General features: G+C 56.5%; 1 protein-coding gene across 5 annotated transcripts; it reads right to left on the bottom strand.

Annotated features, from left to right (window-relative positions):
* Nucleotides 1-44085: 44085 nt before the first annotated feature.
* On the bottom strand, nt 44086-119399 carry FBLN2 (fibulin 2). 5 transcript variants are annotated; one of them, XM_057554405.1, is made up of 18 exons: nt 119234-119391; nt 92446-93764; nt 67130-67241; nt 65613-65742; nt 63188-63368; nt 62085-62294; nt 61386-61499; nt 60765-60866; nt 58633-58773; nt 54379-54513; nt 52335-52472; nt 51688-51831; nt 51448-51576; nt 50943-51068; nt 48691-48807; nt 47908-48036; nt 46916-47039; nt 44086-44931 (listed from the first exon to the last, which is right to left on the bottom strand). In XM_057554405.1, the coding sequence occupies exons 2-18, from the start codon at nt 93707-93709 to the stop codon at nt 44574-44576; spliced, it is 3654 nt and encodes a 1217-aa protein (XP_057410388.1). In that variant the 5' UTR covers nt 93710-93764; nt 119234-119391; the 3' UTR covers nt 44086-44573. The 5 variants fall into 5 exon arrangements, with proteins under 5 accessions (XP_057410388.1, XP_057410389.1, XP_057410390.1 ...); XM_057554406.1 differs by lacking the exon at nt 52335-52472 and having other exon boundaries at nt 119234-119399; XM_057554407.1 differs by lacking the exon at nt 58633-58773 and having other exon boundaries at nt 119234-119390.
* Between the last annotated feature and the right edge of the window lie 22629 nt (nt 119400-142028).

Raw genomic sequence — 142028 nt, 5'->3', positions numbered from 1 at the left:
TGGCACAGGGCAAACCTGGGAGGGCAGGGAGCACTGCTCCCCACCACGGCAGACCTGACCATGAGTGGCGGGAGCCCCTCTTCACCCTCAGGCACAATCCCGAGGGGCCCCAGCAGGATGGGCCCCTGGTGCCCAGAGCAGCTCAGCGTACCCCTTGGATGGCCTATCCCCTTCCCTGCATCTCTCACCCCAGTCTTCTACTCCTGGTCCCTGGGATCCCACCCCAAAATAAACTACCAGGTCCTAAACCCTTGCTTGAGGCTCACCCTTTGGGGGGAAAGCCAGGCTAAAAGACCAAGGGACTCTCCCTGCCCTGGAAGGCCCATCAGCCCGCAGAAAGCTGGCCTGCACAGGAGGACCTCACACCTGAGCTGTGTGCTGGAAGGGATGTCAGTCCCCCAGGCCAACCCAGCCGCACCAGCCCAGCTGGCTCCAAATGTCCACTGCATCCTGAAGCCCCCTGCTCTGGGGACTGTGGCATGTGTCCACCACACAGACCCTCAGCCAGGCATCCAAAGCTCCCCGAGCCACGCTCTCACTCACCCACCCTCTTACTTCTTCGTTCCCTTCTCAGTGTGCCCACGGACACCCCCATAACAACCTCCACCATTTGCGGGTGAGCTGTGTCCCCCCAAATTCACATGTTGAAGTCCTGACCCCCCAGGACCTCAGAATGGGACTGTATTTGGAGATGGGGCTCTTTAAGAGGTAATGAAGTTAAAATGGGGTCATGTGGGGGGGCCCTACTCCAATCTGACTGGTGTCCTTCTTACAAAAGAGGAAGACACTGACAGCCCAGGGGGATGAGCACGTGAGGACACAGGGAGAAGACGGCCGTCTACATGCCAAGAAGGGAGGCCTCAGGAGGGGCCGGCTCTGCGGATACCTTATCCCGGACTCCCTGCCTCTGGAACTGTGAGAAAATAACTGTCTGTTATTGAGACTGCCCAACGTGTGGTATTTGTCACGCAGCCCAAGCTGACCAATACACCCACCTCCACGGCTTTGTCGCCATCCTGGAACACCCTCTGCGTGCCTCCTGAGCTCACCAGATCCTGCCTTCCCCCAGCGTTCACATACCCATCTCTACTTGGTCCTCTTACCTGGCGTGGAGCAAGTGGCGGCCCCTTTCTGCACCTGGAGAACAGCATAAACCCTCCCTACTCACTAGAGAACGGAGCTAACACATATAAAGCACCCAGTGTTCTAATAAAGGCAAAAGCAAAGGGCTTCCTCTCGACAGGCCTGCTCAGAGAACCTTCTGGCTGGCTGAGTGGGACTCTGCCTTCCTGGGGTGCCCCCTCAACCCCCCACCAGTGGACCCAGCCCTGCAGGACGGGACGGCCTGTAGGGACCTGGGCTCCACAGTGGGGCCCCGAGCCTGCCCTTCTCCAGCTCAGCCTCAGCCCCTCTGTCAACACAGAGCAGAATTCTGACCCTTTTTATTCTGTCAAGTCAGGCTCTGCAGACAACGCACTCCCTGTGTCAGCTGGCCCCAGTTTGGGAAGAACACCCCCCCAAATATGCAAATGCCATGCAAATGACCCGCTTCTAAGCAGAAAGTGTCCTCTTTGGCATCCTTTCAGGGCCTGCTTTACTGAGTGGATCAAAATGCCCGTGAGCGGCACAGCAACAGTCGCCATGGAAACGGGGCTTCTAGGGTGCTCGAGGAGCCGTCAAATCACCCCGGAATCAACTATGTAAAACATCCCCTCCCTGCAATCTCGTCCACACTCGAAGTAGGCACTCCAGCCGGAGAGAGCACTCTCTAGGCCACTGGAGATAAGCAGGGATTCAAGAGATTTGTCCCCAAAGAGATTTCTGCTCCCCCAAAGCACACTTTCAAGTCACACAGCCCTGAGTGTGAATCTCGTTCCCAAAGGCCCACCTGTGAGACCCTGGGCAGCCTGCTGGATGCCCGAGGCTCCCTTTCCTGGTATGTCACGTGGCTGCGTCTAAGGCAGCGGTCGTGAGGACCACGGAGCCGGAAAGGGGGGGGTCCGTCCTGCCCCACCCAGCGCAGGAGGGGCTGCCAAGGCGGGGGGGGACGGTCAAGGCCGGGGGCCCGGCCGAAGTGTGTGCTCGGCCAGGCGCCGACACAGAGCACGCGCTCAGCACACGTTCTGCCGTTTCTTTCCTCCTCCATCTGTACATCTCGTGGGCTATTTTAATTCATATTTCGGATGAAAGAAAACATGTTAAAGCAGAGCATGAAATCTGAGGAGGATTCCACCTTAAGGGGAAAAAAAAATCCACCTTTGCAATAACAAATAGTTGGAGCTGGTGTATTACTTGGGTGAAATTGTTACCCCTCGAGACAAGTCTAAACTCTTCAGCGTTATGAAAACTCTGCAGATTGCCGTGCTACCGAAAATTTATGGCCCCCAAATCATTCCTGAAAGACAGTGCGCATTCCCAGCTGAGGGTTTTCCTCTGCACGACCAACCTCTCTCTCCATGCAGCTGCGTTCTGGGTGCCAGTTACGCATTTCTGCCTGAAGTGTCTGTCCGGTGGGGCCCTGGGGAAGCCCCTGCACACAGTAAGCACTCGACAAACGTCTGTCTTCCTGTGTGTCTGTCCAGGGGCAGCACCAGAGGACAGTGTGGGAGGGTCCCCTTCTCCCGCCCCTACCTGCCACACAAATGGGATCCCAGCCCAAGAAGCATGCTCACCCGCAGGGGAGGAGGGACCTGCACCATCTCCCTCCCCTACAAAAAACGCTTTTGCCTTCGAACATGCCTACACTGAAAGGGAACTTCTAAACTTCTAGAAGCTTCATCCCTGAGTTGCACAGATGAGGAAACCAGGCTCAAGGTGTCGAGGAATCCTGCCATGGCCACATAGGGTGGAGCTGGGGTCTGGGCCCTGCTCACTTGAACCCAAAGGCCTGGCTCATTTCACCCCAGCAGGTCTTCAGGAAGTGCTTGACACCCAGGGTCAGGCCAGATAGCAGGCAGGGATTTGAGTCCAAGGACCCAGACCCAGGCTGCAGTGGCCCTGCTCTCTCCACGGCCCCAGGATAGGAACTTTGAGGACAGTATGTGTATCCACCTCAACAGGAGGGGCACGAGGGTAAGTGCATTCTTTTATGTCACAACTGACGTCACAGAGAGACAGGTGCCCCCTTGCTCAAGACCCCGCATGGCTCCCCACACGCCATGGTGTGGCCTGGGCACCTGAGGCCACTTCCTCGGCCCTTTGCCAGCCCCCAGGAACCCCTATGGCCCTTCCCACACTAGCTGCAGTCTTCCCAGGTGCCCCTCGCTCTTTCCCATACTCCCCTCCCCCCATCTTTAGACCTCCTGTCCAGACCCTTAACTCCCTGGCCTTCCAGGAGGTTCTCTCGATGCCTGGCACTCCCCTCAGCGGTGCCTCTTGGGGCCGTGACTGCCCTGGATCACGAAGCACCAGCTACATGCCAGGCACTTTCCCACACTAAGCCCCGACCTCCCCACAACCACACTGATGTGAGGCCTCCAGGGAAGAGGAGCCCACAGAAGCAGGGGCCCGAGAGGCTAAGTAACTTTCCCAAGGTCACTTAGCTAGGAAGTGCTGGAAGCAGGACTCAAATCCAGGTCCCTCTGCCAAGCTGTTCCCGTGCCCACTGCCTCCCTGTGACGTTTCCTGCATTGCCGCTCACCTCCTGTGTGCACTGTGAGGGGGAAGCACTGAGCTCGCCTACAGGCCCCGGCAGCCCAGCTGCCGGCAGCCAAGACATTACACAGTCACTGCGGCAGAGCCCAGGCCAGCCAGGCCTTCAGCAAAAGGGATGAAAAACCCAACAGACAAATGCTGCCTGACTCTGGACCCAGGTGCACAAGCCGTGGGGCAGTGTGTGGGAGAGACCAGGGACTGGGGCCAGAGGCCTTCCTGTGTGGCTGGAAGGCAGAGCTAATGTCTCTGGGCCTTGATTTACCCACCTGAAAATGCGGAAAGGAAAACCTAAGAATGTCTCTCCTCGTTTCTGTCTTTGTAAAGATGACAACAGAGCAGTGGGCTAAAAACCTAAGAAGGGACAGTTCCCCTCTCGGTCCTGGACAGACCTTCCAGGCCTGAGACGCTGGAAAGGACCCCTGTGGAACGGACCCCCGTGACCCCGGTGTCACAGCCCTCGGCACTGAAAACACGTGCAGGACTAGACCTTTCTTCCTCCTCTCTGGGACCACATTCACAGGCCAAGAGGCTGCGGCTTAGCAAGCCCTGGTGAGTGGCCGGCAGACTCAGGCCCGGGAGCCTCCTGGTCGACTGCGGACAGGCCCCCGGGCTCAATGGGCTGTCACCACTGCCCCGGCTTCCCTCACTGCTCCCTTTGAAGTTCAAAGAATGGGCCTCACCCCTCCGAAGCAGGCAGTAAATCAGGCAGGAGAAAGGAAACTGTCCACCCCAGCTGAGTTATGGTGGCCATGGCGAGACAGCCCTCACCCTCTGGGCCAGCCGGCCCCACCCTTACCTGCCCCTCCAGCCCCCTCCTGCCCCCTTCCTGCCCCGGCCGGCCCCTTCATCACCCCAGAGCCCGCTGCCCGACCCAGCTCCTCCATCCCCTCCGCCTCCCAGGGTCTCTGGGTTGAGGCCCGTCCACGCCTTCTCCATCAGGAGTAGTTTAGCCCATGTTTGCACACCTCCTGTGATGGGGCGCTCACTCCCACCCTTGGCCAGCTTCAACCCAGACAAAGCTATCCCTTCCACAGGCTTGGGGTTGGCTTCCCCATGTCTGCTCCTGTGGGCTGGCCCCATGCTCTGCGTCACAGGCCTCCTCCTCCCTGCGGAGATGGGAGATGACAGGGCCCCCTCGGGTCGCTCTCGTTGTCTCAGAGGTACCAGGGGTGGTCACGGGGAACCTACGGGTTTGAAGGTGTGAACCTGGGGACGAGGGTGCACGTGGCGATCTGCACTCGGGGCCGTGGACTCATGGGTGGGCTCGCGGATCAGGGATGGGGAGGGTGCACGTCGGGGGCGGGGAGGGGTAGAAGCGAGCGTGGTGTGTGTGACTCCAGCGTGGCCCCTGGCACGTGAGAACATGGACCTGAGGGAGAGCGTGCAGCAGGGCACGTGCGCGCGTGGGAGTGCGTGTTGGGGGTGCATGTGTGTGAGACTGGGGAGAGCGTGCTCTGTGGCCAGCGGGGCAGGACAGTGAGTACAGGGTATGTCGAGGGGGGAAAGCACAGGTGTGGGAGTGTGTGAGTGTGATGGGGAGCGGCTAGGGGGTGTCTGAGGGCTGTGGTCCCCAGCCCCAGGGGACAGCCCCGGGCCAGGTGACGTCACTGGGCAGGAATAGCCCCTGAGCTCATCTCCTGGAGGCGGATCCGAGACGCCGGCTCGGGAGGGTGACGGCCGGGCTGCGGGGAGGGCGCACAGGTATCTTAGCCCGGGGACCACCAGGGCCTCGAGGGCAGAGGGAAGGGCCTGGCTCCTGACCCCCCAGGATCCCGGGGCTCTTGGGCCGGGGGAGACAGCACAGAGGGTAGCAGTAGGGCTCAGACTCTGAGCCTGACTGCATGACCCCAGACAGGCCTCAGCACCTCTGCGCCCCAGAAGTGGGCTGTTCACACCCCGTCCAGCACAGCAAGGGCTCGCCACCCGGCTGCCTGGTCTAGGTCAGCGAGCTCTCTCCCTGCGGGGCTGGACATGGCCAACCGGCCAAGAGGGCAGTTGGGGCGAGGCCTGCTCCCTCTAGAACCCTCACCTGCTTATCTGTGAGTCAGCCTGGGACACCGGCCAACACCTGGAAGCCATCCTGTCCTGCCCACCTCCTCTGGCCCCCCATCCAACCACCGCCAAGCCCTCTTGGTCTCTCTGTTGCCATGGCAACCACTGGAGTTAAAGCCACCATCACCTCCCACCTGGACGACACAGCATCCTCCTTCCTGGGCTCCTACCCAGTCCTGCCCGCTGACAAACACACACCCACAGACACGTGTGCCCACCAGGCCTTCAACAGGCACTCACATACCCCTTCCCAAGCCAGCCTCACTGTGGCCCTGCTCAAGCCAGGTTCTGTGTCCCTCCCCATCTAGTCCTGTGCTCGTCCCCAGCAGAGTGAAAGCTTTTTCTTTTTCTTTTTTTTTTTTTGGGTAAGAGACTGAAAATTGCTTGTCACCTTTGGACATAAAGTAGCTGCAGTGCCACACACCATAGGCTCTCAGTAAGGAGAACGTCACTGAAAACACAGAGACACAGAATGTCTGAGCTCAGAGGCCAGCGGGGTCAGTTAGGCCATGAGTGCAAACCTCAGAGGCCCACAGGGGCCCAGCAGCCGCCATAAATGAGGGGAGTGGGCCAGGGGGCTGTGCGGGGCGGGGGGCCAGTGACCCAGATCCGGCGGCTCCGTGCCCAGCACCAGCTGACCTACGGCCCTGCAGGAGTGTGGACCCAAGGGGCTGGATCTCCCCGATTCCAAGAGAGGCCAGAAATCCAGGGCAGTGTGTGATATCTCCCAACTGTTAAAATCCCCTCAATGGGCTCACACTGAGAGCCTCTCATCCAGACCAAGGCGCTCCTTCTGCTGGAGCCTCCAGCAGAAGTAGTGGCCCAGCAGTGCCCAGAGGAGGCAGAAGTCGGGGCAGCGCTCCACCTGCTGCACAGCCCGGGTGCCAGGGAGCAGGTGCAGCCAGGCTGGTGAGGTCGTGGGCGCTGCTGGTGCCCAGATCCCCTGACCGGGCGGCACCCATGCCCCAGCTACTGCGAGGGCCCTACTAACAGCTCATAGCCATGCCTTTACTGAGAAAGTACCCGAAGAATCTGGAAATAAATACCAGGGAGATTTCTGCCCATCCCACACGCGCCCTCAGGAGCGGTGACTGACCAGTGATGGACCTTACGAGGTGCATTCCCCCCAAGGGGGCAGCTCCTCAGCACCCTCTCCTCTGCAGAGCTCTCCATGGGTCAGGCTGAGGCCACACCTCTCCTGAGACGCATCCTTGCTCTGTCTCTTCCGCCGTCTGACCCTGCTCCTCTCCCTCCCAGGTTCCCCTGAGAGCTCTCTCAAGAAACCCCAGGCACCCAATCCCCTCGCCTCAGGCTCTGCCTGCAGGAAGCAGGGAGGCTGACAGCAGGAACACAGGTGGAGACAAGGGCAGAGGGACCTGCTGGCCACAGACAACAGCGGTCTGAGCACATCTGAGCCAAGAGGAAGGAGACGGGTGACGGAGAAGGAAGCTGCTGGGAGCGTGGGTGGGGGGCGCCCCCAGGGAGGAGTGTCCTTCACTCTCCATAGTGTCAGAAGACACCAAGTCAAAGGACATTCGGTGTCAACGTGGAGAAAACTTGGGGGACACTCATTATCACCATTTTCCCTAAGAAATCCCACAGCCAGCCAGTCAGCAAGATTAGGCAGGCCTCCTCTGGGCTGGGATGCTGCAGGGAGCACATGTGGCCGGGAGGTTTCAGCCCTTCAGCCCTTCCCTCCCTCCCGCCCCTCCTTTCTCCCTCCTTCCCCTCCCTCCTTCCTTCCCTCCTTCCATCTGTCCTCTCTTTCCAGACCATCTCTCAGCCCCTCCATCCTTCCAGATCCTGTTTACAGTAGATTTGACGCACACAGAACAGCGGAAAGTTCTGGGGACCCTAAGAGAGGAAGAGAGGACAAAGAGCTCTAGAATAGCCCAGAAGAGGGCGGTACTGAGTCAGACGGCAAGGCAGGTGGAGAAGGCTTTGGGAGGAGAGGGGCAACACGGGGAGGGGAGCTGGGTGTCAGGGAGCGCAGGGCTGTCATTTGGGGCAAGCAGTGTCCAGGCTCTCCCCTAATGCTCCCAGATGTCCTTCAGAGCCCCCCTTCCCCATTCTGGAGGTCCCCTTAGGCAGAAGGGGATGCCCACCTCTCACCACCAGCTTCCCCCTCTCCTGCCCAGGGCAGCCCCACAGGCTGACGAAGACTGAACAAGGAGGAGCTGGCAGGCAAGCGGTCAGGTGACAACACGGTCTCTGCCAGCTCTCCAGAGAGCCCTCCAGATACCTCCCTTTTTATAAACACTGTTCTTGCATTTTATACAAATGTATCATTGTAAGTATCCTTTCTGTACTTGCTTCTCTGGCTTAACATTATATTTATCCATGTTGACATCTGTCGTTCAAGTTCATTCATTTTAACAGCTATATGATTATTCCAAAATGTGAGTATGTCAGAACTGCCCAGCTGAACCAGAGACTCGAGAGCAATAACAATTATGTTTGAAGAAGCTGAGTTTGGGGTCGTTTTGTTACACTGCAACAGCTGACTGATACCGGCACAGGTGCCTTTGGATTTCACCACCATGGGCAGCAGAGCAGAATCCAGTCCTATGTGTCTCACAGTGTCCACTAATATGAGCAACTCTGAGAAATTCCCTCAGAGGTGGTGTCAGTTAAGGAGTGGAGTTTGAGCACCATCAACTTTCCTGGATATTCTGGCCCATGTTCCAAACTAGGTCCTCCTGACTCCAGTGATTCTGTGAGCTTCACTGGCCCTTCAGTAAACTCCCTTCTCTCAAGTCACCCAGAGTGGAGCCTGGTCTAAATGAGAACCAACCAGCTGACCACAGACTTGAGAGCAAGAGTAAATGGGTGCAGATTTAAGTTGCTAACTTAAATCTGGGGTGTTTTTTTTTTTTTAACACCACAACAAAATTAGGTTTTAATGAAATTAAGATATTACAGTCAAATAATCGAAAATGTTACACTAACACACATTCTTCCCCTCAAGCAAGTATACAAAACCCACGAAAAGCTTCCCTTTCTCCAATTTGACATTTAAACAATAAGTGAGTCCCAAATTGGCCTGTAACTAAATGGAATTTCTTTTTGTGGTATCACTTATTACTTTAACATATCACAGGAATTTACATAACAGGCTAGAGAACAGAAGTAAGAGACAACAGCTGCTTCAGTACTACCCATATTATCTACTAAGACCACAGTGTGAGCAACAGAGTGTAGGTTCATGGTAGTAGTTCCTTGAATAAAACAGCTTAGACAGAATCTTCCACAAACACAGGTTTTTGCAGTATCCAAATCTTGGCAAAGATGGAAAGGCACTCACTGATCCAGACGGCCACCTCAGTGCAGCTCCCAACTAAAAAACATCCATCCAACTCCTTAGATACAACTTCTCCAAGATGGAGAGAAGGAACACACAATACCAAAGTAGCCACGCGAAGACAGTTAGGGCATTCTCACGCAAAAAAAGAAAAAAGTGTCATCAGAGCGCTTCACATAACATCTCTAAACCGGGGCTTGGAATAACTGATATGTTGTCCCAGCTCTCCTCAGGTATCATCATGTCATCATGAGAAGTAGGCAAGTCCCTTTCTGTCTCTGAGTCTCAATATTCCTGTCTGTAAAATAGGGCACTAATCCCTAATGCACCGACATGTTGTGAGAATTAAATGAAAGAACAGGACACCACACAGTTGCTGTCTTTCAGGTCCACTACCCCATGGACTGAGTAACCTGGGACAAGCACCTGTCACTTTCCAGACCTCTTCACCTATAGTTTGGGATTACTCACTACTACTTCAGGAGAATTTGTGGAGTGATGACAGAACGGATGTCAGATGTTGTGTCAGGAAGGATGCTTTTGGTGGCAAGTAACTGAAAACCCAATTTTAACTCGTCTAACCTATAAGGCGGGTTTACTAGATCACGTAATGGAAAACTCCAAAAACAGATGACTTCAAGCATGGCTTGATCAAGGCTCCAGCTTTGTTTCTCTGTGACTCTTTCTTCTCCACAGTCCTTTGGATGCTGGCTTTGCCCTCAGGGTGAATTGTTCCTGTTCACTGGTTGGTTTAGGCACCCATTAGTGGTCCATCACTATGGTAAAAGAGATGGGATTGTGCCTACTGGCTTGGAGTGTCCATGGTCGAGCTAAGGTGGAGACGGTGACCTCCCACACCTCATGACCACTGCTTAGTGGGAAGGAGGGAGGGGTGGATGCTGAGGTGGCCGCAGTGAGGACCTTGGCAAGTGCCCAGTCCTATGACAGATGGGTAAGGTACCACCAACTCCATCACGAGCGTACCCCTGTCTGGGCCTCAGTTTCCCTTGCAATGATAAAAGGGGCTGCCTGGATGGCGTCTCTAGACCTCCACACCCCCCCCCCCAACTCCTGGCGCTCAGGTCCAGATGAACAAGTCTGCATCTTAGGTGGGAGACTGGAACCCACTGCCTGCCACTCGTGGGGCGGACTGGACTCCACAGGCAACGCTCTGAGCAGAACAAATTCAGGGCCTTGTTTCTCACTCGCCTCAGGGTAAATGATTTCCAGAGCTTATTAGGGTGGGTGAATGATTTCCTCACCCTGCCAAGCCCTTTCCAAGACTATAATTGCATTTCTAGTGACACATTCTCAACTGGAGCCCCCAGCGAGGGCCAGGATGTGGCGAACTCCAGTTCACACGTTTTGAGGCCATCTGTCTGTCTGTGGCCCGCCTACCTCCTGTCTGCAGCTGCACTGAAGTTCCAGGCCTGGTTCCAGCACCGCACCATCCCATAGAGCAGTCGCTAGCCACATGTCTGTTTCAATAAAAAATTCTGTCTTCTGTCACACTAGCCCTAATTCAAGCTCTCTGCAGCCATGTGGCTAGTGGCTACCATATTGGACAGTGCAGACATGTAACAGCTCCATCACTGCAGGAAGCTCCACTGTCCAGCCTATCTCCAGTAGAAATTTGATGGGAGATCTCAGGTCAGTCCTTCCTCTCCTCTGACCCTCAATGCCTACCTGCCCTTTCCAGCTCCGAGCCTCAGCTTCCTCTTCTGTAAAATGGGGGTGACAGGGCTTATAGAAATAGAGCTTATAGAAATCGATGCGTGAGACAAGGGCTAGGAAATACTGAATCCAGGGCCAGTAGTCACTGGAACATGGTCCGGAGTTTAGGCTCTCTCCAACTCCAAGGCTGGGGGGTTGGGGGAAGAAATGTGACAGGGGAGGGGGCATCTGAGCAGACTTCACAAGGCAGATTTGGCTGGGTGTCCACACAACAGTCATTCCTCCTCTCTGTTTAGTACCAAGATCCTCATTTCTCAGTGGGGCTAAATCACACTCGACCCAGAGAACAAAGGATGATTGCTCCATGCTAATCATGACATTCTTATCATCATTTGCCTGTGACTGGCCAAGGGGTGACCATGTGACACCAGGAGAAGTCCGCTGGAGGCTTCTGGGAAAATGTTTCCTCCCTGATAAGGGACTAGCACATGAGGAGAACGTCCCTTGGTACCCTGCTCTCTCACTTCCTGCTTTGGGTCTACGGTGCCTGGCTGGTGTTTTGGCAGCCATGTTGGGACCATGAGGCACAACCCTGAAGGGAAAGTGAACACGCAGAGGAGTCCATTTGGAAGGATGGCAAGAACTAGGACCCTGATGTCTGTGTCGAACCCCTGAACATACACACTGCCTCCCTCACCTCCAGACTCTCTGTAAGGTAAAAATAAATGTCCCTGATGGATAGCTTTCATGCAGTCAGAATCATCCTGATTGACTCTCATTCAAGAGTGAGTCAGAGTTTTCAGGTCAGCAGGAGGCCCAGGTACATTCCGAGCAGAGAGGACGAGGTGTGTGAGGGTGCAGAGGTGTGGGAGGGGATGCCCCCTGCAGGGAAGTGAGAGAATCCCCTGGGGGGGTGGCTATAGCTGATACTGGAGCTGACAAGGGTCGAGGGTCGGGTTGGCACCCAGGGACAAGTGCTGGAGTTTGGTCTCCACCTGCAGGAAGGTCGTGGGGGGCAGGGGAGGCGGAACATTGCAGCGTTTTTAAAGGAACAGTTGGTTTTGAGTTACAGGGTGAACTGTGGGTATGGACAGGCTGGCAGGGAGAGACTGGAGGCAGGGAGGCCAGGGAGGAGGCTGACTGAGAGCTGAGAGTGTGAGAGCCGGGGAGTGACAGGGTGACAGGAGGTGAGACGATGGAGAGGGAGGAAGGGAGAAGCAGGCAGTCTTGAGGTGACGCAAGGGGAAGGAGTCAGAGGCAGAGGAGAACCGAGGACAGAGCCCTTGGAACCTCAACACCTGAGAGAGGAAGGAAACCAGCCTAGAGGGAACAGAGAGGGGTCAGAGGAAAGGCAGGAGGAAAATGCAAAGAGGGTTTCCAGGAGGAGGCTGGGTGCCTGACAAAGCCTAAGCCAGGTCACAGCCCTCCCCTGCTCCACACCCTCCCTTGGCCCACAGCCACCTCTGATGTTCCAGAGACACCCCCCCCCCCACTCCAACCTCATCTCCAACTACTCTCTCCCTCTTGAACTTCAGCCACTCTGCCTCTGTGTTGGTCCTCAAACAAGCCAAACGTATCTCTGCCTCTGGGCCTTTGCACTTGCTGTGCTCACTAACAGAACACATTTCCTGGAGATCATTCCCTCCCCTCCTTGGGTGAGGTCTTCCCTGGCTACCTTATATTTATATGATCTGGTCCTTCCCGCCGTGCTCTGCACCCTCACCCTGTGCTGTCATCCTCCTCCGCGGGCACGTGCAGGACACCAGACATGTGCACAGACTTTAAGTGCTGCTGTGTCCATCAGCTTGAAGCAGGGGCGGGGATTAGGGTCTGAGATTCTCTTCACCGCGGTTACCCTTGGGCTACAGTAAGTGGTCAATGAAAATCTGTAGAATGAATGAATGAATGAGGATCAAGTGTGAGAGGTCTGCAACAGTCTTTTTTGGCCATGAATCCAGAAAGTGGAGGATGGGGAGCAGAGACTGGGGTGTAGAGGACTCATTCAGGAAGTGTGGAGAAAGGGAGAAAAGAAACAGCCTGCCAGGGAAGGAAGTGAGCCAGCAGAGAAAGAGGGGTTCAAGACACAGGAGAGGGGGTAACTCACAGAGGCTGCCAGAGAATAATGAGAATCATGTCAGTGGCAGTGTTTCCTCCTTTACTTGGCTACTAGGAAGCTCAAGCCAAATTTTAAGGTCAGCTTCTAAAACTGTGTAGAATTCTGTGGCCCATACAGCTGCATTCTTACGTTCTTCCCAGACTTGATCTCTAGAAAGGTTTTCATTTTGCCTTGCCTGGAAGTTCCTGGTTGTCATTGCTTTTGTTTGTGGGGCTGCACTTGATAGAAAATCTAAATAACTGTGGCTTAAAACATGATGCTGATTTGTTTTTCTCTCTTATAACTAAAAACCAGGAGGTATATAGACTAGGCCTAGGCAGCTACTCCACACTATCCTCTACCTTCCTTCAGGTATGCCCCTTGTCCTCATGCTCACAAGGTAGCTGTAGAGTTCCAGCCATTACATCCAAATCCCAAGCAGAAAGGAAAAGAATTGCCAGAGGATGAGCAGCAAAATGAGTTTCCCAGAAGTCCCTCCCAACAGCACCTGCTTAGAACCCACTGGCTAGGACTGTTTCCCATGACCACTCCTAGCTGCAAGGGAAACCGAGAAAAGTAGTTCTTTGCCTTGGCATAGTGCTGCTCTGAACAAAATCACATTCCTATTATTGAGAAAAGGGGGATATGGCTATTGGTTAGGTAAATGGCAGTACCTATCATGGTTATCTATATTTTTCTCTCTCATCCTTTACAGAATTAAAAAATATACAAAGGTTGGAATGGAGCATTAAAGCCTGACAGTTTTTAGGGTAGCTATAAGCTCTGTGTCTGTAGCTCTGTCTTCAGCTCCTTGAAAAGGAACCAAGTGCCTCTTGCATGGAGGTGTCATTATCCCTTCATAGGAGAGGAAACAGCTCTTCTCCAGAACTCACAGAACACCAAACCACAGAATCACTGGGCTTAAAGTTATTATTCCACAGAGGAGGAGACATGGCCCAGAGACATTAAGTGACTTGCTCAGGATCACACAGCACATCCATGGCAAAGACTAGAGCCCAGATCTTTGAAGATACATTTCAGATTGAACCTGGTCTGGACAGATCTCAGCCCTGAAGGTTGTCCAAGGCAGGGTTTCTTACTCCCTGAGTTGCTGAAATTCCACTACCCACAGTAGCCTTAGACATGGGTCCCAGTGAGGTGGGAGACTAGAGTCGCCTTTGCATCCTGCAGCTGCTGTAAGGTCAAGGGAATGGGGAAAATAATTAATCAAAACTTTCAACCAAATGCAGGGTGAAACTGCTAAACAATGAACTTGAGAGTTGGAAAAAAATGTTTTCCACTAAAAGTCCATTTCCTTGGGTCAAAGGCATTTCAGCAGGATGGGTTTCCAGTAGACCATGAAGACCTGAACATACCCAAAATATGTAATCCCTTAAGAAGCGCTGGAGAAACCCTGTGCCGGCGCCCTGACAAGCTGCCACCCGAATCACAATACAGTTTCAGCCCCCAGAGAGGAATCAAAGTCCCCGTTATTAAAATGCATTATTTATGGCTTACAGAAAGTCTTCCAGATCCCTGACAGCTCAGGAATGAGCTCAGAAATTAACTCTTTGATATTATCAGGGTCAATTCATCTCTCTGAATTCTTTACCCTATGTTCTTCTGTTTTTTTCTTTTTCTGAAAGGCACATACGGAAGAGGAATTTCATTCAAGGCACACAGCAGTGACGAAGTTGGCTGGGGCGCTGCATTAGTCCCTTCACTGATCAACCCTCTGATTCATCCGTCCTTTCTGTAAAGGCAGAAATGACTTTTTGTTTCACTGAAGGTAGCCGTGAGGACCGGAGAACCCTGGAGGTGGCTGGGGGTGCAGAGGACGAGGCTGGAGAGCTCCCAGAGACCACCTGATCCCACGGAGGCTCAGAGAGGGCATGGAGCCTGCCAGTCGTCACACAGCAAGCCTATGGCCCAAGGTTGGGGGTGGGGCGGCAGAAAACCAGAGTCCCGGGCCAGGGCCGCCCCCCTGAAGGTCCCTGGCAAAGTTCTGACTCTGCTTGGAGCCTGTTTTTCCATCTGTAAAACGGCTGTGGACATGAGTTCAGCGTCTTTCAAACTTTTTTAGTGGTTGAACTCCTATTTATTTTTCAAGTGAAACCATTAAAGAATCCCCAAAACATAAAACAAAACAAAAGATGAAAAATGCTGTCATTTTCCTCCTGGCCCATCAACCGTCAAGGCCGAGGGACCCCAGAAACTCTGGGCTACACAGAAGCTTGTTTGAGCTTCAGGCATGAGTTGAGACTGAGGCTCTTCCGATGTGGAATCTGGTTCTGTGTTTGTGGGAAGCTATTCCTTTGCCCCTGAGCTGAATTCCTCCTGTGCTGGTCCTCAGCAATAGCACAGCAACCCTCCCCAGCTCGAGCTTCACGTACTGCCCCAGGGTCCCCAGTACAGAGATGGGCCCCTGCTGGGAGGCAAAAGAACTGGCCCACCCACCTTGCCTGATTCTGGGGGCTCCCAGCCCCCTACCAGCTTACCCTCCCAGAGGCCATTCTTAGCAGGGCAAAGAGGCTCGGAGAGGCAGGGCCTTGGGTCAGCTCCCATGTCAGTTACCAGCTCACTGGGTGACTTTAGGCAAGGTCTCCCTCTCTGGGTCTCCCTTCCTGGTTTCTCTACAAGTACAATGCCAGAAGGTATATTGGGCAGGATTACTTCAGGTGCAAAGGGCAGCCAATGCAAACTGGCTTTTAAAAAAATGGAGAAATAGGAACCCTTGTGTACTGTTGGTGGGAATGTAAACTGGTGCAGCCACTATGGAAAACAGTAAGGAAGTCCCTCAGAAAATCAGAATTAGAGCTACCATACAACTCAGCAATCCCACTCTTGGGTATTTATCCAAAGGACATGAAAACAGGATCTCAAAGAGATAGCTTCACTCCATGTTCACAGCAGCATTATTTACAATAGCCAATATATGGAAACAACGCAAGTGTCCATCGATGGATGAACGGATAAAGAAGACGCGGTGTATGTACATACAATGGAATATTACTCAGTCATTATAATGAAGGAAATCCTACCATTTGCAACACCATGGATGGACCTTAAAGGCATTATGTTAAGTGAAATAGGCCAGACAGAGAAAGACAAATGTTGTATGATCTCACTTATATGGGGAATCTTTAAAAAAAGAAGTCAAACTTGTAGAATCAGAGAGTAGACAAGTGGTTGCCTGGGGCTGGGCATGGGGGGATTAGGGAGAGCTTGGTTAAAGGGTACAAACCTTTAGCGATAAGGTCAATAAGAACCTAATGTATAACATAGTGCCTACGTCGACAGCACTGTGTTGTATAATTAAAATTTGCTAACACGGTAGAATTTAAATGTTCTCACCACACACACACAGAACACAAACATACACATGTGAGGTGACCATGTGTAAATCAACCAGATGGGAGGCACCATGTATACGTACAGCAAATCATCATGATGTACACTTTAAGTATCTCACAATTTTATTTGCCAATTATACCTCAATAAAGCTGGAAAAATAAATGAGAAATGGAGAAGCAGGGAATATTGGCGCACGTAAATGAAAAGCTTAGTGATGGATTCGGACTCAGGCAAGGCTGGACATCTTCCAAAGGTGTCCTCAGGACTATCTCTTTGCCTCTTTCAGCACTGTTTTGATCTCTGCAGCTCACCCTCAGGCAGGATCTCTCCTGCGGCGGCAAGATGCCGGCCAGCAGCCCCAAGTCCCTAGAAGGTGGCCCCCTGATGGAGCCAATCTCAGCACTGGTGCTGACTGGCCTGTCATGTGACCTCACGTGTCTAATGTCATGTGACTATCCCTGAGCCACATTCAGTGCGGTCAGGACATGCTCTTCTCTGAATGGCCAGGTCTGAGTCATAGCTCAAGTCTGCCGCCTGGAGTGACAACCCACTCCCCCAGCAACCCATACACCCCAGAGATAATAAATGTTCCCCCAGAAGGCAAAGTGGGTGCTGGGAAGACCACATCCACAGAGGACCCTAGAGAGACGTGGGGTCCAGCTCGTGTAAGCACGAAACCCTGACCTCAACATCCAAGGCACGAGAAAGCTCAGGTCGCTTTGGTGGAGGGAATTGGGTGGTCCAAGACCTGCTCACACGCTGCCTTCCCCTCCTCCGTGCATCCCAGCAGGGATGTTCAAAGACCCATCCAGCTCCCTAGAAGAGATGCTTCCATGGCCTCGGGGGCTAGGACTCGCGGTCTGCACCGCCAACAACAGCCTGAGATCAGGGCAACTGCGGCAACCTGCGCATTCCCACTGACAGACCCCAGGGTCATCCTACCCCACCTCCCATGTGACAGCTAAATCCCTCCCCAGCAAACGGTCTCTCCACCCTCCTTCACACCTCCAGGGTCAGAGCACCCACTCTCTCTCCTGACTCTCACCCCTCTAGGTGTTGTTGCCTGTTTAGTCTTCACTCCAGACTGTGAGCTTCGCAAGGGTAGAAACGGAGCCTGTTTCCATTGCTGTAGCCAGCCTCATGGAAGGAGGATCGATAAATATTGGATGGATGGATGGGTGGATGGATGGATGAATGGATAGATGGATGGATGGATGGATGGATGGATGGATGGATGGACAGATGGATGGATGGATGGATGGATGGGTGGATGGATGGATGGATGGATGGGTGGATGGATGGATGGGTGGATGGATGGATGGATGGATGGATGGATGGACGGACAGATGGACAGATGGATGAAAGGAAAACATATCTCTGAAGATAGCCCATCTCTTCCCCAGAAACTGGGACTGGGCAAAAGCACTTCTCAGACAGAGCTACCAGCCTCCCTCAGTGTCACACACACAGAGGGCCCTGACCCTGCGCTCTGACCCACAGACCTACCTGCTCCCCAGCCCCCCACCCCCCTTCATTTCAGGAAAGCCCTACAGACACTGGAGCAGGCAGTGACTGGGACCCTGGGTTCGCCTCTCTAAGCTGAGTGGCCCACCTCGTCCAACTGTTCCCCACGAAGTGATGTCTCTGCTGCCCGGCTGCCCCACCGGACACCCCCAGCCTGCACGTGTCCTTGTCCCGAGGGTCCCAGCTGCAGCATTTAAGGGATTCCGCAGAGCACAAGGGTGAAGGCAGCAGCCACCTTCCTCCTTCCAGGCTCTATGCCTTAAGTAATAAGGCCTGGGGCACATTTGCTTGTCTATACCACACAGGGACTGAGCTCCTGACCACCAGGGACAGTGCTAAGCCATAGCCTCTGACTCTGGCCACATGCCGCTTGCTTTGGGGACCCAAGTGCTGGAATTGACATTTATTTCTAATTAAATTTACTTTGCATCATTCCTGCTAATGTGACAAAACCATTCCAATTCCTGAATCCGTGTGTGGCCTGCCCATGGCTCTGGGCCATCTCCACCTGTGGCCCAGCCACAGGCAGGACATGGTGGCATTTTCCCTGGAGGGACCACGGCTGACAGGGAGCTGGAGAGTGGAGGGCAGGGCAGTGTCCTCGTGGCGAGTGCAGGAGTTGGACCCTGATCCTCGACCGTCCCCTAAGTGTTTCCTTTTCCCTCCTCTGCTTTTCCTTTATCCCACACTTGCGGCTGCAGTGCCCCATCTGCCAGAAGCTTCCCAAAGACTCAACCCTACTTTCCCCCACGAGAATCACTGACAAATGTGGGCAGATAGGGAAACTGAGGTCTTTGGAGAAGATGCACCTTGCCCAAGGTCTCCCAGAATTTTGGGAGCCAGACCAGATCCCACCTCTGCTAAGACATCCCCACCACTTAACAGACAGGGCTGTAGAAATAAAAACAAAGATAAACAAATGGCACCTAATCAAACTTACAAGCTTTTGCACAGCAAAGGAAACCATAAACAAAACAAAAAGACAACCTACAGAATGGGAGAAGATATTTGCAAATGATGCGACCAACAGGGCTTAATTTCCAAAATATACACACGGTTCATACAACTCAACAACAAAAAAACAGACAACCCGATTAAAAAAAATCGGCAAAAGACCTAAATACACATTTCTCCAAAGAAGAAATACAGATGGCCAACAGGCACATGAAAAGATGATCAACATCACTAATTATTAGAGAAATGCAAATCAAAACTACAATGAGGCACCACCTCACACTGGTCAGAATGGCCATCATTAAAAAGCCTACAAATAACAAATGCTGGAGAGGGTGTGGAGAAAAGGGAACCCTCCTACACTGTTGGTGGGAATGTAGATTGGTGCAGCCACTGTGGAAAACAGTATGGAGGTTCCTCAAAAAACTAAAAATAGAATTAACGTATGATCCAGCAATCCCACTCCTGGGCATATATCCAGACAAAACTATAATTAAAAAAGAAACATGCACCCCTATGTTCATAGCAGCACTATTTACAATAGCCAAGATATGGAAACAACCTAAAGGTCCACCAACAGATGAATGGATAAAGATGTGGTACATATATACGATGGAATACTACTCGGCTGTAAAAAAGAACAAAATAATGCCATTTGCAGCAACGTGGATGCAACTAGAGATTATCATACTAAGTGAATAAAGTCAGAAGAAGAAAGACAAATACCATATGGTATCACTTATATGTGGAATCTAAAATATGACACAAATGAACCCATTTATGAAATGGAAACAGAATCACGGACATAGAGAACAGACTGGTGGCTGCCAAGGGGGAGGAGATTGGAGGAGGGATGGATTGGGAGCTTGGGGTTAGCAGATGTAAGCTATTATATATAGAATAGATAAACAACAAGGTCCTACTGTATAGCACAGGGAACTATATTCAATATCCTATGATAAACCATAATGAAAAAGAATATTAAAAAAAAAGAATGTATACATAGGTATAACTGAATCTCTTTGCTGTACAGCAGAAGTTGACACAACATTGGAAATCAACTATACTTCAATAAAAATTGTTTAAATAAATAAATAAATAAAAATAAAAGTAAACTAATTAATAAAAATTTAAAAATTAAAATTAAAAATTGAAAATAAAACAAACAAACAAAACAGGCAGGGCCACACAGTGGCTATACAAGGGGGTGAGTTTCTGCAGTGGAATCCTAGCTCCAGCCTCCATGACCTTGGCCAATGACCTCTCTGGGCTCAGTCCACCTTGTTGTAAAATAGGGATGTTTATTCTGTTAGGAACCGGGCCGCACAGCAGGAGGTGAGCGGTGGGCGGGCGAGCAAGCGAAGCTTCATCTGCCACTCCCCATTGCTCGCGTTACCACCTGAACCATCGCTCACATTACCACCTAAACCATCCCCCTCCTCTGTCCGTGGAAAAACTGTCTTCAGTGAAACCGGTCCCTGATGCCAAAAAGGCTGGGGACCGCCGCTGTGCTATAGGACTTACCACATACCATCCAGGTGCTACGAGGATTACATGAGGTACCCTATGCAGGTGCAAAGAACAGAGCCCCAGACATGGAAACAGCCAAGATGAAACTCTGCCTATTTCCACTACTGGGTACCAGACATGGCACGGGGCACCTGACATACATCACCACCTTTCTTCCTCACAACGCACATGCTAGTTAGAAAGCATTATTCCCATTTTACAGCTGAGGAAACTGAGATTCGGAGAAGGAACCAGGCCTGTTGCCCTCCCTGCCCCTCAAACTGCCCCATGTGTTCTGTTGAACAAGAGGCCAGAGTGTCCACTCTCAGGTCACTGCCCACCTGCGTCCCAGCTCATGGTCATTCTCATTCTCATTTCCAGGCACTGGGCTCTCGGGAGACTGCAGGGAAGGACACAGGGGAGGCCCTGCTTCGTCTGTCGTGCAGAGACCTGGGCTGACCTTCAGCCAGTCCACTGCCTTCCTTTAGTGCCCCCGGTACCCCTTGTGCAAGTAAACAAATACCTAAAACAGACAAATTCCAAAAGTGAAAGTGCTATGATGAGAATAAATAGAAGAATAAAGAGATGAGGGTGGGCAGGTATTTATTAGCTAGGACAGCCAAGAAAGACCTCTCAGGAAATACAATTCGAGTTGTTGAGGAAACAACTCAAATTGGCTGTCTGAGGGAAGGATTCCAGAAAGAGGAAACAGCAGGTGCAAAGGCCCCAAGGCAGGCATGTGTTTGGCAAGTTGGAGGAACAGTGAGGTGGCCAGCCTGGCTAGAATGAACTAGAAGAGGCAGACAGTGTGAGGCTGACACAAAGGATCCCTAGGAATGAAGTCTGCCTCTCAGGAGGTATCAATTCTCCCAGAGCAGGGGAGATCGTGTTTGAAGGAGGAAACAAACAAGACACAATCACTTTTGATCCCAGGACATTTTGCATAAAAACTAACACACAGCTGCTGGGAATATGAACAGGTATCAAGAATCAAACATTAAAAATGCACATCCTGGGACTTCCATTGTGGTCCAGTGGGTCAGACTCCTCGCTCCCAACGCAGGGGGCCCGGGTTCGATCCCTGGTCAGGGAACTAGATCCCGCGTGCACGCCGCAACTAAGAGTCCACATGCCACAACTAATAGTTCACATGCCGCAACTAAAGATCCCACGTGCGGCAAAAAGCTCCTGCGTGCCACAACTAAGACCCGGTGCAGCTCAATAAATTTTTAAAATATTTATTTATTTTTTGAAAAATGCACATCCTTTGACCAGGCAATTTTAGCTGCAAGAGTGATCAAATGGGGCTTCCCTGGTGGCGCAGTGGTTAAGAATCCGCCTGCCAATGCAGGGGACAAGGGTTTAAGCCCTGGTCCGGGAAGTTCCCACATGCCGCGGAGCAATGAAGCCCGTGCGCCACAACTACTGAGCCTGCGCTCTAGAGCTCAAAAGCCACAACTACTGAGTCCTCGTGCCCCAACTACTGAAGCCCGTGCGCCTAGAGCCCGTGCTCCACAACAAGAGAAGCCACCGCAATGAGAAGCCCACGCACCGCAACGAAGAGTAGCCCCCGCTCACCGCAACTGGAGAAAGCACACACGCAGCAAGGAAGACCCAACTCAGCCAAAAATAAATAAATTAAATAAATAAACAAATATTTTAAAAAAAAAGAAAAAGAGTGATCAGATGCATTTAATTACAGCGGGTGCGAGGTGGTGGTGGGGGAAGGGTATGGAATCTAGTAAACACTTTGTGTCAATGGATGGTTTGGCTGGGTGGATCATTACACTGTATCAAGGCCTCAGTGTTACGTGGTGGCTGTGTGAAATGATGCTGCGGAGAAATGATTCCCAGCACGGAAAGACGTGCACTATGTTCCATTAAAAGGAAAAACGGCGTTTTTTCCCTTTTATCTAAATATAGATACACACAGGCATAGCAGAAGAGACTGGAAATGCCAACGGCCATCTCTGGGGGAGGAAACTGCAGGCAAGTTTTCTTGTTTTCCTTTTGTTTATCTGGGGGTTTTCCCTTAAAAGTTACTTCAATTCCCCTGAGTTAAAATGGAAACTTCAAAGAGCTGCATGGCTTTGTGGTTCTACAGCTGGTGGGTGCTGGGCCGTGGCTCTGGGAGATGTGACAGACACGGTTGTCACCTCCATGCGTAAGTCTGCCATCCTCAGCCCTGGCTGGTGATGTGCTGACCCCCAGCTGAGCTCTCAAGCAGGACACTCTTGGGGGACCCGGGGGGGCCTACACGACCCTGGGCCAGCCCAAGGGGAGGGGAGGTGTGGCGGCAGGGCTGGGCCTGCCAGGCAGCCAGGACATCAGTGGCGAGCATCCGTGGGGCAGTGACCTTGGGTGCCCAGCCCCATGTCAGAGCTTGCCCCACACAGCACTCCTTCATATCCCCAGCAACCCAATCTGGGGGATACTGTGTTCCCCACTTTACAGATGGGGAAACTGAGGTTCAGAGAAAGGCACCAAACTACCCTGGGTCTCACAGCTCAGCAGCACCAAAGCCAGGACCCAAACTCAAGCTGTGAGGACGTGTGATTGGATGAGAGGGTCAACTTACAGCCGGTGTCCACCTGCCCATTCACCATCTCTCAGCTACTGCCACAGCCTCACGATGGGAGACCAGGTACAGAGAGGTCAAGTAACTTACCAGAGGCCACACAGCCTGTAAGTGGCAGGACCTGGGGCTCCAACCCCCACTGCACACTTCGGCTTCCACAATGGGAACAGGCCAGAGGGAGCTGGCCAGACAGCCACCTCCTGTCCCTAAGGACTTGGTGGGGAAACTGAGGCAGTTGTGGGTGAGTCTTGGGAGCTGCTGATGACCCCCTTCTTGGGCATGCCAGCCTCCCTGCCTGACCCTCCAGAGCCTGAGGATCAGGGAACTGATCAAAGTATCCATTGGAGGTGCTCTCAGAGCCATGGGGTCCCAGGAGGAAGCCCAGAGGGGGCAGTGACTTGCCCAAGGTCACAAAGCACAACAGCAAGGTGGGCCCCCTCCCCGGGCACCACAGGCTGGAGTAAGGGGGTTGTCAAGGAGAAGGAAGGAGAGGGGCTGCGTCTTCCAGGCAGAGAGAGATTCCTCACGTCTGGCGATCACGTCATCGGCCGGGACGCCGGCCCCCGGAGTCTCCGTCCCCGTCCTTCATGACCTCATCTCTTGGCTGGGCCCCAGCGCAGCGCCTGGTGCCTGGAATCAATACCCCTTGGCAGGGCCTGAGGCCCCCTTGTCTTCCTGCCGGCCCCTCCCGGGCGGCCCTACCCAGAAGCACATCAGCCTTCCGCCCACCTCCTGCTCCCAGGCAGGGAGTCAGGTCGGAGCTGCCACTGCTCACCGCAGGTTGGAGGTGACCCGGAGATCTTCAAGGGGTTCCAACTGATCCTCCTGCCCAGCAGCTCCCCCAGGCTGCGCTGTCTGTTCAAATCCAGATCCCTCCCACACTTGCCGCCCCATCAGGCAGCTCACACGGCCGCCTTGGGGCTCAGTTTCTTCGTACGTGAAAGCTGGTGATGAATCCAGCTTACAGAGTGGCTTACAGTGCCTGGCAAACAGCAGGTGCTCAATAAATGCTCCCTTCAGCCTGGAGCTTAATAAAGCATGTTCAGGGCCATTATCACTCTTGGCAGTAACCATGAGAAGGAGGCAGGGTGGGGACAAAGGACTCCACTTTACAGATGGGAAAGTGGAGGTTCAGGGAGGGACATATGGAAACAGATTTGGAATCCAGCACTTTATGACTTCAAACTGCAGCTCAAGGCTGCATTTAAGTGCCCGGGCTGGAAAGCCCGTGAAAGAACATGTCACCAGCCCCCTCCTTGTTCACAGGTGGGAAAACCAACCAAGGCCCAGCAAGGTCAAGGGAGCGCCAAAGGTCACAGAGCAAGTCCCAGGTCCGGTCCTGCGCATTCTGGTCAGGGCACACCCCTAACCACACACCTCACTCCCACTAGCCCAGACTCCCCCGAGGGCCACACCTGGCGGTGGGCAGGGGCCGCATGTTGGCCTTGAGAAGGCACGGCCACCGCAAGAGGCAAATCATGCCCCCCACCCCGAGATATCCACGTCCCAACCCTGGGACCCCTGAATGTGTTACCACACACAGCAAAAGAGACTTCACAGATGTGGTTAAATTAAGGATGGTGAGATGGGGAGACGACCCAGGCTATCCAAGTAGGCCCCACATAATCACAAGGGTCCTTAAAAGGCAGAAAAAAGAGATAGGTCAGAGTCACAGGCACTTGCCTCAACAATCGGTCCAGGTAACCCAGAACAATCAGAGCATGGCATCCTCCTGCCCCAGGAATTGGCACAGAAATGACCAAATCCCTGCAAAGGCCAGAGCCTCTGATGGCTCTGCTAAAAATCCCACACGTGAGGCCTGGAACCTCTGCAGCCACTTTGCCATCCTGAGGGGGTGAAAAACCAGAGGCAGCAGAAGCAAGAGAATCACAGTGAGAGAAGCTGAGGCCTGAGCTGGAATAGTGGCTGTGGAGAAGGCAGAGGGGCCAGAAGGAGGAAGACTCAGGAGACGGGATGGGAAGCTGGAGCTCCGTGCTGCTGGGGCAGGGGGACAGTCTGCAGGAAACCAGCCGCCAGCATCTCAGCTACGTTCTGCCCACAGCAGCAAGGGGCACCCCATGAAGACCTAGGTCAGATTGTGACCCTCCACTGCTCAGACCGCCGGCTCCCGCCTCACGCCCAGTAAGAGCCAAAGTCCTTACAATGGTTGCAAGGCCCACACGACCTGGCTCCGTGACCTCCCTGACCTTGCCTCCTGCCGCCTTCCCCTCTGCCCAGCCCTGCTCTGTAACTCAAATGCACCAGGCACACACCTGCCTCAGGGCCTTTACTTGGGCTGTGCCCTCTGCCCAGCACACCTTCTGCAGATGCTTACTTGGCTCACTCCCTCCTCTATTTCAAGTCTTTTTGCCCAAGTGTCACCCTCCCAGCAAGTCCTTCCTTGACCACCCAGATCTAAAACTGCAATCCCTGCCATCACCCCAACCCCCTTTCCTGCTTGGTTTTGCTCCCGTTTATTCACTTATATCTTTTGTTAACTGATGGCAGCTCCCCGGGTGCTGGGAGCTTCTCTGCTGAGTGCCCAGTGCCTAGAACAGAATCTTACTTGGAATAGCTGCAAAACATACCTGAATCAAAACCAGGAGGCCTCCAGGTAGAAGCTCTGGCTCTGACCCCACCCCCACCCCACCCAGCGCCTGGAGCCCGCTCTCGGGCGCCCCCTAGCGCCCGAGCCGGCCATGGCGCCAGACCTCTGGAGTCTGCATGGACAACTCTGCCTTAAAAAGAGCAGGCATTCCTGGGCGGCCCCCTCCTGCCGCCCCTGCCCCGGGCCTCCGGTGCATGAGGCACATGTGCAGACAGGCCGGCACGAGGGGATTCCAGGAGCCGAGGGAGCAGCCCGCCGTGGGGCACCACCAGCCCCCGTCCCCAAGCTCCCCGAATCTGCTACCTGAGCACTGCTCCTCAGCACCTGGGCACACACACACACACACAGGCACTCCATTTGGAAACGCTAGAATCTCAGAATTTTGAAAGCTTATTTCAATTTAGCCCACGTTCTTTTCTTGAAAGTCTGGACATGGCAGATTGCACAATTCCAGACCCTCAGTCCCCTCAAGAGTCAAAGCAGAAAGGCCCCACGAGATCACGCTATGGCAGAGTCAGCTGGTGGCCCCCAGCACCACCCTCCCCTTCTTTCTCTGATTTTCAGCTGGGCTCCCGGTATGAAGACCTCATTCCCAGTCTCTGCACATCTAGGACTGGTCATGTGACTCAGCTCTGACCAGCAGGATGTAAGAAACAGTGTCAAGCATCAACTTCCATGAGCCTTTCTTAAAAGACATCTGATACCCACACTTTGCCCCCTTTTCTTCTTTCCTCCTTCCTCCTTTCTGCTGCTTAGAAGTCAGATGTGATAGCTGGAACTCTGGCAGCCATCTTGGACCCCAAGGACCAGATCTCCACCTCTGTTTGGTAGGGCCAGGAGATAGAGGGAGGCTGGTCCTCACATGACCCCTACACATACCCCTAGGTTTAGATGTGAAAGAAAGAGAAATTTCTCTCTTGTTTAAGCCATTGCTCTTTGGGGTTTTCATTTACAGTCCAACCCTCTTACTGCCTAGACGGGGCAAGTGGAATGGAGTGAGGCATGGACCTGTGCGCCAGATGATGAGTCAGGGCAGGGCCAGCGTGGAACTGAGGCACCTGCCTTGTCTTCTTGTGAGCCTTGGGCCAGCTCCTCTGATTTCTGCTCCAGTGGGTCACAGGACCTTCTTCGCCCAAGGTCGCCCAGGCCAGCCCGCTGCCGCATTCTCACCCACGGTGATCCCAAGATCCCTAGAGGCAGCCCTGGGTGGAGGCACTGGAGGCCTGGGCTCTGCCAGGGCGTCTACGTGAGCCCGGGCAAGGTCCTTCCCCTCTCTGGGCCGCATGTGTGCTTCATCAACCCTGGCACTGCCCTCCACATCTGCTTTCCCTAGCCCCCCCCCCAGGACCCAGGATTCCTGGGTTCTGATTTGCCCTTAAATCTTAAGACCAGAGGTCCTCAGGAGTCCTCTGACCCAAACCCTGTCCCTCCCCTGGCATCCCTCGCACATGGTCACTCAGGTCCGGCTGAGACACCTCAGGTGACAGAAAGAACACTTCTTTCCCGACATCCTAGCTCAGCCCAGCCCTGCTGAGCTCTGACTGGGACACCTGAGGCACTCTCTGGGCTCACCTGGGGACGGGGACCAGGACTCCCTGAGGCTACTCCTCTCCAAGCTCATGGGTATTTGCTGACCTGCCGCTTCTGAAGTCTGCATCCCAGGAAGACGTCCTGCAGGAGACTGGAGGGAGGGAACTCAAACTCACTGGGCTTCTCGAGGACTGGGTGTCTATCTCCATGGGCAAGGGAGCTGCAGGAGCCGGCCCAGGCCTTGCACGGCATGCGATGGGACCTGGCCCATACTGAGCCCCGCTGTGCACCGTACAGAGCGCTGCTTCATCACAATCCTCTAAGGCACACTCAAGTATTAACCCCATTTCACAGATAAGGAAACTGAGGCGTGGAGGAAACTGTCCACAGTCACTCCCCTGACAAATCCAGATGCAACCCAGGTGTGTCCTACTCCAAGACCCACGCTCTTCCTGACCCAGCCCCAGCGGTGGGGTCTGGGTGCTGGCCCACGGCCTCCCAGGGCCCCTCCCTCGGCCCACGTCGGGACAAGACTCCGACTTGTAGGAGAAATTATGAATAAAGCGAAAGAAAGTTGTCCTGGCCCCTGTGCATGCCTTAAGTATTTAAATTCTTTTTCATAATTATCTCAAATAGTAATTATTGCAGGAGCAGATGCGCTTATCGCAGACAAGAAACCACCTGCCTTCCCATTTTTGTCAAAAGTGGAAACACTGACATTATTTTCGCGATTCGCTTCAATAGCTGTTTTCACTGTAAATACCACCTTAACCACAAGAAAAATACCCTGGGAGACGCTGGAGGTATTCGAGGTTTCGGAGGAATTACTCCAAGAGGGCTGTGGTGTTTCACAAGGACGTGGAAAAAAAGGGGTTCGGAAGACTGCCCACAAAACACCACAGGGAGAGGTGCACCCACTGGGAGAAGGGTTTACCCCACAGGGGTCCACACGCTGCTCCCCCAAACCCCCTCCTTCTCTTGTCCCAACTCCCGCCCCCGCCATCACCTCCAGCTGCCCCACCCCGACGGCCCACCCTCCAGAAACACCTCCTTCACCCCAAAGGACATCAAAATCAAGGGGCGCTCCCACAGGCTCCATCGGAAATGAGGGGCCCCAGCTCTAAGAGGAAGCTCTAAGAATTCAAAGGCGGGAAGGGACCAGGTTTCCAAGAATGTGGCATTCCAAGATTTCCAGGTCTCTAGTCCTCCACAGTCTGGCACAGGGGAAGCTGGGGAGAAAAAGGAACCCACAGCCTTAAAAGTGCCCGCCCTCGCAAGCTCCTTCCTGGAGTTCTACAGAGGCCCAGCACCGGCCTGTCAGGGAGAGAGGTGACCTCCCTGGGGGTGTGCAAGCAGGGCCTGGACAGCCACCGCGGGGAGGAGTGTCCACAGCTGGGTGATAGGCTGGGGACAGAGGCCTTGAAGGCGGAGGCTCTCTGGAAGGGCAGGATAAGCTGCGGCCACAAAGCGGGCGTCCTGGATTCCAGTCCTGTGTCAGCTGCAGGATGGCCGTGGCCAGGCTGACAGGCAGTCTTGGCGGGGCTCTCCACCTGGTTCCTGGCGAGTAAAGTTGGGCAAACCACCCTCCCTCTTCATAAGCTTCAGCTTCTCATCTGAACTGCAGGTCTCTCTCGGCTCTGCGCCCCCTCGTCATGAATGCGCTTGTCGTGACCGAGTATCACCATGGAGCATTTACTAAGGGCCAGGTTCTGTGCTGAGTCCCTGGTGTGCATGATGCTTTTTGTCAGTTTTCTTGCACAAGATTCCCCGCCATTGTTCTGCCATCATCCCCATTTTACAGGCGGGAAACTGAGGCTCAAAGAGTGTAAGCAGGTGGCCCCAGGCCACATAGCTAATTGGCCGAGACACACAAGACGGCAAACAGACACTGTTACTGGGACCTACGCGCTCCTCGAGATGGAACTCTGTTCCCACCTCATAGATGCAGATTCCAGTCTCCAGGGGGACCCACCTTACCTCAAGAGCTGGAGCCAGGACTGTAGCATGTGTCCCTGCTGGTTAGAAGGGAGGAGCTTGAGAAGAGAGTAGCAGGATGGATGCAGAGAAGCGGAGAGGGAGGGGTCCAGTATTCAGCCCTGGTTCCCGACGGGGGTCCCGAGAACCCGCAAGGCGCTCAGATCCAGCTCAGCCTCCCCAGTCCTTCCCAGTGGTGTTCTCTGTTGCCCCCGTGTGGCCAAAGGAGTCGACACAGCCTCTTGCAGACGGCTTTGGGGTCTTGGAGCCAGCTTGAGTGAGGAAGGGGTGTCTGCACTGGGCAGGAGGCAAGGGGGCCCTGGGGCATGAGGCACAGCCCTTCTCTGGAGTCTCACCCACCCCACTCCAGCCATACCGGCACATTCTTACTTCCCGACTTTTGCCCTTGCAGATCCCTCTGCCTGGGACCCTTCCGGCCTTTCACATGGCAGCCACCTTCCCATCATCCACGTGTCTGGTCCTGTGACACCTCTGCTCTGCAACCCAGGCCCCCGTGTTCTCCCTGCCCAGACTCTGCTCTGTTGTCCCTCTTCATACTTGTCACCACCTGTCATCACATTCTAATTTTATTTGTTCACTGTCCCTTTCTCCAGCAAAATAATGTCAGCCCCAGTGTCTGGCATACAGTAGGTGCTCAGTAATGACTTTTGAACAAACAGCTGCATGAGCATTCCTGTCAAATGGCCATCCCAACCTGCTAACCCCCATTATGGGGCAGCTGTGAGTAGAATGGGGGCACTTCCTCACAGGTTTGGGCCCTATCTTCCCAAGGGTCCCAGCCCAAGGGTGCCAACCCAGAGGCCTCCCAGGCCCTCCTGCCCCAGGACAACCCTGCAGAGAATTAGGGACAGCAGCTGGAACCCCTGAGGCTGTGCTTCTCCTGGCCGAGCCACTCCATCTGTTCACAGGAAGGAGTCCCCAGGAGTTGCTCTCCATCTCAGAGTCCGCTGAAGGATCTGGAGCTGAGCACAGGAACCAAGAAGCTCAGAGAAGAGCAAAGCAGAACTGGACATCCCCTCCCTCATTACAAGCATAGACCTTTGGTAATGTGGCCTGACGGACACAGTCATTCACTCAGCAAGCAAATCTTCATGCCAAAAGTTCTGCAGAAGTGAACCTGGCCTGGATATTGTTTGCAGGAGAGGCATACGGGCTCAGCCCCCCTGCATCCCACCCTCCTCTGTCTAGCCACGTGACCCTGGGCAAGTCCTTTATCCTCGCTGGCTTCAGCTCCTCTTAGGTACAGTGTGGGGCTAGTGAGATGGTCACGAAGTTCCCTAGGACCCTGGCAGCCCCCACCTCATTGCCAATGATCCTGTTCCCATGCTGAATCCGTGCCTTTCACAAGAACCTGCCCCTGATGTGCTTTCCTGGTCCTGCAGCGACTGCCCACAGTGCCCTGCTGCTCAGGGGATGGCAGCCTCAGAAGGGAGCTGTGCCCAGGCCAGGGGGACAGCCAGTGGAAGTGAGGGCTGCCATCCACCTGCCCAGCACCCTTCCAAGATGGCCCGACAGCAGCTGCCATTGCCCTCTTCCGGGTGAATGGGCTGGCCTGCCCCAGGCCTCCCCATACAAGCCCCTCTCCTACTGTGTGACGGAACTAGAGGAGGCAGCCACCCACGTTTACTGAGCACCTACTGTGTGCCACGAGGCATCCTGGATGCGCCTCCTCAGCCCTACGTGAGAGGCGTCTGCATCCCGTTCACGGGTGGGGAGACAGGTTCGGAGCACCCCACGACGTGCACACAGCACCCAGCTGGCCGGCGTCTCCCAGGCCACGGTCTGGACCCCACAAAGACCTCACCTTCTACGGCTCAACCTCCTAGGGCCTCTGGTCCTTTTCTTCCCAGAAACAGAAAAGTCTGGGCCAAATGTCTCGTGGACGCCCCCAGCCAACAGGGTTCACACAAACTGCGTCTCTCAGCTTCCTGACTCTGCACCTCCAATTGTGTCTCTGGGTTTCTGAGCCCATGAGCCAAACACGCTGTGATGAGTGATAATAATCCCCACTTCACAGAGATGGTGATGTGCAGCCATCTCTCAGGAAACAAAGCACAGAGAAGTTAAGGGCTTTACCACTGGCACTAGCTGCTTAGTGGCAGAGGGGAGATTTGAAGCCAAGACATCCGGCTCCAGGCTCTGTGCTAAAATTTAGAGCGCATGGAGCCCAGAATTCTGGTACTAGAATCTGGAAAACGCAGTATTACAGACACCGAAGAGACTGCAAGCTCCTTCATGGAACGTTTTCGAGAACTCAGTCTTCGGCTCTCCAGGAAAACATCGGTGCCCAGAGATCTCTGCGCACCCGTGCCCTTCGGAGAAGTGGCCCAGGATGCCTTGAGGGGGCGGCTTCCGCCAGGGGCACCTGTCGGTGGGCGCTCAAGCGTGGGCCGCGGCGGTGTCGGGGTCTGAGCCGCCGGCCCACCTCCCCGGGCAGCGATGAGCAGCCAGCCCGAGGGGTGAGGCGGGCGGTCAATCGCCTGGGCCTGGGGAGCAGCCAGGAGACCCGCAGCGCCGCAGCGCCCCCTGGCGGCGACTGGCGGTACGGCTCCGACCTTGCTGCGGTACCCGGGGAGCCCAGCGGGGAGCCCAGCGGGGAGCCCAACGGGGCGCCAGGTGGCAGGGGAGCGGGGATGGGGCGCGGGGCGACGGGAGGGAGCGACTCCGCACGGCCGGGCCCTGCCACCTGTGCGAAGGGCGGCCCTTCCAGGGGGCCCGGGCTTCCTATCCCTCCACACCGGGCAGCAACAGGACAGGAAGAGAGCGGCCACACCCCAGCCCGGGGTCAGGGACCTTCCGGCCGCGATTGGCCGGGAGGCAGAGCAGGGCTTCCTGCAGCGCCGGCGCCCGGACCTCTCAGGGCGCGTCTTTGGTGGAACCTAGTGGGGAACCCCCCCCCCCACCCCCAGCAGAGTTGCATACTGCCCCGTAGGCCTGGGCACTGGGAGGGGGCTCAGCATCGATCTTCTCAAAGCAGAGCTGTGAGCTGATGGAAATGCCAGGGCTGGGGGTGCAGAGAAGGGCAGGGGACTTGCCTAAACACAGGGTTGGGTCCAGATGCCTTGGGTCCCTGGGCCCCTGATCCTCCACCCCACCCGGTAACTTCTGCCCTTCCAACAAGTGTCTCACAAACTGATGGAGCGAATGGCAGGCTGGAGGGTGAGGAGGATGGCCGGCCTTGCCCCTCAACAAGCACAGACCTCAGGCAGCATTCTTCCCCAAAACCAGGCAGCGGGGCCCCCAGAAGGCAGCCTTCCCTGGATCTAACAAAGGGAGGTGGATGCTCCTCCGCTGGAGCCTCAGCCTCTGTTTCCATGGCAACCTCTCTTCCAGGACAAAGCGAAGACTCAGAATTACCCACATCACATTAGCAGGCGGTGCCAGAGGGAGGGCCCAGGCCTCAGGGTACAGAGGAGAAACTGAGGCCGAGAGAGGGGCAGCGCCATGCTCCGAGTCCCCCCACCCAGAGCCCCGAGTCGCCCCCAGCGTAGCACGCATCACACCACTGGGTCGGTCTAGCAGGGACCCCAGACGGTAATCACACAACTAAATATACAAAATATTATCAGTGCATGTGCTTTAAAGGTAAATAAAAATGGCTAAGAAGACCAGGAATGCTAGGCAGTGGGTCGGGGGTTTATTGTAGATGTGGGGTCAGGGAAGACCTCTGTGGGGAGGTGACAATTGAGGAAAGACCCGCACGAAGGGAGGACAGGAGTCTTATGAGTACCTGGGAATCAAGCGTTCCAGTCAGAGGAAACAGCAGTGCAAAGGCCATGACGCACTAGGCGGGATCAGGAACAGTGAGCCGCTGTCGGTGGACGTGGGAGTGAAGGATGTGAGGTCAGGTCAGGGGGTGGGCAGGAGCCAGAACTAGGAGGGTCTTAACAGGCTGCAGTAAGGAACTGACATTTATCCTGGGTGTGATGGCAAACCATGGGGGCGGGGAGGGGGTGTGTGAGAGAGACTGAGAACAGGCAAGTTACTTAACACAACTGCTCAGGCAGTGAGGAGAAAGGGTTGTGCAGACGGGAGGGCTGTGGCTCAGGGATGAGGCTGAGGCCACTGCCAGGACCCAGGTGAGAGATGCTGGCGGCTGGAGCCGGGCTGCTGACGGGAGAGGAAGAGGAGCTGGCTGGGTTCTCAAGTGTTCTGAGGGTTAGGGAGGCGGAGAGGCCGGGGAAGAGGTCGGGTTCTGGAATGTTCTGAGGGTCCAGCAGGCAGGGCTCACTGATGGTTTGGATGTGGGGACTGAGAGGAGTCCAGCCACTCCAGATTTCTAACTGAGCAACTGGGTGACCTTAGACGCTACCTCCGTGCACCCCCTGATCCAACTCTGGCTCACCTGCCCCTTCCCCCCAACCTTGTCCACTGTGACTTCTGGAACTCAGTCTGCAGCCAGCAACCCCCCTAACACCACCTCTCCCTTGACTTCTTGAACATCTGAGCCACGGCCAGTGCCTGAGGAGGCTCCCTCTTCAACCCCGATGCCTGGAGGGATGGACGGGAAGGCGTGCGGCGAAGACCACGTGGATGGGGGAGGGGAGCTCCCCAAAAGAATATGGGGTTGGGGTGGCTGGTACAACAAGTAGGGAAGAGCCCCCCAGACAGACACAAACAGCCGGTGTCCCCAGGTTAACCAATGTGGACGTACACTGTCTGAGGGGCCCAAGGGGTGGCTACTAAGATTTATGCCCATTGACAGTTGAGGAAACCAAAGCCCTAGCCAGTGTCTCAGCTGGACCAGGCTGGGCTCAGCTCAGGCCCTCACTCAGATGCTCGCCCTCACCGCGGGAGCTCCCGTTCCCCATCAGTGACAGGGGGACCTGTGTTCACTCTGCGCCCGATCTGTGAGGGCAGCCGGGATCTCAGCATGCCTCTGCTCTTCCTGCCGCCTCCTGGCCAGCTCCGGGTCCTCAGGCCTGGCCAGGCCCCCTGCAGGGATGGCCCCGCGTCAGCCCAAGGGCGTCAGCCCGGTGACCAGCTCTCAGGGTGGGGGCATCGAAGCATAAATCCTGACGTGGCTGACAGTGTCCCGGGGCCGGCGCAGAGACCCACTGTCCCCTTCCTGTCCCCGCCCTTCCTGGTGTGTTTCACAGGGTCACAGTGGCTGGGGTAGGGAGGACAAGCACATAAACCTTGGCCCCAGCTGGGCCGGACCAGCCTTGAGCTTCCGACCTGATAAATGGACAGAGGAGAGGATAAGGCGTGGCCCAGCACTGACCTTTTAGGGCCGAGAGTGAAAGAACCACAAAGGGCTGAGCCCATGGGGAACCCTCGGGGGGACCCCCCCCCCAAGGAGCACGCGGCGGGTGTGCAGCTCCCAGACCCCAGCCTGGGACCCCACCCAACGCTGCTGTCACCACCAGCCAGCCCTGCTCCTCCTGCAGCTCTGGGCCCAGCCTAGACAGTTGAACAAACTCTGATTACCACCTGAATAGCTGGAAAGGACCCAACCTTTCTCTCAAGCAGCTCACGGGTGGGTGCAGGGGGTGTGCAAACATGTTTGTTTATTCATTCAATAAACATTTATTAGTGCCTACTTTATGCTGTGCCTGGTGCTAAGTGCTGGGGAAACAGAGATGATGTTTATCTGGGTAAATCCTGAGAAGGGCTGCCCCCAGGGCTGTGTGGAGGCGGTGGGGAGCAGAGCAGGACGTACCAACTCTATGTGGGGTGGTCAGAGCAGAGGTCTGCAGGATGAGTGAGTCTGCCAGGCATTCCCAGCACAGGGAACAGAATGGGCAGAGGCCTGGAGGTGTGAAGGCGCTCAAGGGAGCCAGGAAGGGCTAGTGCTGGGGTGGCTGGAGCACCAGGATGGATTGGGAGTAATACCAGGCCGTGGAACTTGGATTTGAAGCCGGGAAGGATGAGGAGTCGGGATGGGAATTGCACAGGAGAGGGGCCAACACTGAGACCCCCCTTCTATCTCGGCCTCAGGCATCTTCCTCTGCTGAAATGACAGGCAAGGACGCCGAGGTTCAGAAAGACCAGGAATCCTGCCCCTCATCATCCACGGCTGCACTCCCTGTGTGGCCTGGGCAAAATACTCAACCTCTCTGGGCCTTAGTTTCTGCATCGGTAAAATAGGGGTGATCACGGGAGGGAGGATGAGTTTGGTGACGCAAGAAGGCAACACGGAGCCTACCTGTCTCCCTCAGACGAGGCAGGGCAGACCCCCCCACAATACCACGTGCCACCCCTGGAAACACCTGAGCAAAATCTCCTCTGAGGGCCAGAATAACCAGGCTGAACACGGGGCTGTAGGTCAGGCGGCTGCCAGAACCCAAACACCAGAGACAGACCCCCTACACACACACACACACACACACACACACACACACACACACACACAGCACCCCCCACATCAGATGCACTCCACTGGTTCCTCCACACTCAGGCTCACTCACCCACAGACACAACCACTGACACCCCATAGGCCCCCGATGCGAGGGAGAGTCTGTGCACACCTGCTGCCCCTTTTGCACCCAAGTGTGCAGACGCAGACGATAAATTATATGGTCAGCACCTTACACGGGGCACTCGCTGGTGTCGTCATTCCTCCTGGGAGGGGGTCGCAAACACTGTGTGTGTGCATGTGCGTTTGTGTGTGCATATCTGTGTGCACGTGTGTGTGCCAGAGGCACCTTTGGCAGTTTGGAAGACACTGTAGGTTTGTAACTGCCAATTAGATTGAAATTATAGTTATCAAAATACTAAAAAGAAGTCTATACTACGGCACAACGTGGGCCTGCTTCCTAACACCATGCTTCCTAACACGATCCAGCGGCAGGTAGTAATTTCAAAGTACTGACGAGCCTAAGCGCTGTTTTGAGATTCCTGAGATGTGATGGCAACACAGCTAATGCTACTGCGGTTTGTTGCCTGCGCTCATAATGAAAGGAAACGCTTCATTTCCATTAGAGGTTAGTGACAAACAAAAGATGTCATATTTTGCGCATCTATATTCACGGACCCCCTGATTTCTGCTCCAGGACCGGGCCGGCACTCTGCCCAGCCCTGCCCGCCCAAGCGAGCACAGCTTCTCCCCGGTCTGCGCCTGCGCGGCCGCCCGCAGTTCCACGCGCTACCGCCAGGTGTCGCCGCGGAGTCCCCCACCTCCACCCCTCGCCCAGAGGAGCCCGCGCAAACCCAGACCTCGCCTCCAGGCTAGCCGACCTCCTGCGACTCATCTCTGCCCTCGAAACCCCACTCTGCACCTCGAACTTCCGCTGTTCCCCCAGAGCCTCATACCTCCGTGCCCTTCTTCGTGCTGGTTCCTCTGCCTGTAATGCCTGCCCTGCTACTCCACCTGGGCCGTGAAAGCCCACTGGAGACAATTCCTCCAGGGAGCCTTCCCTGATGCCAGTGTAATAGCTCCTCTGAGTGTCCACAGCCCCCGTGGCTTCCTCATCATTGCAGTGACTGTCCAAATAGTTGTACCTGTTTCTGTCCAAACCCCACCAGACTGTGAGTTTCCAGAGGCTGGTTAGGGCAACTCAGTGATGTTTTATTTTTCTGAGCAGTTTTAGGTTCACAGCAATATTTTGTGGGAAGTGCAGAGATCCCACATACCCGCTACTTGCACACATGTACAGTCTGCCTAACCATCAGCATCCCCCATCACAGTGCTGCATTTGTTACAACTGATGAGCCCTATTGTTGCACTGTTAGTAACAAAAGTCCATCATTTATACGAGGATTCACTCTTGGTGGTGCACATCCTATGGGTTTAGAAAACGTATAATGACATCTGTCCACCATTATAACACATAAAGAATAGTTTCACTCCCTTAAACAGCCTCTGGTCTCCACCTATTCATCCCTCCCTCCCCCCAAACTCCTGGCGACTTCTCATCTTTTTACTGTCTCCATAGTTCTGGCTCTTCTAGTATGTCATAAAAGTTGGAATCATACAGTTTCAGCCTTTTCAGATTGGCTTCTTTCACTTAGTAATACGCATTTAAGGTTCCTCCTGTCTTTTCATGACTTGATAGCTCATTTCTTCTTAGTGCTGAATACTATCCCATTGTCTGGAGGTACCACAGTTTATTTATCCATTCACCTACTGAAGGACAGCTTGGTTGCTTCCTAGTTTTGGCGAATATGAATAAAGCTGCTATAAACATCCATGTTCTCGTTTTTGGGTGCACATAAGTTTTCAGCTCACTTGGGTAAATACCAACGATGGCAACTGCTGAATTGTATGTTAAAGAGTATTTTTAGGGCTTCCCTGGTGGCACAGTGGTTAAGAGTCAGCTTGCCAATGAGGGGGACACGGGTTCGAGCCCTGATCTGGGAGGATCCCACATGCCGTGGAGCAACTGAGCCCGTGTGCCACAACCACTGAGCCTGCGCTCTGGAGCCCGTGGGCCACAACTACTGAAGCCCACACACCGGGAGTCAGTGCTCCACAGCAGGAGAAGCCACTGCGGTGAGAAGCCCACGCACCACAACGAAGACCCAACACAGCCAAAAATAAATAAATAAATTTATATTTTTTAAAAAAAGTATTTTTAATTTTGTAAGAAACTGCCAAGTATCTTCCAGAGTAGCTGTACAATTCTGTGTTCTCACCAGCAGTGAATGAGAAGGCCTGCTGATCCACATCCTCACCAGAATTTGGTGTTATCAGCATTCAAGATTTTGGCCATTCTAAGAGGTGTGTGGTGATATTTCCCTGTTTTAATCTATAATTCCCTAATGACATATGATGTGGAGCATCTTTGCACCTGCTTGTTTGTCATCTGTAGATCTTCTCTGGTGAAGTGTGTTCAGATCTTTTGCCCATTTTAAAATTAGGTTATTCATTTTCTTATTGTTGAATTTTGAGTTCTTGGTGTTTTTTAGATAACTGCCCTTTATCAGCTGTGTCTTTTGCAAGTGTTTTGTCCCTTGTCCTCCCATTCCCTTGAGCCATGAGCTTTTGCAGTCAGGCACACCTGGGTTTGAGTCTCTGTATGACCTTGGGCAAGTCACATGCTCTGAGCCTCAGTTTCCACTTCTGTAGAATGGGAAGAGAAGCCCTCCCTCACAGGTCACAGCAGGATGAAAAGCAATCTTAGCGATGCAGAGCCCCAAGCACAGCGGCTGAACCCCTGTGGTGTCTCCCGGTAGATGGTGGTGGAGCCCAGGCATGTCAGTTCTCTGGGTGGCACCATTTGCCCCCAGTTCCACCATTAAAGCACCTGGCCGTCAATGGTGGTCCCATCCATGGCAGGGCAGGCCAGGCCAGGTCAGTAAATCCACTTGCCGGGAAGATTCTTATGGGTGGGAATTCTTGGTCCCACAGATAGGGCAGAGGAGCAGAGCCCGGGAGACCTCAGCACTGGGGCCACGGACACACCTGCTGTTCAAGGGAGGGGTGATCACGCTGCCAAAGTCAGGGCGCCACTCAGGCCCATGTCCCCCTCGAGGACCACTCCTCGCTCTGCATCTGGTGCCCTCCCCATCTGGCCTCCCCCAGACCTCCAGCCTCTGCTCCCACTACAGCCTTCCCTCCAGCCACACTGGGCCATGGTCAGGGTCTCTTGTGCGCCGCCATGAGGTACCACGGCCCTCCCTGCCACCAGGAACACCTTCCCCCATCCCACCTGCCCAAATCCATCCCTCTGCATTGGTCACAGGTAGAGCTCCCAGGCTGGGCTGCAGCCACAAGGGGGCACCATTGCCCGGCTCGTGTGCCTGGAAAGTCCAGCCTGCTGGAAAGAACCTCCTCCATCCCACTGGCTCACAGAAGAGCAGGAGGGGACAACGCCTGCCTCACAAAATCACGGAACGTGGACAAGACAGAAACTCCAGGGCCCCATCCCATGTCCAGCGGACCTTCCGGGCCCAACTTGCACACCTCCCGTGACGGGACGCTCACCATCTCCAGCCAGGCTGTCATCGCTTTGCCATGGCCTGTTTCGCAGGGGCTGTGAGGTTCTAAGGGGCCACGGGGGCTACCAAATCGACACATTTTAAAAGAATAGCTTTACCTTGGGAAACCACAGGAAGGAAGAGGCCTAGGGTTTCCAGAAAAGCTGAAAACCTACAACTTTGGGTGAAAATTCTCCATGTTTACATGTTGGCTCAAAACTTTTCTAAACACTGTGCCAGCCATGCAATGGAGCCCGCGGGCCCTCAGCTCGCCGGGAGGGGCCCTGATGTTGGGGGAGCTCAGTGACTTGGATGAAGCAAGCCTGGGCACCCACGTACCATGCTCAGGACCACCACCACCCCCCTCCCCGCACACAGGCCAACGGCCCTGCCCGCTCCTCCGCTTGGCACGTGTCAGCAAGTGAGACCACCCATGGGCCACAGGGCACAGGAGGCTGACTGGTGCTGCCTTTCTGGAGGGCAGCCTGGGAGGCATCCCAGGGTTTACTGTAGGGGGGCACCCCACGGAGGGCTCTGCAGCAACAGACCAGACCCACAGTGACAACGACACAAGTTTAAAGCGGTGCAAAGCAATTAGGAGACTGAATGACACCTATAACAAGACCATTACAGAACGAAAAATACTACCAAAAAAAAAAAAAAAAGCCCCCTACAGGGCTTGCCCTCATGTCTACCATCTACCCTCCAGACTGCAGCCAGAGAGACGTTTGTAAACTGCAAAGGTGGCCCCCCAGTGCTTCAACAGACCCCCACTGCCCTGAGAATTAGGGTCACATCTGAGGTCTGCTGTGACTGCGCCCCCCCGCCCCCCACCCTCCAACCACGCCCCTCACTCCTCAAGTCTCCAGCACACCAGCCTTCTTCCCCAGCTCAGAAGCTTTGCACATGCCATTCCCTTTGCCTGGTACACCCTTCCTCACTTGTTACTGCATTCTGTTGGACTTTGCCTGTTGCATTTGACAGAAAACAATCAAGCTAGCTTACGCAAAAGAGAAGGTAAAGGCAGAAAATTCAAAGGTCGGGTGGCCTCAGGCCTGGTAGGTTTTAGAGCTCAGGATCTGTGGTCCGTGCTGCCACCTCAGGGGCTCCACCCAGCCTTCAGTCTCAGCTTTCACCTGCTGCCACGTGTGGGTGGCCGCTCCAGGCCCGAGAGCCCCTCAGGTTCAAGGGCAAGGGTCAAGAGAACCACCTCCATCTCAGTATCCCCGCAAAGACCTCGGGTACATCCGGGGCCCATCCTGGAACCAATCACAGTGTCGGGAAACACGGGTGTCATCGGCTCAGGCCCATCACATATGAACTCCACTGTGCAGGAGGGAAAATTCCCAAACAGACTGAATCTGTTATCAGCCTGGCAGCCAGCAGAGGAGGCGAGGGCAGCTCCTGCAAGGGCAGCTCCTGCGGGGGCACCTGCTGCCTGGTAGTGGTGAGGGAAGGTAGCTAACAGCAGTCTCTTCAGGCACAACAGCGCTGGCTCTTACTGAAAGGGCCGGCCTCCTCTGCACCTCCAGAGGGTCTCCTCCATTTTGAGGACCCCAGATTTCCACACCAGCCCTTAACGTCCCGTGGCAGACCTTGGCTGAGCAGTCAAACGTCCCTGGATCTCTGTGACTCTCACACGCAGGTCTTCAGCCTGCCACACAGCTCGGTCTGCCCTTCCACTGCAGGAGCCAGGTGCGTCTTTGGGAGCTGCCACCGAGGGCCCCTGCCTCTCACCCTTAGCCAATACCTGCCTGTTAACAGCTCCAACTTTCTCACTGTCCCTCTGCAGGGCAATACAGCTTAGCGGCAACCAGCCAATTCTGCTGTTGTATTTTTCAGATGCTTGCATCGTTGCATCTGCTGCAGCGTCCCCTCCACCAGGACATGCTCCCGGGTCACCACTGGTAAAATCACTAGCAATTGTGCTGCTCCCTTGTGTCAGGGAATAGGTTGCCCCAACCACCAACCAGCTCCAATAAAAACTCTGGATACCAAACAAAGGCTCAGGGGAGCTTCCCTGGTGGGCAGTGCTCACCCATGAAGGCTGGGAGGAGGTGATGCCACCTGGGACTCCACTGGGAGGGCATAGCCAGAAACTGTGTTGGGACGCCTCCTGGACCCTGCCCTATGTGTCTCTTCCCTCGGCTGATTTTGATGTGCATCCTTTTGCTATAATAAAACTGTAAAAATAAGTATAGCACTTTGCTGAGTTCTGTGAGTCATTCTAGTGAATTACTGAACCTGAGGGTGGTCATGGAATCAGCAGCCAGCTGATCTGAAGCGAGCGCGGTCCTTGGAAATTGTAGGTGGTCTGAAGTAAGACGTGATGGTTAACTTCATGTACCAACTTGACTGGATCATGGGGTGCCCAGATATTTGGTTAAACGTTATTTCTGAGTGTATCTGTGAGGGTGTTTCTGGAAGAAATTAGCGTTTGAATTGGTGGATTCAGTAAAGTAGCCTGCCCTCTTCAGTGTGGCTGGGCATCACCCAATCTGTTGAGGGTCTGAATAGGACTAAGTGACAGAGGAAGGAAGAATTCAGCCTCTCCTGCCTGATGGTTTGAGCTGGGACACTGATCTTCTGTCCTCGGTACTGCTGGTTCTCAGGCCTTCAGACTTGCACTGAATCACTCCACCAGCTTTCCTGGGTCAGATCGTGGGACTTCTCGGCTTCCATAACTGTGCAAGCCAATTCCTTATTTTATCTACCTATCTATCTATCTACATACACACAAACACACACACACATATGCATATATATACACTATTGGTTCTGTTTCTCTAGAGAAGCCTGACTGATACACAAGGGCAGCTATGAGAGGATTATTTCCTCAAACTGTGCAATTTGCCAAACGTGGATTTGGGACCAGCTTTCCATTTGAGAGACAATTACTGGCTGGCTACTTTGATTGAGACTGCCCTCGTGCCTGAAGACCATAAAATAATCTTGAAACCTGAAATACCCATAATGTCTTGGGTGATGTTAGAGAAACACTAAAAGGGAGGGCAGTGTCCGGAAGAGTTCCATAATAAAATGGAAATGGTTTGTGCAGGAAGATGCCCCAAGGGGAATGCAATGAGGTACTCAGCAGAATCACAAGCAGGTCGATTTCTCCCCTACAGCTGACTCTGGAATCACATGAGGTTCTAACCGAGGAGCTGCCAGATCCTACAGTCACTTGCATGGGGCCCTGTGAAAGCTCTTGACTGACCAAGGTGTACGAACAACATCCTGTTTGGAAGGCTGGAAGAAGGTAAAAACAAACGAGCTTGGTGGGCTGAACTGCATGCTGTTTGCCCCTGCGTTTGGTTTTTCATTGACTTACAGGTGGTGGCCAATGGCCTGGTCCTACAGGCAGGCAGAGGGCAATGAAAACCTGGCCTATTACAGGGATGTCCATATGGGCACACCCTATGGAAATCACTATGGGGACTGGAGAGGTGCCTTAAAGTGGGACACGCTGACGCCCTTCAGAAGAACCCCCTTCCAGGATCAGAAGGGGATTGGAATCGGCAAGGAGGTACCCTGGGGCGCTCCTTGGAGGTGGCCACCTGGGTCCAGGGAGTAAGTAGACATCCGGGGGCTGCAGCAACACAGGGACGGGCTGGACCTAGACAAACTCCTCTCACACCCTCTGAGGCACAATATGTCAACAGAATTGTTGTACCAACTAGAGATATGGACACCATGGACAGCTATGGGGTAGAATCCCCGGAGGGAAGCCTGCCCATAGCTGGCCAGATGGACTGATTATGGAGGCCCCAGGAGGCTACAAACGGGTCCTGACAGGAAGAGACATCTACTCTGGAAGGGGCTTTGCACATCCAGCCCAGTGGTAGATGCAAATGCTCAAGATACTGTAAGAGTGTGGGCACGAGAGACAGTGTGCCGGTCTGGACCACCAAATCCCATTTCCTCAAACCCAGGATCACACGTTACACCCCACCGCGTCAACAGCGGGCAGACAGACCTCCTCCTTGGAATGACGTTTAGGCAGAGAGTTAGAATGGCATCTGAGACACCAGTCGTCTAACATGGGGGGCGGGAGAAGATAAAGGCGCGAAGAGCTGGCTTTCAAGCCTTCCTGAGTATATGTTCACCCTCAACACCAGGGAACCGAGGCAGGTCCCCACTAGAAAGATTCCTCTGCTTTTCTAGGTGATCTGGGACGGGGGGTGGGGGTAGGATTCTGTTGTGACCGCGCCATTCTTCACACAGGGGGAGGATGCTGGCATGACATCATCTCTACTTTCTTCTTTTGTATCTGATGCAGCTGTCCCAGGAGCAAGGCTGCAACTGTGCATGCAGGAAGCAGGGCTGATTCCTAAGCAAGAAACCGTAACTAGACTTTTAAACCTTGGTGTCAGAATTCCTAAGGGCCTGATGGGGTGGATGACGCCTTCACCCCATCTGGCAAACTCAGGGTTGCAGCTGTGTGTCGCCTGCTGGTTGAGATGGCCCCCTGGTTAACTCTACCTATAGGAACGGAGTGGGCCGGGGGACGGAGGGGGTGGTGCTCGCCGGACGAGCATTGCTGCCTTTCATCTAGACCAGCTCGACGGCCAAACCTAACGTCTGTTCCCAACGTGGAAGAACTGGGGTACAAATGGAGAGAAAGGGAATCGTAGCTGAGGGGAAAGGATGAATGGGTTACGCAACAACTACATTTGTCCAGTACATTAATATCTCATGAGGCTTGGAGAAACAGGCAATACCATCTCTCAGCTCCATTATACCAGACGGCTGAAAGGGTGAAGCCGAGCTCACTCCTGCCTTTGGAACCTGACAAAGTGAAATGGACGCTGCAAACCTGAGCGGCCTTGTCCTGGAAGACATGTAGTCACATGAGAGACGATTCGCTGGATGAACTGCTAATGACTGGCTGGCACTCCAGTCTCATTTTGCAGGTTACTCCTACCTCCCGTGATGTGTCCCCACAGCCCTGGCACCACTGGTGAAGCTATAATACCGACAATGGCCAAGTACACTGGGACACGTGGTTACAGCCTCCGCAGGACGGAACACCAACGGAAAACGGCTGGCCCGAGAGAGAACTGGATTTAGCTACCCATTAGCTCATTTCTATGCTAAACAGTCTCACACACGTTCGTCATTAGGTGCGAACAGCAGTCGGTCAGGAGGTGAGAAAAGTAACACTAAACGTAGATGTCCAGTTTCTGGAAAGTGTCCACAGTGACAAGCCAGGTGAGGCCCACAATTGGAGAAGGAGAGGAGGGAAGAGGGAAATGCAGGAGGAGGAAAAGTAGGACCAGAAGCGAGCACGCTCCCACTTCCGCCCTTTCAGCAACCCAAGGTGAGGCCCAAGGCGGGGCCCCAAGACACTCAGGCACCGCTGGCACGCGCAAACACTGCACAAAAGGAAGCGGGTCTTCTGTTTTCACTTTTTTACTTTATAACCCTTTCGTACTATTTGAATATCTATATATATTTGCAATATACATGTACTACTTTTATAATTAAACAAAAACACTTAAAAACGATGTAAAAAAAAAAAGTGAAGAGATAATCACAGTGGAACATGAAACAGAATATCATCATTGGGGACAGGTCACCCAGCTGAGTCCAAAATCTCCAACGTGGTCGCTGATTCCAGTCTTCGTCACGTCCAGCCTCGGATCCTCCGACCCCATCCACGGGGCACCAGCACTGGCCTGCGCAAAGCTCCCTCCGGGGGCACAGGAGAGGCCGAAACGCGAGGAACAAGTCAGCAAAATTAAGTTAATTTACAGGGTCAGAGTAAACTGGCCACAGCGCCCGCCCCCCACGCGGCCGGCAGGGAGTGCGGAAAGAGGCGTGCGGCCGGGGCGCCGGACCAGCGGGGGACCCGGGGCTCCACGCGCTCGTCCGCGGCCGCGCCTCACAGGGCAAAGGTGGTGAAGAAGATGTGCATCTTGGCCAGGAAGGTGGTGACGGAGCCCTGCCGCCAGAGCTTCATCTCCACGTCCAGGGCGAAGTCCCGCGGCTCGCGCACGGACCGCTGCAGGAAGACGACGCCCGTGTAGGCGTTGAGGCGGCGCGTGCCGAAGTAGCCCTCCTCGTTGCCCCTGGTGATGGTCAGCGCGATGGTGTCGCCGGCGAAGGCGGGCACCGGGCTGATGCGGAAGATGTGCGCCGGCACCAGCAGCCCGGTCTGGAAGTTGAGCCGGTAGTACGTGATGCGCGCCGGCGCGTTCTGGCACTCCAAGAAGTCGTGGCACAGCGCGCGCTCGCACTTCCTGCGGGGCGCACGGCGGGGGCGTCAGCGGCGGGCTCGCTCCCACCCGACACTCACCCAGCCCGACCGAGCGGGCGCAGGCCCCCAGCCCAGCCCCGCCCTCGGCAGCCTCGCAGCCTCTGCCGGGTCACCTGACCTCCCTGGACCGCAGCTTCCTTGTCCGTAGGACGGGTTAACGGCCTTGCGGTTTCACTGGCGGGAAGGGGTGAGTTTACAAACATGCGGCTCTCAGCACAGCGCCAGGTAGCTTGTTAGCAGCTCTCTCTCGTCCTGGTGCTCCTTCCTACCTTCTTTCATTCTTACCTCCCTGCCTGCATTTTTCCCCTCGCACACTGCCTATTTGCATGGATTCCCTGGCCATGGTGTTTTTATTGTTGCAGTCTTTTCTCAGATTCCCTTTTCTTCCATAATTGACTCTCCTTCGGAGCCATTTCCTCTTCTGACTTGGGATGGCCTGCCCTTTCCCCTCTCCGAGTATCAGAGAGCTCCGAGTCACACCTGCTCCAGAGGACGCCGGGAACTCGGCCACGCTACAGGACCATAATGACAGAATCTGCACCAAACCCCACGGGGCCCAAGGCCTCGATTTCTAAGCCCAGCAACAATCTGGTCTCTTCTGGGTGCAATGAGACACTGTCACCTCCATCACTAAATCCCTGTCTCAAAGCTCAGTGCTTCCAAAATGGGCACCAGGGCTCAGCAGGGCTAGAGGATGTTGTGAGCAGAGTTCCCCAACTGGGGGACCACAGTGCACAGCCACGCAGGGTTGGGGTATGACGTCGCCAACACATGGCACTAATGCAGCACCAGGCCATGCCATACGCTGTGTAAACTCATGACATGTTTTCACTCATGCCGTGCTCACACCCACCCTGGGGCTGGCGCTACCATCACTCATGTTGCAGGCGGAGCAGCTGAGACCCAGGGAAGGGAGGTCACCTGCCCAGGGTCACCCAGACACACTCACCCAAGCGTCCCAACACACCTGCACGTAGACACGCCCCAGCACTGTGCGTATTAGCAAGCATGTCACAGAGTCAGCAGGGCAGCCGGCAAGTAAATCACGAGCGCATACATGCTAGGAAGTGCCACCCCAGGCGGGCTGCACGCACAGACGCAAAAGACGGCGACCAAGCAGAGAAAGCAAGCTTCGAACAACGGAGCACATCCACGTGACAGCACCGCGCAGAGAAAAGATGGACACCCCAGCAAGTACTCTACGGAAATGTATGTTTAGTAAGGAAAGGATAGGAAATACGGCGAAACACCAAGAGGCATCACTAGGGAGTGTGGTCACCAGCCTGCGAGATGGTCCCGGTGTCTCCCCTCCTGTCAGTCACACTTCGAATGTTGCCTCCCAGGGTACCCCGTGCAGTGCTGGACCGTGTGGCCAGTGGCAGAAGTGATGATATGTCACTTTTAGGGTTAGGTTAGGTTACAAAGGACCATCACTTGCCTTCTTGATGACCCGTGCTGGGGGAGCTCCAGCCCCGTGGAGAGGCCACATGGTGAGGCGCTGAGGCCTCCCGCCCAGAGCCGTGAGTGGGCAGCGGGATCCTGCAGCCCCGGTCAGGGCTTCAGAGGACCCAGCCCTATGCGACCCTTAGCCAGGACCACCCAGCTAAGTGGCTCCTTGGCTCGTGACCCTCCAAAACCATGTGAGATGGTAACTACTTGTCATGTTAAGATGCAAAGTGGTGCAAAAATCTCGTTACACAGCAAAAGACAACTAGTGTGTGTGTGTGTGAGAGAGAGAAAGAGAAGATTTTTTTTGTGAGTCTTTTTCCTTTCATACTCTATGCACCAAGCTTTCTGCAAGGTGCTGTTTTATACCATTTATGGTCATCAGACCACAGACCTGGCAGTGGGGCCTGTGAAGAGCAGGGGATGGCGAAGGCATGCGCCACCGGTCACCTGGCCTCCGCCCGGGGCAGTGTGGATCAGTGCAGGGTCCCCGGGCCCGAGGCCGGGGTGGGGGCACTCACGTTTCAGAGACTCGGACGTAGTTTGGAGGACACTCGAAACGCAGGCAGCGGAAGCCGCCCTGGATGTTATGGCAGGTCTCAGCCTCAGAGCAGTTGTGGGTGCCCAGTGCACACTCGTCCAGGTCTGGGGGGAGCAGAGGAGGGCGATGGGAGGGATGCCCAGAGCTTGAGACCCTCGTCTGAGCCACCCCAGCCCGCCCCGGGGGCCTGGGTCTCAGGGCAGCTCGTCCTGTGGGCACACAGCTCACATGCCACCTGAGCATCACATACTCCCATCTCTTCCACTCTGTACAGCAGCCAAGGGCGTGGGAGCCTCTGTGCTGCCAGCACAGGCCATTCTCCAGCCCCCGCGCCAGAATGGCCAGGGAGGAGGGGTCGGGGGAGATGTCCTGACCGCGAACAGGTTTCCGGCCTGAAGCCCCTTCAAGAGCCAAAATCACTGCGGCGTCTGAGCTGTCCAAGAAGCCCACGCTGCGTTCCCACCATCAAGCAGAACAGGGCCTCAGGCTCAAAACTGAAATCACGCTCTAGGCACATAAAGTCATCATTCCTGCACAGCTGTTTACGGCAGGTAAGAGCCTCACCTTTTACGGAGTCCAGTCTGATTATTTTTTAAATTAAAAAGCAGATAGCTCTGCAGCCAGGAAGCCCTGGCCAGCTTCTGGGACCCCTGAGGCTCCTCTTGTATGGGCTCCTCACTGGGTAGGTCTCCTGTCTTTAGAACCACCCCACAGGACCCCCGTCCCGCTCGCAGGGCAGGGCCCAGAGCAGAGTCCAAGCCTTGAAGACTCTAAGCTGGGTCAAGCAGCAGAAAGACTGCCACCTTCCTCATCCCAGGCGTAGAGCTCGGTGAACGTGGCCACCAGTGGCATGGGCCATTCTCTGCCTATGCGCTTGGTGTCAGAGCTCTGGGAGCATGGCCAGCTGCATGAGACTTTCTGCGCCTGCTTGGAGGCTGCCTGAGGCCCCGGTGGCGCGGATCCCTCACTCACCCTTGCAGGACCTCCCGTTGGCCGTCATGGTGTAGCCGCGCTCCGGGCACGCGCACTGGTAGCTCCCTGGCACGTTGATGCAGCGGAAGGTGCAGAGGATGCCGGCGCCCTGAGCGCACTCGTCAATGTCTGCCAGAGAGAGTTTCAGCCCCTCGTGAACCCTGGGTCATCCTGCCACAGCCATGGAGCCTGGGGGCCCATTTTACAGATGAGGACGACAGGGCTGGGAGAGGAAGAGAGCTGCCCGAGGCCACAGAGCCCACAGGACCCGCATTCCAGGGCTTGCTTCCCGGGGCCACTCCATACTTGCTACTGCCAGCTGAGGGCCGATCAGGCACCAGACAGGGCGTGGACAAGGTACCGCCGACCCCTGAACAACACAGGTTTGAACTGCACAGGCCCACTTACACGAGGACTTTTTTCAATAAATACTACAGTACTACGCAATCTGTCCTTGGTTCAACCACACATGCGGAACCGCGGATACAGAGGGCCGACTGTAAAGTTATATGTGGATTTTTGACTATCGGGTGAGGGAGGCCCTAACCCCCGTGTCATTCAAGGGTCAGCTGTAATTAACTTAATCCTTCATCCCACTGAGGTCAGACGTGGGAAGCATCTGTCCAAGGTGGCACAGCCAGGAAACGCACGGCTGGGACTCAAGCTCTGATACGACGCTAAGGCCTCCATGTGCCCTGTGTCCCCGGCCCGGTGGGGACTCTAGGAGCCTGGCACACGGGAAGCGGTGTCTCTCAGGAAGGGGGCCCTGGGCAGGAGACGTACCTGTGCAGGTGTGCCCATCCTCGGCCAGCTGGTAGCCCTGGCGGCAGTAGCACTGATAGGAGCCATAGATGTTGGCGCACTCCTGGCTGCAGCGCTGGGCCTCACACTCGTTCACGTCTGCAGACAGACCAGCCGGCGGTCACCGAGGTGTCCTCCAGCCCAGAGGGCCCAGGTCCGGCTCACCTGGAGCCTTATCTTGACAGACCATCAGTTCCAGCCTCCCCTTCGGGCCGATGGGGAACCAGAGGCCCAGAAAAAGGCAAGGCGCCTGCCTGAGACATGCAGTGAGGCAGGGGCAGCAATGTATTATAGCTTGCTGGCGCAGTCCCGGCCTACTGCCTAGAGGAAGCAGCCACAGGTGGGGCTCAGATCCCCCCGTGGGGAGCTAGATGCTGCCCTACTGAGGGTGCACAGCACTGGGTAGAGACGGCTGTGGGAGATGTCACCTAGGTGCTAACAAGGACCTGCCCTTGACCCCCAGGGCCGGCCCTGCCTGGGGGTGGGGGAGGGGTGAGAGCGGGCCTGCGAGGCAGCGGGTGAGCGGTGTGGGTGGAGGACGGGTGAGATGGGGCATCTGCTGGACTCTGAGCTCCCTGTGGGCAGGGACTTGTCTCTCATTCATCCAACCAAGACCTGCCAGGCTCCGACCAGCGCCAGGCCTGTGTGAGCGTGGGGACACGGCCACGAGCAAGACGGGCAACCACCTCCCCGTCGTGGAGGTGACGTTCACGTGTGTGCTGGGGAGGAAGCGGGGGGATTAAATGAGTGGAATACCTAGTACGTCAGAAGGTGGCGCGTGCTATGGGAAAAGAGCAGAGAAGGGGCAGGGGTGTGTGTGGGAGGGCTGCAGCGTTGGAGTCGTGCGGGCACCTGGGGAAGCGTTCCAGGCAGAAGGCACGGTGAGAGCACAGGCCCTGAGGTGAGGGTGTGCCCTGTGCACGCACGGAAGAGCGAGGAGGCCGGCGTGGTCAGAGCAGAGTGGGGGGAGGGCGTCAGCTCACACATGGCCTTGAGGCCACCGTCTGCCGCATGACCCTCGGGACCTCACAACATACACAGGTTTCACACAAAATGATGGACGGCATGAATGAATGAATGAGTGGCTTCTCTCCTCTACCAGGCTCTGAGCTCCCGGGGGCCAGGGGCCACGCTGGTTCCATCTCTGAGTCTCTACCGTCCAGCCACAGATGGAGCTGGAGAGAAGTGGCCTGAAGTAGGGGTGGTGGGGGGGAAGGCAGAAGGGCCAAGAAGTGAACGAATGAGCTACAGCTAGGGCGGGAAGGACGCTCCACGCCCACGGCTGTCTGCACCCAGCCTGGCCGGGGGGCGGGCTCACAGGTGGCTGTAACCCCCGTGAGTGAAAGGGAGCGCCAGGGTCTGTCTGGGGAGCCCATCCAAGTGCCGTCTGACACAGCCAGGCCTGGGGTCGCTCCCCGGTCCCTGGGCTGGTCCCGTCCCACAGGAGGCCGGCTCTTTGGCCGGGCCAGGCGATCAGAGAGGGGTGCATGGCCTTCCCAGGGGCCTCAGCAGACTCACCTCCCCAGGAGGGAAATGAGGAAAGCACCTCCAGGGGAGGCGCTGGGAAAGACGGTGCCAGCTAAATGGGGCCAGAGACCCCACATCCCCTTCACTCACGGGACCCCTCCCCACTTCACCGGGCAGCCTGGGCCCCCGCACCCCCCCCGCACCAGCCCCACCAGACCTGGCCCAACCCCACCAGGAACACAGGTGAGAACAGTGTGACGGTCCCTCACGCGTCCCCTCCGTCAGCCCCGGGCGCATCCCACATGGGTGAGGACTGGGCCGCAGGTCCAGTTCACGTGCTTGGTTTAACACACGGTGTGTTTAAGTTTAGATCCACCAGCGACGTGTAAAACCCAGCAGACTTTGCATAAATATCTAGACTCCTGGGATCTGGAAAACCAAGATGGGGTCACTCTGCATGGCACTGCCAGGTGCTATGTGGCCGCCGGGCCGTCCGCCTGGCCACAGGCCTGCCTCTCGTCTCACTCCCTCTGCTCCCTGCCCGGACCCCAGGGCACCGCAGTCATGGCCAGGACCAGCACCTACCAAGGGGCAGAGGCTGGGCTGCCCCCCTGCCTGCAGGGAGCTCCCGCCCAGGGGTGCAGACAGCACAGACGCCCAGCCCTTGGGTCTGAGATGGCAGTGGGGGCCCTGGCAGGAAACAGCCTGCAGCTGAGGCCTGGGGCCCTGCACGGTGGGCCACGGGTCAGAGGCCGGGTCGGCCGTACCTTCGCAACGCTTGCCGTCGGCCGCCAGCAGGAAGCCGGAGGCGCAGGAGCAGCGGTAGGAGCCGAGCGTGTTCTCGCACGTGTGCTGGCACAGGCGGCTGGGCGAGGTCCAGCACTCGTTCACGTCTGCGGGGCGGGCGGCAGGCGCAGGGCCTCAGGGAGGGCGGAGGTGGCCTGGACGCCAGCCCCCTCCACCCCGGGGAGGAGAGGGACCCAGGAACCCAGAAGGAGCGAGGGGGAGGAGGGAGCAGGGGAAGAAGGCAGAGGAGGTGCTGGACGGAGACCAGAGGCAGACGTGGCGAGACAGACGGCACAGCAAAGAGCAAGAGAAGAGCGCGATGGGGACCGAGAGCAGAGCCTCAGCTGGCCAGGACGGCAGGAAGGCAGTCCAGCCCAGAGAGGGCCGGGCATGTGGTCCGAGCAAGGCTGGCTGGGGGGAGGGCCTGGGGCAGGCGGGCACCTCTCAGGGGAGCCGGACGGGGTCCCGGCCACCAGTCCCACCTACCGACGCAGGCGCGGCCGAAGGCGTCCCGCTGGAAGCCAGGCTTGCAGTCACAGCGGTAGGAGCCGGGGAGGTTGTGGCATACCTGCCCCTCGCCACAGCGGTGCACGCCCGACTCACACTCATTCACATCTGCAGGGGGAGGCGAGCAGGGCACCCTGAGGCCCGGACTCTCCCCCTGCACCAGCCGCCCAGGCCCAGGGCACCCGGGAAGCCAGAGGCTAGGGGGGAGGCGGGCCTTACCCACACACTTGGTCCCGTCCTGGCTGGCGTGGTAGCCACGCCCGCAGATCACTGGGTTCCTCTGGCACGTGTAGGAGCCCACCGTGTTGATGCAGCTGAAGCCTGGCCGACATGGCTCGGAGAGTGACGTGCACTCGTTGATGTCTGCGGAAGGGGGTGCGGGTGACAGGGAGCCTGCTGTAGCCCCTCCCCGAGCCCCAGCATCTGAGTCCAGGGCTGCACTGGAAGGCGGCCGGTCCTGGGCCCCAGACCAGCCCAGGTCGGGCTGGCAGGTCAGAATGTCCGGTCCCTGCATGCCAGGAGCCGAGGGCTTTCCCTCCCAGAACCCAAGCGCTGTTGGGTAGGTTAAAAAAACGTGATACACCTTCCTCCAGTCCAATCCCACAGATGGGTAAACTGAGGCCACAAGAGAAGTAACTCAGCCGCGATCAGACAGTTCAGGATAATAAGAGCTTCCATTTTGCAAGCGCCTCGTGGGGCCCAGGCACTGACACACCCGTTCACAGGGGGACACTGAGGCCGGGAGAGGGAACGTGCAGCAAGCCAGGCCTCCCTGATCTGTAAAGCCCTCAGAGCCTATCCCCCCAGCGACCCCTCCTAAAGACCCCCAGGGCCAGGCAGACAGAGCCCCTCCAAACCCCACTCACCCACGCAGTTGCCCTCGGGGTCCTGCAGGAAGCCCTCCATGCAGCGCTGCCGCGCCTGGCAGTAGAAGGAGCCCTTGGTGTTATGACACGCGGAGCCCGCCTGGCAGTTGTGTGTGCCCAGCTCACACTCGTCCACGTCTGCCACACAGACCAGGCCGGGGGTCAGGGGCCGGCGGGCTGGCAGGCGCCTGCCCGCACATCCCCACGGTGACCTTGACGGTGACAGAGGTCTTCTGCGTCACAGGCAGCTGCCTTGGCCCACGCCAGCAGTAACGACGACGTCACCCCTCTCACTGAACTCTGCCGTGCTACCAGGCGTTGCCCCAAGGGCTCTGAGCCGTACTTATTCACTCAGCGCTCGCAGGCACCCAGAAGCGGGCTATGACGAGCCCCCTCCTCCGCAGGGGACACGGAGGCACAGGCAGCGTTCCACAGCTGCGGCGCTGCTGCTGGGCAGCCAGGCCTGGGGCTTCCAACGAGGGAACTGCCAGAGCTGGATGGCACTGCTGTCCCCACCTGCGCGGGGGCACCGGCAGCTCACAGGGGCCCCTCCCCGCTGTCAGCACCCAGTTTACAACCCTCCCCGCTGTGCAGCACCCAGTTTACAACCCTCCCCGCTGTCAGCACCCAGTTTACAAGGTGCCGGCCCCACACTTCCCTGTACTTCCTGCACAGCAGGCACGCCGGGCTCTTCCCACACACGAGGAAACCGAGGCACGGAGCAGAAAGGGGACACAGAGGGCTAGTGGCACAGCCGAGACTCCCTCGGCTTCCTGACGGCCTGACCAACCATGTGTGTCTGTCTGTCTGTTGTTCATCCATCCACCCCCTCCAGTTTCCAAGGTTTCCACCCCTTTCCCACAGGAGCCCAGCCTCTAGGCGGCCCTGTGCTGGGTTCTAGAACCCCCTCCAAGGACCCCCGGGAGGCTGAGAACACAGCCCCTGCCCAGCCACTCTGATCTAGGAAGGAGGCCCTGGGATGAGAGGGGCGGGGGTGGTGGGGCGTCCAGGGAGACGGCCCCCCTCCCCAGGTGCCAGGGTTCTCTAAAGGGGGCTCACCCTGGATCCGTGTGAGCCCTGTGGGCATGCGTGGTGCGCACAGGTGTGCACCGAGGGGCCTGGGCTCATCTCCTCCCAGCTCACCCCACCCCTGCTCCGTGCCCAGCTCAGGGCCCGGCATGGAGTGCGTACAGCACCTGCCTGAGCTCCCGCCGACCTCAGAGCCGCTTCCCACCGCCATTTTCCGGGCTTGCAACAATGGAGCACTGCTCTGGGTCTCGCCTCCTGGGTGACTTTCTTCTAGACGTTTTCAGTTAAAATACAACGCTTCCCGTCACGGGTGAAACAAACTCCCAAGTGCCCGCCTACCTGGGCCTGCCAACCCCGCAGCCTCCTTCCACCGGCAGCGTGCTCCCACCCGAGACGCCCTTTCTGTTCTTTGCGCCAAGACTCCTCCCCTCCCTAAGGGCATGGCGCCTGTTGTTCCCTCTGCCTGAACACCCTTCCCAGGGGCCTCTCATGCTGCAGGTCTCCGCCCGGACATCACACAGGCCACAGGGGGCCGGCCTCTTTGGACCCCACCTAAAAGCAACACCCAGCCCCGTGCGCCTGTGGGCCCCCCACCCCCCCATCAGGAGGCCAGAGACAAGAACACGCCCCCACCGGTACCCCTGCCACCCAGAACCCTGCCAGGCCCACAAACGACGCTGGGGAAGCATCTGCTGAAACGGTTCAATGGAACCTCTCTCTCTTCTGAGGCGGCTAGAATTTTCTGGTAAAAAGGACAGAAGTGACCCTTCTGTGGGAACTGAGGCATAGGGAGGGGAATAACTGACCCAGACACACTTACCTTGGGCCCCCCCCCCGCCCCGCCTCTGCCCCCAAACCATCATCTGTGGGGTCTTCCCACAGGCAGGAAACCCCAGGGCTGGGAGCTTGCCAGAAGGGAGAAGGCTCTGGGCGGGCCAGGAGGTGGGCTGGGGGCGGATCAGAAGGCGGGGCGGGGGTGGGGAGGTGGGCGGGGCCTCCAGCCAGCTCGCCTCACCTGTGCACTCGCCGTCCTTGAGCATGTAGCCGGACTCACAGGTGAGAGCCTTGTAGCAGCGGAAGGAGCCCACCGTGTTCATGCAGTGCTCGCCCCGGCTGCACGTGTGCAGGTCCGTCACGCACTCGTTGATGTCTGCCGGGAGGGTGAGGCCCTCAGAGGCTGCGTGGCGCTCCCGGTACGGCGCCGCCGGCCAGCCAGCCCTGCCCTCAAGGTGCTCACTTCCCAGAGGGCAGCACGGTCTGTGCAACCACCCACTCAACAAAGATTTATGGAGCACGTGCCATGGCCCCAGGAGTACATGGTGAACAAGACAGACAGCAAGTCTGCCATGGCGCGGGACACTCAGAGCGGGAGGACCAGCAGACAGACAAACCTAAGAGGGAGGGTGGTCCTGAGTGTTGTGGAAGAGAGAGTGAAGGAGACCAGGAGTGGGAGGAGCAGGGGGTGGAGGCACGAAGGATCCTCAGCGCAGAGGACACTTGAGCAAAGCATTGGAGGAGGTGCCAGAATGAGCCGAGCTCGTATCTCAGGCAGAGGGGCAGGCTGCCGGGCAGGTTCAGGGTCTGGCCCAGAGGGGTGTGACTGCGGGGAGAGGAGAGCGTTAGGAGATGCGGGGCAGGCGGGAGCCATCGACGGCTCCAGCAGACGAGGGAAGTGGGCTGACCTATCGGTAACAGGGTCCCCTGGCTGAGTGCAAATACTCCAGGGGTGAGGGTATGTTAGAAGAGGAAATGATGGGGCTCAGGCTGCCACCCATAGAGGCGAGGAGAAGCAGTCGGGTTCTGGAAGTACTGTGAAGGTCAAACCGACAGCATCTATGATGGATGTGACGAAGCAGAGAGAAAAAGAGGAGCCCACTGGTCTCGGCAAAGCTTTCTGGACGAGCAGCCCTGCAGGTGGGGGCCCGGCACCTGGGAGCCCTGTGGGCATGTGGGAACGGCCCTCCCAGGCAGAGGGAACGGCCGGCTGGGAGGGGCAGGCTGACAGGGGAAGGTTGGGAGCCCTGTGGGCACGTGGGAACGGCCCTCCCAGGCACAGGGACCGGCCGGCTGGGAGGGGCAGGCTGACAGGGAAAGGTTGGGAGCCCTCGACGTCACACTGGGCTTGAGGATCAAGGGCAGGCAGACACCTGCCTCGGAGTTCATGGAAGGGGGCTGAGGGGAGACATTAGCTTGGGAGTGGTCACTGCTGAGGTCACCTGGGGGCCGAGTACTGACCCCTGGGATGCACAGGTGGGGAGGAGAGAAGCCAGCAAAGGAGGGAAAGAAGTAGCATCAGGGAGGGCGGAGGAGACCCAGAGAGGTGGCCAAGCCAGACGTCCCTGCAGGTGGGCAGAGGACACCCCATGTCTCCGCCACGCTCCACCTGGCAGGGGAGGTACAGCAGTCGTTGCGGATTCATTCGTTCATTCACTGGACGCACCTTAATGAGCACCTATTCTGTGCTAAGCCCAGGTGGCCTAGCGGTGTGTCACAGCCTCTGCCCCCAAGGAACTGCCAGTCGGCAGGCAGGGAGAGAGGACAGGTCGGGTGGAGACGCTGGGGAGGAAAGCTGCACGGTCCTGGGCTCAGGCCAGAGCAGTGCCCGCTCTGGGTCCTGCGCTGCCAGAGCTGCTCTCAAGGACAGTGGTGTCTGAGCTGCGCCTACCAGGATGACAAGGACCAGGTGGAGAGGAGGGGTGCAGGGCTGTGCGGCAAGAGACTGTCCCAGACTCACAGGTGAACCAACTGGTGTACAGGCCCGGCCAAGGCTGGTTGGGTGGGGATGAGGAGGAGGAAAAGGGAGAGTTCTGGCCCGTGGTTTCCAAGGAAGGGTTGGCTGGGCCAGATAGAGACTTCTGATTTATAAGCTGGATTGACAGAGAGAGACACATCCTCAGGAACCCAGAAACGTCATGGGCCAGGAGCCCCCCGCCTCGCCTGGGAGGAATCATGGTGAGAGATGACAGCAGACACCACTGACTGAGTGGCTCACTTAGGGATCGGGCGGCTTACAGGAACTGCCCTCGATCCCCCAGAGATACTGCTTTGCAGATAAGGAACTAGGTCTTACAGAGGGGATGTGACTGAAGTCTCCCAGCCTGCACGGGACCACAGCAAGAACAGAACCCAGAGCGCCCAGCCCTTTCCCCACTGCTGCAGAGTGGGCCCCAGAGACGGGGCTCCCATTGTCTCGAAGCCAAGCCCACCTGGAACACTGTTCCCAGGGCCCAAGATGTTCCTCAAAGGACAGGGCACAAAAGGCCAACAGCAAAGCACAGTGGATTCCCCACAGAGGTCACCTGTCTGTCAGAAGTCCTGTGGACTTGGCACCACCCAATACTGTCCCACTTCAGCTTACATACCTCCAGTGATGGGGAGCTCACTACCTATGCAGGCTGCCTCAGTATAACACATTTGTCGAATCACAATTACGGCATCAAACACTAGCAAGTTCTTTACATGGACTCATGTAACCGCCACAGTGACCCTCTGAGGTAGACATTAGTCCTCTCTTTTCACAGGGGAGGAAACTGAGGTTCAGAGAGATCAAATGAGTGGTCTCAGGTCCTTCAACCAGAAAGTGGCAGAGCCAGGATTTGAACCCAGGCAGTCTGGCTGCAGAGGCCACACTCTTAACCCGGGCACCCGTCTCCCATCTCACCAGCCAGGGTTAATAGAACATGCCTGGAGCTCACAAACGCACCAGAGAAGACACGTCTGTGGATGAGCAAGTGATGGAAAGAACGAGTGCTCACAGATGAGATGAACACATAAGTGGAACACAAGGACGAAGAGGAGACTGGGGTCCGTGCCGGATGATAAGGAGGGAAAGGCTGAAAGAATGACCATAAACTTAGCTGAATGGAATGCACCTCTGCTCTTTCATCCCAGAACCCGTTTTCCAGCTGCCCGGCGACCCCTTTTAGGACAAGGTCTTCTCTCCAGGCCGCCAGGGAACCCTGCACACCCGTGTCCTGGGAGGGTGTTCACAGGGTGGACGCCTTTTCCCAGACACACAGAGACACGACCCAGACGGGAGGAGCTGCCCCGCCACTGACAAGCAGGCTCCAGAGGGCGCATGTTGGGCCGGCGGCTGGAGGCCAGGGGCACACGTCTGCAGCGGCCACTCCGCTGCGTGGTGGCGGAGGGTGAGGAAGAGGACATGTCCAGGTTGGGCATGGTCCCCAAGCACAAGGACGACACACGGGGGTCTGGGCACGTGCGGTGCAGTTCCCACCTCCACATGTTTGTCGCAGCCGTTCCTTCCTCCCTCATGCCCCTCCCAACTCCCAAATCCCCATCGTCCTTGGAGACACGTGCACACGCCACCTTCTCCAGGGAGTGTGTCCAGACGCTGCCAGCTGGAATGGCCTCTCCCTCGGCGTCTCCTTGTGTCCCTGCCACAGCACTTCCCAGTCTGCCCCGAGCCCCCGCTACCCTGGGTCTGTCTCTGTTCAGGTCCATGATGTTCCCTCCATGAAAACATCAGACCCCCAGCCACGGGAGAACAGCAAGTCCTTGCTGCCCACAGAGCAGGCCTGGAGCCCCAGCCCTGGCCCACAAGGGCACCGAGAGGCAGGAGGGCAGACGCATTACTGAGCACCAGCCCATCCATGCACAGGCCGGGAGCTGGGTACCAGCCCTTGCCAGGCCTCCGAGCCCCGAGGTGAGAGGTGAGGAAACAGGCTCAGAGAGGCGAGCACTACGGCTCAAGAGTCACACAGCAAATGGATGCCTCGCTGGGGTATTTGCCTCTGAAGGGGCTCTGGCCGCATCTAAGGACAATCCCAGCAGCTGAGGTCACATGCACACTGTGCCCCGGGCTCTGGCTATGCCATACACATGTCACATAATCTCCAAACGGGGAGCAGTGCCCTCAGTGCCCCCTTTTTACAGATGATAAAACAGAGGCTTGGGAGGAGGTTCAAGCCCACAGAGATACTAGGGGGTCCTGCTTCGAACCCAGGCCTCCCTATCCTGCTGCCCACATGTCTCAATGACCTCATTTCAATGACCAGCCAGATCACACCTCAGATGAAGTTCTGACTCAGGCACGTCCCTGGGGAAAGCAGCTTCCCGGTGGCGTGGGTGGAGAAGCAGGACAGGAACCAGGACACGAGGGGCATGACACGGAGCATGGGGTGGGGGGCCGTGCTGAGAGCTCACATGCAAAGGGCGGGCCCTTTAGCATGTGGCTGCAGTGTGGCGGGCTTGGCGTGGCGCGGAGCGGGGAGCCGTGACGGTGGCGGCAAGCGGGGCTCTGGCTTACCCACGCACTTCCTGTGTGCGTTGAGGATAAAGCCCTCGGCACAGACCACTGTGTGGTTGACACAGTAGAAGGATCCCAGGGTGTTCACACAGAACTGTCGCCAGCTACAATCGTGAGTGCCCAGCAGGCACTCGTCTTGGTCTAGTGACGGCCGCAGGAGGAAAAACAGAAGGGCCGTTAGAGAGGCGTGGCCTCCAGTGACATGGAGCCTCCAGTGACAGATGGGGAAACTGAGACCCAGACGGGCAGGGACCTGCCCAGGACCTCCCAGCCCATCAGTGGTCCCTCTGGGCTTTGGGCCCAAGTCTGAGTTTGTCCAGGTGAAACATGTCAGAGCAGGAGCCCTAGCAGAGACAGGTGGCAAAGTGAAGCTCAGAGAGGGTAGACAGCCTGTCCAGGGTCACACAGCGGGCAGGACCAGAGGCCGTCTCCCACCCCTGCTCTGGAGAACCGCCACCTCCACAGGCAGCCACGGGAGCCACACAACGGCAGGAGTTGCAAACCTAAGTGCTTAGGGGGCCAGGCTGGAGACATAAACAGGAGAAGGGGCCAAGGGGGCTCTAGGGCACTGCAGAGCCTGTGCTCTGTAGAAAGGGAGACCAAGGCTGTGGGCTCCTTGTGGACAGATGTTACAAAGTTTCAAGAAAAACCTGAAATTTGGACATCTAAAAAAAATTCTTGAGCTGTCATTGCTGGTAACTTGTTTGATTATTTTAAACAGATGATAAAATATCATCTGTTTAAATATCACCTGCAGGACTCCCCTGCAGGGCAGGCTACACCCACAAAACGCCCTCTGCATCCTCTGGCCTGGACCCCATACATAGCCTCTACCACTGGGGGCGCTGCAGAGAGAAAGGGAGGCCTGGAGGGATAGGGACACGGGCCCATGGCCTGAAGGAGTCCCAACCCAGAAGAGATACAGTCCTCGTCTTCAGGGTCCTGGGAGATGAGGAGCAAAGCCAGATCTGCCCCCACCATCTGAGAGAAAGGCCTGTCAGTCACCACCATGCTGTGTGCTCTGGGCAAGTGTCCTGTCCTCTCTGGGCATGAGGTTGGTTTTCATCCACACCAGAACAGTCCTGGGCAATCGGCTAGAGGTGGGTTTCGGCTTCTGACAGGGATGTGGGTCTCTTCCCAGGCAGACTTAACCCTGTTACCCATGGACCCAAACCAGGTTCATGTCTCCTGAACTTGAACCTGAACTAAAGCATTTCCTAGACCATCTGCACGCTCTCTGCCTGCCCTGCCTCCACACACGAGGAGGTGCCCAAGGTGTCATTCACTGTGGGAACCACCCCAGCAGGTGTCGGATTCCCATTCACTGTGGGAACCACCCCAGCAGGTGTCGGATCTGATGCCCCCCAGTTCACAGGGGGAGGTCCCAGCCCGCAGAGACCCCACCGGGACAAGACCCAGACTGAGCGGGTTCGTAAGTAAGGGAGGCCCGTGCTTTTAAACCCTCTTTGGCCCTTCTGTGAAGGCAGAGTCACCAACATCCACCGTCCCTCCTTGATTTCAGAACTGAGAATGTGCCCTCCAGCTGGGGCTGCGTCTCCCCAGCCTCGTTCCCCATGGAGGCCAGCCGGAGCGATGTCCTGCCGCAGGACAATAGGGCAGGCACTGCCCTCTGTCGGCTCCACCCGTGGCTGGAACGGGGGCAAGGCGGTCACAAACCAAGTCAGGCCACTCAGATGGGGTGACCCTCGAGGACAGAGCTAGTCAGAGTGTGACCCAGGGAGTCTCGGGCCTCCCCCCCGCCCCAAGACCTACTAGGTCAGACCCCTGGGGCCATGTGGACTTCTCAGGATCCTGTGGTCCCAGGCCCCCAGGTGACCCTGTTGCACACTGAAGTTTGTGGAGCCGTGCTCCAGGGAGCGGCGGGGCCGCGGCCAGCCCGTGTGCCCACCTGGGCTGCACGCACACCTGGCCTGTGATGTGGGCGGACGCGGCTGTTTCTGCTGCTCAATTTGCAGCTGGTCGTCATGGCAGCCACACCGCCCCCCCCCCCCCCCCCCCCCCCCCCCCCCCCCCCGCTCACCAGCACAGCGAGGTTTGGCCCTGGAACACCTCCCCCGCTCCGGGCCCACTCAGGTGTGCGGGGCCCACGGCGGGGGGGGGGGGACACTCACCTTCACAAGACACGCCGTCCGCCATGATGGCATAGCCGGGGAAGCAGGAGCACATGGCGGTGTCCCCGACCACGCTGCACACCTGCTTGCAGGGCCCGTTGTCTGCGAGGAAACCGCACGGAAGTCAGAGACCACGCAGCTCCGGCGTACAGGCAGAGGGGCTGGGAGCCAGGGAACCCCGCTCCTGCCCCATTTCACAAGGTCACCCCTTCCACCCGCTCACACACCGGCTGGGGTCTGGGACCTCCCCCAACACACCCCTCCCTCAAGTAACAGGGACGCGGGTGAGGAGGAGGCAGAAGGAAGACGGAGGGGAGGAGAGGAAGGGCGCAGAGAACGTCCCGCACGTGTCTGAACGCAGGCTCCGTGATGCCTGGGCGGGCAAGGATTGTACTCTCTCAGTTTTACAGAAAGCAAGACTGAAAGCGGCTCATGGGCCATCCTGGGGTCACACACGCCTGGCCCAGGCTGCTCCCCCCATTCTCACCTCTCGCAGCTCCTCACCCAACCTCCGACGGCGAGGCCAACGGACCCCTGACCCCGAGCAGCAGCACGCCCTGGGGGGGCCACCCCGCACACGCCCAGCCCCGGGGGCTCCCCGCCTGCCCACGGCCAGCTTACCTTTGCAGGTGTTGGGCTGCGGCACGGGCAGCGCGATGGTGTTGGGGGCCACCTGGGAGGATTCGGGCCTCAGCGCGGACTCCTCGGCGGCCTCCGGCTTGGGGCGGTCACCGTCTGTCACAGAGCAGACAGGAGGGGCGTCTCGCGTCTTCAGGCGGCCTCAGGCCCTAACAGGCGCTATGCGGGCTCTCGAGGTCGGGGGGCGGCTCATTTTACCCACCCCCATCCTCCCCACGGGAGAGGAAACTGAGGCTCAGGGAGGGACGCACCTCAGGCCAGATCCGTCTCACAGCTAATCGGGGCAGGGAGGGTGGGGGAGGACCAGTCTGTGGACTCCAATGAATCCACCCCTGGAAGCTGGCAGGGAGAGAGTCCTCCCAGACCAGGCGCCGGAGCCTGACCACCGCGGGCCCGGTACTGGGACGCGGCTGGGTAGGCGGGGGCCTCCATGGCCCAGGTCCTGGCCCTGCACTTGAATCCAGGGTGGGCCGCTGGGGCAGCCCTGCAGATGGGGCCGCAGGAGGGAGCCCGTCTGCCTGGCCTCACAAACCCATCGCTGGGGACCCTCGGCGCCGGCAGGTTCCACAGTGTGGGGTGGCGGGAGGCGAAGTCCCCCACGGCCCCCACCTGAGGAACACCACGCTCTGCGGGCAAGATCAGCCCCGCCCCAGCTCCTGCCCCGACCGTCCGGGCCCTCACCTGGGCGGCAGGTACGGCCATCGTCCTGCAGCGAGAAGCCAGGAAAGCAGGCACAGTGGTAGGAGCCCACGGTGTTGATGCACAGGTGTTGGCACAGCTCCCCCGGGAGGAGCAGGCACTCATCCTGGTCGTCACCGGGCAGGCTGTTGGGCAGCTCAGTCTCCGTGCCCAGTGACAGGGCCTCCCGGCTCGTCAACTCCGCCTCTGAAACTGGGGCAGGGGTCCATGCTCATGATGAGACCCAGGCTGGTCTCAGCAAGTGGTTGGGACCACAGGCCCTCAGGAAATCAGATCAGGTCCTCACCAGAACCTTCTGTGTGCTCTGCTGAGACAGCATGATGAAGGACGGATGGGTGGGTGGATGGATGGGTGGATGGATGGAGAGTGGACAGAGAGGTGGATAGAGGGGTGGGTGGACGGAGGGGTGGATAGAGGGGTGTGCGTGGGCAGGTGAATGGATGGACGGGATGGAGGGGTGGGTGGGTGGATAGATGGATGGATAGATGGATGGAGGGATGGGTGGATGCATGGAGGGTGGACAGAGAGGTGGATAGAGGGGTGGGTGGACGGAGGGGTGGATAGAGGGGCGTGCGTGGGCAGGTGGATGGATGGACGGGATGGAGGGGTGGATGGGTAGATGGAGGGGTGGGTGTGGGTGGTGGATGGAAGGGTGGACGGATGTGTGAATACATGGATGACAGGATGGGGGAAGGAGTGGTGGAGAGATGGACCAGAGGATGGGAGGGTGATGGGCGAAATGCATGGGTGGATGGGGAGGAAGAAGTATGGATGTGTAGGCGAACAAAGAAACAGGAGGGTGGGTGGGTGGAGAGTGGAGGGAGATGGGTGGTACTAGTTGGGCAGAGCAGATGATAAGTAGAAAACTGAATGAGATCACCATCTCAAAAATAACAGGAGTCCATCATCGGAGGCCACAGAAGAACTCTGTCCAGAGCGGAACTTGTGCCTTGAACCACAGACGAAGGTGACCAAGGTCCCCACAGAAGTCCAGAGGACACCCAGCCTTGCCTAGAAGCCCCAGCAGCTCTCCCCCGTCGCCCAGCTGGCCCACATGCCTGGCCTGGGGAGCAGCAAGCACCCACCTCTCCGTGGTACAGCCTCAGGCTCCGGAGGCCGGCGGACCTCGGGCACGATGAGGGGGTCTTCGCCCTCACAGCAGGAGAGCATGACGTGGTTGCAGGGGTAGCCGAGGTTGGGGTTGGACTCACACGACTGGCCCTCGGCCCGCACGCGGAGCCCCAGGCCACAGCAGTCACAGCATTGCTGGAGAGAGACGTGCCGTCACTGCCCAGCCCGGCCGCTCAGGGCCTTCCGCATGGCCTGTGAGCCTGTGGGACTCACTCTGGACCCCCAGGCTCTAGGGAGGGGCTGATAAATGGGAGCGAATTCACCCTCATCTTCACATTGTGCCCGGGATGTGCTCTCCAGGGGCAAAGGTGTCATCTGTCCCCATTTCCCGTGTCTGGCTCAGCTAGTGCAAGTTTTTTGCAATAATTCATAAATGGCCTCTTATGAAAAGAACTACAAGTTAACCCACAGCCACACCCACTAACTGCTCCCATATTTACCAGCACACTGCAAATCTATTCAGGCTACCTAAAAGGCAGCACTTCCCTTAAAGTTAGAGATAAGGGACACTGGGTGAAGCTTTCAGGAGAGCTTTTAGCTGGGGCTGACTCAACTTGAAAGTACATCTTTTTTGCTCTCCCCCTTCCTCCTTTTTGGAATAGATGTGATGGCTGGAGCTCTAGCAGCGATTTTGGGTCATCAGGTGACCTTAAAGATGGAAACTACAAGCTAAAGATGATCGAGCAGAAGTATAGAAGCCTGGGTGCCTGAAGATATTACATAGATTCACCCCTGTCCCAGACTGCATGCCTCCAAAAATAAACTCTTTGATTCGTTTAAACTACTGTGGTAGACTGATTACAATAACAGCCCCAGTTGTTCACTCTTCACCGTGCTCTCTGTCTTTGCAGTCTGATAGTACAGTTCCTCCTGTCGAAAGAGAGGGTGCATTTCCCAACCTCTTGATTGTGCCTCATGACTTGCTTCGGCCAACAGGAGGAGACAGAGGTGACAGTGTGCCTCTTCTGAGCCCAGGCCTCAAAAGGCCTTGCACACATCTATTCCCCATGTTGGAACCCTGCTCAGCCACTACCTAAACAAGCCCAGGCTAGCCTGCTGGAGGTTGAGACCACATGGAACAGGAAAGTGTCATCCCAGCTACAGCCATCCTAGATCTAGTGCCAGCAGAACCATTAGCTGGTGGCAGCCAAGGTCAGCTGGGCATGGCCCAGGTCAGCACAACTACCCTGACTCATGACCTGAGCCGGTCATCAGCCACTAGGTTTGGGATGGTTTGTTACACAGCAGTAGCTCACTGATACTCCAGACTGCATCTCCCAATGGTGAACATATCCACTTAGTGAAGACCCACCACATACTTGGTAAACAGTTTGCATTACCTCTGATCCTCACAACCACCCCAAAAGACATGAACTATTATCCCCATTTTATAGATGGAGGATTTTATAGATGGAGGAAAAAGGACTGGTCCAGGGTCAAACATATAAACACAAATGAAATTCTAAACTCGCCGGTCACCAAGGTCCTTTCGCTAATATCAGTTGTTTTTAGGAAAAATTGACCCCAATGAGACAAAATTCGATGTCAAAATCCTCTGCCAAATGGTGCCCTCCTCCAGAGGTCCCTCGACCGTCATCCAGGCTTGTGGTTTCTTCAACTCCGTCCCTTTCTCTCCCCCAAACACAATATCCTTCTGTGATACTTCTCGAAACTGTTCCAAGTTTGCCCTCATCCTCTACAGCACAGACAGCCAGCTGTTAGCCCCCAAAGTCCATTTTCCCTCCTTCCAGATTTGCAGTGGGCACACGACCTCTCCAGAATAAGGACTACATTACCCAGCCTTCCTTGCAGCTAGGCAGCCATCAGACTAAGTTCTAGCCAATGTGATGTAAGTGGACGTACTGTCTGTCCTCTAGAGAGGGGCTTTCTCACACCCACGTTCGCAGCAGCAATATTCACAGTAGCCAAGGGGAAGAATCAACCCACGTGCCCATTGACAGATGATGGATAAACAAAATGTGGTCTCTCCATACACAGAATATTACTCAGCCTTACAAAGGAAGGAAGTTCTGCCACATGCAACAACATGGATGAACCTTGGGGACATTACACTCAGTTGAAATGCCAGTTACAAAAAGACCAAAGAAAAAGAAAGCCCCGTGAGGGAAGGGGTTTTTGTGTTATTCATTTCTGCATTCTTACTGCCTGAAACAGGGCCAGCACAGACTGGTGTTCGAACAGTATTTCCCGCATCAATTGGTCCACATGGTAACTGGTGATGTTTTCTATGCAGATGCAGAGCTCCCCCACCCCCAGGCGTGAGCACCCTCCCCTCAGAGGAGCCCCACAGGGCGGCCCACCCCCTCGGCCCTCAAGGACCTGCAGGCTCAGGCCACAACCGCCCCAGGGCAGGCTTGCCTTGTACAGGGAGACGCCGCAGGTGTCGTTGTCCTCGTCCCCGCATGCCTCGCCCTCCTTGGCCCCCATGACGCCGGCCATGCAGCTCTTCTCCTTCAAGTAGGACACACAGCAGTGCTTCTGGGCCGTCCTGCAACAGAGGTGCGCCTCAGCCCCACCAAGCGCCCCGTCCTCCCAGGGACCCCGCCAGGAGGGAACGCAGGCCCCGTTTCACACAGGAGGCTGCAGCTCAGGGAAGCAAAGCCCCCACCAAGGTCCACCGCGGGTGGGGCCCCTGCTGGCGCCAGGTCATTGGCAAGGCCAGCACATCCTCACCAAGTGACATGGGGTTTGTTCTCAGCTTAACTAAGACGACTCAGGCCTGGGTCCCATTGGGCTCTGTGTCCCTGACCGATGAGGGAGGGGGTCAGTACTCCAAGCCCCCCGACAGGGCTGAGAAGGAAAGGGAGACCCAATCTCAGGAAGGGCTGGGCGGTCGGCCTGGGACCGCCAGGGTCCCTGGTCATGCCTCCAATAACTGTAGGGCTGCCCCGGGCAGAGACAGCTGATGGGCCAGCACACAAAACAGGGGGCTGAAAAGGTGGGCTTCAGTCCCACTTGAGGAAGGGGTTCAGCTTCACTTGAGGAAGGGCGTATCCCAGCAAGGGCCATCCGGTGATGGAACCGGCTGGCTATGAAGTAGTGAGTGTCTCATCACAAGAGGGACACAAGTACGTACTAGCTCAAGCCTCCTGAATGCGGCATGCTCTAACTCCTAGGCAGCCCAAACTGGTGGGATGACCAAAGGGAAAGGAAAGGGACAAGGCTAGAATTTAAATGTTTCTAACGGAGGCACTGTGGGCTGGACAAGAGAAAACATGGAGTCTAATCCTGGCCAAGCTCCCAACGAGCTGTGTGGCTTTGGGTGAATCACATCACCTCTCTGAACCTTATCTTCCTTATCTGGAAAGAGGAGTAGGCTGGACAAGATGGCATCCCTGGAATAAAGAAGGGGTGAACAGCTGAGCAGGATGTCGCCCGGGCCTGGCACAGGGAGGGCGTGGGTATGACTGCTTCCTTTGCGGAGAACACTGTTGTCAGAAGAAGCCGCCAGCACAGACAGCAGAGCACGGGGAGAGGCCGGCCTTCCTGAGACCCCAGGGTAGCAAAGTGGGGAAAGAAAGAGGGCTGACGGCCCCGGCTCAAGGCTGAGGTGGGAAATTCGAGTGGGCTGAGCACCGCCCAGCAGCAACGCAGCACCTGGTAAGAGAAGCACCTGGCTGTCCCCAGGTGACAGCGGTCCCAACGTGTGCTCTTCTGACTGTGCTCACCAGGCCGGCGACAAGTCTGCACGGTTAGTTCACTCTTGGGGCCCGTCTCGGGCTCCCCACACCTGGCGAGAGCCCGGCCAGCCGGCCAGGCAGCCCCATCCAGCCACCTGCGGGCACCTGGACACAGGTGGAGTGGTGCTCACCTGGCAGTGCGGGGCCCGGGGTGGGGAGGAGGACGCAGGGACATGGAGCCGGCGCCCACCCTACCTGCACACATCACTCTCAGCGCCACTCTCGGGGATGTCCAGGCACTCGTCGTTGTCAATGGCCCACTGCTGCCCGGCCGCACAGCACGTCTCGATCAGGTCCTTCGTGGACACTGCGGGTGGTAACACGGGCAGAGTCACCAGCTGGAGGAGGTGCACGGCTCCCAGGTGTCTAGGTCCAGCGGGTGTAGTAGACGCTGCTAGCGCTGGGCCAGATCCCCACGCACTACCGGACCGGGAACTCACTCACCCGCTGCCTGCGTCCGTTGCCCCCAGCAGCTCACAAGCACAGCCTTCTCTGCAGAGCTGCCTGGGAGGGCAAGTCCACCCAGGGGGAGAGGGCTGGGAGGAGGACGGCCAATCACTGAGTAGTGGGGCCTCAAGGGCCAAGCCCATCTCAAAGGGGACAGCCCCGTGCGGCCGCTCCCGCTCCAGCGCTCCCCGTGCGACCAGGAGCATTACCAGCTCCTTCCCTGCCCCCCTCCCTGGGCAGTTCCTCCAAATGAACCATGTGCACCAGAACCCCCAACTCAGGCTCTGCTTCCAAGGGACCAGAGAAGACACCAAGACAGGACAAGACCTAAGAAACAGCGACAGCATCGAGGAAAGCTCCTGGGGAAAATATCTGTGACTGGGGAGGGCAGGAGTCGGGGGTTGAGAGAATGTCTTAAAACTCAAAGGCACAGACCATAGGCTAAAAAATGGATGAATTCTCCTACCTCAAAATTAAAATTCTCTGTATAACAAAGAACTCTGTGGAGAAATATAACAGACTGCTGACAGGTTAAGAGATGTTTTTGGAATGTTCTAAAACTGACAGAGAATTGCTATTGAGAAATACAGTAACCTCCTGAAAATTAACATGAGAAAAACCAACCCCAAAGTAAAATACCTCTGAAACTGGAAAAATGAGAAAGAGCGATAAATGCCAGGCACAGGTGCGAACGCTCGTGCCCTGGGCTGTGGGAGTGGTGACTGGAGCAGCCAGTCTGGAGGCAGACCCAGCACCTCTTACACAATTAAACACAGGCATCGTCCAGGACCCAGTGGTCCTGCTCCCGGGTGTGTGTTGCAGGGAAGTTGTTACCTGGACCCATGTGTAACCAGTACCAGGATGCTCACGTCAGTGTGATTTATGGAAGTGGGCTGGAGGGAGTCTGGATGTCCATCACTGGAGGAGTACGAATAGAACACGGGGACGTCCTCCACGGAGGACTCCACAGACGTCGGAAATGGCAGACGAGACGTACACACAACATCAAGAAGCTGGACACATGTACACACAGCAACACAGAGCAGCAAAGGACAGAGCGCTGAGGGGAAACAGGAAAAAACCAAGTGAGATCCATTACATGAATTGCATGCAAAATTACAATACACATTTGCATGAACACATAAAAAAAAAAAAAAAAGAAACCCACACAGATTGAAGAGAACGGTTGCCTAGGGTAGGCGGAGGGAGAAATGGCAATGGGGAAAGGGAATAAATGTATCAATTAAAAAAAAAAGAGAGTCTTGCTAAGATGATAAGGAACCAGGAAATAAGGAATGCAATTAATGCAGCCATTTGCCTCTGACATTCAAAGATGAAGCCCATCTCAGACACCTACATACATGCTGAGGAGCACCAGGGTGTCACAGAATAACTTTGAACCTGGGTCCACATCTTAATACTACCATGTATAGCCACTTCTCCTCCCTAGAGACTCAGTGTCCTGCTCTGTTACGAGGACCTACAGCTGCACAGCTGCTGAAGCCTACAAGGATCTCCAAATGTCCTTGAGCAGTTCACATAAGCTGGCAGGGCTGAGGAAGAAATGCACCAAGAAATGTCAGCAGCCTGCAAGATTCTAGGAACAGAAAGAGCTCACTAAGAATCATCCTCTTCACTGGCTTAGTGGGCGTTTCAAGTCATTGAGCTCTTCTGAGTTTCAATTTTCCTTCTGAAAACCGGGGAAATAAGCTTCAGTATCAACCTGAGGGCTGCTCTGAGGAACCAGGAGGAAAAAAAAAAATTCTTAATAACCAGTGTCTACCAGAAACAAGTAGCAACATCACACCCCAGTGGAGAAACATTAGACACACACCACACTGAAGTCAGAAATATGACAAAAGTACCTACTGACACTACTGTTTAACAGTGTCCTAGAGATGCTAGCAGATGCAATAAAGCAAGAAAAAAAGCAGCAGCAGGAGTATTAGAAGAGACGACAGTCATTATTTGCAGATGTTACGAGTTCATCTTTCTAGAAAATCCAAAGGTATCGATATTAACACCGTACTTAAATGAATACTAATTTATTATTATTATCATATGGTGGCCAAAAACAAAATCAACATACACAAATTAGTGGCTGTCCTATACACCAGCAACGATTAAATAGAAAAGGTAAGGCAAAAAAATCCCACTGAAAAAAGAAATAAACCTGGAAATCAATCTATGTAAACACACTAAATCTACATGAAGAAAAAAAATTATCTCATAGATATATAACAGTTTACTTTGTTAGAAATATATACCATGTGTCTAGATGGGAAGATTCAATACCGTAAAGATGTCAATTTTCCTTTATTTAACCTACAACTTAAGTGGAATCCCAGAGTCCCAAAATAATTCGTCATGAAATTTGTCAAGTTGATTCTAAAATTCATCCCAACTAGGAAATGTCTAAAAATACCTGAGAAAATTTCCAAAAAGAAAAGAAAAGAGCATACTTTAAAGTTTTAATAATTAAAAAGACAAGGAGATCAACGGAACAGAATAAAATTCAGAAACAGGATGATGTGCACATGGGAATTTAGTATATAATAAAAGTGGCATTCACACTCAACGGGGAAAGGATTGACTATCTGATGTTGGGCTCTACCACACATCACACACAAAAATAAATTCCAAATCTATGAAGTCAATATTAGAAGAAAACCAAGGAATATAATTTTAGGATAAAGAGAGACTTCAGAAATAAAATCCACCAAAGAATGATGTTGTACTCTTGTCTCACACCATATACAAATATCAACTCAAAATGAATTACTGAAACCATACAACTCCTAGAAGAAATCATAGGGGGGAAAGATCCTTAACATGGGTCTTCACAACAAATTTTTGGTAATGACACCAAAAACACAAGCAATGAAAGCAAAAATCAACAGGTGGGACTACATCAAACTTAAAAGCTTCTGTACGGCAAAAGAAACAATAAAATTAAACGACAATTTATGGAATGGGAGAAAATATTTTCAAACCATGTATCTGATAAGGGGGTTAACATACAAAATATATAAGGAACTCATAAAACTCAATAGCAAAAAAAAAAATATATATATATATATATATATTTAAAAATGGGCGAAGGACCAAAAGAGACATTTTTCCAAAGACATAAATGGCCAATAGGTATGTGAAAAGGTGCTCAACATCACTAATCATCAGAGAAATGTAAATCAAAACCACAAAGAGATATCACCTCACACCTGTTAGAATGGCTACTATCAAAAAGATGAGAGATAGCAAGCATTGGTGAAGATGTAGAAAAAAGGGAACCCTCATGCACTGTTGATGGGAATGTAAATTGGTGCAGCCACTATAGAAAACATTATGGAGGCTCCTCAAAAAAATTAAAACTAGAACTATCGTACGATCCAGCAATCCCACTTCTGGGTATTTATCTGAAGAAAATGAAAATACTAACTTAAAAAGATATCTGCATCCCCATGTTCATCAAATTATTCGCAATGGCCAATAGCCAAGACATGGAAACAACCTAAGTGTCCATCAATGGACGAATGGATAAGGAAAATGTGGTGTACACACACACACACAATGGAATATTATTCAGCCATAAAAAGGAAGGAAATCTTGCCCTTTGCAACAACATGGATGGACCTTGAGGTCATTATGCTAAGTGAAATAACTCAGACAGAGAAAGACAAATTCTGTAATATCACTTATATGTGAAATCTAAAAAAGCCAAACTCATAGAAACAGAGTAGAATGTTTGCCAAGAAGTGGGCGAGAGCAGGTTGGAGGAATGGACAGATGTTGGTCAAGGGGCACACACTTCCAGTTACAACACGAGTAAGTTCCGGGATCTAATGCACCGCACAGTGCTTATAGCTAACAACTTGAGAGTTCCAATGAGAGTAGGTCTTAAATGTTCTCACCACAAACAAGAACAAGAGAAAATGGTAACTGTGTGGGGTGACAGGTGTGGGAACTAACTTTATTGTAATAATCATTTCACTACACATGTGTATATCAAAGCATCACATTGTACACCTTAAACTTACACAATACTATAGGTCAATTACATCTCAATAATGCTGGGGGAAAAAAAGAAATAAAACCCACAAGCAAAAAGGAAAACCTTAATACAACCGACTGGATAAAAGTCTAAAATACCTGTATGGCAAAAGACAGCCCCAGCCTGATCACATCACTCACCTTCCAGCCTTCACACAGCATTTATCACTAAGTGAAACCCTCGTGTTTATTTATGAGCTTACTTTTTCATTTGTCTGTTTCTTCCCCTACAATGTCAGAGTTGTGACTTGAGTCTCTGTGGCCCCTGAGAGTGATGCCACCATGCCACGCTTAATCCTCTCTCATCACACTCCGCGCACGTGGGGGTCTCACCTTGTTTGAATACCTCTGGTGGTGGGGATCTCACTCCACCCAGGCAGCTTGTCCCTTTCTGCATAGCTCAGCTCAGAACGTCCTTTCTTTTACTGGACTGGACTTTTTCTCCCTAAGCCTTCTCCAAGATTGTCTTACAGAGATTAGGAGATTCCAACAGACCCCTGGGTCTCAGCCAGATGACACGAGATGGGTGCCCTATCAGGGGAACAGTAACGGCTGGAATGCACTGGTGCTCGCCACGGGCCAGGCGTGAGTCCAGGCACTTTCATCCCCACAGGTATTATGGTGAGTACCGCTGCTAGGCTCACTCTAGATCAGGCGGGGAGTTAGAAGTCCCAAGCCTTAATTTCTCCTCTCCGGCCTCAGCTTCCTGTCTGTGCATGGGCAGCTTGATGCAGCCGATCCTGGAAGCCCTCTCTGCGAATCTAAGCACCAGCCTGAGGAGGCTCTACTTCCCTGTGGACTGAATGGGGCTCCCTTCCTGCCCCTCCCGAGCAGATGCAGGTTTCAGCCTGCACTTGGCGGCCTGCCCTCCATTCTCTCCTGGCCTTTCCCATCCTGGCTTCCCCTCTTTCCAGACAAAGGAACTCAGGGGCGTGACCCCTTATGCTGGGGAGGGCCACCCACTTGGAGTGGGAGGGGGAATCAGCACAGGGGCCAAGCGCGGCGCTGCCCGGTACCGTCCAAGGCGTGGGAGAGGGGGCCAGGCGAAGCCCACAAGGTGTGTACCCCTGCTGCTCGTCCAGAGGCCCACCCCCAGGCCCCCTTCCTGACCACCCCCTCCGAGGCCCCAGCCTCTGTCTCTCTCTAACCCCTCAGAGTTTGAGCCCCAGGGCCTCTTCTCCTCCCCGTCCACGCCCCAGCCTGGCTGACCTCACCTGGGCGCCCTCCTTCATGTCCGTCTCCTACAAACATACAGCTGGCTAAGCGACCACCACCGGGCATCCCCGGCAATCCCACGGCCAGAATCTGTTCAGCAGCCGATTTTCCCTGGACCACCTCTCCCCTGGTCTTCCATGTGCCAACCTCAGGACCCTCCTGGGCCCGTTCCTTCCTCACCTCCCTCCTCCCATCCGTCACCCGCAGGGCCACCTCCAAAGTCACCCCCGTCACCACCTCGCCCCTCACTCTGCCACCATCTCTTGGGCCCGAGAGGTACCCTGCTCCCCTGTGTCCTCCTCTGGTCCATCTTCCAGATGGCGTCAGAATGACCATTCACAAGTATGAATCAGACTGTGTCTTTCCACGGCCTACAGCCCCCCCGAGTCCCCCCTTTCTTTACCAAGACCTACCTGGTATGGCCCTGTGACCTCCCCACAGCATCTCCTTTCTCACTCACTCTCTCCACTTGAACCCCTCAGGCTCTTCCTGCCCCAGGGCCTTTGCTCACACTGTACTTTCTGCCTGGAATCCTCTGCCCTTTCCCTGAGCCCTGCCCCACCCCCACTCTCTACAGGGCTGTCCTTGTTTGGGGCTCTCATCTCCTCAGGCAGGATCTCCCTGACTTTTGAATCTAAACTAACCTGCACCCCAACCCTCATTGCAGCACCCTCCTTAGTTTTGCTCATAACGCCCTGGCCTTCGCCAGCTCAGAGTCATCTCGGGGAGCCCTGTGGTCCACGGACCCCACTGGAAGGCCACTGCCCTGCAGGATAAAGCACCCCTGCCTGGAGCGACAATCGGGGCCCTCACAGCACAGCCCAGACTCACGTCTCAGCTCTTATGCCACCAGCTAGCAGGCTTCTCTGTGCCACCGTATCTTTGCACATGCCGCGCCAAGCTGGGAATGCCCTTCCTCTACCCTGCCCAACTACCCAGCCTTAACAAGCCAGTCTGCACACCACTCCCTGCCTCTCCATCCTCTGTGGTCCCGCCAGCATCCACCTCCATCCCGGGCAGAACAAACAGCCCCTCCTCCAGCCTCATTCACAGCAGCACTTGGTACATACACAATGTCACTGCCAGGGACATGCCAGCCTCAGACACCAGAGGGAGAGGGTCTCGGGGGCCAAGAACGGGTCACAGTCATTTCAGGGTCCCCAGTGTCCGGCACAGACCTGGTACTTGATAAAACCTGGGGCTGGGTGGAGCACCCCAGGCCCGTGGTGTATACCATCTCATGCAAAGCTCACACTGACAACGTGAAATCGGACAATTACCTTGATCTCCCAGATGTATAAATACACAGCCCAATGGCACAGACTTAGGAAAAGGAGGGAGAAGACCTTTACAGTCACACACATCACCTCCACATAGCAGTTTCTACTGAGTCTCAGAGGTGAGCCTGGGCGTGTCTGACCCATCACCGTGAGCACTGGTGTTCAGCCAGGGCACCCCTCCCTGCCTGGGGGACATAGCCAAGTCACTCATCCTCAAGCCTCTGTGTGCTTGCCGGTGAAATGGGCAAACCACCCCTCCCGCCCGCATTTCACAAAGTGGGGAGGGGAGAAGCCAGTGTCTGGCAAAGAACAGGAGCTCAGTAGGCAGTACCTCCCCGCCCCCGGCACACAGAAGGTGTTTGGTGACTACTCTTCAGTTAATTAATTAATTACAGGGGAACAGGCTGATAAAAGGATGGACAGGACAGTAATCCCTCCAGGAGAAGAGGCAGGAGGGGCGTCCAGCAATCCCTCCCTGCTCTGCTCTGGGTTTTCATGGACTCCCCCATTTCTGTCCACTTTGCCTGCGCTCGGCCAGAGGCAGCATGGCCTTCCTTGCCTGCCGGTTAGGCACGAGCACCGTGGCCAGAGAGGTGAAGGCCACCTCCCACTGTGACAGCTGCACGCTGGCCGGCAGGCTCTCACCAGCCTCGTGGGTGACCCGGGCCAGGATCAGCCTGGCTCCCAGATGCGTCCCCACGGGCTGCCCCTCAGAGTCAGGACACCAGGCCCTGCCAGCCAGAGAGCACGACCTTGACTCTGGCAGGAGTCCCGCCTCTGACACCCCTGAGGAGTGGAGGGAGGATAAATCCACTTTGGAAAATGATCTACCATCATCCAGGAAAGCGGAGACACGCAAACGCAATGACGTGGTGATTTCACCCCCAGGTCCACGCCCAGGAGAAACGGGCGCCCGTGGTCTCCACCTGGGGACCCACAAACAGTAGCTCCAAACTGGAAACAACCCGAGAGCCCAACGACAGGAGAAGGTGGATACTAGGGCATGACCACGCTGTGCAAGTGGGCGCCCGGTGACCACACGGGGACATGGCCTCAGGGGAGAAGCAGTCACAGAAGGACACTGCGCACTGCCTTTCATGTGAAGTTCAAACCCAGAGGAAAGCAAAGCACCTGTTGAGGTGGTAAAACTGTAAAGAAAAGGAAGGAACTCGTGCTCACAGAAGCCAGGACAGTGGTAACCAGGGAGGAGGTCACGGCAGCCGTGGCTTCTGTCCCCACGGCTGGTGCCTTGGTGGGTGCCCTTCTTTAACTGTTGAGACAGTCCCTTACGCTCTTCTACTCACAAGTACTCCATGACAAAAATATTACTGGAAAACGTAGTATGATTAGAAAATTCTAAGACTAAAGAGGCAAAGAGTCTTTTAAAACTGTGACCCAAAAAGTGATACAAGCCAGACACAAAAGGACAACTATTATATGATTCTACTTATATAAGGGCCCTAGAATAGGCCAATTCACAGAGACAGAAAGCAAAATAGAGTTTACCAGGGACAGGGAGGGGGGGATGGGGAGTTAGCGTTTAAAGGGGACAGAGCGTCAGTTTGGGAAGATGAGAAAGTTCTGGAGATGATGGTGGTGATGGCTGCACAACAGTGTGAATGTTCTTAAGGCCACGGATTAGTACACTTAAAAACAGTTAAAATGGCCAAATCTATGTTATGTGTATTTTACCACAATAAAGAGAACATAATGCATTGCAGTGTGAAAACAAAAAAGTGACCCAGCACTTCCCCTTCTAGAAATCTAACGGCTGACAGACGTGCCGCGGGCACAGACATGCAAGTCACGGATCCTGGCTGCGTCCGAATTTGTGACAGCAAAGATCCAGAAACAACCAACCCCCATCGACAGGGCAGTGATTAAATGATTGGTGTTATATCCGCCCAATCTCATGCAAGTGTTAAAAAGAACGCGTTAGATCTTCACTCACTTCTGTGGAACAGTTTCCAAATATATCACAAAGAATGAAGAAGACAGGCTCAGTGCTGAACAGTGTGTATAACAAGTCACCGTTGATCTTTTTTAAAGTAACATGTGAACACACGTGGAGGATTTCTGGAAGGAGGTCCCAGAAACGGGTAGCAGCGGGTGTCTCAGGGAGGGACCGGGCCCTGGGGAGGGAGGGAGCAAGCTGACATCCACTGTTTACCTCTTTTGTATCTTTTATGTGTTTTCCTTATCGTGGGCAGGTATTACCTACTCAAGAAACATGCTGTTATAAAAAGATCCTGAGATTCCAGGGAATCTAACCTCCTTTGATCACAGGCAGTGGGTGCCCAGAACAATCCGACCTGGAGGTCATGACCCCTCTAGACAGTCCCCTCTCCTGGACATCAGAGCCTGGAAGAATGGTGGCTTCGGAAATGCTGCAAAAAATGCTACACCTGCGGGGTGACGAGCGGCCACCTCCACCAGCACCCTGTTTGGACAGGATGTTTGCGGGGCCTGAGCAAACAGCCCAGGGAGTGCTGCAGCTCTGATGTTCTGTATTCTTGGTGGGGGGGCAGGGTTGTCCCCCGCAGACGCTGGTGGTGCCGGGAGTCCTTTTACAATGACTAGAAGATGGACAAACAAGAAGGATCCTGAGCGTTGCCTTCCTGCCCCAGGATCCCGGACACGACGGCCGAGAACCAACAGGAGCTGCTGGGCTGAGCCCACCTGCTGGGCCCACCCAACCCAGCCCCTTAGAGATGCCTTCATCCATCACCCGGGGCAGGACAGCCCCCAGCCACCCCCTGCCCTTTGCAGCACCTCCCCCAGCCTAGCTTCCTCCCCCCGCCCAAGTCAGCACCCCGCCCACCTGCTCACCACCTCAGCCCGGCCTGGGAGGCGCTGGGCCACCGTGGCTGACTAGCTGGATCTCTGGCCTGGCCGAGCCGCCTGGCGGGCCCCAACCTGCAGCCACGGCACCTTCCCTCCAGCTCTAGGAAGAGGGTCCTATCCCCACCACGGTTTTACAGGTGAGCAGGCAGCAGCCCAGATCACACGCCCCAGCCGGGGGCAGCCACACGACCAGATATCAAAAATGACTGGAGGACTCCAGCAAATCGAGGCAGTGTGGAAAGACGGCTTGACAACAGAACAGAACAGAGCGGCCAGAAGAGACCTACTCGTCTGCACTTGGTTCCTAAGGTAACAGTGCCGTGGGGGGAGCCGGTCTTTACACGCCCAGCATGGGGGCAATTGAACATCCACCTGAAAAAAGAATGGGTTCTGACTCCTACTCACACCGTCCAGAGAAACAAATCTAAATGTGATCTAATGTGAAAGGTGAAACAAGTTAAAATATGTAGACTGTAACACAGGAAAATATCTTCATGACTCTGGGGTAGACAAAGATTTCTTGAAAAGGATACAAAACACAATAACAGAAAAGTTAAGATCAGTAAATTGTATTTCCTTAAACCTAGGAATCTGTGTTCCTCAGAAGACAGCACGTGCAAGGTGCTCATCAGAAAATGTCCTCACGAGAGCGGAAAGAAACGTCAGAGAGCAAGATAAGGAACTTGCAATCCAACAAAAGACGCATCATCAGAATCTATCAAGAGCTCCTATAAATCGGCAAGACAAAGAAACCTAATTCAGAAACGGGCAAAGAACAACAGGATTCCAACAGTAACACGAGAGTGTGTTCAACGTAATAAGTTATGAGAGAATGCAAATTAAAACCACAGTGAGATCCCACTAACACAGCCATCAGGTTGGCGACAATGAAAAAGACAGACCACATCCAGTGTCGGCAAAGACTTTCACTCGTGGCTGGGGGGGGACGGAAATTGGTGATGCTTCGGAAAACTTGTCTGGCAGTGTCAGCTAAAGCTGCCAAACCCTCCGATACAGCAATTCCACTTCTGGGTAAATACCCGACAGAAATTCACACAGAATGTCCACAGCCACTGTATTCATCACAGCCCCACACTGAAAACAGCCCAAACCTCCATCCACACTAGGACAGATCAATAAACTATGATTTATTCCTACGATGGAAAAATAAAGAGCAGCTTTTTTAAGTGAATTACTGTTACATGCAAGAGACTGGATGAGTCTCAAACACAGGATCTTGAGCTAAAGAAGTTAAACGCAAGCAAAATCATACCATATGGTTCCCACTACACAAAATGAATTCAAGAATAGGCAGGAGTCACTGATGGTGATAAAAGTCAGCCTCGTGGTTTCCGTGAGGGGTGGGGGGCAGTGGGGGGAGGGAGAGTAGAATTGGCTGAGAAGGCACACCAGGAAAATTCTGGAGTGCTTGAGATGTTTTATATCTTGACTTGAGTGGAGCTGCCTGGAACCCACTGAGCTATTTTATGAAGATGCGTGTGCTTTACATACATAATACTTTATAAAACTACATAATCAGATATAAAAAAAAATTTTAAGGGAGGACTGTTATATTAATCTAGATTAAAAGATATTAAAGATCATCTATAGTATACTTTAATAAATACTTTCAGAAAGAAGAAAATTCAAGAGATAAAACAACCAAATATGAACCAAAAAAGATCTCCCCACCCCTGATAAAATATTACTTTACTAAACGGGCTATACGTTACACTTTGGGGGCAAGTGGAGAATACAAATATGGCACAAGGGAACTGGTAACTGTGGCAGGTGCAGAATCAGTGTGCAGTACTACAGGAGACGTCTTTATTTCTCCGTTGCAACACACTGTGTCAAGGCTGAAATGTTTCCATCACGCACACATGCGCACATGCCTGCGCACACACTGTATCTCAAACCAGAGAGAAAGAAGAGCAAGCACTGGACCGTTATGGGGCTGAGACTTCTTCCCTGAGCCCCCTGCCCTTAGAGGGTCTGTTCCAGCTGCCAGGTGGCGGCTGGGGTCCCAGGTGGGACTCTGGGATGTTGGTGCACTGCGGCTGGTGAAGCCACAGTTACGAGGGGACTCGACGGCGGGCTTTGCTCATGTGGAGGGGCCCTGAGGCCCCACGGTGCTTGGTTTCAGGCTGGTCCCCGGGAAGCTCTGGGAGGTGGGGGGGCGAGGGTTGGATGACCCGTGCACAGGCCCTACCCTCCCTCCATGGCCTCCCAGGGAGCAGGGGGTGTGCGTCTGTCATGGGCATTTTAATGGGCTACGTCTGTTGGTACTTTCACAATCAATGAGAAAAGCCGCTTGTACAAAAACAGGCTGCCCTGATCGGGAGCAGTGCAAAGACTTGTGACAAGCTCAGCTCTGTTCAAGAGGACTATGCGGCCCTGGCATCTGGGTTAGAGGATGCTGCCCCAGAAAGAGTCACCGGCCACATGGAACCTGCAGGCAAATGCTGAAAAACTGAATGGGACCAGCCTCATTTTCTGAGAAAATAACCTTCCCAGCACAAGGACAGAACAAAGAGATCCAAGCACTTGGACACGGGAGTGGACAGCTCACGTCCTAAGAATGAACGAGTCACCGGGAGATCAGTCTAGAATCACACCATTGCAAGCATCCTTCTAGCACAGAGCGTGTGACCGAGGCTGGACGCCCATCAGGCTGGCCTTCACCTAAAAGGAGAGCTGTCCCTCCCTCCGCCAGGCTCGCCTCCGCCGCCAGCCGTGTCCACCCCCTGCTGTGCTCCCGGAGGCCTCCACGGACCCCTCCACGGACCCCCAGCCCCACCCAGGACAGCCTTCCAATGTAACTCACACTTCACACAAATCAAACGTGTGGACTTCCACAACTTCGCCAAGACACTTGGGACGCATTCTGTTCCTCCTCAGAAAGAACTGTGAATTTTCTCTCTTTCATTATTCGTTGAAGAAACCGCAGCTACCCCAGACTATGCTATGGCTCAAACCAGAGTTTGATGGCATTTCGCTTCTTGGGATAGCGCTTTGTTTTACAGATGAATCTTGTAAACGACTTAATTCTATTTTACTGTTCTTTCCAGATAGTTTAATTTAATTACCAGTCCATCGTACATGCACACACTTTAATAAGAGATGATGTTTAACCTTAAGGCAATTTGGTTTTCCCGGGCCAGTATTTACTATAAGAGAAACGTAAACATAACCTTATTTCCCACCTTAATGAAAGTGATTGGTTAAAAAAATACAAAAATTGAAAATATCCATAAAAAACTGGACATGTTTTTTTTCTCCTCTTAAGAGGCAAACAGGAAGCAGGTCACTAGCGTGGCTTCCTGAGAAGCCCCAGGTGGCAGTATTGGGCCGGGCAGTGGCAACATGGAAATCCTGCCTGGGGAACAGGCAGTGGGCACCCTGGGGTCAGGCATCAGATGAGGCGGGGGGTTGGGTGGGAGGGCTATACTGGCCAGGGGTCTGGGGGCGGCAAGTCTGTGACCTCAGGCTCCTAGCGTTCCCAAGTGGGATGCCATGGGGCCAGGTTGGGGCTCTTCTAGACCAAATTCCCAGTGACCCCAACCAGCAACTTTCCATTTCTCTTAACCCACATACCTGGGCCACGGCCCCAACTAGACCTTGACCAGATCTCTTCCCCTCCCCGCCCCAAATATCTCCATCCTTTGTCCCACTCCCCCTGCAGCCTGCAGAGTGACTGGTGAAAATTCAAAGTGAAGCAATGAGCCCCAATCAAGGGGCCCAGGGGACCCCCCCACACTGAGGACCCTAAACTGGGTGTAGGTGGAAGCAGAGCTAGGAAGCCAGAACCCTGCTCTGCTTCCCACTGGCTGAGCCATCTCAGGCAACACCCTCGGCCTCTCTGTTCCTGCATCCAGGCTTCAGGGGCCAAGCGGTGACGGACAAGGAATAATGAGACCTTCCCCAGGTGATCACCCACCACCCCCCGGCTGCCCACCTGCCAAGTGAGGCCAACCGGGGGGGAAAAAACAAAAGCCTGGCCGATCATTTTCTGCCTCCGGCCCGGACCTCTGCCCCGACTCCTGAGGCATCTCCCCTCCCCTGGGGGTCAGCGAGTGGCTCTAACACTTCCAGGATGGGACTGACCACAAGCTGCCCTCAGCCACTGACCTGGGGTCGCCCATCTCAGGAAGCATGCTGCCGCACCTGGGCCTGGGAGGTGGGGTCCTGTAGATCCCGGTGCCTCCGCAGCCACCAAACCTGCCGTCCCAGATCCACCTTCCGCCCTGCCCGCTGCTGATGGAGCCTGGCCCGCACTCAGGCGTGGCCACCTCTACCTAAGGCCACAGCTCCCCTCCGGGCCTGGGGTGACAGTTCCCACTGCTGCTGTGTCCTCACCCTGCAGTCCCCTCGGTGACTCTCTCCAGGGGCTTTGAGCCTGTTTCACCTGTTTCCCGGGCTTTGACTCTGCTGGGCAGGGAGGTCTGCGGGGGAGCACACTGGCCTAGGAGTCGGAACTTCGGGGACCCCACCCTCGGAGCTCGCTGTGAGTCTCTGCCGGCCCCCTGCCCGCCTCTGGGCCTCTGCGACCCAGACGTATAATGAGAAGCAGCTGGCACTCTGTGAGTCTCAACTGTGGCAGCAAACCGGTGCCCACTTCATGCTTTACTGAGGCTTTGATACATGTGAATTAGTTGCCAACATTTACAAACGGGGAGATTTTATATAAAATTCCAGATCCTAGGCTTCTTTCAGAAAACTTGAAGTGATGGGCCACGCTGGGCCCCCCACTCCAGGGCGACAGTTGGAGCCGGGGAGCGGCTGCAGCTGTGTCCTCGTCCCCACGGCCAGCGGCTCCCCTCCACCAGCTACCTCACGGGGGGCACCTGGCTTTGCTCGCGTCCGTCCCAGGCCTGCGCGTCACGGCAGGCACCCCCACCGCGGGCAGCAGTGTGCTGGGCGGGGAGGTCTCCACCGCTCTGGTCCCCACTGCATCCCCAGCACCCGATACAGGCTGGTCCAGAGCACGGGGCCCGTGAACCATCATGAATGAGTACTCGAGTGGGGCAGGGAGTGGGGGGCTGGAAGGGAGACAAGACAGCTTGTCTCCTGCTCTCCCCGCCCACCCCGTCAGCTTCTGGGAGCACTGGGCCCAGGCAAGCAGGCTCCCCCCCGCCAGACTGGCTCGTTCTGCCCCCCCCCACCCTCCACCATATGGACCCCTGAGAACCCCAGAATCTCAGACTCTGGGGCTGGGGGCCTGCCAGCCCCGCCCTGGGCCCTGCTTTGCCCCTCCTGGGCTGGGGACACGGGGCAGCCCTGGAGCCTCGATCTGCTGACAACAGGAAAATACCTACTCGTGCCAGGCAGCTGGGCAAACCCTGGGAGGTGCTGGGGCAAAGGCCGAGAGTCAGTGGTCGACAAACATCTGCTTCGCTGCCTTCAGTGACCCTGGACCTTCACGTAACCTCCCTGTGCCTCAGTCACCTCAGCTCTGAAACGGGCATAATGACCGTCCCCCCGCACATGGGTGTCACGAGGCTTTAACGCACGGATCGATTCACGTCCGGGGATGCCCACAGCCACATGATAAACGCTGCCCCTGCGAGGGTGAAGGAGGAGACCCTCCCCGTTTCTGGGACGTCAGCCCCGCAGCTAGGCTGTGCCACTGAAGGCGAGACCTCAGGACGGGGGTTTGCTGACTCCGTGGGCAGTCGCTGGAACAAAGGCGCAGGGCAGGGACGGAATAGCGGGGGGGGGCAGCACCCCCTGCACATCTGGAGGGAGATGGAGTGACCGGCGGGGTGGGAGCAGCCAGTGAGCAGTTGAACACCCTCAACCCAACCGCACAAGACCTGGCCCCTTTGCCTTTTCAACAGCGGGCCAACTCCTGGCCACCAGAAAAGACCCACATCTGTTCACTTAAGCAAAAACAAATCCGTGCCCCACCATCCAGAGTGCAGGGCCCTCGGGCAGGGAAAGGAAGGGGCTCACAGTCACAGCAGCTGCTCTGAGCCAGCTGACATCCTCTCCCTACTCCTGTCAGTAATCCTGGGGGGACAGAGATTACTCTTCCATCTTGCAGACGCTGAGGCTCAGAGAGCGTGAGTCCATCACCTGAGGTCACACAGCCAGGGCAGCAGAGGCAGGGTTCACACCCACGGATTCACCCTCTGAGGACCAAGCTGGCTCGGCCCCAGCACTTCTCGGCCCCAAGCCTGCTTTCCCTGTGTGGAGACCCCGGAGTACACAAGGAGGGCCCAGCAGGGCCCCAGTCCACGCAAAGCTGACCTTGGCTAGACGCAAGTTCCTCCTGAAAGCTCCAGATGCTGCAGGACAAGGGACCCCGAGGCCACACAGCCCCTGGCCCGGTGCGGAGGAGGTGCTGTCAGGCAGATGACGTTCACCCTCCCCCAGGGAAGCTCACAGCCCAGACTTCTTCCAGTTCACGGAGGCACCCGGGGTTCCGGAAGGCTCAGGGTGTAGGAGGCTGGGGTGGGGTGGCTTGGCTCAGCCTCAGGAGAGCCGCTTGGCATGTGAATGGGAAGCAGGCCGGAGCTCAGAGGCCGCCGCCCTCCCAGCAGAGTCCCCAGGGCTGAAACCTCAGCAACCAGGACACCAGTGTAAGTGGAGCCCTGCTACGCGGCAGGCCCCAGCGCCTGATGCCCGACACCAGCTTTCTCCCAGTGAGAACACGCTCTAGGAGGGAGCCCTCGGTAAGCCCACTTTACAGATGAGAAAACCGAGGCCCAGGGCAGTGAAGTGATTTGCCTAAAGTCTCACAGATAGTGAGGGGCAGAGCAGCCACACCCCGGGGGAGCCTTGGACCAGGCCAGAGACGCCTGAAGCACTCAAGGACCTGGATCCAGAGCCGGGCCCACCACTTACTCGCTGCTGGCCTGTGGGCCCATGTTCCCCTGGGAAGGGGAAGGGACTCGTGGTAAGGTTGTGTGGGGACTGAGATGAGGCAGGAGGAGCACCGGCCGGGGCCTGGGGTAGCTTCACTGTCTTGACCACCCCATCTTCCTCCCTGCCTTTCCCACACCCCCGGCAATGCCCATCAAGAGGAGCCCTCGACCCCGGGCCGGCCTCCTGACCGGCAGGCAGCAGAACGTGGAAAAAGCAGTGGCTGAGCCGGTTCTAAGCCCGGGCCCAAGAGTTCCTGTGCGCGTCTCATCTTTCGCTCGGAGCCCTGTTTCTGCGACGGGAACGAGCTCGTGCAGCAGAGGCAGCGGCCCTGGCAGAGGCTGTCCCAGACCAGCCACTCCCGGCAGCCACTCCCAGCCTGGGGCAGCAAGCCCGGCTGACCCGGGGACTTGGGATCAACAAGAAACGCCTACTGTGCGCCACAGAGGTTCTGCAGCCGCCTGCGACTCGCACTATTGAGGCAAGAGACTACTCATTCCATGACCGAGGCGTGTCCCCGGCAGGAAGGACTGGCACGGGTTTGGCGAGATGGCAGAAACACCACCCCACACGCCCACGTGGTGCTGGCGGGGGTGTGGCCAGACTCGCTGGGGAGCCCTCGGCCAAGGTGGGGGCTGGGGGGTGGGGGTGGGGGGGAGCAGGGCACACTCACTAACTAACGCCCCTGCGAGACAGCTCCCACCAGCCAAGGTGGGAACGTCTGGCTGCTCCTGCTTGGTTTTCACAGCCGCTGCTCAGTTTTCTCCCTAGCGCTTTTCACCATCCAACGCAGATTTTACGTAATGAATGACTGTGTGCCCCCTGCCCCCGCCCCGATCCCACGGAACACAAGCCTCGTGAGGGGTACCCACTTCATCCATTTTGACTACGGCTGTATCCCTGGCACCTAGAATTGTGCGGTAGGCACTCAATAAATATTTGTTGAATACATAAACTGGGGAAACAGGCATTCCCATAGATGGCAGGTGTGAGCAAAATCTGGTACACCATCAATGGAGGTGAGCTGGCAAGTACCGGGTTTTAAGTAGGCATCCTGTGGCCTCTACAGTGGAGCCCATGGCAGCCAGCACCTCCCCAGAGAAAAGTGTGCAGACGATCATCAAAAGATGGGCACAGCAGGTGCACGGCAACCCTCTTCCTAACGGTCCAGGCTGGAAACAACCCCACAGCCCTTGGCAGGAGAAGGAGCCAACAAACTGGGGTCTGACTATACCATGGAGCAGCTCTCAGCCACGAAAAGGACCAACCACGGAGCCCACAGCACGTGGACCTAGAAATGCTGTGCTGAGCACGAGAAGCCACACATGAGAGCAGACTGCATGGCCCCATTTACGGAAGTCCGAGAGCTAGCCACAGTCAGGGAAGCGGTTCCCGGGACGGGCACGGACGAGGGGACCTGGGTTGTCTCGGGATGTTTCATGATCTGAGTGCCGAGCACACGGGGCGTTCCTTTGTGAAATGTATTACTGATTTGCATGCTTCTAATAGGTTCTCCTGGTTATACTTGGATAAATGGCTTACAAAGAGAAAATAAAGAAACGCATGTGCACACGGACCCAGCGATTCCACACCGGGCGCAGCAGGAAGCCATTCACTGCGGCAATGGACGTAACGCAGCATCCGCCCGCCAGGACGGTCAGTAACAGCTGGGACGTGCACACAGTGGAGCCCTGGCTGGTAAAGGGAGCTCCTCACGTGCCGACAGGGAGAGTCCCAAGGGGGGCTGTTCACGGAGGAAAGCACAGAACAGAAAGGTGTGCACAATATGCTATACGTGAGAAAAACAGTGCACACACCTGCACGCCTGCCGTCATAGGACCTGTGGTTCCCAAGTGTGGTCCTATAGGCCCTGAGGGTCCCTGGGACCTAATCAGGGACCCACGGGATCAACGTTATTTTCAGAACAACACTGCAACACGGGTTGCCTCCTTCACGCCCTTTCTCCTACGGGCATACGGTGGAGTCTTCCAGACACTACGTGACTAAGTGATGATGTCATGACTTTGATGGCCAATGGAATGTGTACTTGTGTATTCTGTGTTTTCTAGAATTTTCTAAAATAAACTCATGAAAAGATGCTCAACATCATTAGCCGCCAGGGAAATGCAAATTAAACCTTCAGTGCGATACCACTTCACACGCTAGGACGGCTACATTCAAAACGACAGACGATAGCAAGTGTTGGTGAAGACGTAGGGAAGCTGGAGCCCTTGTGCGCTGTGGCTGGGGATGTAACATGGTGCAGCCGCTGAGGATAACAGTCCGGTGTTTCATCTTATGGTCACACACAGAGTTCCCAGATGACCCAGCAATTCTGCTCCTGGGTACATTCCCAAAAGAAATGAAAACATACGTCCACACAAAAATATGTCATGAATATTAACAGCAGCAGTGCTCGCAATAGCTAAAAGGTGCCAACACAGCGTCTACCACCCGGTGAATGAATAAACAAAATGGGGCCCATCCACACACTGGAATGTCCGCCACGGAAAGGAATGAAGCACTTATTCATGCTACAACGTGCAGGGGGCTTTGAAAGCGTTATGCTTAGTAATGGAGGACCGTCCATAAAGACCACATATTGTATGATTCCATGTCCAGGAATGTCCAGAATACGTAAATCCACAGCGACAGGGAGTAGACTGGAGGCTGCTGGGGGCTGGGAGGAGGGAGTGGGAGGTGGCTGCTACCGGCATAGCAGTAGGGTGACAAGAATGACCTAGAATTAGATTCTGATGACGTTCTCACGACCCTGACAAAAACTACTGAACCGTACACGTTAAATGGGAGGACTTTATGGTACATGAACAATATCTCAATAAAGCTGTCTAGGAAGGAAGGAAGGAAACACAGTTTTTAAAAATTAAAGAACCCCACCACAGGCCGAGCCTTGGCCCCAGACCCTCACTATGGGGCGCAGCTGTGAAATGCACCCATTCCCTCCAAGTGCCATAAGCTCTGGGGCCGCCAAACCCAGGGGGCCCAGCTACAAGCCGCTCAGACCCACTCCTGCCCCAAGTCCTCCATGGGAGCCACGAGCCCAGCCCCTCCCCTGGGAGACGAGGGCCCCCTGCCCAGCTCTACTATGACCCCCAGAAAAGCCCCCTCCCCTCTCAGGGTGCCATTTCTCTTCCGTAAAACAGAATGACCAAACAGACTCTCTCAAGGTCGCCACAGGGTGAATGAACTCAGTGCCTGACAGATGCCCCCAGCAGAGGACCCAGCTCTCCTCGGTTTTATCACCCTCATCACCTTCAGAGCCCCCCCACCTCCCCCCAAGTCTGACGGGCAGGCAGCCCCTTCTCAGCTCCCCCAGTGGCTGGCCCAGGGCACATGGGCCGGGTGTACCCGCAGCTGCCGATTTTCAACAAAAGCCAGAAAGCTGGAATTTACGTGAAGTCTTCCAGCTTCTAAATGTTTGCAACAAAATTCTAGTGCTTACGAAGATGCCCTGCAGAAAGAAGCTGACAGGCGACAGGGGCGTGCACCATTAGCAGAACAGCAGACAGAGGTGGGACCAACCCCGGCTACGCGGGGTCCGTGAGCAAACCGGGGCTCACAGGCACCGCGGCGCAGGCCCCAGGTCACACAACGAGCGCGCGTGAGCTTCGGCCCGGGACTCACCACGGAGGAGCAGGGGCTGCGGGAAGCCCAGGCCCCTCGTTTGCGGGTCCCGCTGCCCTCGGCAGGCCCTACGCTGCCCTGGAAGAGTCAGACGTCCCAGGTCAAGGCCCGTGGGCTGGGGGTGAGGAGGGGAAGGGCCGGCTGGCCCGCCTGCAAGCTCTCCTCGCAGGGCGCCCCCTCCCCAGGCCGCTCGGGGAGCCGGGAGCTCCTGTGGCTGATTCTGGCACCCAGAACATGAGCTCAGGTGTCCAGACTCCCAGCCTGGCTCCCCCTGGTCCCCAGGCTGTGCGCAGGGACCACTCAGACCCCACACGAGCTTAAGCCTCCCACAGCTGAGCCTGGAGAGGAGGGGAGGGGCTGTAGGAATGCTCTGGGGAATAGGGAGAGGCTGGGCGGGTGTCCCTCTGCCCCCTGGAGCCACAGCCAGTGATTCCGGGGGGCCCTGGAGACCCCAGACACTGAAGGCCCACGGCTGGCTCCTGGGGCTGCAGGGCGAGGCGGGGAGAGCCTGCTCCCGTGCTCCCCTCCCTTCACCCAGAGGAAGTGCTGCATGACACAGAGAAGGTCCTGCCAGCTCCTGCCTGACACCTGCAGTGGCTCCCCACTGCCCCTGGGGAAAGGCCCAAACCTTCATCCTGAGGGGAACGCCGTCGCCCTGGGCCTGGCCCCTGACCACTCCCCAGCCTCTTCTCACACCAGCTACACAGCCTCCTTTCAATCCAGCTCCTTCCCTCCAGCTGCAGGGCCTTTGCACGTGCTATGTCCTCTGCCGGACGCACTCTCTGCTCTCTGCTCCCCACCTCTCACCCAGTCAGCAACTCCCTGTGCTCCAACAGCACTTCCCAGGAAGCGCTCCCTGATCCCCAGGGGAGTCCGATCCCCCGGACAGGCTCACAGAGCACAACCACCCCACTCCTCGGCCCTCGGCCTACGACTACCACGTTTTCTCCCCCGCTAAACCGTAAGGTCCCGAGGGCAGGGGCAACACGGTCCATCTGGCATCTGTCACAGCCCCTGCACACGCCGGGCACCAGAGATGGCTATCAGGGGTGAAGACGTGAAGAAATGGCGGGGGCACCTGGATCCACCGCTTCCTGCACGTGTGTCCGTGGGCAAGTGGCCCTATTCCTCTGCTGTGCACCAAGGGGGCGGCTGTGATGATTAAAGAGGCCAGTGATCTCAGAGGGCTTACGATGGTGCAGGCACAGGTCATAAGCTGATATGCTGTCTGCAATTAATATACAGTTATTTGAATTTTAAAGCTTCTCTATTAACTGGAACGTCAAACCGTCCGAGGACCGCTGCCCCACAGGATCCGGTAACGTGAGGCCCCGAGGAAGGGGCTCCTTTCCTGCCACGGGGTCCTGGGGCCTGCAGGTTTTGCTGGAGCCCTTTTCCAGGAGAGGGGCTGCTGCTACGGGAACCTCCAGCTTCTGAGGGCCACCCTGACCCGGGTTCCCACCCTTGTGGCCCAGGAGGGCGGGGGGTGGTCCCCGGCTCCCTCCATCGTGCCAGCCCCGTGGTAGAAGGCGCCCTCACAAGCCCCCTGAGGGACGACAGACGTCAGAGCCCTTCTCCGCGGCGGGGAGCCGGGCATGTGGCTTCCATTAGGCTCCATCTGGACATGCTCAGAGGCAGCCTGGATCCCTGGCACAGCTCCGGCTCAAAGACAGGACCCCTGCTGCAGCCGGGCCTGGGGCAATGGCTGGAAACCTCCTTCTCCAGGCCCCAGGGCTGCCATGGCAACGTGGCCGGGGGTCATTTCCGCCCCACGGCCCGCCTCTCAGCCGGCCCCACGGGCAAGCAGGACAAAGCTACCACCTCCCCAGTTCTCCCCACCCAGGACCCCTCCATCCCTTGGGAACCCCCAGGGCTCCCCGTACAACAGCAGCCACAAGGCTCTAAGGCCCTCACTGCCCCAAGGATGCGCATCGGGCCCCTGACCCCCACCCACCAGGCATCCCCCGGCCACCCTCCCCACTCCGTGTGCATGGCTGTGACCACGGACAAACCTGTGTGGGCTCATCCATTGCCGCCCTCCGCCCCCATCAGACCCCAAAGGGGAGAGGCTGTGCCCGCCCGGTTCACTGGACGGCCCCTGGTGCAGAGAGGGTGCTCCGCACCTATCTGCTGAAGAAATTAAGTGGGTGGATCGAGGAACAGATGGTGAATGATGACGGTTAACGTTTTTAATTACTCGGCAGTACTAGGCCCCATGCCGAGCTTGAATGAGTTAGCTCATCTAATCCTCAAAACACCCCCAAGAAGCAAGGCCTTCTCTGCCGCTTCCAGATGGAGAAAATGAGGCACAAGGCGGAGAGCCGCTCGCCTGAATTACAGAGCACGTGCCCTGGTGGGTGTCAGGTGGACACCGGCTGAGCAGCAGCAGGGAAGACGGATGGGGGTGGTGGACGGCAGCCAGCCTCCGCTTGCACGGCCTGGGCCAACTCCTGGGTCCCATTTAAATTCACCCTGCCGGCCCACCACTCCCAACTTCCTACACCTCCCTTTCCCCGAGCTCCAAGAAGCACAGCCTGTCCGTGCCCTGCTCCGGGCTTTGCACGTGCTGGGCCTCTGATGGGATGACGGGCACTCAGTCAGGGGCCCCACCCCCAGGCGGCCTTCACCAACAGCCACACCCCAAAATCCATCTGAGAAAGCCTGGGGCGGAGGGAAGAACCCGGGGCTCCTGAGAACGAAGCAGCTCTCCAGGGTTCCAAGGCCCACACCACAGAGAGGCCTCTGGCAGCAAGGGGGCGGGTGATGGGGACGGGGCCGGGTCTATTCTGGAAACCCTGGAGGCTGCACGCACCATCCCCGGCGCCAGGCCTGCAAGCCCGCCCGGGCACACGTGGACTTCATTACACCCCCGCCCCACGCACACACCCCGCCCCCTGCAGGCTCCGGGCTGGGTGGGGAGGAGCCCAGGGCTGGATGGGGAGGAGCCCCCGGAAGCCCCCTGCCCTGGTCCCGGTGCCACCTCTCACGTGACCTGCCGCCACGAGCCACACCTCTCCCCCTCAACCTGGTCAGCTGAAAATAAGAAGGATCCCAGCTCCCAGCTTGTGGGAGGATCGAGTCACAGACGGGGCCGGGCACCTAGTAGGTGCTCAGCAAGGGCAAGTTCTGTGCCCGTCCACCAAGAGCAGGATGGAAAGAGCCGTCAGGGCGGGGGCCTGGGGGCTGGGGGGGCCTGCAGTCTCGGCCTCAGCCCACAGCGGACGCCCAGCAAGGGCCATAGCTCTGGACACACGGGCCCCCTCCCCCAGGAAACCGTCCCAGACGCCGCCCGGGCATCCCCCGCTCACAGCCTGCGGACCACACTGGCCTGTTCCTGCCTCCCAGGGGCCCATTACGGCCTGTCCACAGTTGGTACCTAATGAGGGTCTACAGAGTGAATGACACAGGACTGAACAAGACATGGACTTGCAGCTGTGGAGAGAGATATCAGGACACCCAGACAACTCCTCGGGCTCCCTCAGAGGTGGGGGCAGGGAGCTGCAGAGGGGGCATGGAGGAAGGGTCATACAAGACACAAAGACCCGGCGAAGGATCCCTGGCAGCGGTGCTGCCTGAGCTCACTGGGAAGAGTGTGAGCAAAGGGGTGGGACAGAGGGGAGATGACAGTGTAGGGTGCTCATGGGGTGGCAGGGAACTAGCATGAGGGGGGATGACTGGCAAAGGGGTGGCCAGAGAGCGCCCCCCATTCCCTCATTAATTCACCCTGTGTTTACAGAGCACCAACTGTGTGCACAGCAGAGAAGATGGCAGACGGGGCCCCTCCACTCATGGCCCTAACACTCCACCGGGGGAGACAAAACTAAACAAGTAACAACGTGCTACAATGCCAGGTATTACTGGGAGGAATTAAAGCAGTGTAAGAGGAAGGTGGGGTGCTCTTTGACTGGGGTGGTCAGGGCAGGCCTCTCTAGGCAGGTAACCTTGAACAGAGAGCAAATGGAGGGAAGAAGCGAACTTCATGGACACCTGGAAGAGCACTTCAGGAAGAGGCAGTGGCAAGTGCAAAGGCCCTGGGGCTGGAAAGTACTGGAAGGGGCCAGGAGGCCCGTGCAGCTAAGCACAGTGCGGAGGGAGAGGGTTGCCAGGCACTGAGTGTTTATGCTCCCACCTCCAAACTCATGCGTTAAAACCCTAATCCCCAGTGGGATGGTATCTGGAGACGGAGCTTTGGGGAGACAACTTAGGTCTTGAGGGTGGAAGCCTCATGATGGGATCAGTGCCCTTCTAAGAAGAGATGCTGGAGAGCTTGCTCCACCTCTGACGTAACCCAGATGAGACGTGGCCTCATCTGCTCTGCCAGGTAAGGGCACAACAAGCAGACAGCTCTGCAAGCCAGGAAGGAGGCTCTCATCGGACAACCGATCTGAGACTTCCCGACTCCAGGGCTACGGGGAATAAACGTCTGCCGTTCAGCCACCCAGTCTATGTATTTTTGTTACAGCAGCCAGAGGGACAAGAAAAGGGTGAAGAAGAGAAGGCCCGGGAGGCCCCAGGGGCAGGCTGTGCAGGGCCTGAGGCCCCTGAGAGGACTTCAGTATCTACTCTGAGCAGGTGAGAGCCACAGCAGGTACTGAGCAGACAGAGGAGGGACAGAAACCACCTGTATGCTAACAGGACCCCTGGCAGGAAGGGGTGACGGACCCGGTACTGGGCGCTTGCAAGGAGCCCCCATGAGAGCCTGCATCCCTTCTGCTGCCACCGCGGAGGCCAAGAGCACAGCAGCCATGCCCAGAGGCTACTGTCGGGGAGGTGCGAGCAGGCAGCTGTATCAGGGTTGTGGGCTCCCACTTCCTGCTGGGCACCCGTGGACCCCTCCGCAGGGGCCCCCCAGCCCTGATAAGGTACATGTGAGAGGCCCTCGGCCACAGCCCCGTCAGGTAGCCCAGCACCGACTGTGACAGGGACCCCACCCATCCACCCACCACGCCACCCCCAGAAGCTGAGCCAGGAGAAAGCTCCATCTCAGAGCCTCCAGCCCGGAGCTCTGGGGATGGCGCTGGCTGTCCCTGGCCTGGCCCCGCAGACCCAGCTTCCCCTGCTCCGGGCAGCTGGTCTGTGCACAGACCTGGGCCAGGCTACAGAGCCCCCAAGCTGCCCTTCCCTGGGATGACTGTCCCTGGAGGAACCAGGAAAGAGTCTTACCTTCAGGGTCAGCTCTGGGGACAGAATGGACAGAGTTGGGGTCTGTGTCTTCCTCTGGCCGAGAACGGGGCAGAACCGGTGGCTGCTTGGGCACTTCCTGGGTGGGTGGGACGCGGGCCGCCTCCTGGTGAGGTGTGGTCAGGATGGCGTGGGTGCTGGGCTCTGCTGGGCCCTCGGGAGCGCTCTGCGTGGCCTGTGATGGGAGGACACTGGCCGTGCTTGACGCTGGAATGGGCCCAGCTCCCTCCTGCCCGGCGCTGTGGGGGGTGGCCTGGGCGTCCGGGATGAGGTTCTCTTCGGGCCGTGCCCTGGCCTCTGCCGCCTCCTCCTGGACAGGGAGACCAGGGGCCGGACCTGCCGTGGGCCGTCCATCCAGCCCCCTGGGGCCACCTGCTGCCGGCTGCTCCCTGACCGTCAATTCCTCTCTCTCCTCCTGTCTGTCCTCCGTCACGCTCCTGGGCTTGGCCTGCACGGGGGCTGGGGGACCCAGGGCAGCAGCTGCCGTGGGCCTGGGGAGGGCAGCCAGCCCGCGGGTGGCCTGGAGGGCTGAAGGTGGCTGACCCCCAGCTCCCAGAGCAGCCGGGCCCCCGGCGCCCGCCTGGAGCTCGCCCTCCAGGGCCGCCGCGGCCTCCGCCTCGGCCACCTCCTGGTCGTAGCTGTAGGGGTCTTCGTAGTGTCGCTCAGGGTCACCCTCCTCGGCGTCTGAGAAGTTTCCGGGGGCGGCGTCTCCGTGGCAGTCGGGGAGCCGGTAACAGATGAGCTCGCCGCCGGCGTCGGGACAGTGGCAGGCCCGGCAGGGCGACAGGTGGATGGTGTGGCCGGCGGCGTACTTGCGGCCAGAGTGGACGCAGCCCACCTGGCCGCACTGCGGGCAGCTGTCGGCCGCCACCACGGCCTCGATGCAGTTGGGCGGCAGCTCCGGGCACGGCATGAACTGGCAGCTGATCTTGCCGCCACCCGGCGGGCAGGAGCACTCGGTGCTGCCGAAGTCCACGAAGTAGGACTGGCCGGCGGGCACGCGGCCGCGCACGAAGCCGCCCTGCAGGCAGTCGTAGTACTGGTAGCCCTCGCAGGCGCAGCCCTGCTGCACGCACGTGGCGCAGCAGGCACCCGGCTCCAGCGCCTCCTCGATGCAGTTCTCCAGCGGGGGGCACTCGGCGCCCGTGCAGTCCTGCCCCGGGACCGCCGTGCTGGGCCCAGGGCCCAGGGCCAGGGCCAGGGCCAGGGCCAGCCAGGCGCCCACGGGCTCCCCGAGGGGTGCCATGCCCCGCGGCCGGCCTCGCGTCGCCTCCAGATCAACCGTTCTCTGTCACGAGGCCCTGGGGGAATCGGAAAGGACGGGGATCAGCACCGCGTGGCGGCCCCGGGGGAGCACGTGTGCACACCTGGCACGCACGCCGGCACGTGTGCACGGCTGGGCGGCCTCCCCACCGTCACTCACACGCGTGCACTCGTCCTCACATCCCTACGCACACGCTCCCTCTCACACCTGCTCAGATGCACAGACAGGCACGGCCATCACTCACGTGTCGACAGAGTCGCCAGCGTGGCCCTGCCCAGGGCCGCTGACCCCCACTCTCACCTGCCACCTGACGCGTGTCCCTGGGTGGGACCCTCAGCCGACGGTCCCGCACACACGCACACCGTCACGTGCATTCTCCAGGCACACGGCTGGCACGCCTGGGGTATCGCGGTCTCACGCCCTCCGTGGCAGGCACGCAGAGGCCTGGTTACAGCCCTCCAGGCACAGTTACATGCGCCGTCTCACCCACAGCCTCACCCATGTGCCGGGACTCCACGGGTGGTCTCACACACACAGTCACCGGCACCCAAACAGTTTATCTCCCCCTGAAACCCAGCTTGATCCCCAGCCATGCATCCAGAGTCCCGTGGCTGCCAGCCAGAGGGCATGGCCAGGTGGACGCTGGGCAGGAACCAGGCCCTCCCAGGCCTCGGCACACAGCCAAGCCCCCTGCCATGGCCCTCGGACCCCAGGGCCCAGGAACACCCCGCAACAGATCCCCTTGCACTGCAAGTTACGTTGCAGGGAAGCCTCCTGCCAACCTCCTCAGATGCCTCAGCAAACAATACCACCATTCCCAGAATTACCCTGGACACCCGCTGTCCCCCGCACGTGCGCGCACGCACACACGCACACACACACCAAGTCCCGTCCATCCACTGGGCTGCGTGAACAGCTCTCCGCCCTCTGCCCGCTTCTCTCCACCACCGCAGCCCCGCCCCGGCTCGAGCTGCACCCCCATCTGCCCTGGAACACACCTGCCACCTCCCTCCCCACCATCCACTCCTGCCCTTTCTCTGCAAAGCCGCTGTGATCTGAAAGCAGCTGACCCCAATGTGCGTGGTTCCTGGCTTCCCAACCAGGAAGCAACAGTCTGGGTTCCCTGTGCGAGCCGCCCTAACCCTCCCTCCAGGGGCCCTGGCATGACACTCCCGCAGCCCCTCCTTGTCACCCTCTACAAGCCACTCGAATGTCACCTTCTCTGTCACTGTCCTCGCTCCTCTCCCCACCTCCATCCTCGCAAAAGTGGCCGGTCCCACAGGCCTGGGACCCGCATGACTCGGGGCCAGGCCTGCACCCCCGGGCTGCATGCTCCTCAGTCACAGACAAGGGTTCCCTCTCCACCCGCTCCCGGCCCCGAAGCTGCGCTATCGTTTGCAGTCACTGCAACGATTGTCTGATTTAGAAAAAAACACAATAAGGTGAGATCGCTACTGTTTTAAGTTTGTAAATTTCAAACCTAAAAAATAGAGTAATAGGAACTTCTTAAAAGTCTTTAACAGAGAGGAGAAAGAAGCAGCCCCCGTGCTGCCCGCCTCCTGGCTGAGCCGGGGAGAGCATGACAGCAGCGCAAGGACCCTGTCGGGCGGGGCAGTGACAGAGTGACTCAGTTGCCACGCAGCAGGAGAGGAGGTCTGCCTCCGAGGCCAGTCAGCCAGGATTGAGTGCACAGGCCCTCCAAAGCCGGCACCCTCCAGAACTGGGGCTTATCAGCAAGTGAGGCAGGCCCCGTGGACATTCTGCCAGCACTGGCACTCGAGTGCGGGGAGCAATTCCAGAGGTTACTGAACGCCAGGCAGTCATGAGGACAATGAAGACATAAATGAATGAAAGCCAGGAAATGGGACAGGAAGAGGCGGGGGTGGGGGAGAGTCTAGTTTAGCCAGGGTGGTCAAGCAAGGCTTCTCTAAGGAAGCGGCATTTGAGCTGAGGCCTGAGGCAATCGGTGGACACAGCCCCATGAATGTCTGGAGGCAAAGCACGTCAGGCGGCAGGAACAGCAAGTGCAAAGGGCCTGAGGCAGGACTGCACGAGGGAGGTGGGGAGCAGCAGGGGCCACTACAGCGGAACCAATGGGCAAGGGCCAGGGTGGTAACACCAAGATAAGCCCTGGAGCCTGGAATGACCTGATGGGATGCTCTACTTCAAGGGTTCGTCTGCTGCCGTGCTGAGAATGGGAAGGTGGGGAAGAGATGGGCAGCGGGATAGGACATGGAGGGATGTGCTGATGGCCTGGGTTGGGGTGAGGAAGGGAGTACAGTATGAGCAGAGGTTTGGGCCTGAGCACCTGGAAGGATAGAGCTGGGGCTTCTTGAGGCAGGGAAAGCCGCGGAGGAGGGCCACAGGCCTGGAGGGGAGATGGGCAGCCTGGTTTGCGCCTTGTCGAGTTTGAGAAGCCCAGAGATGGTCCAGGTGAGGATGGTAAGGGCGCCTCCAGGGACAAGAGCCTGTGCTGGGCGCAGAAAGAGGCCGGGGGGGGGGGGGGTGTCTCTGGACAAGAGCTGACACGCACGTCCCCCCAAGCTGAACGGCCGCCTCAGGAGGGTGGAGGGCCCCATAGGACAGGGGCCCAAGATCCCCATGACAAACCACAGAAATGGGAAGGACGAAGGCCCTCCCTCCAGTCTGCCCTCAACAGTGTCATTTAAGAAAGAAGCTTCCTCCCCCCGTCCCCCCTACCCAAGCCCACCCCCGCCCCTCCTCATCACACACTCACAGGAACCCTGCATCCAGGAGGCAGTATTCCCACCACAGCCCACGCACGGCTCCCAGCGGGGCCTGGCCCTTGGACCCCCTACCGTCACATACTGCCCACAACCATGTGAATCCAGATCTTGGGTTCACCCCAGGCCCAGAGGAAAGACAAAGAACATCAGCCCCCGGCTTGGTGTTTTCATTTGCTGTGCAACCCTGAGCAAGGCCCTTGCCCCCTCTAAGCCTCGGCTCTGCATCTGCACAAAACGGAGAGGCTCTACCACACCTTAGGTCATAGTTGAGGCCCATGGGCACTACCTAGCCCACGAATGCATTGTGTGTCTCACGCACTGAGCTTTTTTTTTTTTTAATTTATTTACTTTATTTATTTTTGGCTGCACTGGGTCTCCGTTTCTGTGCACAGGCTTTCTCTAGTTGTGGCTAGCGGGGGCTACTCTTAGTTGTGGTGCACAGGCTTCTCATTGCGGTGGCTTCTCTTGTTGCAGAGCACGGGCTCTAGGCGCACAGGCTTCAGTAGATGTGGCGCATGGGCTCAGTAGTTGTGGCTCGTGGGCTCTAGAGCGCAGATTCAGTAGTTGCAGCGCACGGGCTTAGTTGCTCCACGGCACGTGGGATCTTTCCCAACCAGGGCTCAAACCCATGTTCCCTGCATTGGCAGGCGGATTCTCAACCACTGCGCCACCAGGGAAGTCCCCCACGCAGTGAGCTTTTAGCTTTCAATTAGTAACCAGCACTGACAGATTGGAAATGCTCACGTGAAAATTCCAGCTTCTTACTTCTCTGGAAAATTCCTGAGCCCCAGCCACCCTGAGGTGTCACACAGGGTGTGGGCTCCCGGTTCCCCACGAAGCCTACGCCACGGACTCTCTGCTCATTCACACGTGGCTGGACGTGCTTGAGCTCAGGGTCCCCCCAGGCTCACCTCTGAACTGGGAGCCCCATGGTCATTCCCACTGTGGTCTCCAGCTGGGAGAATGGAAGTCCGGGCCCCTGCATGCTGCTCAGAACCCCCGTCAGTCTGAAGGGGGTGGGCCCACCTTCGAGAGGGATGGGCCCGGCTGGGACGTGTCCGCAGGAGGTGGCCCAGGGGCGAGGGGCTGGGCCCCTCGGGGTGGCTGCCCTGGGGAAGAGCAGCCTCAGGGGCGCCTGGCACACCTCCACAGCTGCTCAGGACGCGTTACGGCCCCTCAGGTGTGTACGGAGGGTGGAGGGCAAGAGACCTCAGCTCCACGCGGGGAAAGCTTTCTCCAGGTCAGAGTCAGACCAGGCTGCAAGTGCAGAGGGAGCTCCCCGTCCCTGGAGATAAGCTAGCGGGGCTGGGAACACGCATACGAGTGAGAAGCAGGAGGGCACAATCTCTGCATTGCTGGTTCTCAGATTCAAACACGCCCCTCCTGGGGGGCTCCAGCTGCTGTCTCCCACGGCCCCTGCAGGAAGTGGCCCCCTGAATGTGTGGCTTCTGCAAATGGGCCCCCCTCCAATCTGAAAAGAGGAGTCATGAGGGGAGGGGCTGAAAAAGGGGACCTGACCTCCCTGAAGTGGGGAGCCCCGGCAGGCAGACTGTGGTGACAAAGACCCCTGCGGCTGGGCCTGAGGCTGGGTCATGGGGCTCACACTCCGAGGTAGGGGCTCATCGGGGACCAGACAGACGCAGAGAAAGACCCCCAGGATCGCCCGACACCCACGGATGAACGAAGCTGGGTAATGCACGCACGTTAACAAGACTACGATTATTACAGTGCCAGCTAGCCTCCGTGAGCCCTGGAGCGGACACCAGGAGAGGGGCACGTACACAAGCAGGCCACACGTGCGTGCGGGGTGAGTGCCGAGCTCTCCTGCCCCATGCATTTCCCTGAGAACCCTGCACCATGTGGCCGCTGGGTATTTGTCCAGTGGTGGAGGGGACACAGGACACGGATGCAGGCCACTAGGCTGGTGACCTGCCCCCAGACCCACTCCCCGCCCTGCCCTTCTCCACCTGGCTCTGCACCGGCAGGGACGGGGGCGCTGCCCTCCTCAGACTGCGCTCCCGGGCTCCCGCAGTGCCAGGGGCCACCACTGACGGGATCAGAGGGCAGGAGAGGGGTTGGGGTACTGGTTCCCCACCTCCCTTGCTCCTTCCCTCCAGAGCAGGGGTCTGGAGGTGGCTCCTCCCGCTCCCCCATGGCCACAGCTCCCGCTGGAACCCCACTAGCCTGCAGGAGGGCTCCGGTGAGGGCATGAACACATCCAGCCAACCCACAAGCCCATCCCCCCTTCGCTGCGACTGGTGGCGGGGGGCTGTAACCACGAACCAGTGAGACTCAGGATGGTGACCACTCCCACAGGGGACGCAGAGGGACGCTGACCTCGCCCCCCAGGAGCTGGCAGCTTCCGCCCTGGTCTCTGGAGTCCCGAGCCACCAGGAAAACAGGTGAGGACCCTGCTCGGGAGACCGTGCAAGCCCAGTGTCCACTCCTGCTGGTCACACGCTGGCATGTGAGTGAGGCCATTTCGGACACCCCCATCAGCCCGGAGACTAGTATAAATACCACCAGTGTCCCCAGCAATGCCACATGGAGCTGAGAGAAGGACCAGCCACACCTGCCTAAACCCCTGAGCAAATACACCGCTACCACCAGGTGTCGGGCCGCCAGTCACGCGGCAGCTGGACCCGCAAGCACTGGGACCCAAGTCAGCAGTCCCAGCAGAGTCCAGGGGGGGGGACCTTCTAAAGGACAAAGGCCCCGAGTCCTGGGCACACAGCAAACGTGGGCAGAGGAGATGCTGTGCTGGGTTCACACTGGCCTGAGACGTGACAGCCACCGCGTGCGGGATTCCCGCGCGGACCTGGAGCGAACAGACAGCTGAGAGACACCGGGCTCCCCGGGGCTCCGAGATGGACCACGGGCCACGGGCCACGGGCCAGGAAGGAACAGCATCGTTCCGTGAGCTCTGACAGCTGCAGACGGTGGTGTTTCTGAAAGACGGACACTGTGAGTCCCCCAAGCCTGCGACGTGCCCTCACACGCTCAGCGTGAAACAAGGCCACGCAGCCAACTGTGCCCAGCAGTGAAAGCCGGGGATGGCGTCTGGGCATCCTCTCCGGGCTTCACGCTCCATGACCAAGAGACGGAGACAACAGGCCTCAGACGGGAAGGAAGATGGGAGCCCCCAGCGCCACGCCGGGGTGTGTCCAGCTCTGCGGGGCTGGAGCAGGCTCAAGGCAGGAGCAGGGAGGTGGCGGAGGCCCTGGCTGGCCAGACCCCTGCTAGGGCGGGGGCAGCGGGCTTCTCACGTAGCCCGGGGTCAGCTTCTCACAACCAGGGTGTGGGGGGACGGGGCAGGGGCACACTCAGCAAGGGTCTCTTCCCGGGAGCGTCCAGGGAGACAGGAGGCTGAGGGCTCTGTGGAAGACACGCCCAGTGTCCCGTATTCTCCCTCCCCCACCCCAGGGCGCCAGGGCAAGGGGGGCTGGCGATCAGAGCTGACCGCGCCTCTGCCGCCCTCACTTGCCTGGCTGTGAGCTCCTCTCTCTGCCGTCCTCACTGCTACCCGCCCGCAAACACAGATACACGTCCCTACAGTAAGTGACCCCGTCCTGATAAATGAACCTCAGTGGCCATCCAGAGAAGGCCCCAGATGCAAACTCTCCGAGTGGGCAAGGCCACCCTGGTGCCCCCCCTCATGGCCCTGGGGTACTGACTGATCACCAGCACCACCACTACCGGAAGTGGGGTCTGGCTTCATGTGACACCGAATCACGAGGTAAGGAAATTCTTCTTTTCTCCAGCTCTCTGAGCCTTCTGATTCTGACAAGAATAGGCTTGCCAGAGCTAGCAAATAAAAATACAAGACATGCAGTTACAGAGGAATTTCAGATAAACAATGCATCATGGTTTAGTATTAAGTATGTCCTGTGCAATATTTGGGAGATACTTATTCACCACTTCTCTGAAATTCCAATTTAACTGGGCATCCTACATCTTTACTGGGCAACCTCACACAAGAACAAAGTCTCAGGTTGGTGCTGGTGTGGTTTCAAAACTTTAAAAATGTTTGCAGGGGATCTTTCTTTTACACAAGAGGCAGCTACAACCAAACACAGATTCTCAGGCAGCTGGGGATGACAGAAGGGAAACAGACCCTCAGGACCCTGGACGCACACCAGTTACAAGCACGCGAGTAATCAGGACCACCTGGCCCGCCGGCCACCACCTCTGAGGGCAGTGCCGCTCCCGGCTTCTCCCAGAAGCCTGCCCAGACGGCTGCCCGCTGCCCCCAAGTCCAGCCAGAGGGTGGTCACCAACCAGCCGCCTGGCCGTCTGTCTATGGAGTGTGTTTGGGGGCCCACACGGAGCTTTTGAAATTAGTTGCTGTTATTAAAACATTGCAATGTTATTAATTTATAATTGATTTAATGTTGTAACACTTAAAATCAGAACATTTTACACCAAAGTTGGATTCCCAACTTCTCTAGGAAAATCAGAAGCTGGGCCTGATGGCGGGGTGTCAGTGGTCCACGGCAACTGGTCCACGCTCACTCTCCATCGGCATCACTGGGCTCCCCCATTCCCCTCTATCCTCCGGAACCCTCCTGGGCCTCCCCTGTCTACACACGAAGGAGGGAGGCCAAGGGGAGGTAGGAGTTCCTGCTCCCCCTAGCCCAAAGCCACTGCCTGAACGGCCTGGTTTCCTGGGTTAGGACCTGTCTCTTCTGTAAGTGGCAGATACTGGGAATTGTGCCCCCTCCAAGGAGCCCGCTCCTACCCAGGTAGGCTCGAAGGTCAATCATATCAGAATCCAGTGGCATCCCCACAGCCGCACAACCATGGGAGGGAACGCTCGAGTTAATTACACACTGTCTGAAGCCGGGACCTCCCAGAAGTAGAGCCTGAGATGGGGTTCTGAGCATGTGGTTTATTGGGAGAACCCCTGGGAGAAGGGAACGGGAAACAGGATGGCAAAGATGTGGTCTCAGCTGAAGTCCGACACCAGCCTGATCCCACAGGGAGCTCTGCAGCGTGACTGGCACAGGGCTCATCCCACTCAGGGACATCAGTGGGTCATTGGCCAAAGATGGCAGTGGGACGAAGGGGGGGATCACCTCCTGGGCCCATGCGGGGAACCAACACCTGTTGGCCAAGGGCGTCTGGAGAAGCACGCAGGTGTGAGCCACTAGCAGCAGCTGGGGGATGAGTGCACCAGGAGGAGGAACCAGCCCGGGTACCAGCGGGGGGCACAGGCTCTGCCACACACACATACACACACCCCCGCAAGAGCAGGTCAGAGTCTGCTCCTAGAAACGATCCCCAAACCTACCTGTAATTTCTAATCTGGGCTGAGCTCACCCCAGGCTCAGAAAGGTAAGAAAGTAATGTACTAAAAATAGTATTTGCACACCGATGTTCATAGCAGCATTATTCACAGTGGCCAAAAGGCAGAGGTAACCCAGGTGTCCATCAACAGATGAATGGATAAACAAAATGTGGTCTCTCTACACAATGGAATATTACTCAGCCTTAAAAAGGACGTTCTGGGACTTCCCTGGTGGCGCAGTGGTTAAGAATCCGCCTGCCAACGCAGGGTACACGGGTTCGAGCCCTGGTCCGGTAAGATCCCACATGCCGTGGAGCAATGAAGCCCGTGCGCCACAACTACTGAGCCTGTGATCCAGAGCCCGCAAGCCACAACTGCTGAGCCCGTGTGCCACAACTACTGAAGCGTGCACGCCTAGAGCCCGTGCTCCGCAACAAGAGAAGCCACCACAATGAGAAGCCCGCGCACCGCAACCAAGAGTAGTCCCCGCTCGCCGAAACTAGAGAAAGCCTGTGCGCAGCAACAAAGACCGAACGCAGTCAAAAATAAATTAAGATTTCTAAAAAATGGCTAAGAGGGTCAGTTTTATATATATTTTACTACAGTAAAAAGTAACAAAACGTGCACTGTGGAGCCAAAAGTGAATAATCAAAGAGCAGAGAGAGGAAAGGAAAAACAGTGCTGCACTGAAGACCCAACAGGAAACAAGAGCTGCCCCTGAGACCTCCCCATCATGGTAAGCTTCCTGGCACCCAAGGCCAAAAGGGAAATTAGAGGATGACCTGGTGCTCCTTGTATGATAAGAGGAAGTCATCTAATTCACTGGGAAAAATAATAAACGTGTTCTTGGCACAGAAACTTAGGAGGGATTTTAGCTGTTGATCAGGTTCACATTAACTATCACTTCCTCGGCACCGACACGATGCCAAGCACTGGCCTGAGAGCTTCTAGGGATGTTGATTTCATTTAACCACGCTCTGCAGATAAGGAAACTCAGGCCCAGACAGGATAAATGACCTGCCTCCAGTCACACCATCAGTAAAAGGTAGTGCGCGGACATGAAGCCAGGTCTGCCTGGCCAGGGGAGCACAGCCAGAGTCCTTCAGTTTGTCGATATTCATTGCGCACCTGCTACCTGCCAGTTCCCACAACAGGTACCGCGATGTGGCGGTGAACAAGACCCACAGAGGCCCTACCCCCGTGTGGCCAACATCCTGGTGAAGAGAAGAGACAAATAACAAGTAAGTAAGAAGATAGTAAGGAGGTTGTGAAGGACAGGGCCTGGGGCCCTCCCCTGGCAAGAGCGGGCAGAGAAGCCCTCATCGAGGAGGTGACGCTTCGGCTGAGACTTGCCTGGCGCAGATGCAGCAGCCGTGCAAAGATCTGGGAAGGGCATCCCAGGCAGAGGTAATAGCATGGGCAAAGGCCCTGAGGCAGGAACCAGCTGGACCCGCTGTGGCCGGCATGCAAGGAACAAAGAAGGGAGCGGGAGGAGGTGAGGTGGGCAGCAGGAGGGAAAGGGGAGCGGGGCGTGAAAATTAAGGAAGGACACAAGGTCAGAAGAGGACACCAGTCAGTCAGTCACCCACGCCCAGGGCCCCAGGGAATGTAGCAAAGTGTCTTGACTTAGTAGACACTGTTCCAACGGGGCGGGGGCGGGGCACCAGTGGGCCACAGCACGCTGGGAAGTCCTCAGGAAGGCGGAGGAAGATTCCAGCCACAGGAAGCGCAGAGCTGGGTAACACCTTAACATCACGGAGGGAGTAGGGCACCTGCGGGGGGAGACGGGGAAAAGACCAGCGGAGGGGGGAGCGTGCTGGGGTTAGGGCGATGGGGGGCGGGTGTACGCTGACTTCCATGTACTTTTTGTATGTTTTTATATGTATTTTTTCACAAGAGCAGAGACTTCTAAAAGAAAAGAGCCTATTATAATAGTCCAGAAAAAGGAAACAGAGCAGAGGCCAGAGACTTTTTGGCAGAAGAAATGGATAGGAGGGGAGGGATATGAAAAACAATCACAAATCACCGAAAGAAAAATGATCAAGCCTGGCTTCCACCGTTAAACACTTATTTTCCTTCATTTCCTCATGGGCAAAAATCTCAATAATTGATGCCATCGTTTGCAAAAAGACACGTCTAGCCTGGGGAGAGCGGGCAAGGCTGAGGGCACAGGGGGCTGGTCTGAGACCCCCGAGGGGGTGGTGGGGGGCTGGGTCCAGAGCACAGGGATACCGGGTCTCAGGCCAACCCTGGCTGCAAAGTGCTGACAGCAGTCAGGCCCAGGTGGAATGCACAGAGGGTGCTGGGGGCCCGTGCCCTCATGCTCATGGGCCCCTGGGGACCCTCCCTGGGTGAGCTCATGAAAACACTGGGAAAATCGTCCTTCCAGTACAACAGCCAGGTCTTGTTCCCTTCCCTTCCCTCTCTTAGCTAATAAAGAAAAAATAAGTAAAATGAATAAAAAGCTCCTTAAACCCTGGGTGAGAGGTGACCCTGCATATATAATCACTAATCTCATTAGCGACATAAACAGGTGAAAAATTACACAGATGAATGTCCGTGACTTATAATCAACCTTTGAGAAAAGAAAATGTTGCTTTTGGCACAGGAGGGAGCTGATATTTTCCTTCCCCACAAGTCATGACTCTGGAGAGAGGAAACACTCTTTGGGCAGAGTGATGAGAAACGGTCCTGCCCGTGGCCAAGGCTGAGTTCACTGTTCTCCCCACCTGCGTCCCCAGTACCCTCCACCCGGCCCCAGACACGCACCCAGCTTGCCCGTGGTCCTGCCTGCCGAGGACTTCTCGTCTGATGTCCTCCCACCCTGCTCGAAATCCTGATGGTTCCCTACCACCTCTGGCCCTTGGATAATCCACCCACGTCCACCAAAAAAGGAAAATGTGAACAAAGCTTAGTAGTGGACATGGGGTGGTTTCTCATCACCCATCGTACATTCACCCTCCTTCCAAGAAGGGCCCCTGGATTTCATTCTGAGGTCCACACCACTTAACTGTCAGGCCAATCAGTGTTTCTCATTCCTCTCGCGACAATGCCTAACTCAGGGATGGACACCAGGCCAACCTGAGCCCATGAGACCCAATTCAAGTGAGACATCAGGCAAATGGCCTCTTGTTCCCACTGTATCAGACAAGAGATGATTTAACCTTGAGGGTCCCTGAAGCCATCTTGTTGTCAGGTGGAGACTGTCTGAGGCTGGAGTCAATTCAAAAAAAAAAAAGGGAAAAGGAAAAGCCACGATAACAGAGTCACAGTGACAGCTGCTGAGTACCTAGATCCAGCCATACCTGCAGCTAACTGAAAAGCTGAACTTTGCAATGACAAAGTTGCTCAAGCAACTTTTTGCTCAAGCGACCATTTTGCTCAAGCTAACTTGGACCAGGTTTTCTGTCACTTGCAACCAAGAGTCTTAACAGATATATGGGCCTATATAAAAAAAAATTGTTGCCTATCATTTTAGGGGTCTTACAGACTCCCTGGAACTCACTCATGGACCCCAGGTTGAATACCCTTGGACCAAGGATAAAGTGAAAACTCCTAAGGGTGGCATTCGAAGTCCTTCACCATCTAGCTCTCACCTATCTTTCCCTCCCACCTTTTCTTTCCATTCCCCTCGGTCGCCCTCCATACACCCAATTCCTGCTGAACTTGAAGACTCTGGTTCCCAACTCCTGATCTTGGTTTGTATCATTATCCCAAACCAGGGTGCCCTCCCTCCTGAATCTCTCCACACCCAAACCCTACCCCCTACCTTAAGGCCAAGCCCCAAGGGCAGGTAGATGGATGAATGGGCGACTGGATGTGATGGATTGATGGATGGATGGATGGATGGATGGATGGACGGATGGATGATGGGTGGATGGACAGATGGATGATGGGTGGATGGGTGGATGGATGGATGGATGATGGGTGGATGGATGGATGGATGATGGGTGGGTGGATGGATGGATGATGGGTGGATGGATGGATGGATGATGGGTAGATGGATGGATGGATGATGGGTGGATGGATGAATGGATGCATGGATGAGTGGACAGATGAGTGGGTGGGTATCACATAGAAGACAGATGCAGGAGAAGGTGGACCAGCGGATGGTTAAGTGAACTGGTACATGGATGGATCGTTGATGGAGAGATGGTTGGGTGTGAGATGGGTGGTGGTCCCATCATGGATAAATGGGTGAGTGAATGGATGACAGATGGAGGACAGATGGATGGGAAGGTGGAAAAGTGGCTGGATGAGTAACCAGCCTGTGGATAAATGTCTAACAGATGGGCAGGAGGGTGGGTGGAAAGGTGGGTGAGGAGATGGAGGAGGCGAGGATGGGAAGGTGGGTTAATGGTGGGTGCATCGGCATGGGGACAAATGGCTGAAGAACGGCTGGCCGACCGGGCAGGTAATGGACACGCGGACAAGCGGACGCATGGATGGCGGGTGGGCCAGCGGATGGGGAGCAGGGCGAGGCAAGTTCTCCTGGTGCTCCATCAGGGCTCTTCCCAGCCTCCCCGGAACACCCAGAGCAAGGGCAACGGCTCTCCTGCAGGCCAGCATCTCAGACGATCCTTGCGCCGTGGCGAGCAGCGTGAAAAGCACAGGCCCAGGGAGAGTCAGACTGGCCCGCGCTCACAGCCCAGCGGAACCGCCACCTGCTGTCTGACCACGGAGCAGGGGCTCCGGCTCTGTGAGCCCCATCTTCCCCGTCTGTTCAACGAGAAGCATCACGTTCCCCCCACAGGGTGCTATGGGATGAAATTTACAAGTATCTACAGAGGCCAACCCGAGACATGGTACAGTCAGCGCTGACAATAATTCCCACCCTATTAAAAAACTGTTCCAACACCCAGAAAAAGGAAGGTGGCTCCTCCTCCCATTTTATGAGACTAGGAAAGTCCTGATACCAAAAGCAGACGTGGATACTACAAGAGGAAGGTACAGGCCAGGCTCACTTATGAATCTAGCTGCCAAGCCCTAAGTAAAATAGCAGAAAATTGAACCCGGCAGCATATTACAGGGATAATAATATATTGTGTCCAAATAGGGTTTACCTCAGGAATGCAAATGTAGTGCAATACCAACAAATCAATGCAATTCACTAAAAGACAAATCTACGTGATCAGTTCAGTAGACGCTACTCAATAAACTTCAACATTTTGTAATTAAAAGCTCTGAGAAAAGTAAGCTTCTCCTGGTAAAGGGGATCATCTACTAGGTCCCTACGGGAGGGGCCCCTCCGTACCAGGCACCGAGAATGGGTTTACCCATCACCCCCTCACAGAATAAACTGGCCTTTGGGGGATTTAATTCCTCCCCCAAAAGGAAGACAAAGGTGGGAGATAAACTTTGGGGTCCATCCTTCCTCCAGAGCCTCACAAACCATGGCACGGCCCCTTCTCACTCCTTCTCCAGATCCTGGAGTTGAGTCCAGGGGTCCATCTACACTAAGAAACCGCTCCAGGAGGTGAGGGAGTCCCCAGAGCGGAGCCCGGAGCCCATCCTCACCCTACCTCTGAGCTCATGCAGACTGTCTCCTGCTTTCTCTTTTCCTTCTCCTTTGGATACAAGATGTGTTTTCAAGGGAAGCTGAAAGACCAAGGGTCCCTGCAGGAGAGGTGCGTGTACATGCGGGTCCGTGTGAGTGCTGCGGGGCCGAGGGGGCGGGGGGGGGGGGGGAGTTTGGGTGTGTAAGTGCATCTGTGCGCATGTGAAATCTAAGTCTGTATGAGTGTGGGCAGGTGTGTGCACGTGAGGCGTGTTCAGGCATGTATGTGTGTGTGAGTGTGTGTGAGAGTGAGCCTGTGTGTGCATGCACATGCATGCTGGGCCGCCCTTACCTGGTGGGTCCTGACCCTTCTCCAGCCCGAGCAGGGGGCAGGGGGTCCCTAGTCCCCGAAGCCCCTGACCCTGACCTTCTGCCCAGACCACGCTGCTTCCTAGAACCCAGGACTTGCTTCCTGCTCCCGCCGGGTTCACAGCTGCACCGGAGCCCGTCAGCGCCTAAGGCATCACGTGTCCTGTCCAGCCTCAGCGCAGGCAGCCCTGCCAACATCCCCCCAGCGAGGCTCACGCAGCGCCCTGCGGGGCGCATTCTGTTGCCACCTCCTCTCTAACCAGACGGGACGCTCACTGGGGCTGAGGCTGGCAGGTTCCCTCCCCACGCTAGGAGCTGACATCTCACACGGATGAGACTGAGGCAGGGACCCTGCTCTCCTGCTCAGCCCTGACCCGGGGTCTGGCCCACGTGGGCACTCAGATGCTTTTGGTGGGTGGCAGGGCGGGGATGGGTGGATTGATTAACTTGTACGGCCCCAGCACAGGGCTGACACAGGACATGAGATGAGTTATAAATGTGAGTGTCACCAACACTCATCCCCGCAGGGCCTTCAAAGACAGAGAAAAACTTGCCTAAGGCCCCCCTGGCAAGTCAGGGGCTGCGCTGGGAGCCTCACACTGTAACCACCACCGTCCCCCTTCAGACAGAAGCCCCTCTGTGTCCTCCTCGGAGCCTCGCGGAGGCGTGGGACGCTGCTCAGCCGGGGAGGCCCTGCAACGCTCTCGCGCCTTTGCCAGGCCAGCGCCCCTCTTCATTTGCATGGCCCTGAAATTTAGGAATTTCTCAAGGCTGCCAGCAGGGCAGCTGGTGTGCAGCCAACCACGGGGTCTAGCCCAGGCTGTGGCATGACCGTAGGGCCCCCGAGGCCGTCAGCCGCCCCAGCCGGAGCAGAGATGGGCAGCAAGTGGCATCAAGCCCTGGGCCCCAGAGGTCAGGGTTCAAATGGGAACCCAGCTCCCCCCAGGCTGCCAGGCGGCTCAGAGCACATGACCCTGGAACAGACACACTCCCGTCTGCTCATGGGCCCAATCACAATGGCCTCCCAGCAACACGGGGAGGACTCAAGGAGGGCACGTGAAGACCCCAGCACCTCAACGGGCAAACAACAAGCATTCGATACACAGTCAATATAAAAAATAAATGACCTGCCCTAGCTCCTCTAAATCTTTCACAGCTGCTCAAGTCTGCCCATTCCTTTGTTCCCTCTGCCAGGCACACCCTTCTGCCCCTGAGCAAACTCCTGTTCATCCCTAAAAACCCAGCTCACTATTTCCTCTTCAGGGAAACCTTTCCTCAGAGTTCATGGCTGCCTCTTTTGACCTCCCTGCGCTCTGTACATGGAGTTCCCGACCACTTGGACTTAAGTGTGGCTGGGCTGGAGGCCAGGACCCCGCAGTCCCAACCCCAATCTCCAACTCCCCATTCTAACAGGAACTACCCCAGGTGGTGAAGAGCTGCCTTTACTCACACTGGGACATCCTCACGTTCCCTCGGGCTGGGTCCACCATGTGAGATGGGGACGGGGAAAGAAACGCAGGGGCCATTTATGGAAAGCAGGCTGGTGATGCTGTGTGGCTCTCTGCCCCCTCCTCCTGGTAAGAGAACCCCAACTTTCCCACTCTTCAGGCTACATGGCCCACAGAATGGCCAATCAGAGGCTCCTTCCTCCTTCACAATGACTGGTGAGGGATGTCCCGTAACCCAGTTGCGTGGGCCCACGGTGAAGCCCCTGGGCCTAAGGGAGGGAGCCTGGAGCTGCTGGGCCACCCGACTGCCACATGGCAGAGCCCGCCTGAGAATAACCAATATGGAGGATGGAGACAGACCCCTCACGGCATCTCTAGAGCCCACGGATACAGCCAAGCCTGAAGCCAGCCATTGTACATTTTAGTCCCATGACATTTTTGCTTAAGTCATACTTTCTATCACCTGCAACCAGAACACTCCTGACAGCTGTGATGAGGAAGCAGGAGTAGCAACTGTGTTGTATGTGTCACTGACTAGATTCCTAGAACATCTGAGTCTCTGGAGTTACTGAACTTTGTCCCTGCAGTGGACACCTCCTGGGGTGGCAGCCGGCTTCATTCAATGCCCATCCTTAGGGACCAGCTGGAGCTACAGTCACTGTCAGGACTAAGTGACCCCACCCCTAGCCACAGCCCACTGACTGGCCCAGAGTGGAGGTTTGCCCAAGCTGGGCCAATCAGAGCTCTCCCTCAACAAACTGGGCCAATCAGAGTTCTTCACCCTCAGCTCAGCCAATCAGAGCTCCCCCACCCCAAACTGGGCCAATCAGAGCTCTTCCCCAGGATTTTGAACTGGAACTAGAAGAAAACACAGACCATCTCTGGTGGGAAGAAACTGTGAGTTGAGGGTGGGCACATTTAAGTCACTTTGAGAGAATCACCCAGACTCACAGAGAAAAGCAGAGACAAAAAAAGATGGGGCGTGATGCAGCCTTGGTGGCATGGGGTCCCCAGCCCTGCACTGACCATGCGGGGACCCCCTCAGACACAGATAAGCCCACATGAGGGAGACCCTCCCCCACAGCGATGGGAAGGCACCTCCTGATGCCAGGAGCAGGGAGAGCACTATGGGGTTCTGAGCCCAGGTCGTGGTGGGCTACCTGGCCATGTGCTCAGGCTCCACCATTCCTGTGGGACCCCCCGGGGTCTGGGGCCAAGGAAGGGTCACTCCTCCCACCCCACGCATGGGAAGCCACAGCCACGCCGAGGGGGTGTACCTAGGTCAGGCATGTCCTGCCTTGGGGACAGGCAGGTGATGTCACCACAACCTTTCCATCCCCAGCAGTCCCTTAAACGATTCTCTCTCACTTGTGAGAGTGTAAGGTCGGGCACTCAGAAAACACGTTAGGGGACTAGTGGCGCAGTGGTTGGGAGTCCGCCTGCCAATGCAGGGGACACGGGTTTGAGCCCTGGTCCGGGAAGACCCCACATGCCGCGGAGCAACTAAGCCCGTGAACCACAACTACTGAGCCTGCGCTCTAGAGCCCGTGTGCCACAACTACTGAGCCCACGTGCCACAACTACTGGAGCCTGCGTGCCTAGAGCCCATGCTCCGCAACGAGAAGCCACCACAAGGACAAGCCCGTGCACCACAACGAAGAGTAGCCCCCACTCACCGCAACCAGAGAAAGCCCACACGCAGCAATGAAGACCCAACGCAGCCAAAAATAAATAAATAAAATTTAAAAAAAGAAAAGAAAACATGTTAGGTGGGGGGGTGGTACGAGGACTAGGGCAAACTTTCCTCCACGCTAGGTCCCGTGGCTAAGTAGGGCCTGACCGGCCATTACTGGTGGTGTCAGTGGTGTGACCCGCAAGAAGTAACATTAATGACTGCTCAGCTGGGCGCCGAACTTTACAGTTTACAAGGCACCCTGCCATCTGGCCAGGCCTAGTTCCCCACCTCCTCCCTGGACTGGGCCCAGCCTCACCCTGCCAGGCGCCATCGCCCCCTTTTCTTGGCACTGGAGCCCTGGCCCTGAGCTCCAGCCTGTCCCCCACTAGCATGGACCCCAGGCCACAGGACAGCCCAGGCTAAGCTGCCTTCACCCTCCAGGGCTCTGCCCAGGCAGCCAGAAGGGCACAGAGCTGGGGGGTAGGGGACACCCCCGCCCCCACGTGGGAATGGGGACCAGCCGCTGCCTGAGAACCAGGAACTTGGTCTCAGAGAAGACATCTCTGTTGGAGGGACAGCAGTCTCCTCTCGTGGCCCCGCCCAGCAGGAAATGTGCCAAGCGGGGCCCAGAAAGCAGGAAGGGATCCCCAGAAGATGCAAGGTGTGTAATGACCAGCTAGAAGGTCCTCCCCCCGTCGGGCTAGAGATGACCTCTCGGGGTGAGGTGAGACCTCAGGGAGAAGGCAGAAGTACCAGCGGCCCCGTGGTGAGCAATCATCCCCCTTTACCCTCTTACGCAGTCAGGACGGCAGAGAACTCTGTGTGGAGCGAACGTCTCCCTGACCCTTGCCAACCTTCCTTCGCAGCACAGAGGGGGCAGGAGCACTGGGCTTAAGGCCGACAGAGGCAGGGAACAGCAGGGGCTGGGATTCAGTCCTGCACTGGGGCTGTCATCTTTGTTCTCACGGGTATTGCTGATTTAGAGCGAGCGATCCTGAGTCTATCTACAGTTGTGAAAAACGGCCTCCTTTTAGTATAAGTGTAAGCAAAACAGGGGAGGAACTTTTTAAAATCTATTAACTATAATGTAAAGGCACAGGAGGTGGGGGCAATCCAGCAGAAAATGTGATGGCATTGTGCTAACGGTCGCTTGAGCACAAGTGGAAGCCAACACGCTCTGGCTTTTTTTTTTTTTTTTTTTTTTTGCCAAGAAAGGGCACAAGACCCCCTATGCAGTGCCCATGTTCGGACAACATTTGAATTCATCTGCTCTGAGGATATGCAGGGGAACAGATGAGGGACCCAGGAGCTCGGCCAGCACTGAACCCCCAGGAGGATGGCTAATCTCTGAGCTCATGAGGACTCGGAAAGTTGACATGGAAACCAGAGTGAAGCATGGTGGTCTTGAAAGAGAGCATGTGTGCGTGTGTGTGTTTACAGGTGCCTGTGTGTGTTTCAGGTCAAGGAGGGTACCGTGTGGTTGTGCACGTGTGTCAAGACCATTGTGGGGAGACTCTAAGAACAGAATTTTCTGGAGCGCCAAAAGCTCACTTGGTGATCACAGACACAGCTGGATGAGAGACCCAGGCTGAGGCAGGAAGAACTCTGGGAGGCTTATCAACAATGGGTGAGCCCGGAGCACAAGGCCCAGGGCCAGCCCTGATGCAGACGACGGCATCTCAGTGATCACGGAGAAGGGGGGCATGACCCTTGACAGAACCGAGCTAACACGTGTTAACTAAGCACTGCATACGTGCCAAGAGCCGTGCTGGGGGCTTTCCACAGGCCCCTCCTAGGCCGGCACCACCACCAGGCCCATGTTACAGATGGAGAAGCCAAGGCCCCCATCATCTGGGCCCAGGCAGGTGCTTCCCTGGCCTGGCGGCGTCCTCACCCCACCATCACCCAGCCCCTCAGAACCCTCTTCCCACGCTTCAGGCCATTCCTGGGCACCAAATGACAGCAGAACCAGGAGGACTATCCCCAATGCGCAGATGAGGAAACTGAGGCCCTGGGAGGTGAGATGGCCTGAGGCCAGCAGGGTCTGCTTGAAGACAAAAGCCTCCCGTGGCCGCAGGCGGCCATCCACTCCCGGGCACATGGGTGCCTGCGGCCCCCACCCTCTTGGCCATGCGGAGGCTCTCGACGCTCCCCCCACCCCCCGGCCGCACCCGCGCCCCCAGCAGGCAGGCGGCACCACTTCCTCACCAACACTGACCCGGGCGGGGTCGCCGTGGCCGCCCACATTATAGCTCCCCCCCCTCCCCCCTGCCGAAGAGCCAGGCTCCCCACCCTCGAGGAAGGAAATAACCTTTCCCCAAACCAGCACTTTCTTTGCAATAATCTCCATATATGAGAAGACAGAGGCGTTTTTGCAATGTTTCCAAATTCCAACAACCCTGAGGACAATGGGGCAAAATGACGCATGGCTTGACCCCAGATGGGCCCCAGGAAGGGACCGGCCCAAAGGAGAGGAATTAGTGGTGCGTGCGTGCCACAGTACCCCGTAATCCAGGGGCGGCCAGCCCGGGGCAGGACCTCGAGGTGGACAGACCTAGCTCCCGCCCAGCCCCTCCTCCCCACTTGCTGTGCAGCTGCAGCCAGGCCCACCCCTCTGAGCCTGTTTCCCTGCCGTCACCCGCTCAGGCCTCCTGCCTGCCGGCTTGCCCCTCCACTCCCCACCCCCCACACCTGGGCTGCCAGAGGGCCCCTCCAGCACTCTGGCCATGCCCCTCCCCTGCTCAGAAACACCCCGAGGCTGCCCATCTGCCACCCTCAGGGCAGGACATGAGGTCCTCCACGTCTGGTCCAGTGCACGAGGCCAGCCTTACTTCCCGCCTCCTCCAATCCTCCTTCCACTGTCCACCCCTCAACCTTCACATCACAGCGCCAGTATCACCCCCTCCAGGGAGCCCTCCCTGACCATGCCTAGGCTCCCAGAGCCTCTGTGCTCTCCTCCAGGACAGCCGTGACTGAAGCATTTCAGAACTGCCTACATAGGTCTCTGGGGCCCTGGGGATGGCCAGGGAGGGACCATGGGCCGGCCCACACCAGACGCTATTGTGAGTGCTGTGTGCAAGGAGAGGGGCCAAGGCCCCTGATGTGGAAGGAACCCCGAGTCCAGCCAGCCTCTCCCAGCTGCTCCCACACAACCCCTGCCCAGGGTTGCCCACCCTCGAGGAGGGAGGTTGCAACTCCACTCCCACTGCCCCACAAGGCCCGGATCGAGGCCCCAGGCTGCTGCCACCCTCCAGCCTGCTCCCCTCCCAGCAGCTGGGGTGGGGAGTTGGGGGATCCCGGAAATCCCAGGAAGACCTCACCCCTCCCCGAACTGAATCCTCACCACACCCAAGATAAAACTGAAAGCCCTCCTGTACCCCCAGATCTGACCACCCTCCTTGCTCACAGGGGTCCTGTCCTCCAGCTGCTCCAGGTCATTTGCACGTGCTGTGCCCTCTGCCTGAGTGTCCGTACTCCACGGGCCTCCTCTGATGCCCTACCTAAAGCAGCCCCACCCGCACCCTGGTCTCAGCCAGCTCCGTCTGCTTTTTATCCCAGGCGCGCACGGCCAGCTCTGACGTTACGGTGAGCATCCGTCTGCATCTCCCCACAGAAAGCAAGCTCTGTGGGGGCAGCGGAGGTCGTATTGGTACTGCTTTATCCCAAGAACAGTGACCAGCACCCTGTAGGTATCACTTACTTCCTCCTTCCAACAACCCTAAGAGAGGGGTTACGACACCCATTTGACAGATGAGGAAACTGAGGCTCAGAAAAGGTCACTGGCCCGAAGGAAGCAAGGCCTGTGAGTGGCAGAGGTGGGATCTGAGCCTGGCAGGTGTCCAAAGTGGGGACTTCCCTGTGCCCAGCTGCCACCTGCACAGACCCCCCGGGGGTCTGGATCTGCCGCTAAGCTCTGGTCCGGCTGGCAGGCAGACTGTGGAAACAGGCTGAGGATGGGATGCTAAGTGCTGTGGTGCCCACCCCAGGAAAAGCCAGCAGTCAAATCAGCAGAAGGAAACACCCACAGGAAAAGGGGGAAGACAAAAAGGGGGCATTTTTTCTTTTGTCCGATTGCCAAACTTTGCAAAATGTGACTTTGTTCCCATCTAATTTTAATCACAGTGGAAACCTTTGTATACCATGCCAGGAAGAAGTCAGTCTGTTCGACAACAAGGTCGGTAAAGGGAACTTAAAACCCATCCTTAAACACCGCACTTAAAACTCACAAATGAACAGTCACCCACCAACTGCCCAACTGCTTTTGAATTTAATGTAACATTTGAACAGGCAATATAGTGGTACGGCTCAAAATCCAGAAAATATAAGAAGGCACACAACGGGAGTGTCACCTCACCTTGTACCCTTGTCCCCACCTGCACACGCCCTCCAGGTAACCACAGGTAACCACCGCAACTCGCCCCAGTGCTTCCTCTCAGTGTTTGCCTATGAGCCTATAAGCAAATGTGGATTTACGTCTTATTTGACACGAGGCAGCGTATTTTACACACCATTGAGCACCTTGTTCTCCTCTCTCAACAGATCCAGAAGATCAGAGCCTCCTCGTTTTTTACAGCTGCATAATATCCCATTGTACGGCTGCACCAACATCTATTTGACCAGCACATATCACCCTGGATCTCAAGTGTCTGTCCACAGCCCTGCTTCCCCACCTACCTGTGGCTTCTCAAGGGTGAGACCTGCCCTCCGGCACAGGGCCCGGGACAGGGCCTCCACACTCCTGCCAACATCCTCACTGCGGAGGCCCACAACCTCTAGATCTTGCAGCTAGGGAGGGTGTCTTAAAATGGGAATCAGATCTCATTGCTCCCTGGAGAGAAACTTCTCTTAGCTTTCAAATGTCTTGCCCCACCCCTCTCCTCCTCCCCCCTCCCCTCCCCCACCCGCTCCAGCCCCCTCCCTTCCTGTCCCTCGCACACACCAAGCCAGGCCCCACCGAAAGTTCTTTCTTTGCACCAGCTGTACCCTCTTGCCACACCCTCCCATCTCAGCTCAGAGATCCCCTTCCCAGAGGGCCCTGCCCTATGGCCTGGATTGGGTTGCCCACTTCAAGCTGGAACTACATCCCAGGGCAGGGCCTTCAGTTGGTGGGGAGGCAGGTGCTCAGAGCTCAAGAAGCCAGAGGGGGGGGGGGGGCTTCCCTGGTGGCGCAGTGGTTGAGAATCTGCCTGCTAATGCAGGGAACACGGGTTCGAGCCCTGGTCTGGGAGGATCCCACATGCCGCGGAGCGGCTAGGCCCGTGGGCCACGACTGCTGAGCCTGCGCGTCTGGAGCCTGTACTCCGCAACAAGAGAGCCCGCGATAGTGAAGAGGCCCGCGCACCGCGATGAAGAGTGGCCCCCACTCGCCGCGACTAGAGAAAGCCCTTGCACAGAAACGAAGACCCAACACAGCCAAAAATAAATAAATAAATAATTCTGCTAAAAAAAAAAAAACCTTCCACCTTCCCCCACCTCTGCCCTGCTCATCTTAATCTCAACCAGCATCAGCTCTTTCCAGACAAGAATCTTTAAAAAAAAAAGAAGCCAGAGAGGGGATACACCACCTACCTCCTAGGCAACAGACCCCCGGCTCCCATCCCCAACACCCACTTCAGTACTGTGAGCCCCAGAAAGCGGTCAGACAGCACCCACTTTACAGAAAGGAAGACTGAGGCTCACTGATGGGAGGGAGAGGCCCTCTGCACCACCTGTGCGGCCAGGCCCAGCACCTTCCTCCCCAGCAGGAACGAAAACCTCCAGGAGGTACACGAATGAGGCGAGGGGCTGCCCACCATCCCCAAGTCCCATGTGCCGCCGATAGGGTTGGTCCTCGTTCAGTCAGTCAACAAACTTCCAGGAGGCCCACACACCGCAGGGACATTCAGATCCCATGAATTCAGCCGCATACACGTGGTAAACAGAGAGAGCAGAGAGTCACAGGAACCAGGACTTAAAATAATTCAGCAGCTGCCCCACCCCACGCCACCCAGCAAGAGGCCACCAAGGAGCACAAGCGGGAGCTGGGCCTGTCCCTCGGCCCGAGTCCCACCCTGCAGAGCGCCTCCTCCACCAAGGCCAGCCAGGGAGTGAAGGAAAAAATGCTCCCACCCACAGCCCCACGTGCAAGGCAAACACAGAATTCTGACGCCCAACAGGACACACCGTGGTCCTTCTGAGGCCCTGCAGGGACTTGGGGTCTTCACCACAGTGGTCTTGGGGTCACAGTCACTTGAAAGCAGAGCAGGAAAGTGTGCTGGGCTTTCGGGCCGATCAAATGGAACCGTAGTGGTCCTCTAGGTCATGTGAGACTGTCATCTTAGGTCCTGAATTGAGCTCCACCTTGACCCCTGCTGAGAAGGCAGCTTCACTGCCCTCAGTCCTTCCACAAGCGTTTATTAAGCACCTACTGCCTGTCAGGTGTGAATGTGGTTTGGGGAATTTGCCCAGGGTCAATGAGACCAAGTCCCTCCCCTCGTGGACTGAAAGGCTGGCAAAGAGCTTGGTTTTAGAGTCAGAAAAACCTAGGTTGAAATCCCAGCTGCGTCCTTTGTTTGCTGGGAGACCCTTCCTGGGCCTCAGTCTCCCCATCTTTCAAAAGAGGTAAGACTGCGACCTTGCAGGATCATGGATGGGATCTGGGGAGAAAAGCGAAGGACGAGGCCTGGCTCTGAGATCCCTGCCTCCCTCCCACAGGGACCCCAGCCCCCATCCCCAGAGCCCAGCAGAAAGTGCCGGCCACCGTCACAAAGAGGCCCCATGGTCCAGGTCCCCTCATGGCTCCCACCACTAAGGCCATACAAGGCTCACTCAAGGCTTCCCCAGCCATGGGCGAGGAGACTACCCTAGGTCCACTTTGGGGTGGGCACTGCTGCAAAAACAGCCCAGTTTACACAGCAGGCACAGCCAACACAGAGGTCTACGCAGGCCGGGTGGGAAATGTGGCCAAATGGTCTCCTGCCCCAGCCCAGGGGCAGAAGAAAAGCAGCACTAGCCAAGGGCACCTCACAGGGATGTGGGTCCTGAGCTCCAGACCTTGTGATTTTTCAGAAGACGGAAATCCGGACTTTTATGCGAAAGCTGCCAATTTGTGAATGCTGGCAGCTAATTAACTTTTTAAAAATAATAACAACATGGTAAGAGCCAAACAAAACATGCACAGCCAGCTGCGGTAGGGGCTGGCAAGTTTGCGCCTGCAGGAGGTAACAGCCTTTGACTTCATCCCTCCCCTGCCCACTCCTCTTAACACGGGCGGGCAATGGACGCAAGAGGGGAGGGTGGGGGCAGTAGTTCCCAGGCCCTCCCTTTCTCCTGGCGGGGATGGTCACCCCCATTTGCACGTGGGGAAGGTGAGGCTCAGAGCCCCAGTGATTCGGCCACAAACACGTGCCAGGACCAGGCATCAGGGCTTGCTCAGGCAGGGCCCTAGACCGGCACCTTTACTCAAGGGGCTCTGGATGATGACCACCCCCCAAATTTTCCTTCCATTTCTGGCCTGTCACGGCGACACCTGCTGGCTCGGACCCGCCCAAGTGGTGGTCACAAACCGAGGTGGGGTGAGACCTTGTGACAGCAAAGGGAGGGAGGGCACCCCTGCAGGGAGAGTGGGAAGGGGGAGAGGATGCAGGGGGGCAGGGGGTGAGGAGGAATGGGGAGGTCCCCGGAGTTGGGCCCACCCCTGCCTACTGAGCCCCCTGCCTGTGCGTCCCACACCCTAAGGGAGCCTCAGCCCAAAGCCTCCCCCAGCCCGACTCGGGGCCCACCCGGCTCAGGACGGCACGGAGGACTGTGCCCGCCCAGGGGGGAGGGCCGGGTTCCGCTGGACTCTGAAGTTGTTGGCGTGTACGACTCTGTGTGCAAGATTCACGGTTGGGGGGTGAGGGGGTCTGTTTGCCGCCCCAGTGATGTGAGAGACACGTGTGTGACACATGAGAGACATATGTGTGTGTGACAGACACGCGTGTGTGTTAACGAGGCACACGCGTTTCATAGACGGCGGGCTGATAGAGGCGTGCGTGTCTGGGAGGCGCCCGTGTGCCAGGCACGTGTGTGTGAAGCCTGCGTGCGCAACAGCGACGTGTGAGAGATGAGTGTGAAGGGCCGGGCGTGCGTGAGAGCGAAAGGGTCTGGGGTGGGGGGGGATGCGGGACGGAGACGCGGGGCCGCCCCGCGGAGCCTGAGAAACTTCTGCCGCCTGCGATGGGCGAACGCGAGGGGGTTGGAGAGCGCGCGGCGGCGGCGGTGCCCGACCGAGGGCCCAGTTCTCTCCCGGGACGGTGACCCGGGCTCGGGACTTGCCGTGGGGGGGGGGGGGGGGCGCGGAAGAGGGAGTGGGCGGCGGGACCCGGGTGGGTGGGGGCCCTCCGCCACCTCGTGCCCCGCCGGGCGCCGGCCAGGGTGTCGCATCTGCCCGCCAGGGCGCCGTCCCCACGGCCGGCCCGGGGGCGTGGAGCCCGCGGCGCGGGCCGAGGTCCGCGTGCACTCACCGCGCTGCGCTCCGCTCGTCCCGCCGCGGGCGCGTCTGTCCGCTAGTCCGTCCGCCCCGCCGTCGGCGCGTCTAGAGCTCGGGAGTCCCGCGGCGGCGCGGGGCGGCGCGGGGCGGCGCGAGGCGGGGCGGGGCGGGTCGAGGGGCGGGCTGAGCCGGCGCTGGGCCCCCTGCCCGCCCTGCCCCCTCCACCTCCGGGGCGGGGTCTCAGCCGCGGCCGGGGAGGGGGCCGAGCCGGCGCCGACGCTCCTCGCCCAGCCGCGCACCCGGGGCCGGACGTGGCCGCGCCGCGCGTGCGCCCCGAGCCCCGCGCCCCCGTGGCGCGCCGCCCTCGCCGCACCCCCTCGTCGCCCCGTCTAAACGCGGAGTCCCAGCCCCCGCCCTGCTGCCCTCAGCGTTCTTTGGCCCGGAACCTCAGCCAGCCTGGGCCTCAGTGTCCCCGCCGGGAAGATGGGCCCGGCCACCCCGGCCACGTTGGGAGGGCCTGAGGGGCTTAGGAGTAACACTGGCCGGAGGGAAGCCCAACTTGGCCGCCTCCCATCCCCTTGCTGCCTGCCCGGGGGGCTCCCACACCCCTCCCCCAAACCCCGGTCTGCTTGCACCGGGTCCCAGCCTCCAGCCTAGGTTTGTCCTTTCCTTAACCTCCACATCTGCCTGTGGCCACTGTGTGACCTCAACCAAGGCCCTTGACCTCTCTGAGCCCAGCCTCCTCATCTCTTGGGCAGATTAACCCTGGGCTGTTGGTGGGGAGCCATGGAGAACCCCATGTTGTGCCCTCGGCACAGGGCCCAACAGGCAGTGAACAGTCCAGGCTCTCAGCTCAAAACGTTAAGTACCATAACTCTCACCCCCAGAGCAGAGGCAGGATGGGTCATCGTCGGGTCCCCACTCACCGGGTTTAGCAGCCTTGGAGCCTGTGCCCGGTAAGAGGACGTACAGGGAACAGGCTACCTCCCAGATGCTTTCTGCAGGCCAAGGGCTCAGAACCCCATCCCAAAACCCACACAAGCAAAATCAGGCACTGCCAGACCAGGGCAAACATTTGGCACCAGAGCAGACCCGGTGAAAGGGGGACTGGCCCCAAACCCACTGGGCCCTGCAAGCCTGGACTCTGGCACAGGGACCCACACCCTGGTCCCTTCCCCACCACCATCTTAGGGTCCCAAGAGAGTCGGGATCCCAGGACTCTGTCCTTCCATCTCTGTCTCTCTCTTTGCCACCTTCTGTCTCTCTCTTCTTAATGTAGTAAAATTCACATAGTGTAAAATTCACCATTGAAAGTGTACAATTCAGGGGCATTTAGAGCACTCACAACTTTTTCTCTTGTTATCTCTTAGCCACTCCGTCTTGATCTCTCTTTGCTGCTGTGAATCGACATCTCTCTGTAGCTCTCGGTGTCCGCTTCAGATGGCCCATGTCTCCCTGTCTCTCTGGAGCGTCTCGCTCTTCACCCACCCTGTCTCTCCTGCTCTGTGTCTCCCTCTGGGTCTCCATCTCAGTTTTGACGGCAGTCCGTCTCTCTGTCTTACTCTGTCCTTGGTCTCTGCATTTCCCTCCGACTCTGTCCTTAGTCTCTGTGTCTCCCGCAGTCCTGGGGCCACATTCTCCAGGACCTGAGGCCTAGCCCAGGACCTCTGGGAGCCCCTTCCATCCCTGCCAGGCGATGTGCTCCACCTCACATCAGAGCAGCAGCCGTGGGCCCAGAGTGTGCCCCACCCCCACGCCGGGGGCCTCCGGAGCCCAGGACTGGGGTGAGGCAGCGAAGAGCAAAAGCAAAGAGAGGGGAAGCCACCTGCCTTGGGGTCACACAGCTGGGAGGCGGTGAAGCCACAAAGTGCCCAGGGGCTCAGACAGGGCTGGCCGCGGAGGAGCCACGATGAGGCGGAGGAGCCACGATGAGACGGAGGGGCAAAGCCTGCACCGAGAGCCTGGGGCCAGGCTACCCCGGCTTTCTGTGTAACCGTGCCAGGCCCTTCCTCTCCGGGCCCTTTTCCCCACTGGAGCTTGTTCTCCCTCGGGGCCTCTGCACTTGCTGTTCCCTCTGCCTGGAATGCCCTTCCCCCAGGTCCCCATGGCTGGCTCATCCTTGGTTAGATACAGGTACAATGTCACCACCCCAGAGAGCCCTCCCTGAGACCCCAGCAGAGATAGCAACTGCCCCTCCCTCGGTCACTCTCTCCCCTCTCTACTCCTCAGAGTACTTGTCACTAGCGGCCTTTTTAAAATTCATTTATAAGTGACTGTAGGTAAGATAGCCTGGTAAGAACTCCACCACCACCACCCACCAGCTGTGTGACCTTGGGCAAGTTGCTTGACTTCCCTGGGTCTTGATTGCCTCAACTGTAAAATGAGCTGAATGACATCAGGGCCAATCTGGTGGGATTGTTGGGAAGATTAACTGAACTGAAATCCAAGAGTACTTTGAACAGGGCTTGGCCCCAGGGGCGAGCTCAGTAAGCATCTGATGACTGAGTGAGTGGTAGATTGAATCCTTCCTCCTCTCATGACTTGTGGAAGGCACCAGGCTTTGCCTCACGTGAGCCTGGGCAACTCTCTGCCCTCCAGCGCGCTCCCTTCCTGCCCCAGGTGTCCGAGCCGAGATTTGGCCTCACCTTCCAGCCCGCCCCCAAGGCCTGGCCAGCTTTCCAGGAGAGAAAGTGGAGATACTTCCCTGTTATCTGAGCTGGAGATGCACCAAGGCAGCCACCCCCTCGGAGCCCTGCCAGAGCTGTTATCGCAGATGGAGTGCACATCACCCACCAGGAATTTGGGGCCGGGGGCCCGGCCAAGACACGGTTGGAGGGAGTTCCAGGCCGATAAGGCCAAGACAGAATGCTCAGCGTGGGCAGCCGGGTTACATCGGTGACATCTCGGCAGCCTCCCGGGCATCGAGGCGCCAGGGCTGGCGGGTGCAGGGCCCACCTGCACCCCCAGCCAGCCCGGGTGGAGCGGAGGAGGCCCGCCGGGCTTCCTGGGTCTGCATCCTCGCTGGGTAGCCAGGAGGAGGTCACTGTGCCTCTTCCGGCATCTGAGAAATGAGACTGACAATAATCATAACCCACACGACAGTAGCGTAGGGTTTAGACGCATGGGCTCTGTAGCCAAATGGTTGGTTGAAAGCCACGTGCCCCTGTGTGATGTTCACGGTGGCTTTAGCCCTCTGCCCTCAGTGGACTCGTCTGTAAAATATTTCCTGTCTCCTATGATTGTTTTGGAGATGCTTAGAGCGGGTCTGGCAGGTGATGAGCCCTCAGTTAAATGTCTAATGGCACACGACCTAGACCACCCTGAGCCAGCATGATGCCCCCATCTCCCTGCACACCTGGGTGCCGGCAGGATGGGGGCAGCCAGCTCCTTGAATGGTGGGCCTGACCTCCCTGCCAGGACTTGGCCTGCTGCTGCTTCTGGGGGCCAAGGGGCCCCCCTTTGTCCAGGAGTGAGCTCTGCACTGGGCCGGCTCCATCATCGCTCTGGCCACACATTCAGCATCCGATGTAGTCACCATGGCTGGGCAGCACGGAAAGTGAGAGTCTGGGCCCAGCCAGACTCGAGAATATTCCATAACTACGGGACAGATATTCAGAGTGGATGGGCAGTGATTTTCAGACAGAGGCGCTCCTCACCCAGGGGTGGCACTGCCTGTCAGACTTCTGCCCAACTTCTGCCCCAGGGCAGCACCACCCAGACCTCAGCTGTAGGACAAGTCGGTCTTCTAGAATCACCCGGGGGCATCTACACCCGACTCCAGAACAGGTCAAGCTGAGTCTCCAGAGGATGCAGCTGGGCATCAGTATTTTTTAAGCCCCAGTTGCCTGGAGATGCTGCCAAGTGTGGAAAGCCCAGCCTCCCTCTACCCTTCTTCCAACTGTGTCCCTCCCACCTGGAGCCCACGATGCCTCGTGCCAGGCCCTGGCATCCCCTGCTCAGACGGCCCTGAGTCCCAGGGTCTGTGCTGGCCCTGCCCCCAGGTGTGGGCCGCAGTAGACACATCCCAGGCCCAAGGGGTGGCCGAGGGCAGCGGCTGGCAGGTGGCGTGAATGGAGCTCAGATCTGTGGGCACACAGGCAGTCCTGGGAACGCAATTCAGATCCTCTCTGGTCTGGACTCCACCCACCTCTCCAGCCTCTTCGCCCACCCCATGCACACTCCTGTCCGTAGCCCCGGCCTCCTACTCTTCAACCCAATGAAAAGCTGATCGTGCACTGAAAACTTCCCCACCTCCTGGCCTTCCCATCCCCTGTGGATGCTGGGCCACCCGGGGCAGACATGACCAGCCATCCCCCACTCTTCATGTAAGAAACAGAACTATAGAAACGTGACACAGACCCACGGCTGCCTGGCTAAAGACTACATTCCCAGCCTCTCCGGCACCCAGGTAGGACAGTGAAAATTTGAACCACTGAATGGGAGCAAAAGTGGTGTGGCCCCTCCCGCCCTTTCTGCTTCCTGCTGGCGGAAGCGACGGCCTGGGGTGGGCACGGAGCTGCAGCACCACCGCGACTGCCAGGTGGAAGTCACGCTTGGGTGGAAGGCGTCCCTGAGCATCATGGAGTCACTGTACCTGGCCCGGACCTTCACCTAAAAGAGAAATGAGCTCTCAAGTGCAGTAAGCTGTGAGTCTGTAAGGCCTGAAGCCAGCCCACCCCTTTCAGTTCCAGGGGCCACTGAATTCCCTTTGGGGCTTCAGCCAATCTAAATTGGGCTTTTATTACTTGCACCCGAGAGCCTTGGCTAATAGCCTGAGTCTCACTGTGGCGACATTACCTACCGGCATTTCCCAGGCCCACTTTGGACACCGGGTTAGTTAGCCATCAGGATCCCTTTGGATCCCTGAGCCATCAGGGATCAGTTTTTTATGATCCCCAAGGATGCTTTGCCTTAAATAAATGAAAAATAAACTTGTATCTGTTCATCATACACTTTAATAGGCACCCTACACTGATTAATTCATTTGATCCTCAAAACAATCCTAGAGAGACTAGATATTATTACCCCCATCTCACAGACAAAGAAACTGAGGCTCGGTGGCATAGCTAGGGCCCCAGCCCAGAGCAGTCTGACTCGAGTTCACACGCTCTCCCTGCCCTTCCCGAGGCGGGAGGGAAGCACCTTGCAGTCAGGCAGTGGGTTCTCCATCCCCAGGGTATGAACAGGGACCGGGCGCCCCCCTGGCAGAGTGGCTGGAGGGGCTGATGCACGTGGAGTGGGGTATGCAGAGAGAGGAGGTGGGGGAAGCCATTACAATTTTTCTCTCACTCACACTTTCCCAAGCTGTCAGCTCATTCCAGGAAAGCTGCCCAGCCTAACGCCTCCCATCTGGGAATGGTCAGCCCCTACCTCCTGTGGCCTAGCTCATTCGTGACTCACCCCCGCCCATCCCTCCGCCTGGTGTGATGAAATTTCTGGCACTTCTGAAAAGTTCTGGCCACCCTAGACAAGACTTGGCCCAGCCTTGCAATCAGGCCAGCTCTCCTGGCAGGGGGGAGAGCAAGGAGGCCAGGGGCACTCCGTTCAGGGGCTGGGACCTCCCTAGCGGGCTGGAAAACTAGGCTGAAGGGTCTCAGAGCCGTTTCTCTACTGGAGCAGCCCAGAGACGGGAGGCCTGGTCCCAGCAGGTTTCTTGCTCACTCCAAGCCTCAGTTTTCCCATCTGTGAAATGGGAGAGGCTGCCTCTGATTTTAATAAACAAGTTAGGAAACACACATAATAAAACATTCAACACCAGCAAATCCACCTTCACAAGAGAACCTCTTCCAACCCCTTTTGTTTTATACATGTAAGTAGTTGCATGAATGAATGTATATATGTATACCCACGATCAAATTCTAATGAACACTTTTTCTGCTGCATTTTTATGTGATATATTGTGGCCATTTTCTACAACAAAACATGTATCTACACAATCTCTATCAAGAGCTGCCCAGTATTCCACCATCTGCTATAACCACAGTTGATCTGATCCTCCACTGATCATTTCCAATTATTTTATCATGAAAAATGATTTGAAGAATATTCTTGAATCTGTATTTTGGGACATTTGTCCACCTCACAGAAGTTGCAAGGGCGAAGGGCGTGTACATTTGTAAATGCTTGTGATATGTCTGCCAGGGGAAGATGTTGTCCCGTTTTTTGAAGCTGATTGCCTTTGTAAATGTTTACCAGCCATTTGTGTCTTCTGAGAACTCCATGTACATGTCCTTCATTCACTTTCATTCTTGAGGCGTTCATCTTAATAATTTTTAAGACTTCTCTGTATAGTAATAGTGCTGGCCCTTTGTCTGCCAAGTACATACAGCAGACACCTCTGTTTTAACTTTGTTTCTGTATATTTTTTTTTTACACGTATAACTTGTAAAGTTTGATGTAGAAAAACTGTCCAGTATTTTCCTTTGTGCTTAGAAAGGCTTTCTCCATTCTAAGATAGACGTAGTAAGCTACCTATGTTTTCTTCCAGCTCTTTTTTTGTTCATTCATTCATCCATCCTTCATTCATTGTTACCCTTTAATCTAACCCCAAGTCCTCTGGCTACCCGGGTCCACAGAGCTGGTGGCTGGACCCTTAGCACAATGCCTTGTTGAGGGACAGGAATTTCCGATAATTCTTGGAAGCGTCCCCTTCTAGGAATGTGGGGAGGGGAAACACATCTCTAAATAATGAACCTTGGCCTCTGAGGCTCCAAATGACCTCCAGTTACCTGACAGGGCTCCACCCAACCAGTCCTTGGGTGCCAAGGAGTTTAGGGTAATGATGCTCGTGGTGGCCATGGGAACGCATCACTCAGATCTCCCGCTCCAAGCAGAGCGGGTGACCGCCCACCCCCTCCATCTGAGCTGCCCCCCAGCCAGCAACGGAGCACAGTGGCTACAAATGCAGGATCACTCCAGCAAGACCCAGTATCCCCCCAGCAGCAAAGTGGCTGAGGGTCCCCTCGTCCTGGCTGAAGCTTTCTGGAATAATGGTAAAGACAGTAACTAAAATAGTCGTGGTGTCATACACTTTATGAAGCTCTGGTACGACCATGTCTCTTGCAGCCCTCTCCACCACACCGCTGAGACTCAGAGCTGAGCTTGGGTCCAAATCCAGGCTCTCTCTGTCCCACCAGGCAGCTTGTGTGAGCCCCGTGCCCACTCCCACCCCAGGGTCCCAAGCCCTTCAATCTAGGCCTCCCAGTCCAGAGCCACGGCCCAGCAGGCTCTGTGTTTCCTGATCCAACTCTGAGACCCCTGGGCCGCACTTGGCCATAGCGATGCCAGGGGACAGGGCCCAGAACACCCTTCCCTGAGTGCACGAGCCTAGATCCTCCTACCCCAGCTGAACCTGGAAGAAGGAGCCAGAAACTGGGCTATTAGGTGTGGAGAGAAAAGTCTTCCTCGCACAGAGAGGCGACTCCTTCTTGGGTTCCGGCCCTGCCCTCTGGTAACTGCAGACCTCCCTGCTCCCCCTCAGTCAGAGCCCCAAGGTGACTATTTTCCACACCGACCAAGGCCAGCACCCTGTGGCCCACTCAGCCTGTCCCTCTCCCAAGGCTGGGCCAGAGGCTGAGCTCAGGACCCCAGGGCTCTCTGTGCAGCCTAGAGAGAAGTTACACCTTCCACGTTCCAACCTTTAGACCTCAGGCGATGTGACCCAGGCTGGAAGTAGTTATTTGGGGTGACTATTGAACTGCCCATACACACGGCCCGCAGTGCCCCTTGGCTGCCGGCTGAGCACACAAAGCTGAGGACTCCTTTGAAGGAAGGGCTGTGGAAGGACAGGATTTGACGAGGCCCGGTGGGCTATCGGAAGCATTCGGTGTTTATTCTGAGAGCTGTGGGGAGCTGCTGGAGGATTTTAGTGGGAAGTGCTGAGGAGGCTGGTACTAGAGTCCAGGTGGGAGATGATGGAGTTCGGGTGAGGGTGGTGACGTGAGGACGTGGTAGGATTGCAGAGGTGCTGAGGAGAGAGACCACACAGGCTGGTGTGATGCTGGGAGCCGGGGAGAGAGAGGGGCAGGGGTGACTCCTGGGTTTCTGGCTCGGGAGGTGTCACTGATGAGCTGGGGAAGGGTGCCGGTCTGGACTTCCTGCTGCAAGTCACAGAACACTTGACTCAAAGAGGCGTAAGCCAAAAAAGGGAGGACTTCAAGCATAGCTGGATCCATGTACTCAAATGTCTCCAGGAACAAGTTTCTCCCCCCTTGTCTCTGAGCTCTCCTCCCCTCTCCTCCATTTTCCACCAAAAGCACCTCTCCTGGTGACCAAAATTCCCAGCAGCTCTGGCCCACAACCCTTCAAGTCCAGACAAAATGAAGCAATACTCTACCGGTGGTAAGGTTCTCTCCAGTTGGAGGGGTTTAAGTCAGATGCTCAGGCCTGGACCAATCACTGCAGCCAGAGGAATGGGCTGTGCTGATTGGCTCAGCCCAGGTCATATGCTCTCCCAAAAGCCTGGCTGGGGGTGGTGAACCTCTAATTGGAAACTGGGGTCCATTGCCAGATGCTGGAGAGGAATCCATGAATGACCCCGACAGGGCGGGTAAATTTGCATTCTTGGATTTGAAGTTGATTTTTTCTACTTTCAACTCAGATACTGTCAGATAATAGCACACATTCTTAAAGCATGTTCTCTGTAAAAGCCCCAACAGACATAAGGGGACTTCATCAAGCTCATCAGTGATTGGCTCTCAGCCGAGGAAGCCCTGAGCCAGTCCAGCCAATGAGAGCCCAGAGATTCCCGGATCTCACACAGTCATTGACTCCTGCTAGGCTGGGTACCAGAGGCCACGGCACCACCGTGGAAGCAACGTGGGCCTGATAGGAATGCTGTCGCCTGTGGCTGGTGACTAATAATAAAACAAGCAGGTTACACCCATTGCAAAAATGTTAAGCCAGCAGGAGAGAATGTGACATGAGCCCAGTGGCTGATTCCCATTTTGTGAAAATGCCAGAAGGGGCGATTGTGAAAGACAGGGCCTTCCAGATCCAGAAGTCCTCTCCCAGGCCCCTCCCCAGTTGCAGCATCTCTCCAGTTTTCCTTAAAAGGGTGACTACCTCTGAGTACATCCCTAAACTGTTATGTCGTTTGGGCTGTATTTGAACTTGACCTAAACAAACACCCTGTAAATGTTCCTATTTGCATTGATGAGCGCACCCATGTCAGTCTGCAGCTGGTTTGCATTTCCTTTCAGTGCTGTGTAATACTCCACTGCCCCTAACACACTGGGTGAATCTCCTGTCTATCGATATTTAGGCTGCTGTCTGATTTTCCCTATTACAAGTGATGCTAATCTGACTGCTCTCGCACCAGTCTTCCCATGACATTTGTCCTAGTCCTCTAGGGCCAGGGTCCAGGAGAGGCAGCGCTGGGTCACAGGTGTGCACATTTTCAAGTTCACCAGCTCAAGCCAAACTGCTGTTTCCACGTGTTTGTACCAACATGCGCTCCCGCCAGCTGCTGCCAACCCTGTTAACGTTAGCCCATGTAGTAGGTGTGAAATGGTATCTCAGTGTGGTTTTAATTTACATGTCCCTTGTTACTAATGAGGATGAGCATCTTGACGTGTGTTTGCCAGCCATCTGCATTTCCTCTTCAGTGAAATTTCTGCTCATGTCTTTTGCCCCCGAAGATATTGTTTTCTTCTTGGCAATCACTGATTTCTAAAGCACAGTCTGGCCATGTGACTCCCTGCCTTTAAGCCCTTCTGGGGCTTCCCAGGGGCCATGGAGCAAAGCCCATGTCCGGAGGCCAGGCCGGCAAGGCCCTACAGTGGTTGGGCTCTGATCTGCGTCTAGCCTCAATAGGAGCAGAGTGCTTCTGACTCTCCTCTCACAGTGTCCCTTCCCCTCCATGCCTACAGGGCTTCTTCCACTTGCTTGCCCACACCCTTCTCTCTGCAACCTCCCAGCTCCTGCTCGTGATGTGGCACCTGCCAGAAACACCCTCCCTCTCCCCACTGGCCCCACATCCTTGCCTGCCTGCTTCTTTCTCAGCCTTCAGGTCTCAGCTGAAACATCACTTCCTCCAGGGAGCCCTCCTGGCTTCTCCCCACCCCAACCCAGACTGTGGGGCCACAGTGCCTGTGTGCTCTGTCTCCAGGCACTGCTCCTGTGCCATAATTGTCAGCAGTCTCATCAGCCTTTGCCACTGGACTGCAAACTCCCTGACGGTCAAGAGTATGACTGTTTCGCTCACACTTATGTTCCTCGTACGTGGGAATGTGGCTGCACAGAGCCAGATCAACACAACTCTCTGTGGAAGACAGGGATGGACAGGGGCAGCATGGGCTTGTTTAAGAAAAGTGGCGGCCCCGACACAGACCCTGGGAGGGACCCAGGGACCACAAGGAGCCGACGTTAGGGTGGGGGAGGGGGGAGCACTGGACTGGGAGTCCGGGAGCTGGGTTCTAGACCTGCCGGACTAAGCCCTCTCTGTGTCCCCGTCTCACAGAGGGGAGCCCTGGCCTTCTTCCCATCAGAGGTCATGCCCTGGGTGGCCAGCCTGAGGTCTGACCCACCATTTCAGGCCAAGGGAGTGGGCAGACGTGGGACCGAACAAAGGGGCCGTGTTCTGGACTCTTTCAACAGCTTGGCTGCAGCTGAACAAAGCCACATGCCAACATGTGGGCGAAGGGGGTGGCGGGCAGGCAGCATCCCAGCGTCCCTCTCAGCCTCCCGGCCCTGCCATCTGAGTCTCCCGTGGGCCCGAGAGTCCCGGTCGAAGCATGTTCCTCCCTTGGCTCGTGCAGGGCTCACACCAGCCCTCCAGGCAGGCGCCGCCACCAGTCCCGTTTAACAGATGAGGAACTTGAGAGGCTTGGAGGTCACGTCACGGGCCCTCAGACGCTGCCAGCAGGGGCAGAGGCTGGACCGAGCGTCGCTGCACCGCCCAGAGGCTCCCTGCCCGGGGTCACAGCATGGTGTCCTCCGGTGCTCTCAGCAGCCAGGGCCGGGGCGTCCCCCACCCAACCTCCCCTGACCCTGCCCTGAGAAGACGGGGCGCAGCACAGCCTCCCCTCGGCAGATCAGAGGACAGGCAGGGGCGGCTGTCGTCACCCGGCCTGCTGCACAGCTTCAAGGGGAGGAGCGCGTCTCCGTCCCACTCACCACTTGGTGTCAGGAAATCTGCGGAGCGTCCACCCACGTCCCCTCCACCCGCCGCCTGCCAGCAGAAGGCCTCCCGCGGAGAGCCTGGCTCAAGTCCCATCCCGCCTCCCGCACGCTGTGTGACGTGGGGCAAGGGACTCCCTCTCTGGGCCTCTGTCCTGTCGTCTGTGAAGTGTGCTAGAGGCTCGTGGGGGAGCAGAAGGGCACGGTGCGTGCGAACGAGCCCCACGCCCACTAGGTCTGTGGAAGGAAGAGGATGGAAGTCTCCAGTGTGGGCAGGGAGGAACAGCAGCTGGAATTCGTGTCCGCCGCTGCTGGGAGCTTCACACAGTACGATCATCTCAGAAAACTGTTTGGTAGAATTGGCTAAAGCTGAACACTTGAACTTGGATAACCCGGAAGCTCTCCTCCAGAGGAGGTGAGCGGGCGTCCTCCAGCGGCCCGACGAGAAGATCCCCAGCAGCACTGCCCATAGTTCCCCAAACTGGAAGTTACTCGAATGCCCACCACAGAGGGGATGGACAAGCGAGTCAGGGTGTGTCCACACAGCTGCAGATGGTATCGCAGTGAAAGCAAACAATTCCCGGTCACGCACTACAACACGGACATCCCTCACTAACTCAGCCCAAGAAGTCAGGCGCGAACGATCACGCACAGAGGAGGCCGGTTTTTACCAACTTCTGCAACAGGCAAAACTAATCTGTGTGGCTAGAAGTTGGGAGCGGGTACCCTCAGGGTGGTTGGGACTGGGAGGGGGCACAGAGGGGACTTTCGGGGGTCTGCTCAGGTTCTGATTCTTGATCTGGGGGCCAGTTGCATGAGTCTGTGTGATCTGTGAAAATCCAGCACGCCCACACTTATGCCGGGGGCATGAGAAGTTACCCAAAGACGGGACTGCGGTGAGCTGCGATGTCCCCCCAGGTCTGTTTATGTGTGTTTTGATTAGGTGTCCAGAGGGTAGCAGAGTGGTCCAGTGGCAGACAACGTCCGTGCCCTGCCCGCCGCCCTTCAGCCCATGTGGGAGGTCACCGCAGCCCCCGTGGTCAGCCCTGCTCACACGTGGCTTCTGGTCGCAGGGGTGCACCTGGCCCACGTGTGCAGGGCCACCGGAGTGCCACGGAGTTAACCTTGGCCAGCGAGGGGCAGGATGGCTGGGCAAACGCCTGGTTTCCTCGGCCCCCGCCAGGGCAGTTCTGAGGGGTGCGCTGCACAGGCCCTTCAGGGTCCCCAGCTGGCTTGGGCCCCAGTTGTCCCGGTGGTGAATCGCTAATGAACACGCCCCCTGCTGGTGACTTTCCTCCTTCTCTTGCCTCCACCCTCACTGTGCTTTCTGGGGTCACTACTTGTACCCGAATCCTTGTTCCTTGTGTCTTTAGATGTCAGAGCAAGAGGGAGTGATGCAGGGATTATCCCTATCTGGGGATCTAGAGGAGGGAAGGCAGCCTCAGATCTAATCAGGACACCCTGTGGGGTCGGGGCTGAGTCACCGCCTTATCTGAGACTGTCAGTAGCCCAGGGTGTTGAAAGAGACTTTTGCTTTTCCAGGAACTAGTGGCCAGGACCCAAAGCTAAGGACAAAGAAGCCCCCCGAAGCCCACATTCTATGAGAGTTTCAGATTATGGTTTTCTTACATATTTTCTTTTCTGGGGGGCGCTGCACCACACGGCTTGTGGGATCTTCGTTCCCCGACCAGGGATCGCACCCAAGCCCTCGGCAGTGAGAGCGCTGAGTCCTAACCACTGGACCCCCAGGGAAGTCCCAAAGCCCACGTTCTAAAGAGAGTCAGAAGCCTGCAGCTCCGGCCACCCCCCCAGGAACCCCTCACACCCCACCCACCCATCTGAATCTGTAGCCGACCAGGAGGACGTGGGGCGCTGGGGGGGCATTCAACAACCATCAGGGCTGTGCACTGTTCTTACAGGACATAAGCCGAACTTTCTCTCCCCCAGAAGCCAAATCTCCGGGAGATCAGGTGGATCTGCAAGGACACAGACCCCTCACTCTCAGTTTGGATGTCACGTCCTGCAGAGGCCCGGCGGCCCTGTATCCTGCGCCTGCGTGTGCAGGGGAGAGGAGGGCAGGAGAGAGCGGGCAGGGCAGACAGCGGCTGCAGGGACTGTCCGCTGGTGCCCGATGGTCACCACAATAAAGGGGCCTGGCGTGGGCTGTCTTGTCTGTTTCCCACCCTAGAGGGACGCCTGGCAATGGGGGGACTACAGCAGCAGGGGGCCCTGCTGGGGCAGAAACCGCGCAGATGGGAAAGAGTCCAGCTGTGCCCAGGTGCCCCAGGTCAGGCCTCTCCGCAGAGGGGGCCTCTCCCTAACCGCTTTTGGAAGAATCACATGTGCCGTGAATGTGATGGTGGGGATGGAGGCCACACTGGGGACACTGACAGCCGCTCAGTGCAGCCCAGGAGGCTACAGAGACCAGCAGAGAGAGGACAGCAGAGTTGGAGGCCGGCCTCCTCCCTGCAACCCCCCACCTCCGCAGGCTGGATGCAGAGGAGGGCGGGGAGCAGTGGAAGGCCGGCCGCACCCTCCCACCATGTCCTGGGCCACAGACCACATCCAACCCGGGAGGGGAAAAAGGGGAGGAGATTTGCAGTGGCCGGAACCCGACTTTCCCTAGCTGAGCCCTCTGGGATCTGCCGGAGGTAGAGATCATGGAACAGCCGGCCAGCAGAGCTGGGGGCAGCACGGATGGAAGGAAAAGAACCTTCTGCTTTGTCCCCCCAGGAGTGCAGGCTGCTCAGTGAACCGGTGGCAGTGAATTAGGAAGCTGGGCCTTGTGAAGGAAGAGACGGGGGCTTCATGGGGCACCAGGCTGCGGCCCAGCTGCAGGAGACCCCATCCACCAAGTCAAGCCCCCACCTGCCACGCAGACTACGGGGGTCTCTGCCCGCTTGATGACTTTGCCAGCGGCCACCAGCCTCACACATCAGGACCCCCCCCCCGAACCCCCCAGGCTGTACAGATGGGCTCAGGTCTACACAGACCCAGGAAGTTGCACCCCCAATGACGACCTGGCCCTCGGTCTTGGGGCCCCGTCCAGCTTAGACGGCTGAGCTGGTGAGAGCATAGCGGGGCAGGGGGAGCTGAAAAATAGAAGACTCCCCCAAGTACAAGGAAGGACAAGCACAGGCCAGTCTCATCCAGAGACACAGATGCAAAAATCCTGAACAAAGACGAACAAACCAAATCCAGCCGCCTCTACAGAGGGAAGGCATCACGTGCAAGCACGGCCCATTCGGGAGCCTGGCTTCACCTGGAGGGCAGGTGGGCCGGGTCACCAGAGACGCAAAAGACCATTCCATCGTCTCAATGGGCACAGGAAAAAGTGCTTAATGAAGTCAACGTCTTCGCACAGACTGGGGTGGCGAGTAACCTGATAAAGTGTGTAAATATATCAATTCCACTTCTGCAGAAGACTGAAGGCAGGGCTGGACGAGCCCATGCCTAGTGTCCAGTCTCATCTCAACACCAATCGCTCTTCCAGAGAACAGCGTCCCTCAGCACCTCCCGGGCCGGGCCCATCGCTGTGCTGACGTCGTACAACAGCACTGGGTCCCCAGCTGGTGGACTAAATACCCCGTGGGCCGTGCAGAGCCCTTGCCTTGGTGCAGAGCTAGCTGCCCCGGGGCTTTGGGAACAGTCAGCACTGGCCCTGCTGCCACCATGCCAGCCTCCCTGGCCTGCCTTTCCCCTCCCCACGTGAATGTCACGGCCACCGTCGTTAAATTGTAGTCATTTATACATAACACATAATCGTAGTAAAATACACATAACATAGAATTCACCATCTAAACTATTGTTAAGAGTACAGTTCAGTGGCATTAAGTACATTCACATTGTTGTGCAGCCATCACCACCATCCATCTCCAGAACTTTCTTATCTTCTCAAACTGAAACTCTGTCCCCATTTAACACTAACTCTCCCTCCCCCACTCCCTGGTCCACACACACATACACGCCCCCATCCTCCTTTCTGTCTCTATGGATTTGACTGCTCTAGGGGCCTCATATAAGTGGAATCATACGCTATTTGTCCTTTTGTGACTGGCTTATTTCACTGAGCATAATGTCCTCAAGGTTCATCCATGTTGCAGCAGGTGTCAGAATCTCCTTTCTTTTTTTTTTTTTTTTTTTTAAAGGATTTTCTTATTTATTTATTTATTTATTTATTTATTTATTTATTTATTTATTTATTTATGGCTGTGTTGGGTCTTCGGTTCGTGCGAGGGCTTTCTCCAGTTGCGGCAAGCGGGGGCCACTCTTCATCGCGGTGCGGGGACCGCTCTTCATCGCGGTGCGCGGGCCTTTCTCTATCGCGGTGCGCGGGCCTTTCTCTATCGCGGCCCCTCCCGTCGCGGGGCACAGGCTCCAGACGCGCAGGCTCAGCAATTGTGGCTCACGGGCCCAGCTGCTCCGTGGCATGTGGGATCTTCCCAGACCAGGGCTCGAACCCGTGTCCCCTGCATTAGCAGGCAGATTCTCAACCACTGCGCCACCAGGGAAGCCCTCCTTTCTTTTATGCCCAAATAATATTCCATTATATGTACAGACCACATTTTGTTTATCCATTTATATGAATAAATGAATCAACCCTGGGGTGTCCAAGCCAGTCCACCTTTGGCTATTGTGAAGACTACTGCTGTGAACATGGGTGTGCAGATCTGTTCAAGACCCCACTTTTAATCATGAAATGGAAATATTTTATGTCTGGACAAAAACATGCACCCAGAACTTCCCTGGTGGCACAGTGGTTAAGAATCCGCCTGCCAATGCAGGGGACACGGGTTCGAGACCTGGTCCGGGAAGATCCCACATACCGCGGAGCAACTAAGCCTGTGCGCCACAACTCCTGAGCCTGCGCTCTAGAGCCCGCAAGCACTGCAACTACTGAAGCCCACGTACCCTAGAGCCCGTGCTCCGCAACAAGGGAAGACACGGCAATGAGAAGCCCACGCACTGCAACGAAGAGTAGCCCCTGCTTGCTGCAACTAGAGGAAGCCCGCATGCAGCAACAAAGACCCAACACAGCCAAAAATTTAAAAAAACAAAAACAAAAAACCATGCACCCACCAAGTGAAAGCATTTCTCTCAGAGTTTGCATTTTTCCCCCACTGTTTTTAGATTTTAAACCCAAGTAAAAGCTCCATGTGGTCACATAGAAAGAACAAAAGTAACTCAAGTTCTGCTTTTCCATCTTTAAACTCACTGTGCAGTCACCGATTATTTCCAATCACTGCCTAAACACAGGAGTAGGTGGCACCACAGGCAGTAGAGACACCAAATGCCCTATAAGTGACCTGAGTACTCTGAGCCGTCACCAGCTCACCCCCCAAACACATGCCTAGAGCTGAATCCACAGGTGCTGGGGCGACTGGATCACGGGGACTTCAATTAAATTCCACATACGACATAATGCTTATGAAAAGATACGTCGTCAAAATCCGCACATCTGAAGCACGCATCTACGTTATTAAAACAACCGTATCACAGCAGTGGTTGAGCACAGTGAAGTATTTTATCCTTGACCTCTTTTTAGACGTTTTGGCGCATGGTGATAATAAAAAGCAGACTGCCTTTATTATTGATTCAAATCATGTACAGGCGAGGCCCCCATGTTCGCTGTCAGGGGCATGGGGGGCTGTTCCCCCCCGGTCCCCACGGCCCCGGGAAGTCGCCAGCTGTGAGAAAGGGTCCTGCTCCCCAGGCCTCGCCCTGGGGCCACCACGCGGGCCCTGTGGCTGGAGCCTTTGTCTTATTTGCTGGGCCCACCCGGTGGGCATCAGATCAACAGGGTCCTCGCCCTGACTGTGTCCCACCTGGAGCGACCACCAGGCCTCTGATCTGAGTAGTGGCAGGGCTGGCCCGGAGGGGAATCTCTGAGGTTGCGGACATTTCCGGCTCTGCCCTGTTACCCCAGAAAGATACTTGTCAGGCTCTCTCTCTCTGGCTCTCGTTTTCCCAGCCCAGATGGCCGTGAGCCCACCGCTGCAGAGACGTGACCCAGCAGCCAAGCCCCATACCAGCAGGGATGCCGCGCCCAGCAGGCAGCCTGGATCAACCCATGCCTGCTCTGCCAGACTGATGACCCTAATCCCACGTGCAGACGGGGCCAGCCAGAATCCCTCCTACGCACAAAAGGCCTTTGTTCTGCTGCCCTTGCCCCTGGCCCCCCATCTCAGCCTTCCCTGAGGCCAGGGAGGAAGGAGGTTTCCTGCCTAGCATCCACCACCGCCAGGCCCTGTGCAGGCCAGCCCTTGTGCTGCAGCTGCGGAAAATGCTAGAAAGGTCAAACGTGGGCTTTGGTGTCACACCCAAGGGGGCCGCTCCTGATGGCCACACACCAGCTGCACAAGTCTGAGCCCCGCTTCCCGGACAAAGAGATGTTCTAACTCCCGAAACGGATCTCAGGGCAGTTGTCCCCATGTGTCCCCTGCTCCTCGCTGTGTCTCCCACCCCCCAGCCTGCCTGGACCCCGGGCCCTGGCGTCTGTGGAGCCCTGTGTCTGGGCCCTGGTGTCACCGTGGCCCTGGTCACCTGAGCAAGCAGGCTCTCCCTCCCTCTCTGCGTTCTTACCCGGTGTAATACCTACAGGTGTGTAACCCAGCGGGCCTCAAATAGTTTCCTCTCTGGATCCTTTCCTAGGGTTGCCAGGTTTAGTACATAAATAAAAATACAGAATGCCCAGTTCAATTTGAATTTCAGATAAATGACAAGCAATTTTTTTAGTATAAGTGTGTCTCAAATATTGGACATACTTGCATTTTATCTGGCAACCCTCTCCTTTACACTCTTAACAATTATTGAAAACCTCGAAGAGCTTATGTTTATGGGATTATAAACACTGATATTTACTGTATTAGAAACTAAAATGGAAATATTTATTTTTTAAAAACAAGAAATAACATTTTTATGAAAAAGAGCTCCATTTTGCAAAACAAAAGAAATTAATAAGAAAAGTGGCATTGTTTTGCACTTTTGCAAATCTCTTTAATGTTTGGCTTAATTGAAGATAGCTGGGTTCTGTTACCTGCTTCTGCATTCAGTTTACTGTGACATGTGATTCTGGTTGGATGACGTGAGGAATACCTGACCTCACACAGATAATGTAGTCAGCAAAGGGAGGAGTATTCTAATAGCCTTTTCAGATTGCTGTGAATAATTGTCTTTGCTTTCACACCAAAACTCAACAAATGGTAATTTCTTAAACTTCAGTTACTACATGGAATCTGAAAACATATGAATGAACTTTTCATACTTGGTTACACAAAAATCCGTTGGTCTACCTTGCACTTTGAATGGGTCTTTTATTTACACAAGATTTTGTATTAATAACAACCTGCATTGGTCATTTGAGAAATATAGGTTTCCTGGTCTTCCTAATGTTTACATATTTCATTAACTAGCTCCTAAACTTCACATTTGTTGATAACACTGCCTATCTCATCAGAAAAGGCTTAAAGTTTTGGTTTCTAGTGCACATGGAAGTTTTCCCATATTCTAATTTTCTAGCTCAAATTTTATCACTGGCAACGATTACTGTCAGCTGCTTCCCTTGAAGTGACAGCTCACTTCACTTTCAAGAATATGTCTGTCAGATGCCCAAGTCTGAATAACCCGTGTTTTTCTTTCAGTTTTCCTTTCCATAAAAAGGCAAGTGGTTGAGCTGGCAACTCAAATAGTCATACACGTGCTTTTCCCTGAGACAACCATCATACTTGGGGATGCTTTCTGTGTGCTTCCCGTGTCTTCACACAGAATAGGAAAAAGATGCGCACTCAAGAGCAATACAGTTAGTTATGTCCTCGCTTTCGCAAGGACATAGCGCACAGGCACGGTGGTGAAGAGCAAAGACCACTATTGCAGCTGTGCTATGGCCCTGATCCATGCTGGACCCGCCATCTTTTGCATCAGCAGTGCAAATATCAGCAAGAGAAAAGGGCAAATGATATCTTAGGATTATTAGAAAGGTAGTTTTGACCTTGTGGATCTTCTAAGACAGTCGTGGGGATGGCCAGGGCTGTGCGGACCACACTTTGAGAACCTCTGTGTTGGCATGGACTCTTAGCCCCTCCACCAGTGCCTGGCACTTAGGCAGTGCTCCCTAACACACCACAGAGGAGGCTGATGTCTCCTTAAGAGGCAGGATTGACCATCACGGCTTCTCCTCACTGCCCAGAGGGACCCATGGCCACGACTCTGCTGCATAGACATTCAGACATTTTTCTATGGGTTTCCATACATGTATAACACACCCCCCTAGGAAATAAGTAATATTAATTCAACACATACTTCCTGAGCACTGACTCTGTGCCCGTCACTGCTCCAGGCACTGGGGACCCAGAAATCGACAAGTCACATTCTCCGCTCTCATGGAGCTGACGGCTTAGTGGAAGAGACCACTGGACAAGACAGTGTGTCCGACGGTGACTCGGGCAGCAGGAGAAATGCAGGAAGAGCTGGCACCTGCTGGAGGGTGAATATTTAGCAGGGAGTCAGGCTCCTCTGAGAAGGTAACATTTAAGCAAAAAAGCAAATAAAATGATGGAGTAAGCTGCGTGCATATTTAGGGAAAGAATGCACGTGCAAAGGCCCTGAGGCGGGAATATTCCTGCTTCCTGTATTACCCAACAGTACACAGGGTTCATTCAACACCCCTGAGATATTTACTAAGTAGACTGCCAGGCACTGTTCTAGACCCTCATGGAGCCAGACACAGAAAGAGGAGAGAGACAGTAAAAAAGAATAAATGAACAAATAAATAGGTAACATGTCCGAAAGTGGTAGGTAAAAAAAAAAATCCATCAGGGAAGAAGGACAAGGACAGACTGGTTGCTGTTTTTAAAACAGAAGCTAGGGAGGGCCTCCCCGAGGAGGTGACATGAGGAAGAAGAGGAGAGCCTTGCTGGCTTCATTCCCATTTCACAGACAGGGAAACTGACCTTCCAGAGGCACAACCACCCAAGGGCACACAGCTGTACAAGAAGGAGGCAGGAGGGGACCCAGGGGTCCCAGAGCAGAGCCCCCTCTTGCCGCCTCAAGCCAGCAGGGCCCAGAACTCAGGGTGGGGCTGCAGGGGGGCCGGGCAGCTCTCACTAACCGGCTCACACTGCCCCAATCACTTCATGAGCACCCAGTGAGAAAGCGCTATTATTACCCACATTTTATAGGCGAGGAAACTGAGGCTCAGAGAAGACATCTCACACTTGGGGCTACAGGCACACTGACTCTGAAACCATGATTTTTTTTTTTTTTTTTTACAATTTTCAATACAAAACACTTCATTGTTTAATACTGGCGTATTCCCATATGCCATTCCAGATCCGGCCACAGTGTAACAGGGGCCAGCGCTCTGGGCCTTGTTATGGCCAAATAACATTCTGCTGTGTGGATAGACCACGTTTAGTGTCCGCGTTCATCCATGGATGGACATTTGAGCTGTTTCCACTTTGGGGCACACATTTATTTGCACGAAACTGTAAACCATAGGGCCCGTCTACACCCACGTGAAGGCAGAATACTTCCCTACATTGTCATAAATAAAATAGTCCGGGGCTGAAGATTCAAAGTGAGAAATTTCACACCACAATGGACAAAGCACTTTGCTATTCTTTAGGATTTGCTTCATGACTTTTTACTACCTCAAATTTCCAGCAGAAGTAGAGAGCACGGTATAACCACCACCCCAGGTGCCCACCGCGAGGCTCCCTGAGTTTCCGACCCCAGGACAAGTCTGCCCTCACCCGGAGACCCCCAAGCCCAGGGTCCTGTGGGGCTGTCAGGAAGGGGTGCTGCCACCGGGCCTGCTAGGGGATCGTCCAACTGGTGGCCGCCCAGGTGTCCCTGGTCACACTGCCAGCTTCCCCCCATTAAAGATTTTGGCCTGGGCTCAGGCAGCGTTATCTCTGGGTGGATCCCTTCCCTGTGGAGCCGTCTGGGCAGGACGGAATGCTCAGAGGGCGGGGGCCTCCCTGAGGGGGGCCCAGCACTGTCCCCACCTGGGCAGCTGGCCACCGTCCTCTGCCTCATTTTTCCCTGGCCCTGACCTCGGAATCCCCTCCATCCATCCAGGGACAGCCTGGCTGGAGCTGGAGTCGGGGAAACAGAGGCCCAGAAGGGTCAGGGAGATCTCCCCACATCTCCGGGACGCTCAGGCTGCGGAGGGGGCACACTCCTCAGGGAGCTCCTCCCTGGGGTGCCGCGTAGGGAGGGCCGCCCTGTCTCAGCCTGGCGCTGCCCGGGGTGGGGAGGGGAGCTGCGGGTCAGGTGCGACGGGGCTTCCGCAGCGCCCCAGGGCATGGGGCGAAGACGCACCTGCAGGAGGGAGCCAGCCTCAGCCTGAGCCTGCGGGTATCTGAGGGGGTAGCCGGGCATCCCTTTGGTCACACACGGCGACCACCGTGGTCTCACTCTGGGGACTCACTTCCCTCTGGTGGTGCCTAAGTTTTAACAGGGTTTTCTAAACGGACCAGCCCTGGTGCAGGACCCTGGGGAAGGACCCCAGCACACTGGGGTCAGGGCGTCAGAGAAAGGTCACCCCCAGCCCACCCCAAGTCCTGGAGTCATGGGTGAGGGGCGAAGGGACTCGAGGTCAAGTTCGGTGGGGGCACCGTGATCCAGCTTCCCCACCAAGGAGGCTGCCCCTCCAGGACCAGCCTTGGGGAAGGGAAGCACCAGCTCTGAGGACGACCAGGGCTGCTGTGTCTAGTGACGCCAGGGCACCGGGGCATGGGGAGCCGTGCCCCCCACCAAGCCTCAGCATGCCTGCTGTGTCTGCTGAAGCGCCGCCTTCTTGCAACGCACTCAAAGGCATGCTGAGGTCTACAGCTGCTCTGCGGGGCCACACAGGCTGGGCCCGCTGGCTCCTGCCAGCCCTCCCAGGGACAGAGATCTGACCCCAGGAGTCCTGGCCCCAGGCCTGGAAGCCTGGTTCCGGCTCCCTGGCTCCACACCCCATCTGCCAAGCCCGGCTAGACGTCCTCCCCTCGCTCTCAGCAGCTGCTCCCCTTCCCGCCGCCCCAGGCCACGTGCCCAGCTGCCACAGGGAGCTCCCCGAGTCAGCCCTGCTCCAAGCATCCTTTGGGGAGGTATTTGCTCACAGCCTGCAGGCTTCCCCGGCTCCCCTTTCCAGCCCTCAGTGGGGAGCACCACTGTTTGCTCTAGACCCCGGCCGGCAGCCCCTGGCGCTGGACCTGGCGAGCAGTGCCCACTCTCCGTCCCAGGCCCAAGAGAGCTTGGCAGACCCCTGTCCTCCCGTTCCTGGGATGGACCCAAGTTCCCACGGGCAGAGGATCTGTCTCTGGGCTGGCGTCGTCCGGGAGAGGCAGCCGAGGGCTGGCCTGGAGGTTCCCAGGGCCTTGGGAACCAGAGCCGGTGCCCACGCTACCCACACCTGCATCCTCAGCCCCCCGGACAGGGAAGGGGGATAGAGGTGGCCAGAGGCACAGAGCACCAATTGCTCGCGGGCTGTGGGTACACACGAGGGCCAAGTTGCACACGTTGGGGGCATTACTTCCCCGCTTTGTGGAAGAGGAGTGGGGACTCAGAGAGGAGAAGGGCCCTGGCCAAGGTCACACGGCCGGGAAGCAGCCCAGGCAGGATTAGCACCAGGGCCCTGTCTCCTCAACGCTCCTCAAGCCAGCCTCTCCCTGCCTGGGGCCCGGGCCTTCCTGACCAGGGAGGGAGGGGACAGCAGCCTCTCTCCC

Source organism: Balaenoptera acutorostrata, chromosome 10 (assembly GCF_949987535.1).
Source record: "Balaenoptera acutorostrata chromosome 10, mBalAcu1.1, whole genome shotgun sequence".
NCBI classification, from domain to species: domain Eukaryota; kingdom Metazoa; phylum Chordata; class Mammalia; order Artiodactyla; family Balaenopteridae; genus Balaenoptera; species Balaenoptera acutorostrata.
Note: the sequence above shows the minus strand (reverse complement) of the source record. Positions and strands in the feature narration are given on the sequence as shown.

Excerpts from the sequence above, each read along its gene's own strand:
- FBLN2 (XM_057554405.1), bottom strand. The coding sequence starts at position 93,709 with ATGGCACCCCTCGGGGAGCCCGTGGGCGCCTGGCTGGCCCTGGCCCTG. Across the intron at positions 54,514-58,632 it reads CGCACACAGGAAGTGCGTGG|ACATCAACGAGTGCGTGACG; the intron begins GTAAGCCAGAGC and ends CCCTCCCGGCAG. Across the intron at positions 51,069-51,447 it reads CTTCGGCCGCGCCTGCGTCG|ACGTGAACGAGTGCTGGACC; the intron begins GTAGGTGGGACT and ends CCCGCCCCGCAG.